This window comes from Amphibalanus amphitrite, unplaced genomic scaffold (genome assembly GCF_019059575.1).
Source record: "Amphibalanus amphitrite isolate SeventyFive unplaced genomic scaffold, NRLGWU_Aamphi_draft 000500F_arrow, whole genome shotgun sequence".
Lineage (NCBI taxonomy): Eukaryota > Metazoa > Arthropoda > Thecostraca > Balanomorpha > Balanidae > Amphibalanus > Amphibalanus amphitrite.
In genome coordinates this window covers 142,233-286,411 of record NW_024881994.1, presented here as the reverse complement: position 1 = coordinate 286,411, position 144,179 = coordinate 142,233, and the positions used below count along the sequence as shown (strand labels likewise).

Genomic DNA, 144,179 nt, shown 5'->3' with positions numbered 1-144,179 from the left:
GTAAGTACTCAAAGCTGTTGCCACAGAACAAAATTAATCGTGTTTTAATAATAATAAATAGAACTGACAGCGACGATGTTTCTTAAAATGTGAGGATGAGAGAGAAGGAGTGGGAAATTATAATTAAATTCGAACGTGTTTTTAATGTCCAAATACATAATGCAGTTTTGTCCGTAATGGCACAATCAAACAAAGACTACACTCATTCGTTTACATGTAATTGTACATCAACCGGGCCTGCTTATTGACTAGGGGCGGTCTCCGGCTGGTTTTGTTAGGTCTAGTTTCAGGCAGAACATGAACGGCGTTGATGTACTTGGGAGTTTTTACGTTACTCAGTATTGTCGTCATCACAGAGCTTCAAATCGATCAGCTACAGGCTGAACACGTACCTATAGGGTATAGGAAGACGTCCAAAAACTGTTGGCCATAGTATCTGTAGTGGGATCTACGTTCCGTGCTGGTCAGGCATTTTGCAAAATGCCTAGTCATTTTGTAAAATGGCTAGCCATTTTGAAAAAAAGCCTGGTTGCGTTCAGTCATTTTTCAAACAGCCGTCTTTTTGTAAAATGCCTAGGCATTTTACAAAATGACTGATTTTCTAAAGTGCCTGCAACATATATACGTTCGACGACGTTCGATAAACTGTTATTTATACCTATCAATGGGTAGAAAATTGTCCGAAGTTATCGGATAGAACCTTATTTTTAAGCCACTTTATCATTTGAGGACTTATATCCCTGCTAAATGTAGACCCACGCTCCGGTTCCTGAAATCGGGCTATGGTACTGAGAAATATGTCCAGTTTTAACAATGTAAATTTTACGGAAGCTTCGAGAAGATATATGAGAAAATAGCATATCACCGGATAGCACATTTCATGATGAAGCTGTTTCTGCTATCATGGTAGCTTTTCAATGAATGGTTTCTGAGTTTAATGAGTTAGAACAGGAGCCCTGCATGTGTATCGTCTCACGATAGTATTTCATAAAGAAGTTGGAAAATGTCAAAATGGATAAAAATGGATATGACGAATAGGGCATGGCTGAACTCTCCGCTTATTTCTGAACATAAGCGAGCAAGTTTCAGCTGCCACTTTTTGCCTATTTGCCGTCAATTCAGCTTTGAACATGTCTAGTCGGCCGCCCGGCGTGACCTGACCAAGGTCGGGGGCGGCGCGGCCGAACAGGCTCCAGCCTAATTAACTATCTCAAGCACACGGAATCGTGATTTCATGCACTCCTTGCAAGGTCCGATGCTTCACTTTTGCATTATTGGCCTTACGTGACGTCATTTATGACGTCACTAGGGTAATAGGTAAGAGTTTTTCGTCAATAACTCCCGATCAAATTGAGCTAGCGAGTCGGGAAAGCCACCAATGGACTCAGGAAGACCTGCCGAATCGAATGATATGCAACATGACCTCCTTCGACCAACTTCGTGATCTGGGGGGCTCTAAACTGACCTTGACCCGAGGTCAACACCTTAAGTTGACTTCAGCCGAACAAAAAGTATACCTTTCGACGCACCTGAGCGAGGCGAACACGATGATGCCAAAATTGCGGCTCTGCGGCATTTTTTCGCGAAGTTATTAATAAAAAACGAATCCGTGCCTTGGGCCACTTGACCTGACCTCAGAGGTCCGATTTTAAGGTTAGCCTGAGACCTTAAAATCGGATACCAGTTGCTGCGTCTCGTAACGGCACACACGCTCGTTTTTTTTTCCGCGAGGCTCTAGCTTCATCAGGGGCGAAACAGCGACGGGGGTCGTACCCCCCCCCCCTTCGGCCGGCACGTATTTTGAAAACCAATAGGTCCGGCGAGGGGTAAATGTCAGTTTTGGAACCAGAGAACCATTTTCAGTGGATCTGAGCGGCGCTGGGATTAAATTCGCGCTAAACTGGTGTTCGGCCACACTGTGCGCCGGTCCGATCAGGCTCAATTTTGGTTTACGCACTCCTTGACGGATGCCTTAGATACCCTGAGGGTACCGAACTTTTACTTCGAATTTTTTTAGGTCAAGGCCAGGTCATCCTAGGTCACGAAAATTGTATATCATGTATCGGTCACGTGACGCATGTTTTATGGTCCATTTTACTCGTAGATTTCGAAAATAGTGTCGTCTGTGTCATATGAGGTCATTGTCAGCTGAATTTACCGGAGGTCAGGTCACTTTCAGGTCTGAAAAGTCAAATTTTGAAAATGAAATTTTTCAACAAAAAAGGTGCCTATCAGATGCAGTTTGAGCTCAGAAACACGATGGTGCCATTTATATTGCTGTACGACATCAAAAACGTACTGAAAAATGGATTTGAAAAAAAAAAAACATAAAATTGTAAAATTTTGACAATAATGCGAATAACTTGGCTATTTTTGAAGACATTAGGATAAAACTTGCAAAGGTAGTTCATCAGTGTGTGTTCTATCACATATATTCCGGTTTTTGCGAAAAGTCAATTTTTTTTGAAAATCAAAATATATATTTTTTGTAATTGTAAATACAAATTTTTCAAAATTTTCAAAATTTCGAAAATTCGAGATAGCAGTTTGATAGCTACGTGTATTTGTAGTCCACTCATGCAAGGAAAATGGATCTAGCTTTAAACTGAGCTCTTGAGAGCGTTTGCCGTAATTCAGTATTTTGCATGAAAATCGGCCGACATGACGTCACTCTGACGTCATTTCCGGCCACACTCTGGTGGCTAGAAAGTTGAAATTTTAACCCTCGCCCACGTAGGGGGGGGGGGTGTTGGTGCAACCCCCCGTGAGGCTTTTCGGAAATAGTGCAAAAACGGCGCCGCCCAGCGCCGCCAAATTTTGGGTACCTTATGGGGCAAACCTTGCGCATCTTTTGATAAAAAAAAAATTTGACCGGATCATGTCAGGTCACAAAGTTATGACGTCACAAAGGGAACAGCCTCCGTCCGGATTTTCACAAACTGAGTGCCAACGCCCGAGGTTTCCTGCCGTTGGTACGGACATCGGTTGATGGATCGTGATGAAACTTCCCATGCATGTTGGGGCAAGTATTGGCTATCATATGGTATAAGAAACTTGACCGGGTCAGGTCAGGTCACGGAGCTATGACGTCACAAGAGGAACAGCGTCCGGTACTATTTTTGAAAAGCGCCCGAACCACTATTTTGCTAATTCTTGTCACCTCAATGGGAATATGCAGCAATATTAGCTTCTATAGGGAGCAAATGGACCTCCCAAATCCAAAAATACAATCAGATTTCAAAAATTTAAATTTTGATTTTTCGAATTTCTGCCGCCGACTGAGACCTTGCCGACTTCCGGCGCTCCCAACGCGTCATTTTTAGAGCTAGGGAAACGAAATACATACCAAACGATAGAGAATTGATTAAGGAACACGATAGTGAAGGTTTTAAGTCGATATCTCCCACCGTTTTGCCGCAATCGCCGCGGAAAGTTGAAAAAGTCTATTTTTCCGAAAATTTGACCTTTGACCGGTCAAAAGTAGGTCAAATGTTGACCTAGGACCAAAAACATACCACCAATCGCGAGATCTCGGCGAGAGCAATCCGTTGGTCTTTTCCGCTAAGCTCTACGACGCTCCGTTTTCAAACGCCAAGGGGGAGTCGCACCAACCCCCCCCCCGGCCCCCCCCTGCATGGGCGAAGGTGGCAGATCGCCGTTTACGGGCGAGGAACCCGCGCGGGGCTGGGGTCTCCAGCCGAACGCGCGGGGCTGGGGGGGGGGGGTAAATTTTACCCCCCTGTTATCTCACGAACTAATGGTCCGATTTGGAAAAATCAAACGCCAATCGAAAGCTCTCATCACGAACTACTAAAAACATGTACTTAATTTAAAGTTTGAGGTCAAGGTCAAGGTCAGGTCAAGGGTACAAATTACAAGTTTCTACAGTATCGGCCATGCACCGTAGTTGCCGAAGAATGGAGTCATGGACTGAGACTGATCGCCCAAAACGTGTTCTTAGGCTACCAAGACAATATTAGTTGCATACAATATCATTCAGAGGTCAAGGTCAAGGTCAGGTCAGGTCAGGTCACCAAAAAACAAAATATAGAAAAGGGCATGTGCGACACATGTTTTATGGGTCATTTTACTCATAGAATTCAATAGGCACACTCAATAAGTGATATGGACCACCTCTGGATGAATTTCAGGTCGAGGTCAGGTCAAGGTCAGGTCAAGTGAGGTCAAATTTTGAAGTTGGTTGTTAAGGCCTAAAAAGGTGTCTATCTGATGCAGTTTTTCACGGCAAATCGAATGATGCTATTTTTGTTTCCGTACGAGGTCTAGAACTTCCAAAAAAGTCATTTTTCAAAAAATTTGTGTGTCGTGACGTCATAAAATTTTGAATAACTCCCACATTTTTTAACCGATTCTTCTAAAACTTGGTATGTAGGTGCACATAGACCACTTCTCTGACATATATTCCGGTTTTTTTTGATAGACTCAAAATTTTGGATTTTATAATGATTTTTCCAAAAAAATCAGTTTTTTGAAAAAAAATTAGGCCAAAATCCAAAATTTTCAAAAAACCGAGATAACCATTTGATAGACAAAGTAAAATTACGTATAACCTTTTTTGTTACGTCTTGATTCCTTTAAAAATGAAGATGTTAGCGGCGTTTGAACTTTTGCCGTTTTTGAGGCGAAAATGGCGAACATGACGTCACTAAAACGTCAATTTCTCAAAAATTTTCCGACGGATTTCGCTCAAATTTTCAGGGAACGTGTCAAATTGATGTAAGAAAAGGTACTAAAAGTTTGGCGGCGCTGCGCGCCGCCGTTTTTGAGATATCGCAAAAATTCGCGAGGGGGGGTAAAATTTACCCCCCCAGCCCCGCGCGGGTTAACACAAGGTGTCAAATTGATGTCTCTGAGGGTACCGCAAGTTTCGTGTTGATTATCATATCAAACGGTTTAGAAAATATTGCTGAAAAACGGGAGGGGGGCTCTGTAGAGCCCCCCAGTCATGCGCGGGTTAAGATGTGCTTAACTTTTTAAATACACTAAACAAGCAAACAAGTATATCATTCGACGCGCCTTGACGTGCTGAGTTCACTGGTGCTTTTTTGCACTATCTTAAAACCCTCGCCCGCACATGCCATTTTCCCATCCTAGAACGCACATGGGGGGGGGGGGGTTGCCATCCGGCCCCGCGCCATTTCGTTCCTGTTGGAGATAGAGCTTAGCGGTAAGACCAAAAAGATTATTTGGGAAGAGACGAATCCAATGATACCCAGTTTTACCTTCTCACGTCAGTCATTGACCTTCCAGGTCAGGGCAAACTAAAAAATGTTGCTGTTTTGGGTCACCGTTGGATATCAAGTGCGCTGCTTATCATATACCGATGACGATGCTGTTTTCTGGTGCCAAGCCAGCTAGAACCTCTTTGTCACACTACCCGACAAGATTTTTGCTGCTGAGAGGTCATTTCAGGTCAAGTTAGGTCAAGGTCAGTTATATGTGTTTGTATGTCTGTGTGTGTCTGTGTATATACTGATGTGTGCACCGATTGTTTTTGTGTCCATATTACATGAAATCATGATCTAAGAAGCTTTTACCAAAAATGCAGTCAAAAAACTTCACAAAAAGTAAATTCAGCTTGCCTAAAGCGCAATTATCTTAGATGACCTAGGTTGACCTTGAACCTGATGTACATCGTCGAACAACATGTTCCATGATAGGTGGGAGGTAAGACTGGCAAAAAAGGCCGAAATCAAGGTGTCAAAAGCTCACAGGGCCCATGGCAAACGCAAGATGTTGAGAATTGGCCATTTGGGTCATGACATGACCTGAAAAACAAGGTCATATCTCCAAAACCAAAACTTACAGAAACTTGAAATTTTCAGTGGACATCAAGAAAGATAGAGGAGCAGCTATACGAAAAATCAGCCTTCTAGCTCTAAAAATGTTGAGTGCAGAGCAGAAAGACTACCTGGGGGAGGGGGGGGGGTGGCAACCCCCCCCCCATGTGCGGGCGAGGGTTAATTAGATCAAAAGTTATAAGCGAAAAACTTTTGGACTGTTTTAGCAAAAATTTACACTTATACCCCTCAAAACCCCCCTAAATATTAACCTGGAGCAACCAAATTTGCACAGGGGCGAGACCTCCTATAGACCCATCTACCCTGTAAATTTTGTGTTTCTAAGTGCCATAGGAGCCAATTGCCAGGGGGGGGGTCGTACCAACCCTCTTCGCCGTCTGTGTTATGGAAAAGGCCCTCGCCTGGCCAGGGTTAACCCGCGCCCCACTGGGGGGCTATTCATAGCCCCCCTCCCGTTTTTCTGCAATAACTTCCAAACCACTTCAAGTATCGACGCCAAACATTCAGTACCTTCGGCGGCTACATTAATTTGACCCCTTGTGTCAAAATTTGAACTTCGTAGCTAATATAGGTCGGCCGGAAATGACGTCAGAGTGACGTCATGTTCGGCCAATTTCGACGCAAAACATTGAACCACGGTAATCGCTCCCAAGAGCTCAGTTTTTAAGCTAGATCCGATTTCTTTGCATGAGAGGACTCAGAATTGACTGCGCTATTAAACCGCTATCTTAGATTTTCAAAATTAAAAAATGAAAATTTTATATAATAATATTCCCAATTTATATCTTTATATTATTTCAAAAAATTTTGAGGTTTCGAAAAAACCGGAATATATGTGACAGAACGCATGCTTATGACTAGCTCTAGCAGGTTTTAGCTAAATATTTTCAAAAATGGCCAAGTTATACGCATTATTGCAAAACATTCACAATTATTAATTTTTAAAAACAATTTTTCAGTACGTATTTGACATCGTACACCAATATAAGTAGCACCATCGTGTTCCTGAGCTCAAACTGCATCTAATAGACACCATTTTTTGTTGAAAACATTTAAACTTCAAAATTTGACCTTTTTGACCTGAAAGTGACCTGACGCTAAGCTAAATTCGACTCAAAATGACCTCAAATGACACAGACGACATCAAATTCGAAATCTATGGCCTAAATGGACCATAAAACATGTGTCACGTGACCGACGCACGATATAATATTTCCGGGACCTGTGATGACCTGACCCTGACTTGAAAATCAAAGTACAAGTTTGGTACCCTCAAGGTATCTAGAGCATCTGTTCACGAGTGTGTAAACCAAAAATGAGCCTGATCTGACTTGTAAGACGGCGGCCAGAGCCCAAAATGTGAACAAGCCAAAATGCTAATAATTTTTACTTTGACCTGACCTGTGACGTCATTGGTGACCTCGAGGTCAATGAAATTAGGTTTCGATCGACAGTTTTTCCGGGGATATCAGACGCCGTTTGAATTTTGACGATCAGCCAAGTAGTTTCGGAGTTAGGAGGGGGAGGGGCTATGGAGAGCCCCCCCCCCCAGTAGGGCGTGTTATACGCAGACCCCAGTGGGGCGCGGGTTAAACATACAATTTGTAATAGTTATTTTGTACGTCTTTCTCTAAATGGATACATTTATATTATGCATATTCCTTTTTATTTATGCACCCTTTTGCTTAATTATCTCTGCAGACGTGTAAAAACTTGCATAGATATTTTCATATCAATAACAACTTCGTCAAAGCACTGAAAAAACTAAAAAAGATCCGATACCGAAATCTCTACATCTTTCTTTCTTTCTTTCTTTCTTTCTTTCTTTCTTTCTTTCTTTCTTTCTTTCTTTCTTTCTTTCTTTCTTTCTTTCTTTCTTTCTTTCTTTCTTTCTTTCTTTCTTTCTTACTTTCTCTCTCTCCCTTCTCTATCTCTCGTTCAATGGCTCTTAGCTAGTTCTGCTCTACGTGGCCGTTTCTGCTTACAGTGCATCGTACGCATCGTATGTAATCAGCCTTGAACCTACTCGTACTATTTATGAACGTTTAGGTAGACATTTCAAAGCGCACATTACACTTCCTTACATATTTCATATCCCAGTCACTTGATGTTGAAATGACGGAAAAAAGAAAAGGAATGTAATCTTGAAAACAAGAAGCTTCGGCCAGCCATGCTGGGGCCGTTCTCACATTAACGCAGCATCATTATTATACATCATTATTATACATTATACCATAATTATACCTATTCTCATTACAATGGAAAATCACGTGTATGGCTAGGTCTGTCTCTCGTAGTATGAAACGAACAAGAAAGATAACTGCTTATCACAAATAGGAAAACTGTATCGCCAAAACTTCGTGCGAGCACGTCTGGAACTACCACATTTCCTAGTTGCGCTACAGTGGATAGGAAGGCTGGGACCAAGATATCCAGATAGCTGTTGAAAAGATCTGAGCGATAACGTAAAAGCTGTCAGGTCGCCACATAGTAAACTGTACTCGGAAATGTGCGGTTTCCTGGCCACCGTCACAAAGGAACATTGTTTACCTATCTGTGACCTGTGACGTGACCTCGCAGTAATGCATGCTGAATAATCGGGACAGCATAATTCATTTTCCAGTCAACATGATTCAGTCGACAAATCAAGCTTAGTACCAGTAAAACGCCTTTTGGGCCAAGAACGAGCGAGCGAGATAGTGAGCCCTGCACGTGCGGAAGGGCGAGAGGGTACTTCCAACGGACTTGCGCAAAGACCCTTCTAACCGGTCGATAGCCGTGTGCCAAATTTGAACGCAATCGGCCCGGCCGTTCCTGAGATCTGGAAGCGGCATTCTGCACGTGCGCACGTGCAAACGGGGTCCAAACTGACTTTTGCACGGCACCCTACTAACTGGTCCCCAACCGTGTACCAAATGTGAGCGCAATCGGCCAAGCCGTTCTCGAGATCTGGGAGCGCCCCCTGCACGTGCGCACGTGCAGTAGCACCTTAACCGCAACACATGGGAATGCATTGTCTGGTGGGTGCCTACCTGTATGCCAAGTTTCAGCGAAATCGCCCCAGTAATTACCGAGTTAGCAAATTTGACACCTCTTATTGTTGTATTTTGCACGTGCACTGGGGGTGACCCACATGCATCGAGAGTATCCTATTTTTGGTAGAAGGGATGCTGCTACCCTACAAAAATTACCGCAAGTCAATCGCCCAAGCGGCTGCTGAGATATGAGCCTCTCAAAATCACTACTTTTGCAAAACAGCTTGAACACCCTTGACTTTTCACGTGGCACGTGCTACGACGGTCACTGAGGTGTATCAAAAGTAGTCAATTACGGGGTAGAAGGGATGGGGCTACCCAGCAAAAAAGACCGCAGGCCAATCGGTCCAGCGGTTGCTGAGATATAAGCCTCTCAAAATCGTTACAGGCCGGGCCGGGCCGGGCCGCTCATACTGAGATTTTTCCGTTATATTGACCAGTAAAGCGCCTTTTGGGCGAAGAACGAGCGAGCGAGATAGTGAGCCCTGCACGTGCAGAAGGGCGAGAGGGTACTTCCAACGGGCTTGTGCAAAGCACCCTTCTAACCGGTCGCTAGCGGTGTGCAAATTTGAACGCAATCGGCCCAGCCGTTGCTGAGATCTGGAAGCGGCATTCTGCACGTGCGCACGTGCAAACGGAGTCCAAAATGACTTTTGCACGGCACCCTACTAACCGGTCCCCAACCGTGTACCAAATTTGAGCGCAATCGGCCCAGCCGTTCTCGAGATCTGGAAACGCCCCCTGCACGTGCGCACGTGCAGTAGCACCCAAACCGCAACACATGGGAATGCATTGCGTGGTGGGTGCCTAGTTCCAAGTTTCAGCGAAATCGCCCCAGTAATTACCGAGTTACTGAAATGGGAACAAATTTGGCACCTCTTACTGTTGTATTTTGCACGTGCAGTGGGGGTGACTCACATAGATGAAGAGTGTCCGACCTTTGGTAGAAGGGATGCAGCTACCCTATAAAAATGACCGCAAGACAATCGCTCAAGCCGCTGCTGAGATATGGGCCTCTCAAAATCATTACTTTTGCAAAACTGCTTGAACACCCTTGACTTTTCGTGCCACGGCGGTCACTGAGATGTATCAAAAGTAGTCAATTACGGGGTAGAAGGGATGGGGCTACCCAGCAAAAAAGACCGCAGGCCATTCGGTCCAGTGGTTGCTGAAATATAAGCCTCTCAAAAGCGTTACAGGCCGGGCCGGGCCGGGCCGGGCCGGGCCGGGCCGGGCCGGGCCCCTCATACTGAGATTTTTCCGTTATATTGAAAAGACTTCGCTTCGCTCGCTGCGCTCGCTCGCTCGTAAAAAGACTCGCTTCGCTCGCTGCGCTCGCTCGCTCGTAATTATGTTGTTTCTCGTACCTTTGCAGTAATTGCACGTGTCATGACTCATATGCGTAATTATGGCGCGCTAATGCTTAAAAAGTTACTTCGTTCCACATGCTTAAAATCGAAATAATGCATGAATATATTTGTCTCACCTTATGCTACTGTATTCATTCGCTCAAAACATGTCCGTACTCAGCTGATGTTTCACGAGAAAATGCTCGCAAGACGATTCTTCAACGGGTTACTCGTACGTCACAACACCATCCAAAAGCTCACAACCTCCAAATTACATGACAAACTCCACATCCACATCATGGCCCTAAAGCTCCCAATAAAACTATATAGCTGGTGTCAAAACAACGTTTTTACACATCATGGCCCTACATACATGACTGCATGTTAAAACAGGGCCGTAAAACGTTGCTGTTGCAACACAGGATGCAAATATGAAATTAGTGCTTAACAGAACATGTCTAGGTACGCATTGTACTTACGTACATACTTACACAATGGTCACGTATGGATGGACTATTTTTAAGTGTCTCTTTGTTTATAAGTCCATTCATAGATAACATTAACTACCCGACGCGGTACTTCATGTTATCTGTGGTTCATTATGTCACACTAGGAAGGTAACTAAAACTACAGCACGTGATAAAATAAAGAGGAGGTAAGGGAAAATCAATGCTTTGAAACTGTTCAACGGTTGGTTAATATCTGGGGGTTAATATCATAGAGATATATATACATGGATATATAAGATATATATACATATACACATATGTATATATATATCTCTATGGTTAATATAGCATTTCAGGCGGTGCATCTCCAGCAAAATCTCCATAAGCACTAAATGTTCCTCTGCCTTGTGTGTTCCTTACAATGCCAAGCAATGTCGCAAAATACCTGAAGTTTCCCTATGTTCGAGTGCCGAAGCGAGCAAACATTTTAATTCTATTGCTGTTGTTATTGGTTTCAGCTGCTACTCTGTCTATACTATTCATATCTCATATGCATGTCAAAAATGGCACAAAGCCCAAACGGCAAACTGCGGTGCTTGTTCAAGAGTCTCAGTTCATGTTGCGTGACAACAAAACTGGCCGTCTTGTATGGGATATGAAGGAGATGAAACGCCTTCACGGCACCCGACGTCCTGTTCATACCACCAGTCGTATTCCAGCGATGGCAAAAATCGTCCAAAATAAGCGCAGTATGGGTGCTGAGCAAACAAATCAGGTGAAATTTGATAAATATTTCAAGATGGCTGACCCACGTCTGCCCCCACTATCGCCCAGCTGGCTGGCGGAAAGGGAGGCCGTCTTCGAGCAACGCTCTAACCGGATAGCGAACGTGTGCCGCGCCTACGACGTGCGCATCGGACGCGGCAACGTGACCAACCGGCCCGGCGTCGGGCCCGTGGAGCGCATCAACGGCGACCACTTCGTCTCGGTACCGTCGCTGAACGTGACCGCCTGCCTGCTGGCTAAGGTGGCGTCCACATCACTCCTCTCCACGCTGCTGAGGGTGACGGGGAAGGAGGTGCCGCAGTTGGAAGGTAACCGCACCAGTCTGCACGCGGCGGCCGGCGCGCTGCGGCTGCCACCCTCCCAGCTGGGCGCCATGCTGCACCGGTCGCTGACCGTGCTGCTGGTGCGCCACCCGCTGCGTCGACTGGTCGCCGCCTACCGCGACAAGATCGCCGGCCGACCCAACTGGCCGATGCTGCACCACTTTGAGTTTCTCAAGTTCGGCTCTGTGCCAAAGTCGCAGCTCGGTCGGGAGCTGCGCGACGCGGAGATGCAGGAGCACCGTCGCGAGGCGCTGAGCCGTGACGGTGTGCCCACGTTCGGTGAGTTCCTAGCGGTGGCGCTGCTGGGCGACCGGCCGCTGCGGGACGCCCACTGGGCGCCCTACTGGCGCTACTGCGCCCCCTGCCATGTCCGCTACCGCATGGTCGGCCAGCTGGAGACGGCCGGCGACGACCTGCGCTACCTGTGGCACGCGCTGCGCCTCTACTACTGGGTGCAGATCCCGTGGCTGCACCGCTCGCGGCCCGAGCAGCAGCCAGAGGAGGGCCTGCAGAACCTGGCCGACACCTACCTGCGGCCGCTCGAGCGGCCCATTATGATGGCCTTCAAACGAGAGTACAAACTCGACTTTGACCTGTTTGGATACGACTGGGCCGGTCTGATGAGGATGTCGGGACATTGTGTCATCGGAGATACAGGATGTGACCTGCTGTAATTGAGCGTTGATCTTTCGAGATCAATGCTCACCTTGATATACTACGCTTTAGGAATTAAACGTTATCAATCAAGATTGTCTGAATTATAATGATACCTTTCTTCACTGAAAGACTGCGTATGCTTGTGTCGTGTTAATGACTAAGAGTGATCTATGAGAAACATTGTCTGCTGAAAGAATATGAGCCAATGCAATGCAATGTGACGTGTAACCCTAATATTTAGCGAAGTGCTGTCTAGATGTATCGTATGCCAGTTTGTAATTAGCCTGCTCATTTGTTTGACGGCACGTTTTGCATTTGGTTTCCTTCTTTTCGTAGGCCACCAAAGCCTAGCTTTTAGTGTTTCGAAACCAGCCTTCGTCACTCGTCAGTGTACCTATATCTCTTGCCAGAGTTCGCTTGTGGTTCGGTAATGCAACGTTTCAACTGTGTCATCGGTTTAGTAAAGTTCTTGTGGTATACTCTGTCACATCTTTTCAGCTGATTTGTCATCTGCAAACACCATGTTTGAGATTTGAGCTCAGTTAACGGTTTGGTCCATAAAGGGCGAAACCGCTAAAATAGACGGATTTTGCCGAAACATTCTGCAATGCACTTTAAACGCAAACAATGTATGACATTTTTGGCTACCATCGTGTTTGTCATACCGAGACGCGTTGAACCAACTATAATTTGACCTTCAAAGGTCACCAAAAAATGTACCCTTAGATCATGTGATGACCCCTGGTGACCTGAAGTTTGGCCTGACCTTAGAAATGCCCGAAGTTTTTCAGTCATTATTTTTGACGCTCTTTCGAATGCCGCTTAGCGCGTGTCGCTACGTGGCCCGGGAGCCGAGTTAGACGAGGGCGTGAGCCCCCCCCCCCCCCAGCACGACACAGAAAAATCACATCAGACCACCAGCACGGCGCGGGTTAATCGGTCATCGGTCCATGTTGTGAAGCTGAATACAAATTACATGTTCTTTCATCGCTCTACCATAGCTACATAGATTAAAAGTTATTCTAAAACAAATTGTTGGTGAGCTTTCATGCTTTTATTGTAATTACCTGGTGACCTAGCCTTAGGTGATCTATGTATATTAACCCTCGCCCGCACATGCCATTTTCCCATCCTAGAACGCACATGGGGGGGGGGGGTGGTTGCCACCCCCCCGCGCCATTTCGTTCCTGTTGGAGATAGAGCTTAGCGGTAAGACCAAAAAGATTCTTTGGGAAGAGACGAATCCAATGATACCCAGTTTTACCTTCTCAGGTCAGTCATTGACCTTCCAGGTCAGGTCAAACTAAAAAATGTTGCTGTTTTGGGTCACCGTTGGATATCAAGTGCGCTGCTTATCAAATACCGATGACGATGCTGTTTTCTGGTGCCAAGCCAGCTAGAACCTCTTTGTCACACTACCCGACCAGAATTTTGCTGCTGAGGTCATTTCAGGTCAAGTTAGGTCAAGGTCAATTATATGTGTTTGTATGTCTGTGTGTGTCTGTGTGTATACTGATGTGTGCACCGATTGTTTTTGGGTCCATATTACATGAAATCATGATCTGAGAAGCTTTTACCAAAAATGCAGTCAAAAAACTTCACAAAAAAATAAATTCGGCTTGCCTAAAACGCAATTATCTTAGATGACCTAGGTTGACCTTGACCCTGACCTTGACCCCTGTACATCGTCGAACAACATGTTCCATGATAGGTGGGAGGTAAGACTGGCAAAAAAGGCCGAAATCAGGGTGTCAAAAGCTCACAAGGCCCATGGCAAACGCAAGATGTTGAGAATTGGCCATTTGGGTCATGACATGACCTGAGAAACAAGGTCATATCTCCGAAACCAAAAATCACAGAAACTTGAAATTTTCAGTGGACATCAAGAAAGGATAGAGGAGCAGCTATACGAAAAATCAGCTTTCTAGCTTTAAAAATGTTAAGTGCAGAGCAGAAAGACTACCTGGGGGGGGGTGGCAACCCCCCCCCCCATGTGCGGGCGAGGGTTAATATTTTTTTAAACTAATATTAGCCGTTTTCACGACGGCCATCTGGTACACATTTGGTGCAGATTAAGTGCAAATTTGGTCAAATTGGGTTCATTGTATTCCTTAAAAGTTGTTTGGCTTGGGTTGCACATATGCTTCTAGATCTCATTTGTCAAATTACCTTTAATTTGAAGAAGATGATATCTGAAAATTATCAGATAGTATCTTCCATTAAAACCATTTATAGGTAAACATGACACACTAAATCGGAAAAATGCACCTGTGACCCCTCTGTGTGCCCCTGAGGTCATCTCAGGTCATGAACGGTCACCAGCAGTTTTTTGGCTATAACTTTTGATAAAGACGTGCAAGAGCGATTAAAACACGTCAGATGTATTCAGCTCGACGATACGGATCGGCTGAAATGCAACATGACCCTTTCCGGTCAGGTCATGACCTTAACCCTAGAACGCCTAGGGGGGGTTATATCAACCCCCCCCCCCTGAGGTCTTTTCAAAGTGCACGCTAAACGGCTTGTCGTAGCGGGCTGAAATTTTCAATACCCTCTGGGGCAACCTTTGCGCATCTTTTGCCGAAAAAAAATTGATCGGGTCATGTCAGGTCACGGAGTTATGACGTCATAAGAGGTACAGCCTCCGGCCGGATTTTCACAAACTGAGTGCCAACGCCCGAGGTTTCCTGCCGGTGGTACGGACATCGGTTGATGGATCGTGATGAAACTTCCCATGCATGTTGGGGCAAGTATTGGCTATCATATGGTATAAGAAACTTGACCGGGTCAGGTCAGGTCACGGAGCTATGACGTCACAAGAGGAACAGCGTCCGGTACTATTTTTGAAAAGCGCCCGAACCACTATTTTGCTAATTCTTGTCACCTCAATGGGAATATGCAGCAATATTAGCTTCTATAGGGAGCAAATGGACCTCCCAAATCCAAAAATACAATCAGATTTCAAAAATTTAAATTTTGATTTTTCGAATTTCTGCCGCCGACTGTGACCTTGCCGACTTCCGGCGCCCCCAACGCGCCATTTTTAGAGCTAGGGAAACGAAATACATACCAAACGATAGAGAATTGATCAAGGAACACGATAGTGAAAGTTTCAAGTCGATATCTCGCACCGTTTTGCCGCAATCGCCGCCGAAAGTTGAAAAAAGTCTATTTTTCCGAAAATTTGACCTTTGACCGGTCAAAAGTAGGTCAAATGTTGACTTAGGACCAAAAAATATACCACCAATCGCGAGATCTCGTTGAGAGCAATCCGTTGGTTTTTTCCGCTAAGCTCTACGACCTTCCGTTTCGAAACGCCAGGGGGGGGGGGTCGTAACAACCCCCCCCCCCCCCCTGGTCGTTCGTGTTATGAGAAATGGCCTGGTCGTGCGAGGGTTAACCTGAGGTCAAATAATTTTCAAAATTACCATTCAAGGTCAACAAATGGTTCATTCGACGCGTCTCGACGAGAGAAACACGATGCTGCCAAAAATAATGTCGTGGCTCTCTTGAGTCAAAAGTTATTGACGAAAACCCATTTTCGTGAAAACTGCTATTTTTGCAGTTTCTGCCCTCTGAGTCTGAAGGCTAAACCGTTGACCTGAGGTAAAATCTGAGAATAATATTCAGAAAGTTCTGTAAAAGGGCTATCGAATGCGATTTTCCGCGGTGCTGTAGCTCTATTGGTTCCCGAGTTAGCCGTTGGCAGTTTCCAAAATTGTTGAATTGACCTACATTTGACCTTTGATGACCTCTGGCGACCTGACCTATGACCTGACCCAAAAATGGACCGAAGTGTTTCTGTCATTATTTTCGACGCTCTTTCGAATGCCGCTTACTGCGCGTCGCTACGTGGCCCAGGAGCCGAGTTAGATGGGTTGGGGGGGAGTGTTCAGACACCCCCGCCCCCGGCCCGGCGCGGAAGTCGCGGAGCACCGGCCCGGCGCGGGTTAACATCGGCATAATGATAACAATTATTATTATTGCATGCATATTTCTAATTTTTTTCTGTTAGGTTCGCCCTGGTGCGCCACAGAATTCCGACCCACCTCGATGGACAGGCCGACCAGCCTCGCAAACTGTCTCCCCAAGGACCGTTTGCGTTAGGGGCTAGGTACTCAGTCGGATAAAGGCGACTGTTCAGCGTTGGATAGGGGTGTTGGGGGGTTGAGGCGTGGATGAGAAGCTGCGCGTCCTGGTAATGAGCCAGAGGACTCGGAGGATAAAATATGTTTGGTAAAATAAGTATCTCACGCAAAACTATAATCCACTAACTAGCACATGGAGGCACAGTTGACAGAGCTGCTGCCACCTGGGGTCTTTAGAGACAGAAGTCACTTGGCTGTGCTGCCACCTGGGAGGAGAGGCAGAAGTGTCAGCAAGTCGAGTTATATTATGTATATCACGTGAAAATACCTACACACAAGTAGATGGGTGCCATGTATTTACATATCTATTATCTGTACACGCATATCTTCCTTTGAGCAGATGACTGGCAACAAATAGCGTCACAACTCTATGATTTTTGTCATGCAAATTTTGGGTGCGTATTATTTAGGCCAGAGTTCATAATGTTCAGGGCACGATGTGTCCAGTGTTGGAAATGGCCAGTGCCTTGAATTGGCCAGCGTTCATATTGTCCAGGGATTACATGGTCCAAATATGGCCAACTGGCTGCAGATAGGGTAAATTCAAAGAGGCCAGGGTTCATAATGTCCAGGGCACGATGTGTCCAGTGTTCGAAATGGCCAGGGTTCATAATGTCCAGGGCACGATGTGTCCAGTGCTCGAAATGGCCAGGGTTCATAATGTCCAGGGCACGATGTGTCCAGTGTTCAAAATGGCCAGTGCCTTGAATGGGCCAGAGTTCATAGTGTCCAGGGATTACATAGTCCACCCAACCCAACCAAACCTAATCTAACCTAACCTAACCTAACCTAATTTAACCTTCCTAACCTAACCTAACCTAACCTAACCTAACCTAACCTAACCTAACCTAACCTAACCTAACCTAAGGTAATGATATTTGCCTACCGGGGATAAGGAAATAGTTTCTCGCATGAATAGATTGCAAGCAATAGTAAATCAAATATTTTTAGGTTAAGTGGTTATGCATCAGGCTTCAGGCCTTCGGCCTGAAGCCAGATACATAACCACTTAACCTAAAAATATTTGATTTACTATTGCCTGTAATCTCTCCTGAGGCATTGCCTTCGGCACTGCACTGCTTTGCATTGAGCTGGTTCCGTGTTTTTACATAATGACGTCACTTTCAATGACTATGTAATCCCTGGACATTATGAACTCTGGCCCATTCAAGGCACTGGCCATTTTGAACACTGGACACATCGTGCCCTGGACATTATGAACCCTGGCCATTTCGAACACTGGACACATCGTGCCCTGGACATTATGAACCCTGGCCATTTCGAACACTGGACACATCGTGCCCTGGACATTATGAACCCTGGCCTCTTTGAATATACCCTATCTGCAGCCAGTTGGCCGCATTTGGACCATGCAATCCCTGGACATTATGAACTCTGGCCCATTCAAGGCACTGGCCATTTCGACACTGGGCATATCGTACCCTGGACATTATGAACCCTGGCCAGAATGAATGTTCCCCCCAAATTTTGCGAGCATCTTGTTTGGTGTATGTGTATACTGTGTAGGTATTGGTATGCGTGGGTAAGCGATATATTGTTATTATTATTATTATTAATATTATCATAATTATTCTTGTATTATGGCCTCCATACAACAATGACTATTCCGGTTACACAGTCATGATCACAAAGTGCTAAAGTGACAGGCACACATAACATCGCATCTTCATGGCAAAGTTCATGACGAGCACCTGCACAATAAACACAATTCGTAATCCCAAACCACTTTTTCTCAGTAACTACTGGCAGTACAGATGACTAGTTTTCAGAGTCACTGGAGCCCTGTTCCAGTGAGACACAGCGCGGAAATAAAAGAAAACTCGCGCTTTTTCTGTATGTACGCGCGGGACCTGAAGTAGGCTCGCGCGAGTCGTAGGTACGTGTGACTCTCCCGGTAACATCATGACGATAACACGATATCGATGACGATATCGATATCGATATCGATGACGATATCGCGAAGACACTTTGGCGCCTGACAGTTTTGCAAAATTCTATGAACCATCGCCAGGTCACTCTCAATGACAAGTTAAAATAATCATTTCTATGTATGCAGAAACAGTACACACATGTACTATTTCTTTATTTGATCATAAACTATGTTTTTTTTCAGATTGATACCTACCTACGTATCCCATCTCAATTGCGAGTATATGTTAACTGTTAATTATAGATATAAACTATATATACCATCCCGAAAAAATGATATTGCTTTGGTTTGCAGTGCGCCTAACCATAGAGAAGAGACAGAGAAAAAGGACTTCAGTATTTTGGTAATTTTGGCAGTCATTGTCGTATCGTTCTATAAGTGTGCCGACTGTCTAGATAAGCGCGACCCACAATCTGCCGCCGATCATTTTTCCGTTGGCTGTACAACACTCTGACTAAGAAGTAAGCATGGGAACGCTGAGCGCGTGCTGGGCGCGGCGTCGGAAGTCGACCAAATTATCCTCCAACCGAGTACAAAACCCGAGCCGGTGCCGAGCGGGCGCCATTCGCACCTGAGGTGTCGTGTCGTGTCCGTGTCATCCTCCGCCAACCGACCGACTCGACATGTCGCCCGCCGCCACCCTGCTGGTCCTGAGTCTGGCCGCGGCCGCCACCGCGCAGCTGGGCATCAACAGCCTGGGCGGCTTCCAGTCCGGCCTGGGCGGCAGCGCGTTCGGCTTCGGCGGCTCGAGCCCGTTCCTGCGCGGCAGGGCGTTCGGCGGCTCGCCGTTCTCCGGTGTCGGCGTGTCGCCGTTCTCGGCCGGCCTCGGCAGGTCGGCGTTCGGCGGCGGCTCGCTGCTCGGCGCCGGCGGGTTCCGCGGCTCTCCTCTGGGCGGCGGCCTGTTCAGCCCGCAGCGCATCGGGTCGCCGTTCGGAGTAGGCGGTTTCAACGGCCTCAACGCCCTCGGTGGAGGCGGCTTCTCCTCCTTCGGCTAGAGGTCTAGCAGACGGGATCGGTAGGCGGAGAGCCAGCAGCCTTCTATGTCGCGGTACGGGGCTGCTCCGCCGACGCCGGTAAGCCGACAGGTCACCAAGATCGACCTCATCTGAGCGCGACAAGGCAGAGAACGAATGTGTAAGCGGTGCACGGGCGCGCGCTCCTTGTCACATGGAGCACCAAAGGTGTGAATGGCTTCGATTTGTTAGTAATACATTGAATGCCCTGGATAGTGTGTTTGTGAGGATTTCCGGATGAAAAATCAAAACGGTTTGTGAGGAGGTGCTTGACGACATATGCATTAGTGATTAGAGTGACCGTTGATGGTTTGTTTTAGCGAAGGTCTTGTTAACCCGCGCCGGGCCGGTGCTCCGAGATTCCGCGCCGGGCCGGACACCTCCCCCCCCTCTTCTAACTCGACCCCTGGGCCACGTAGCGACACACGGTAAGCGGCGATTGAAAGAACGTCCAAAATAAGGACGAAAACACTTCGGCCATTTTTTGGTTCAGGTCAAAGGTCAGGTCACCAGAGGTCACCAAAGGTAAAATGTTGACTGTTTCAACATTTTGGAAACTGCCGACAGCTATCTCGGGAACCGATAGAGCTACAGCGCCGCGGAAAAGCGCATTCGATAGCCCTTTTACAGACCTTTCTGATTATTGCTCTCAGATTTGACCTCAGGTCAACGGTTTAGCCTCCAGAGGGCAAAAACAAAAAAAAAATCGTTTTTACGAAGAGCGTTTTTTCGGCAATAACTTTTGACTCAAAAGAGCCATGACATTACTTTTGCCCGCATCGTGTTCCTCCGTCAAGACGCGTCGAATGAACTATAAGTTGCCCTTGAAAGGTCAACTTGAAAATTTGACCTCAGGTCAAGGTCATGACCTGACCGGAAAAGGTCATGTTGCATATCAGTCGATCCGCAACGTCGAGCCGAACACATCTAAGGCGTTTCAGCGCTCTAGCACGCCTCTATCAGAAGTTATTAGCGAAAAACTGTTAGATTCTGTTCGTGACCTGAGATGACCTCGGGGACATAACGAGGAGTCACAGTTGACATTTTCCGGTTCAGTGTGTGAATTTCACCCACATCTTGATGTTTGAGAGTGTCTAGAATAGCGTTCGTGCAAAACAGACGCTTTTCAATTTTCTCCCATTGAATTATAATGGAGAGGCCGCAAAATTTACCTGACCTTAGGTCACTGATATCAAAATTCCGAGACATACATTTCAAAGATAATGTTGCTCTAATCAATCGCTGAAAGTTGTAAGGCAATCGATCAGTCAGTGTAGCTATGACGAGCATTCTTATTTTTCTGAGGTGAGGTCACTTGGCGTGACCTGGTGACCTGACCTAAAGCGACCTGGGTCTTAAATTTTTACAACATGTGCGGAAAAGATGCACAAACAGGTGTCCAAAAAAAAAACGGCGGCGCCGAGCGCCGCCGTTTTTGAGATATCTGCGAAAAACTGCAAGGGGGGGGGGGTGTTCAAACACCTCCCGGCCCGGCGCGGGTTAAATCAACAATAGATATCAATCAATAGATATCAACTATGAATCAAATAACCAAATTGCACCATATGTGAACCAGATAACCGTCGTGAAAACGGCTAATTTATCAAAGTTATGCAACAATGTCTGAAAAAGTTTATTGACATGTTGGCGTAGGAACTGAATCAATCACAAACGATCTGCAACATTGCGAAAAAGCAATAACGTAACTGCTTAACCCGCGCTCCGCTTGGGGAGCTGAGCGATTTCCACGCCCTGCTGGAGGTATTTGGACACCTCCTGCTGACTGGGCTCCTGGGCCACATAGCGACACGCAGTAACCGGCATACGAAAGAACGTCCAAAATAAGGACGAAAACACTCGGGGTCATTTTTAGGTCGGATCAAAGGATAGGTCACCAGAGTCCAGAGGTCATCAAAGTAAAATGTTGTCTTTTTCAACATTTTTCAAAACACCGGCAAATGACTCGGGAACCAATAGAGCTACAGCGCCTCGGAAATCGCATTCAAAAGCCCCCTTTTAAAGCTGTTTCTGGAGTAAGCTCTTAGATTTGACCTAGGATGGCTAGGGTTTAGCCTCCTGTGGCCGTATTCACAATCGAATTCTACCCTTACCCCGGGGTAAAACCCTGAGGTCATCGACCTCTTTAGTATTAATTTCCATTGATCAGGTCAATGACCTCAGGGTTTTACCCTGGGGTAGGGGTAGAATTCGATTGTGAATACGGGCACAGAGGGTAAAAACTCGAAAAATAGCCGCTTAACAATGTGTTTTCTGTAATAACTTTTGACTCCAGAAAAGCACGACATTTACTTTCCCAGCATCGTGTTCCTCTCGCCAAGACGCATGGATTGAACTATAATTTGACCTTGAAAGGTTGACTTAACCCGCGCCCCGTAGGGCTACCGGCGGACCCTACCACCCGTAGGGGGGGGGGGCCGTTTCGGCCCCCCCCCCTAAGATCTCGGAAATTTACCGGCCGATTTTCAAAATTCAAACGGCGTTTGATAGCCCCACCCGGGAACTACCTTGTGACCAAATTTCATTGACCTAGGTCAAACTGATGACGTCACAGGTCAGGTCAAAGGTCAGATTTTCACCGTTCACAGGCATTTCAAGAAATGTGTTGTGAAATCGAGTAAATTGGTAATTTATTGAAAATCATCGATGGTACATTGTTCGTCAAACACATACTTTGGTATCTGAGGTCACTGATACCAGGTCAGGTCACAGCGAGGTCAGGTCACGGGGGTCACAATATGAAAGTGTCGTGTGATACATGTTTTATGGTCCATTTTACATGACAAATGCGATTATGTGGGTTAGGCAGCCTTTGGGGCCAGACTAGGTCACGTTTTGGTGAAGGTCAGGTCAAGGTCAGGTCAAATTAGGTCAAATTTCAAAGTTGATATTTTTGCATAAAATGGGTATCGATTCGATGCAGCTCGTCACGGGGAGTCTAATGGTGGTCTTTGTTTTGCTCTACGAGGTATAGAAGTGCCAAAAAATTGAGTTTGAAAATTTGACGTCATCATTTTTGAACAGTTTTTTTTTCGCTATAACTTGGCCAAAAAACAAGGTATCGATCTGAAATTTGGTATGTAGATAGAAGACGGTAGGTACTATCACATATATTCCGGTTTTTTTCGAAACTCAAAAAACTTTTTGGATTTTTTGGCTAATATATCCAAAAAAATTCTTTTTTTTTATTTTTGGGGGTCAAAACTCAAAAATTTCAAAAATCCGAGATAGCAGTTTTGTAGCCCTCTCAATTCTACACCTTTTATGTCTCGATCGTTTTTCTGTATCTTCAAAGCTGTAGGCCTGACAGGCCTTCTCGCGAAGGTCTTTTTTCGGTCGAAAATGACAGAACATGACGTCATTCTGACGTCATTTGTGGCCAACCTATCATAGCCTCTGAAAAAAATTTTTGGTCACAATGTGTAAAATTGATGCCCGGAGGGGTCCTGAAAGTTTGGTGGCGATATCTCCAGCCGTTTACGAGATATCGACCGAAAAGGACAGGGGGGGGGGGGGCGTTTCGGCCCCCCCCTACGGGGCGCGGGTTAAAAACTTGACCTCAGGTCAACGTCATGACGTGATCGTAAAAGGTTATGTTGCATATCAGTGATCGCCAAGCCGAATACATCTAAGGCGTTTTCATCGCTCTACATAGCTTGCCTCTCTCAGTAGTTATTAGCAACAAACTGTTAGATACCATTCGTGACCTGAGATGACCTCAGGGAGGATTCACGGACACCTTTTCACGGTTAAGTGTGTCATGTTAACTTGTTATTCGGTGTTCGAAAGAGTTTAGAATGACGCTCGTCTAAAAGAAGCGCCTTTCAATTTTCTGTCATTGACTTATAATGGAGATAACGCATAATTGACCTGTCCTTATGGTCCCTGATATCAAAATTCCGAGATGAACTTGTTGTAGCTCCTCTCAACTTTATCAATTGCTGAAAGTTTTAAAGCGATTGGTCACTCGGTGTGCTATGGCAGACATTGAAACTTTTTTATGAGGTGAGGTCATTTGACTTGACCTGATGACCTGACATTGAGTGACCACTGACCATGGTCTGAAATTTTCATAGCATGTGCAGAGAAGGTGTATGACAATTTTTAGAAAACGGCAGTGTAGAGCTCCATCCTTTGTGAGGTATTTGCAAAAAAAAAAACGCGGGGGTCGTTTTGCATGAATTTGCTGCCAGACCTCTCGTGCGCTACCTTTTACCTTATAGAGCAGACCCCTTGAAATGCATAAGCAATACTCTTTTTGCAATCACCTTTTATGCATTATTTGTATGAAAATATTGCAATTCTATTGTAACTCACCAAATTAGCTGAATCGCAATTGAGACTAAAAGGTCATCTTGAAAAACAGACCTGAGGGGAAGGTCATGGTTTGACCGGATATTGACCTGTACACATATCGCCGTTATAAGTACTAGTGATGTTAATTGCAGAAAATTAGGATACCGATACCAAACCAAATACCAACCACAACTGCATGGGAGAATACCGAAATCAAATCAACTTGAGAATACCAGGGCAATACCAACTTTTTACCAAATTCACAGCCTCTTATACATTTGCGAGGATTCGTAATAACAACAAAATACCAAAAGCTTTGGGATTGAAATACCAAATACCAAGTTGGTATCGGTTTGGTATTGGTATACCGAAATGCAGGTATCCGATTGACATCTCTAATAAGTAGGTACATAGCTTGAAAAGTCGTCTAAGTAGGTACTAGCTAGGTCTAACATTACGCATTTATTAGGTTGTGATATTGCTTGTTGACCTCTAAGTGACCTTAACGTAGAACTTTTACAACCCGTTCAGAAAAGATGTACTGCAAGGTTTGCTGAAAACGGTGGCGCATTCTTTGTCGCTGAAGCTGTCATACCTCTGTGCATTCCGTCGACACAGCACGTATACATTATCGCCAGCTAAGGCACGGGAGAATGTAACCAAACTAATGATATGGATGAATTTACAGTGATGTCTCACCCAAGCGGCATTCATGATATGCCAAACACCCCAAACCTCTTGCAGTCATGGACCCGGGAACCTCATCACTTTCATAAGCGAACTTCCACACACCCAAAATGGTGACCTGCCGAAGCTGGACAGTAAATGCTAATTAGTAGTCAATTGCTGCCTTTTAACAACAATGATTTAACCCTCGCATGTGTAGGGGGGGGGGGGTCGGATGGACCCCAATGGTTTTTCGCAAATAACTTACGTAAAAAGCGGCCGATCGCGACGAAATTTTTAGTACCCTCGAGTTGAAATTTTACACCTACTCTAAAAATTTCATGACCCTGACCCAAGTGACCTTTGACCTGTGACCTATTTCTCGAGGCCATGTTTGGCCGGAATCGCGATTCGGCGTATGTCGGCTCGCATTAGCCGCGCGTTTGCAGGCTTTTGGTAGTTTCAAACGTTCAAACATATGATTTGATGTTACTCCTGTTGAGGATTGTTATGACGAGGATCCTGGCAGTTTAGTTCACGCGCGCGCGCCGAATTGAAAGACCGAAATAAGAACGGATAATGAATGACGAGAATGACTTGGAACTTGGGATTGATTTGAATTGATTAGAATGAAGTAAGAGAGAAGACCTTGCGAAGCAGTGAACTGATTTCTGAACTAGATTGATATGAGAATAACTAGTGAACTGAATGAATTGAGCAATTTGCGGTTATACATACACACGTTTTCTATTCGGCTGACTTTCATTCCATCACATTAATGGCGACCGTGACAGGACACTCAGAAATCGTACAGACCATGGAACGGTTCATAGGAATTGCACAAGACCATGGATTATCGGGTCCCGACGCCCTGCAGTTTGCCGAAAAACAGATGGAAAAAGAAGAGAGAAAACTCGAACTTGAGAGAAAACGAGCCGAAAAAGAGAGAGAAAAGGAAGAAAGAAAACTCGAACTTGAGAGAGAACGACAGGAACGGAGACAAGAAAGGAAAGGGGAATGTGAAGAAAATGAAAAACAAAGACAGCACGAACTGGAGCTACAAAGAATGAGGAATGAGAGAAACAACGAAAATGGCCAAGCAGGTGAAGCCAGAATATTGGCGAGAAGGCCAATGATTCCTACATTTATAGATGGAAAGGACAAGATGGAGAGTTATCTTTGCAGATTTGAAAGGATCGCCGAGGCCAACCAGTGGCCTCGCGAAGAATGGGCGACGAACCTAAGTGCGCTCCTAACTGGCCGGGCCCTGGACACATATTCACGACTGGATAGAAGAGAGTCGAACGATTACGATCAACTGAAGGACAGCCTTCTGAGAACGTATGGTTTAACCCTCGCCGGACCTATTGGTTTTCTACATACGCGCCGGCCGAGGGGGGGGGGGGGCGGGTACGACCCCCCCCTCGCCGTTTCGCCCCTGGTGGAGCTAGCGCGTCGCGGAAAAAACGAGCGTGTGCGCCGTTACGAGACGCAGAGATTGGTACCCGATTTTAAGGTCCTAGGTCAACCGGTGACCTCTGAGGTCAGGTCAAGTGCCCCAGGGTACGGTTCAGTTTTTGGTGAATAACTTCGCAAAAAACGGCCGCAGAGCGCCGATTTTGGCAGCATCGTGTTCGCCTCGCTCAGGCGCGTCGAATGATATACTTTTTGCCCGGGTCAGGTCAACTTGGGGTGTTGACCTCAGGTCAAGGTCAGGTCAGCACCCCCAGGTCACGAAGTTGGTCGAAAGAGGTCATGTCGCATATCATTCGATTCGGCAGGCCTTCCTGAGTCCATTGGTGCCTTTCCCGACTCGCTAGCTCAATTTGATCAAGAGTTATTGACGAAAAACTAATTTGAACTTGATGACGTCATAAATGACGTCACGCAAGGTCAACATTGCAAAAGTGACGCATCTAACCTTGCAAGGAGTGCATCAAATTACGATTCTATGTGCTTGAGATAGTTGGAGATCGTTCCCGGCGCCAGAATAGCAGTTTGAATTTTTCCCCATTGACTTATAATGGTGAGGTCACGAAAATGACCTGACCTCATATGACCTTTAGGAAAAATCCGAGATATACAAGTTGTGGGACTCATAATGGATACTAGATCCTGCAAGTTTCATTTCCCTGTGACATCTCCTCTGGCAGTGAGGGCGTTGCGAAGTTGCGACATCTGAAGACCGTGCAGAGGTTCACTTATGACGTCATAGGTCAGTGACCTGACCTGACCCAAAAATGCGGTTGGTGTCAAAAGATCCGGCTTGGATCAAAGGTCAGGTATGCCAAGTTTCAGCTCTCTATCGCCAGCGTGTTCGGAGCTATCGCGAAAAAACCCTATGGGGGGGGCGGCACCCGCCCCCCCCCTCGGCCGGCGAGGGTTAACCGGTGAAGGCTATCGCAGAAAGCTACGTGGAGCAAAACCAGAGGAAGAAGAAACCGCCGGGCAATTCGTCACCCGTCTGACCAGCTACATCACTCGCTGGGTTGACATGACGGGCACTCCTCGCTCGTACGAAGCACTTCGAGACCTGCTGATAAGAGAGCAGTTTTTAGAATGTTGCCCTCGAATGCTCCAAGTGTACGTAAAGGAGAAGAATGTAGATAATCTTCAAGAAATGGCATCGTACGTGACAACCTTCTCAGAAGCGCATGACCAGTCCTTCCACAGCCTCTGTATGAATCCGATGCCCATCGTCGCTGCGGAAGATCAGCTGGGACGAGTGGGCACTACTGGTTCAGCTACAGCGCTGCGAGCAGCACGACAGGAAACGCCACTGCGCTGCGCCTTCTGCGAGCTTCCGCATGCGGCAGAAGAGTGCCGAGGAGCAAAGAGGTGGACAGTGGAAGAGAGATTAGACCGTCTGAAACGCATAGGTGCCTGCTACTGGTGCTTCCATACAGGTCACCGTGCGCCAGACTGCGCAGCGGCCAAGTCCCGATGTACCAACTGCGCCGGGAGACACGACAAGCTCCTATGTGCGAATGCAGTCAGTGCACCAGTCAACGCCGTTACCGCAGATTGTTCAACGACCGCTGCAACTTCTGCGATCTCTAAGAAGTCAGTGAGTGTAGGAGCCAGCATCACCGTCACTGCGGCAAACAGCGACAAACAGAGAAAAATTCTGATGCAGACGGCCCAGGTGAGAGCAACCGGAGAGGTCAAATCAAGAACAGTGCGAATCATGCTCGATTCAGGGAGTAACCAGAGCTTCGTGAGATCAGCAGTGGCTCGTGACCTTGGCTGCCGCGTTCTCAGTAACGACCCACTGAGTGTTGAAACTTTCAGCGGGGGTCAAACGACATCGAGTCGATCTCGAAAGATGGAGCTGTCTTTGAAGTCTGACAGCAAATCAGGCGTGACGATATCGGCGTACGAGGTGCCACACATCTGCGCTGCGCCTCCTTCGGTCACAGCTGCAGAGATAAAGAAATACCCTCACCTCACCGGCCTTCAACTCGCGGAAATGTCTGATGGAACAGGTCCCAGTCAAGAAGTGGACATTTTGATAGGACTAGACCACTTCCAAGAAGTAGTTGACGGAAGAATGAGAGTCAGCTCAGCCGGGCCGGTGGCCATGGGCTCCTGCTTCGGCTGGATACTTGCTGGACGGATAGACTCAACTGACGGGAATATGACCGGGATGTCATCCAATAGCTGCACCCCGACAGGGATGAACAGATGCTGGCGGCAGCGCTGCGCGCCACGGATAGGAATCGGCGACAGCTGGCTCAGAGACTCTACCTCGTGGAGGCGCACGGGGGTTAACCCGCGCCGTGCTGGGGGGGGGGCGTTTTTACGCCCCCCCCTCAGGTTTTTCGCGAATATCTCAAAAGCGGCGGCGCGCAGCGCCGCCGTTTTTGGTACACGTGTTCCTACATCATTTCCGCACATGTTGTAAAAATTTCAGACCTAGGCCGTTCAAGGTCAGGTCACCAGGTCACGTCAAGTGACCTTACCTCAGAAAAAGTTCAAAGGCTCGCTATAGCTACACCGACTGAACGATCACTTTGAAACTTTCAGCGATTGATATGAGTAACAGTATGTATAAAATGTATATCTCGGATTTTTGATATCTGTGACCTAAGGTCAGGTCAATTTTGCGACCTCTCCATTATAAGTCAATGGGAGAAAATTGAAATGCGCCTCTTTTGGACGAATATCGTTCAAAACGCTCTCAAACATCGGTTCATAGGTAAACATGACACACTGAATAGGAAAAATGCACCTGTGACCCCTCTGTGTGCCCCTGAGGTCATCTCAGGTCATGAACGGTCGCCAGCAGTTTTTTGGCTATAACTTTTGATAGAGACGTGCTAGAGCGGTGAAAACACGTCAGATGTGTTCAGCTCGACGATACGGATCGACTGATATGCAACATGACCCTTTTCGGTCAGGTCATGACCTTGACCTGAGGTCAAATTTTCAAAATGACCTTTCAAGGTCAACAAATAGTTCATTCGACGCGTCTCGACGAGAGGAACACGATGCTGGCAAAAGTAATGTCATGGCGCTTATGAGTCAAAAGTTATTGACGAAAAAACGTTTTTCGTAAAAACGGCTATTTTTGGAGTTTTTGCCCTCTGGAGGCTAAACCGTTGACCTGAGGTCAAATCTGAGAACATTACTCAGAAAGGTCTGTAAAAGGGCTATCGAATGCGCTTTTCCGCGGCGCTGTAGCTCTATCGGTTCCCGAGATAGCCGTTGGCAGTTTCCAAAATGTTGAAATAGTCAACATTTTACCTTTGGTGACCTCTGGTGACCTGACCTTTGACCTGACCCAAAAAATGACCGAAGTGTTTTCGTCCTTATTTTTGACGCTCTTTCGATTGCCGCTTACCGCGTGTCGCTACGTGGCCCAGGAGCCGAGTTAGACGGGGGGCGTGAAAACGCCCCCCCCCCCCAGCACTCGGCGGAAAGTTCAGGCCACCAGCACGGCGCGGGTTAAGTGACCTGGTCACGCGGGGGGAGGGTGTTGAGGATTGTTATGACGAGGATCCTGGCAGTTTAGTTCACGCGCGCGCGCCGAATTGAAAGACCGAAATAAGAACGGATAATGAATGACGAGAATGACTTGGAACTTGGGATTGATTTGAATTGATTAGAATGAAGTAAGAGAGAAGACCTTGCGAAGCAGTGAACTGATTTCTGAACTAGATTGATATGAGAATAACTAGTGAACTGAATGAATTGAGCAATTTGCGGTTATACATACACACGTTTTCTATTCGGCTGACTTTCATTCCATCACAACTCCCATGTATAAGGGTGGATGTCAAGGTCACCTGAAGCTCAGATCAGGTCATTGACCTTTGGTGACCTCGGTTCTCTTTTTAGAGTTTTACATGTTTCTAGGCTAGTTTTTTTGGAGCTGAATTCGAATTTAGCAACTATTTGAACCTTCACGAAGTAGTTTTGGTGCCTTCGTAACATGTTACGAAGCTGTCAGAGGTGGTTGACACGTAGGGGAGAGTGGGGCACATTCGTGCAAAAAAATGGATAAATCCATATATCTGTTCGTCGGCTAGTGCAATGGCAAAATTGTTGATTATAGTATGGAAAGGAACTATTGCAGATATTTTTCCTCTTTAAAAGTTATCCTCTAAAGTTATCGCTTCTATTAGAAAAAGTGACTTTTAACCCGCGCCCCGTTGGGCTCTGCCGAGCAACGCGCCCCGTTGGGGGGGGGGCCATTTTGGCCCCCCCCTTAGATCTCGAGAACCACGCAACCTAGCGACAAGCGGCAAACGGTGTTGGATAGCCCTATCAGGGAACTACCTTGTGACCCAATTTTATTAACCTAGGTCAAACCGATGACGTCACAGGTCAGGTCAAAGGTCCAATTTTCACCGTTTATAGGCATTTCAAGAAATGCGTTGTAAAATCGAGTAAAATGCATTTCATTGAAAATCATCGATGGGGAAATGTTCTTCAAACACATATTTTGCTATTTGAGGTCACTGATACCAGGTCAGGTCACAGAGGTCAGGTCACTGGGGGGTCACAATATGAAAGTGTCGTGTGATACATGTTTTATGGTCCATTTCACATGACAAATGCGATTATGTGGGTCAGGCAGCCTTTGGGGCCAGCCTAGGTCACGTTTTGGTCAAGGTCAGGTCAAGGTCAGGTCAAGGTCAGGTCAAATTAGGTCAAATTTCAAAGTTGATATTTTTGCATAAAATGGGTATCGAATCGATGCAGCTCGTCACGGGGAGTTCAATGGTGGTCTTTGTTTTGCCGTACGTGGTCTAGAATCGCTAAAAATTGAGTTCAAAAATTTGACGTCATCATTTTTGAACAGTTTTTTTGCTATAACTTGGCCAAAAAACGAGATATCGATCTGAAATTTGGTATGTATATAGAAGAGCGAAGGGACTATCACATATATTCCGGTTTTTTTCGAAATTCGGAAAAATTTTGGATTTTTTTTTAGTTTTTCTAAAAAAATCAATTTTTTGAATTTTTGGGGGTCAAAAACCCAAAATTTTGAAAATCCGAGATAGCAGTTTTGTAGCGCCGCTTTTTGTCTACTAGACCATATAAAGAACTTTGAAATTGCTTGATAACTGTAGATTTGGTGAGCGTTTCAAGATTGCATGTTTTTTGCTCATTTTTGCTCGAACATGACCTCAGTTTGACCTCAATAACTCCTGACCTAAGGTGACCTAAGACTTGAAATTTTGTGTAAAGGTGTCAAATTGATGCCCGGGAAGGTACTGAAAATTTGGCGGCGCTGCGCGCCGCCGTTTTCTTGCTATTCAGGAAAAACCACAGGGGGGGGCCAAAATGGCCCCCCCCCAACGGGGCGAGGGTTAATTACTCTGAACTTTTGCACGAAACTGCCCCAGGTATGGGGCACATTCGTGCAAGGGGTGGGGCACTTCCGTGCACCCTGCAAAGTTCGAGGAATTACCGGGCATTGCCAGAAATTTACCAAAAGAAATTGGCAGGGGGTCCTTTCACTAGATTCCTTTCGACAAGAATGCATTGCACAACATATGTAGAAAGAATGGGCTGGCCAACAAGAATGTGCCAACTGCCGGCCATCGACCCGCCTCCGTGACCTCTCCAAGGTCACGTGAATTACTTGTCACGACGTCGCAAGCAGCCGAGACTGAGTCAGGCGAGCGTCACTACTACAGATAAAGTCATAAATAGCCAGTGGCGGATCCAGGGGGGGGGGGGGGGGCAAAATGGGCATTTGCCCCCCCAAACGGCATGATTTTAACATTACGCCTATGGACGATGCATGGAAAGAATCGATAAATTTTTATGGTTTGCCCCCCCCCCCCAAACCTCTGAGCTGGATCCGCCTCTGTAAATAGGAAAAACAAAAAAAAATATGGAGGAATGTGCCCCTAGGCAGTGCGTACACGAACCTGCCCCACAACGTTATTTGTAATATATTTCAAAATTTCTTATTGAAAAAATGATAGTTTTTCAACAAACAAGTTTGCAGCAGTTCCGTGAATAAAGTGAGCTTCTTCGCCCCCAATTTTGAAAAGTTAAACCACATTTCCGAGTCAGGATCACGAAAATGAATGATATGAGAAAAGTTTGGAAAGCGCACGAATATTACAAATTTGCGTTTTTATCAAGCATGACAGCAGGAACAGTGCTGTCTTCTACAGTGAGTGAAGGGCGGCAATGATAGACATATTTTCATAATTTACCTTTAGCTCGTGCAGTCACTCGTCTTCCCATAAACTGCAAAAAACGAATGTGCCCCATGCACGAATGTGCCCCACTCTCCCCTACTACGAATACCCGTCACGACCCCTACTGGTTGACCTGACCTGACCTGAGCTGAACTAGTCTAAATGCTTAAAGACAACATCTGTGATCAAAACTAACACGATATTCGTGACCAGTACCCCGAAAAACATTACATATAGCAGCCACACTTTACGACTTTCTAACAGGTCCCGATTTTCCCGAGTATTGGGTCATTGAACTGACCTAGGTCAACCGATGACCTAGGACCTTAAAATTGGGTATCATCGTCTTCCTCTTGTGACGGGCAGCATGCTCGTTTTTTTCGCGAAGCTCTAGCTTAACCCTCGCCCGCACATGGGGGGGGGGGGGTGGTTGCCACCCACCCAGGTAGTCTTTCTGCTCTACACTCAACATTTTTAGAGCTAGAAGGCTGATTTTTCGTATAGCTGCTCCTCTATCCTTTCTTGATGTCCACTGAAAATTTCAAGTTTCTGTGGTTTTTGGTTTCGGAGATATAACCTTGTTTTTCAGGTCATGTCATGACCCAAATGGCCAATTCTCAACATCTTGCGTTGCCTATGGGCCTTGTGAGCTTTGGACACCTTGATTTCGGCCTTTTTTTACCAGTCTTACCTCCCACCAATCATGGAACATGTTGTTCGACGATGTACAGATGTCAAGGTCAAGGTCAAGGTCAACCTAGGTCATCTAAGATAATTGCGTTTTAGGGAAGCGGAATTTACTTTTTGTGAAGTTTTTTGACTGCATTTTTGGTAAAAGCTTCTCAGATCATGATTTCATGTACTCGTAATATGGACCCATAAACAATCGGTGCACACATCAGTATACACACAGACACACACAGACATACAAACACATATAATTGACCTTGACCTAACTTGACCTGAAATGACCTCAGCAGCAAAAATCTGGTCGGGTAGTGTGACAAAGAGGTTCTAGCTGGCTTGGCACCAGAAAACGGCATCGTCATCGGTATATCATAAGCAGCGCACTTGATATCCAACGGTGACCCAAAACAGCAATAGTTTTTAGTTTGACCTGACCTGGAAGGTCAATGAGTGACCTGAGAAGGTAAAACTGGGTATCATTGGATTCGTCTCTTCCCAAAGAATCTTTTTGGTCTTTACCGCTAAGCTCTATCTCCAACAGGAACGAAATGGCGCGGGGGGGTGGCAACCCCCCATGTGCGTTCTAGGATGGGAAAATGGCATGTGCGGGCGAGGGTTAATCAGGGGCCAAACGCGAGGGGAGCGTGTGCCAACGCGAACCTTGTGCAGTTGAAGGACGCAAAATGGCCTGTGCCGGCGAGGGTTAAGTTCTTGAATATTTTCAAATTTGTAAAGCATTACCAACCCGATGATATGTTGTGCTAATTTTTTACCATAATTACAAAGTAGTTTTTTTCAATAAAAAAACAAATTCGCAATGTTTGCACATTGTTTACATACATTTAATTAGGACCTTCGACTCTGCCGGTCTCCCATTTATGTTTACCGTTCGTTGTGTGTCGGTCACCTGCCTCGCGTCAATCAGCCACCCCTCACCCAGAGTGACGGGTCGCGGCGGGCCGGTTCGGGCGCCGTGCGCAGCTCTAGTGAACCGCGCCGGCGCCGAGCGCAGCTCCGGCGGCCGCTCCGGTCCGGTCACCGCGCCTTGTGACCTTTGGCGCTGGCTGGCCGGCCGGCGCTGCTGGCAGGAATAGCAGCGGCGGCGCTGCGGCGGCCGGCAGTCGGTCGGCGGTCGGCGACGTGCCCGGGCGCGGGACGGTGACGGCGGCGAGCGCCACGCACCGACGCACGGACACTCGCTGCACGCGTGCATACACAGCCGGCGCCCATGTCGACGCGAGTGCAGCCGGTGTCGGCGGCCGCCGGCGGGATGAAGAGCAAGGCGCCGCCGGTGCCGCAGGGCAGGCGGGCGGCCGGGTCACCTACGGGACCCACCGGCTCCAACGCCATCCTCAAGGAGGCTGTCGACGCTGTGGTCAGCAGCTTCGCCAAGCACACGCAGGGCTACGGCAGAGGTGAGTTCTACGGCCGGGGTCTAGGATGTTTGCCTAGCATGGCGTTAAACTCCCTTTTGCCTGGTTCGTTTCCTGTGCCCCATCGAAGTCTTCCACGTGATTGGCTCTGGTACAGTTTTATGACCTGCTAGTTTACTACCCGTACTACAAGTGGGGTCGATTTATATATGGGGGGGGGGGAACCATCGAAGGTCAGTTGGGCCACACGCGGGTGTGGGGCGGGGCGGCAGGGGAGACTGCTGGGCGTTTCCACGGCGTCCGACCCCTGGGCGGGCGGGCCGGCTCGGTTTCCGGGTAGGACCGCCGCGGCGCCGGCAGTGTTTTCCCGTGGTCCCAGACCGTCTGTTTCCCGGTGTCGGCCGGGACCGTTCCGCGGAGCACAGAGCGGACCGCAGTCGGTCCCGCGGCGCTCCAGCTGGTCCCCGACCGGTCCGCGGCGCGGCGGCTCCCGGCCGGCCCACCGGCGCATTCCGAGTTACATTCCCGGACGTGTTTGGCGGCGTCACCTGGTTGCTCGCTCTGAGCCGACCGACACCCGCCCCGCTCCCGGTCCGGTCGGGGTCAGCCCGTCTGGGGCGGCCGGCTCCGTCTCAGCAGCGCCGACTGGTTCCGAGGCCGGCCACGGAACTGCCGTGACCTGTTTGCTAGCTGAGGTCGCCGGGTCAGGTCACGAGGAAGGCCGAATCGGCAAGTCACGGCTGAGGATTGCCTTTAACTGGCGGCGGTGCCGTGGAATGACGGCGTGAGAGCTTTGAGAGGTCTCCGGGTGGCAGAGACTGGCGCGATGTGGTGCCGTGAGGTCACGGAGTCACAGACTTGCCAAGTCATGGGCTGGCGCCGCGACGCTGTTGCGATGTTCTTGGCCTCGGTGCAGCCTAGCTTGAGAGAAGAGAATGCCGCTGGGCTGCAGCAGCCTGCAATGTTTTTTTTTCTTCTTCTCGAAAAGCACTGCTCTGTTTGCCATCAGGTGACCAGGTAAGCTGGGGATGGGATTTAAATGTCCAAAGCCCCGGAATCCGGAACTCGAAGCTTTAGAAGCCCTGGACGGTCTTTCTGAGCTCGGATCCGGGAGTTATGGAAGTTCTGAGCAGGGAGCTGCGGCAGTCGGGTGATCCGTCGGCGGACGCTCGGCGGCCGGCCGCTGCAGAGGCGGAATGCCGCCGCTGCAGAGGCGGATCGCCGCCGCCGCCGGCATTGTTGACTGCCTCCGCTGCCGTGCCGGTCAGACTGCTCTGCCGGAGACCGGAGCACCGCGGCGGCCGGCGCACCTCAGCGCGGTGTCGGCCGCCGCGTCTGCCCGGGTCAGGGTCGGGGAGGAGTCGGGTCACTCCTCCGCCCAGAGTCGGAGGCGCGGCTGAGTGGCAGAGGTGGTGCCTCCCGTGTCTCGCGACAGGCGGGTCGGGCGGATACCAGCCTGTCCGGACGGGTGGGAGGCTGCAGGTCCGCAGTGCCCAGCCGCCCATCCCTCTGACTCATCTGGACACGATCGCGACTGACTCAGCACAGCTGCTAGTCTGACTCGCCCATGTGGTGTAATTACTGACTCAATTACTGACTCAGCCCTCCATGTAGTTACAAGCTCGCCCTACCCAGTCGTTCCCGTGCCGGACAACTGTGTGACTCCACATTATCTACTCGCAGTAACTCAGACAAAACCGTGCACCCCGCGAAGTGACTTGTTCTGAAAGCATTCTCCTAGATAATCTAAATTAGTGCGAAAAATTGCTATAATTCAAGGTAGATGCATGGAATGTTAGCAGTTTTCCCCGAGCTAATTGAAGAGTCTGCCCACCTACGGGCGTTGTCGGAACAGATCCGCCACTAATTATGTCGATGCATCACTCGGTCCTTGCTGGCCGTTGCCTGGATCTGGACTGGGATCGCCGCTAAGTAGGCTCCCCGCGGCGGCGGCGGCTGGGCGGCTCGAGCTGGCGGTGGGGTCCGGGCGACCCCAACCGCGCAGGGCAGGTGTTCTCACGGCAGCTGTCCGGTCACCGCTCCACCACCGAGAGTCCACCGAGCGTCCACAGCGTCCACAAACTGTCCACCAGCGTCCACCGTCCGTACTGGACTGAACCGGGCGCCGCCTGCTAGGGGCTGTGTGCAGACATCCACACTATTTAAATCAGCATGCAGCTGCGCCGAAAGATCAGATGCAGCAATTCATCAGCTGCAGCTATGTCAGGAATGCCCGCTATCCGGCTGCTCAAGCGGTCGTCAGTGCGGCTCACGCCCACAATCGACTGCCGAGGTTCGTGCATAACGACTGACCGTGCAGGGCACTGCGCCCGGCCGGCCTGACCCGCCGCGCCGTCGCCGCTGTGTGCCTGCCTGCTGGGACGGCTAGTCGGTCTCGTTTTTACCAAACGATCTGTCATCGACGACTGGATGTTTATGAAATGACGTCGGTATCCGAGCAATGCCGAACTGCAGAGTCTCTCGGCACTGTGTGTTCGGTAAATCGCCGTGTGGACGTTCATACCGGTATGGCCTGATGCTCTCATCCAGTTGATGGGCGGAATATGCACACAAGCCGAGCGAACTCGGAATGCAGGCCCACTTTGCATCGCAGAAAGGCCTGGCTACAGTATGCTGAGCGATAGTCGAGCCGTCAAAACTGGTGATGGCCGCCGCTGATTGTGCAGTATGCACTAACAGTGCAGCGTCACACCTTGCTCCGGAGCATGGACAAAGCTCCATATAGGCGCTGAATGACTTTGCAGCAGCTCTCGTTACTCATGTTTCGGCTGCAGCTGCCCGGTGCTCCGCCCACAAACGGACGGTCGCTATATAGGCCCCCGATCTGGGCCGTCAGAACGGGACTGCGCTCATCTGGGACTCAGCGCCAACGTGCCGTCGAAGTCTGAATATTGACAGGCTGATTCAGGTATCATCAGACTAATGCGGCCATTTATTTTGGCTTTCTATAGTCTGTTCCACATCAAGTTTGCAGTCTGAGTTTCTTCGGCAGATCGCTCCTCCGCTCAAGAATTTGTGTCTTAAAATGTAAGAGCTGTATATAAAGAAATCACGCACTGCTTTCAGCAGGGCACTTCGGCTGCAAACTTGAAACGGAACAGAGTATAGGAATGTAGACTAGACCGGCTGATTCGGAAAGCGGTGAAAAATATGCAGGACACTATTGCCTGTATATATGTGCTGTTTCAACACCAAGCTATGCATCATTGCAACTGGAACGGTATGCAAGTGCATTCCGACATGTTTGTTAAATGAGCCACGATGCATGAAACACATGTGCATTCATGTTTGATAAACCTGAATTCCAAGGGAAATTCCTTACAAGCAAGTGCACTGGTGCTCACCGATGCAGTATTTTCCATCCAAAGCATCCGAGGCGCACCTCATTGACGCGGGCGTCAAGCCGCCATCACCATGCGTCTTTCTCTGACTTCGTCAGCCGGCCCGGCTCCTGAATGGCGCCTTTGGAGTCGGCGCGATCAAAGTGGCCGTCCATTGAGTCGGTCGCTGCCGAGGAGGGGTCTCTCGGCCACTCGGCTGCCGTCTCAGACACCTCTGAGGCGCCAGGTGGCTGGACCGGAGCGCCGCAGGCACCGCGGTCCTCTCACATAGGCGCTGTCTTGGTGGAGAGCGGTGGGATGATGGATCTCCGCCAGGCGTTGAGATGGCGGGGCATGGTCTGTCCCCACCCCCACCCCCCACCCACACATCCGACGGCAAAGGAAAATAGGCAGAGCTACCTCTTTATCCGCATTCCCTCTCCGGATCGTTGAAGGATCCAGAGCGCCAGCCTGCACCTCACACTCCGCGTGCCACGGCTGGCCCACACTCCTTGGCAACAGGTGTCTCTGCGCGCCGGCAGTGGTCTGGCACCGGACCCCGGCGGGGCGGCACGGCGCGCGACATGTCACCCATCTCCGGCGCATCGGTACCACCTGTGCCGGTGACAGCGGGCCCGGAGACCCAGATCGGGCCGCGGCCAGAGCGGGCCTGGGCGGCTGGAGCGCCGCCTCGGTAACGGAGTTCGCGGAAATCGCGCAGCACGAGCAGGCTTAGGACGTTTGTCGTTGCCATGCGATGTGACAGCTACATACTATAAGTACGTTCATGAAGATTAATTAACATCTAATAGCATCAAGAATTCGTAATCCATTTATCAGTTGAGAAATACAGTTGTTTTACAAAAGCCGATCAAGGATGGCCGAGTATGGTGATCCAAAAACACCTGGCGAACAATCAGATTATTCAAAATTAACTATTCTTCAAGGAATTAGGTATTATGTATTTTATGTATTTTAGGTATTTGCCTGTCCCGTAGCTCAGTTGGTAGAGCATTGGACTCCCGGTAGTGAGAGCCCGGGTTCGAGACGCTCCGGCGCTCGATATTTGAGACTCCTGATGGGGATGGTCTGCGGTTGGTGGGAGCAGCCGCAGCCAGTTGAAGTCAGTTGAGTGGGACAGGCCGTGTCCGGCTTTGAAGGGCACGTTAAACTTTGGCATCTAAATTCTCCCGTTACCCGGAATTGCGCGATCGGACGGTAGGGGTCGGGGTCTACGCAACAAGCTCTGCTTAGCGTAGGCTCTGGCTCTGTCAATCCGTCCATTCAAACATTCGAGCTAAATTTATTAAAAAAAAATGTATTCTCTAACAATGCATGCCTGAATATTTTATCTGCAAAACATGTAGGCATGCATGGCAAATTATTTTTGCTTTTTACCCAAAGTTCTGTTTTGATAGTAAGGATTTGAGCACAAAAAAACTGACAGTCCAATGATGCAAGACGTGCAGGACAGCATGGTTTTATTGTAAATAGGGCACCTGTCATTGATGCGTTTTCTGTTCAAAGCACGCAGCGCGAAGCAGAAGCACGATCTCATAAACCAATTGCACGCAAAAGAAAGAAGTTGTCACTGTGATCATCCTTTGTAAACGAGTGTACATGCTTGTTGGTTTGACAACTCGTTACGGGTACTTGTTGAAGACGTATTACGTACGGTATGTCTACCTCTGCACCTATCGTGCAGGTGTCCAATTATGTGAGCAACAATAGCATTATTAATCCTTACAAGTGTCAAGCGCTACAGCGACCGTTCCGGCTTTGGTGTGCCGCCGGAATCCTAGTGTCGGACGCCACAGGGTGTTGCAAAAGCTCAAGATCTCCGAGATGTTATCATCCGATCGAGAATAGCACGGTGAAAAACATCGTTTGTGTGCTTCTCTCTGCGAGATTGTGCGCTGCTGCGCTCCAAAAAAGTAGCTCTAACGAAGGGGCCGCTCTCACCAAACAGGGTTCATTCAGCACACTTTCCCACGGCGCCGGCAATCAAATTAGGCACGCCCCGGCTCGGAACATTCGTTATCGCTCGCCTCATGCCTCTGACACCGGTGGCAAAAACTGGACATGCAATATCAATCACTATCGGCCCCTGTCCGCGGCGACCGGTCGCTTCGCTCCTCCGTCAGCCGCCGGTCGTGGTCGGACCGGTTACCCTCCGCCGGACGTAATCGGCGCTATCGACGAGCAGCTGCTATCGTCGCTGTCGGCGCGGCGCCCGTCCGCCGCTTTTTCCGCCGGTGCTATGGTCGGCGCGCGGCGGCCGACCGGCGCCCCCTGGCGGAGCAGGCTGGAGCGCGGCGCGGCGCCGACCGGCCCGGCACGGGTCACTGACCGGGGCCCACTGCTGCCGGCCGCCGCCGCGCCGTGCCGTCGTAGAATATCATTACTATATGTCATATAATTCAATTCTGGCGGCCGGGCGCTGATAAAGTGGCGGCGCGACGGAGCCGGCGGCGACGGTCGGCCACGGCCCGGCTAACGGTGCGGCGGCTGCAGCCACGGCCGGTCTGTGCTGCACCGGCTGCACGGGTCCAGGAGACCACCTAATAACAGCCGAGCATGGCAGACGTAAATCGGCCTGGCGGCCACCGGCCCCGTGCTGTACCGCGGCCGCCTCTGCACGGACGCTCCCCGAGCCGCGGCGCCGACCGGAGCCTGTCCAGACGGCTGCTCTCCACCCGCCGTCCAGCCGCGCCGCGTCACGACCCTGTTTGTCGCTTCCCGGCAGCAGGCTCTGAAAAGGCTGCCTCTGTACGCCGCCTGTGCTGGCTGTCGAGAGTAGCTTTCCAATCAGCCGCTCGTCCGCCCACCTGCCGACCAATTCACCGGCAACGGCACGCCAATCCATCGGCTCTCCGCCCGTCGGCGGGTGGCGTCGCGCTGCTAGGTCCAGCCGACTGCCCTCCGCTCACCACCTCCTCTCACTGTTTCCACTATTACTACCACGCCGCCGCCAACCGTCGCCGTAACCGCCGCGCCTTCTCATCGCAGTGGCGGCGGCATCTCTGACCTATATAGCGCCCGGCGGCCGCGCCGGTCGGCCGGCCAGCATCCTCCTCAGCAATTCCCGGCCGGCAGAGAGGAGCAATAAAATCCGACCCGGGTCCGTTACACAGCGCAGCTCCCAGTCCGACTGTGGACTGGACGGACTGGTCAGGAAGGGGTGGACTGCAAAGACGGACAGATGTGGGTGGGACTGGGAGCGATGACAGGTGGGACTGGGACTGGTGATGACTGGCGAGTGTGTGTGTGTGTGTGGGGGGGGGGGGTACTGATGATGGTTAAAGACTGGGACTGTTAATGGGTTATGCTATACTGAGAGTGATTACTTATGATGTACATACATATGTGACTGGAACTGATAATGGGTGAGACTTGGACTGATGTGTGTGACGGGCAGGGAGCGGCGCCCGGCCGGCCCTCTCAGTCTCACCGTGCCGTGCTTATTAGTCATTCAGGTGTGCCTCGCTCCCACACCCATAATGGGAACAAATCGACCCGCCTGACGCCTCAGAGAAAGTCGGCGATTGCGTCAATACAGGCAGGGGCTGCTGGCACCTCTCGCTTGTTTCACGTCTCTGTTTCACACTCTTGTTACGAGGTGAAGTTTTTGTTCTCATTGTGTTTTCCTTTGTATGTAATGTTATATCTGTACCCGTGTAGTCTGTATGTCTCCGTAATGTTCTATTCAACTCTGAGGCGATATTTCTCAGCCTCAGGTACTCTGTGCTCAGTGCGCATTTTGTTGTCGTAGTTTCTGTTTTACGTCATCGCCAAGGGCGACTCTCTTCCCACCCTGGTCACCTCCTCCCAGTCACCTCCTCCCCAGTCAGGCAGCTTTTTCCTCTCTCCGAACTGCCGTATGTCACTCCCGTCCTCCCCTCCCCTCATCCTCCCACGCTCTGCACCTCGCCTCCCACGGTCAGCAGCAGACCTCTGCCCCTCTCCCTCCGTCCCCCACCCTCTGCCCGCCGTCCTTCCCGTACTTGCCACCTGCCGCGGCGAGCGGGACGCCGCGGTGACCGCGCGACCCGCCGCCACCACACCGTTCCCACGCCCAAACCGCCGGGTCCGGCCCAGACTGCCGGTGTCACGGCGGGTCACACGTCACGTCACGTCCGTCACGTCCGTCGCCGACCGAGTGACATTCCCGAGAGCACGGTATTGTGCCACCCTCCCCACTCTCTCCCCTGTCCCTCTTTCTCATGAGCCGATCAGTAGCGTATTGTCGATCATGAGCGGGGCTCCGTAAATCACCGCCCGGACTTGTGGACAGGTCCATGGGACGGGAGCCCGTTATCGGCCGGTCTGGACGGAGACGGCGGTCCGTCACGTCCGTCATGGTACGGTCCGTAACGCCAACAGCGTCTGACGAGACCCGTACGTGGCGTCATTTGGGCCGTGGGAGCGGGGCCGCGGCGTGGGACCACAACAATAGTACAGACGGCGTATGACTGACACGCTCCCCTGCGCCCCCGAGGTATGACGCATTGTGGCGCCGTCAGACGGTTTGCCGCCTTGTTGCGTCTTAACCCTCGCCCATGTAGGGGGGGGGTTGGTGCAACCCCCCCCCCTGAGGTTTTTCGGAAATAGTGCAAAAACGGCGGCGCGCAGCGCCGCCAAATTTTGGGTACCTTATGGGGCAAACCTTGCGCATCTTTTGATAAAAAAAATTTGACCGGGTCATGTCAGGTCACGGAGTTATGACGTCACAAAGGGAACAGCCTCCGGCCGGATTTTCACAAACTGAGTGCCAACGCCCGAGGTTTCCTGCCGGTGGTACGGACATCGGTTGATGGATCGTGATGAAACTTCCCATGCATGTTGGGGCAAGTATTGGCTATCATATGGTATAAGAAACTTGACCGGGTTCAGGTCAGGTCACGGAGCTATGACGTCACAAGAGGAACAGCGTCCGGCACTATTTTTGAAAAGCGCCCGAACCACTATTTTGCTAATTCTTGTCACCTCAATGGGAATATGCAGCAATATTAGCTTCTATAGGGAGCAAATGGACATCCCAAATCCAAAAATACAATCAGATTTCAAAAATTTAAATTTTGATTTTTCGAATTTCTGCCGCCGACTGTGACCTTGCCGACTTCCGGCGCTCCCAACGCGCCATTTTTAGAGCTAGGGAAACGAAATACATACCAAACGATAGAGAATTGATCAAGAAACACGATAGTGAAGGTTTCAAGTCGATATCTCCCACCGTTTTGCCGCAATCGCCGCGGAAAATTTGAAAAAGTCTATTTTTCCGAAAATTTGACCTTTGACCGGTCAAAAGTAGGTCAAATGTTGACCTAGGACCAAAAAATATACCACCAATCGCGAGATCTCGTTGAGAGCAATCCGTTGGTTTTTTCCGCTAAGCTCTACGACGCTCCGTTTTCAAACGCCAAGGGGGGGGTCGCACCAACCCCCCCCCTGCATGGGCGAAGGTGGCAGATCGCCGTTTACGGGCGAGGGTTAAAAGCGTCGTTACGGACTGACTAGGTAGGTGCCATTTGTCAGACGCTTTGCTGGCGTTATCAACAGAGCTTGAAACAGCGGCCTTTGTCGGAATCTGGGAGGGGTGTCTAGATTCAGGTATGCTCGCTTGTTGCAAACGATGATGTAAGACCGCCACTTTGTGTCATATTCTATTGTTTCGTTGTTTCTCACGTCTTTTTTTGCAAGAACCATTCTCGATTAGCGGAAGTGCAAATATGCGCTATTTTAAAACACAACTATAAATATATCAGGGCCACTTGCAAACATTTCCATGAATTAAACAGAAGGGAAGGCTCAGAACAGCGCCTCACAGTACACTACAGCCTACAATACGGCACAGTGCAGCAGTGCAGACACAAAACGGCGCCGTTCCTCAGGCATGCTGCACGTCGCTTGCTTCCCGACATAGCTCAGCACTGCGCATCTTCGTCTTTTGTGCCGGCTGTCAATAAATATAAAATAATTGCGGGCATTCAAAAGTCAGACAATGCATGGGGCGCATACAGGGCCGGAGTGAGTGCCGTCCGAAATTGATTAGCCGGCGGCTGATCCGGCCGGTCGGGTCGTCACAGGCGGCTGTGGTGACCTCACAATGGGCGGGGGTCAGCCGGGTCGGCGGGGTCAGTGGCTGCCAGCCGGTCAGCTCTGCGCCGGCCGGGGAGCAGCGCGGCTCTCTGCCGCCCCCAGTGGCCACGGGCAGGCCGGTAGCCGGGGCGGCAGGAGCGCCGCCGGCCCTGCCCGCATGGCCAGACGAGCTGCGAGCATGCTCCGGCAGCGGCGGCCGGCACCTAGGTGTCGGCCGCTCACTGCCAGTTGGCATGCTAATTGGACCGGTGAGCGGCCGTGCTGGGAGCCGGTCGAGCGTGCCCCGTCTCACGCGCGCCGCCGGCCGTTCGGCGAAGTCTGCCGGCCGGCGGCCTCCAGCTGCCGGCCGGCCCGTGAGACGCCGCGCCCTCGCCGAGCGCGACCTCGCCGCCGCGCCGCCAGTCTCCTCTCTATTAAAGCCATTTATGTTCATTACGCGGCCGTGCGCGGCGTCGGTTGTATTATTTTCCCATCTGGGCGGCGGCGGCGCGGCGCTGACTGGTGGCGTCCGTCATCCCGAGTCGGTGGCCCCGGCGGCCCCGGCGGACCACCCATCACACGCGCCCGGTAATCAGACGGGGTGGGAGCCTGCGAACCTCCGCAGGCCGCGCCGCACCCCACCGGCCGCGCTCTCAGCAGCTTCCCGAGCGGGCAGTTTGCGGCCGTCGGCCCGACCCCAAGTGTCCGCTTTATGGAGCCGGTTGCAGCGTCGGCCGGATGCGGGGTCAGAGGGCGCTCCCACGGCGTGAAACAGCCCGGCGTGCAGCGGCGAGCCCCTGTCTGAGTGGCCATGGCCGCGCTACCGGCGCCCTCGGCCAGACACGCAACCGACTGAGGTTGGACCGCAGACAGCGCGGCGGCGCACGGACCGGTCCCTGAACTGGGGCCTCTACACACACACCCTCCCCCACCCAGACGCCCTGTCGCTGAGCTGTCACCGCTGATATCAGCCGCGCGGCGACAGTCGGCCTGTCGGACACGCAGCCGGCCCGGCGCGCCGTCCGACTGTCGGCTGAATTACACAGCGACGGCTGACGGCGGCGGTCGCTGCGCCGCCCTGCCCTCCGCGCCGGCCCGAGGTCGGATGGGCGGGCGGTACGGCGCCACGACGAGCTGAGTCAGTCCGCCTCTTGAGCCGCCGGCCGCTCTGAGGACGTGCCTCACCCGCTCCGCCGCCGCGCCGGTCGGAGAGCGAGCTGCGAGCGAGCCGCGTGTGTCGGCCACGCCAGCCGTGACTGGCACAAACAGAACGCCACGCTCCGGCCGGATCACTGCTGCAGCTCTGGTTCCGACAGCCGCCGAATCAATCATGATATCGGCCGACCTTGGCTGGCTTTATCGCGCAGCAAATCCTCCGCTGTGCGCGGCCGACATGAACAGAGGGCAGACAGGGTGGGGAGCGGCTAGACGGCTTGACCAAACAGCACCAGACGGGTGACGGCACCAGCGGAGATTGGTGACGACACCGCCGGAGACGGGTGACCTCAGGCGGGCGGGGTCTGTCAATCAGTCACCCAGCCGTGCGGTGACACATGGGCAGCAGCGGGGAGCGGTCACCGGCTGCAGCCCCTCCCCCCCCCCCCCTGTCCGCGGCCACTTCACCTCGGGCCAGCTCAGCCATCCCTTCTCGTCTCGACCGGGCGGCTGGCGAGACGCGGCTCTGGAAACCCCGGCACGACCGGCCGGCGGCGGCGCGTTGTTCGTCACAGTCGACTGCGGCCGCGGCTGCTCTCTGCCGCCATCAGCACGGTGTGATTGCGGCTGCCGTGCGAAGAGGAATTGCCGTCGATTGCAGCTCCTGTGCGGAGTTGACCCGCTGCGTCTTCTGCTGATGCATCCCGGATGTCATCGTGTGGGTGGAGGACTGCAGACGCGGTACAGAGTTGCGTGGGAGGATACTCCGCCGCTCCTCTTAGGTTGGGGAAGCTGAACAGGATAGGGCGGGACAGCGCCGATGTGAGGAGGGTTGACCTCAGGGCCGCTGCAGTTGCTCCGGTGGGGAGGGAGGGCAGTGGGCGCAGTATTGGTGTTGGGCGGAGTAAGGTCAGGCCTGTTGTGACGAGGCCGGGTCGACTCTGTTACCATGGCGGCGGCCGTCGGCCGGCGGTGACTCGCCGGTGCCGAGGCCGCCGGTCACGGACGGTAGTCGAGTGGACTGTCTCCAGCCCCGGCCCGGCGGCACGGAGCCAGTCCAACTGGAGTGGATCGTCCGTCACGGCGGCCGTCGGTCCGCCACGGCCCAGCGAGCGTGGGAACGGGGAGAACTCCCTCAATACTGGGCTGCGAACCGAGTCCCCGAATACTGGGACGGGCTCCGGTCACCGGTGGGAACTGGTCTGGAGCGTCGGACTGCCGTGTGCAGAAAACTTCGAACGGCTGCTGGGCTGGGCGACGCTGTCATGGTTAATATAACCCCTGTTTAGTGGCGGCCCCGCCATTGGCGCAGCAGCCCTGCGCGGCATGCATAATGCGTGCCGTTAGACATTAGATAACCTTACTCAATTGCATACCAAAGACCGGAGGAATGCCATTGATCCTCGACTTTTAAACCAACGGACATTATAGCCGGCGTGCGTGAGTGGGCGGGATACCGGCCCGCGCAGGGGTACCCACTACGCAGTGCGCAGCCGCTCGCCGCAGCGCGCCGCACCTCGCCGCGCATTCATTAACGCGCCATAATTGAGGCAGACGAACGCAATACCGTAATGCTATTATTCCCGTGAACACCGGTCTCGGCTCAGGTGATTAACGAAAATTCCTGAAGATATGAAGGTTTTAATGTGATCGGAGGTGTGTCGAAGGTCGTCCTTTTTCGGCCGGCGCCGGCCTCTATGGCTGGAACAGCGCGTGGACGAGAGATGTGGTGCGGCACAGCGGGGTAGCTGTCGCCCCGATGGATTGGCTGACACCGTCAGTGACAAATATGGAGCTACCGGAGACGAATGGACCGGCCGCTAAAAATACTGCCTGCTGAGCGACTTCATCGGCCGACAAGTTGGGATCGATTCCAGCTGGGGTCGGAGTGTCAGCAGGAGATAAACGCGATCCTACCCGTGGCTGGTGCGTCAGAGTGGGGGTGAGGGGGGGAGGTGCTGTATGACCGGGTTGGGTGGTACGACTTTCAGCAGCGCCGCCGGTCGGCAGACACCTGACGCGGCGCCGCCATCAGGAATGTGGCCTGACGTGGGCTGAAGACCGCCGCCTCGAGTCGTAATTCCTGGCTTTGTCCTTATCTGCGATGCAGCGTGGACGCGGCCCGCTGCTGGCTCGTCTTCAGACACCAGCACGGGGTGCACGACCGAAGCTGAAGGGGACGGGACAGGGCGGGTGGGTGAGGTGTCGGTATAAGGACAGAGGCAGGGGAGGAACCGGCCGACCGCCCACTGCTCACTGCGACCGGTTCGGCGGATCTGAGAGAGAGAGGGAGAGAGAGGGAGAGAGAGGGAGAGAGAGAGAGAGAGAGAGAGAGAGAGAGAGAGAGAGCCAGCAGGGAGCGGGAGACGAGAGGGGTGGGGCGGGGAGACGGACACCGTCTGGCGAGCCGGCGACAGCTGATGGACGGTGTCGTTCAGCCGGTGTCGAATGACGGAGTTAAAAACGTCGGCTCACGGCGGCCCGCTGACGTCTGTCGGTGTCAGTGGCCGCGGCCGGCCCGGCTCTGCCCGGTACCAATCGGCACACCCGCCGGCGCCGCTGTGTGACGAGAGCGCCGCGTGCGCCCCGCCCCTGCCGTCTGCCGTCCGCCCTCCGCGCGCCGCCCGCCGACTCAGCCCACACGAGGGCGGCGGCGATTAAACGGCCACCGCCGGCACCGCCTCCGCCGCCATCGTACGCACAAGGTCACAGACCGCACGAGTTGCCGGCCCGCCTGCGGTGGTGGCGCCACGCCGCTGGTCACGGACAGAGATGTGCATGGATCCGAGAAAATGGATCTGGGATCTGATCCCACGGATCCTGATCTCGGATCCGACGGGATCATAGATCCAGCTCTGTAATTTATCGAGAGATCCGTAGGGATCACAGATCCGATTCTCATTTTTTTGCTTGAGATCCAGTGAGATCATAGATCCTCGCTTATTTTTTTGTGAACACATATATCCCCAAAAAACACTTGTTTCAACTCACAAACATACTGTTTTAGTGATTTTATGTGATCGCACGGTATAATCCATAGTTTTGTGGCATTTATTGGCATAGAAACCCTATAAAACATGATTTCAAATGTGGTGCACGGTGGGATCCACTCAGATCATAGATCGTTGTTCTTAATTTATCGTCAGATCATATGAGATCATAGATCCAAGATGTATTTTTCACGCCGGATCCGGTGGGATCATAAATTCCAACCTGTACTTTGCTTCGAGATCCACTGAGATCATAGATCCATCACTCGGATCCATGCACATGTCTGGTCACGGAGACCGGCTGAGGAACCACAGCCCGCCGCCGCGCCGCCCCAGACGGCCGCCGCAGAAACCGCACACGCCCACCGCCACCACCTCCGCTACCGCAGCCGACACCTCTTCCGTAATCAAACCTGCCGCTGCAAACAATACCACCCGCAACGAACGACCTCCTCGAGACCAAAACCGACACGGAATACATGCATTACCTCCTACGTAACCAGCATAGCAGACGTATTTAACGCACACAATGTAACCAGCATAACCAGTGCAAGAATCTCATCTCCCGTAGGCCGTAGCGAAGTCGGTAGTCAGTGTCGGCGTTGCAACGCCGACACTGACTACCGACTTCGCCACTCCCAAACTCACATCCCAGTTCTCTTCATGTGCTGCCCCAGCCCTCGAGTCTGATGATGATTGGGTTTGATGGCGTGCCCAACCTCTGAGGGTTATATGACGCCACCAGCCCTCGAGTCGCCGTCATCATAGCCTCACTTCTGACGGATCACTGGCTAAACGCCATCCAATTTCTCGCCTTTTAGCTCCTAATTTCGGACCCGGTGTTCACGCGTCCCTCGCAGCTCTGTGTCGCTGTATTCTCCGGCTCGGTCGGCCGCGCCGTATCGTCGTCGGTCGGGCCGCCGGGAGGGCGGAGGCCGGAGGCCGGAGGCCGGTCGACCTCTGGCGCGGGCCGAGACGGACGGTGACGGACGAGCCGGTCCGCCGTGCGCCCTCTCCTCCGCCCGTCTCCGTCTCACATATTCATGGCGCACCGAGAGCAGCGCGAGGCGCCTCGCGCTGGTTCCGAGGTCATCCGTTTGAGCCGCCGCGCCTGTGCTCGATCGGCTCGCGTATGAGAGGCGATGGAGACGCCGCGTCGGCCAACTGATCACCTCGGTCGCCTTGTGGTGGGATTTTGGCTGGTGATACGTCTATCTTGTCATCCCGGGATAATGCATAATTTCGGTTTACAGCTGTGTGTATGAATATGTTAGGAGTGGTTACAACATTTGGGCAGGACTAGGCCTTGTGCTGGCTCCGTCTTGGGAGAGTATCTCGAGATGATCTCTGGAGTGTAGAACTTCTAGGGATGAGGCCCATCGTCGGTCATTTTCTCGACTGTCGATTTCATAGACGAGACTAACTAATCAGTCGATGAGGCCTTGGCGCTGAGCGCAGAAACAGCTCTGTAGCGGGATGGCGTGCTGGGACGTGCTGCGGGCTGTACCGGAGGCCGTGCTGGGTGGAGTGCCGCGTGCCGCTCCCCGCCCTGTCCCGCCGGCGGCAGCTGCCAGAATTCTCTTTCGAGCCAGGCCTGAGGCAGGAGCAGGCCCCTGGCGAACGCTCAAGTTTCCGGTACGGGCCCGGAATGTTGCTCCATGGCTACGCCATGCGGGCCACGGCCTTTGGGTGCGGTGCAGCGTGGCATGCTGGAGGAAAACGATCTCCCGTCTTTGTCTCGTGCTCGCAGCTCTCACCCGCCCGTGGAGCGCTGGTGCTGCGGCGCTGAGCAGCCGGCCGATGCGGTGCCGGTCCGACCCCGCTCCGCCGGCTGGCCCGTTTTCGGCGGTCAGCCGGCAGGTCGGCCCGGCCCGGCCGCCGGCTGGCCCGTTTTCGGCGGTCAGCCGGCAGGTCGGCTCGGCCCGGCCGCCGGCTGGCCCGTTTTCGGCGGTCAGCCGGCAGGTCGGCCCGGCCCGGCCGCCGGCTGGCCCGTTTTCGGCGGTCAGCCGGCAGGTCGGCCCGGCCCGGCCGCCGGCTGGCCCGTTTTCGGCGGTCAGCCGGCAGGTCGGCCCGGCCGCCGCGCTGCGCCACCAGTGAATCTGGGTCAGCGGCCATGTCAAAGCAACACACGGCCCGAAGATAGGGCGTTTTTGTGGCGGCGCGGCCGAACGCGTGCTCCAACGAGCACGATGTGGCCGGCGGCGCGGCGGCGGCGGGGTTCTTCAGCCCACGGCGCAGCGCGCGGCCGATGGTATCAACCGGCCGCGCGGCCACTCCGCATCGCGATGCCGCCGCCGTCTGCGGCCGAGCGCCTGCTGCTCTGCTGTTGCGGCGCGGCGGAAGACGCCGCGGCAGTGCTGACGGACGGCTGATCTGGCGCCGGTGCCGCGGACGCGGGGTGATGCGGCGAGCGATGGTCGCGGCTGGCCGCCCGCAGCCGGTGCGCGGCCTTTTACGAGCTGGCAATAATGTGGCGCTGATGGACAGCGAGTGACTGCGCCGGCCGCCGCGCCGCTCGTTCAGATACAATTACAGGCGGCAGCAGGAGGGAGCAGGGCGGTGCGGGATGATCTTCACCGCGGCATTCCACAACTGCATTGCGATGCTTCTTTCCTTTAAGCCTCGCCCCGATGTGAAACATGGTCAGATTACCAGAGTGGGGCAATGCGCCTTTGGAGATAATAATGTTGCAGTCTGGAGAATGAATGCTAGTCATACAAGCAGTTCCTTCAGTGTAAAGTGTTTTTATAAAAAGCTGTGTCGCAATGTTTAAAAGCTCCGAAGGCTTTTTAAGCTGTCGCTTAAGTGGGCTGCCGCGGTCCGATTCTGTGGCGAAACTCTCTCCCTTTATGACCACCTAAGTGGAGATGTGCGGCGTTTCACGACCGATGCCGGAGCTCCACTGCCGCGTGTCCCAGGCTTGGCCATCTCCCAGCCGATGGCGGGTGCGGAGAGAGATGGAGTCTGCTCTGAGGCCCCAGTCGCGTGACGTCTGGGTTTGGGTAGCCGGTACCGGCTGCAGCGACTTTCTCTGGGGCGGCGTGTGGCCAGCGGTGCAGTGACAAACACGAGTGGCGGCGCCGCGGGCGGTGCCACGGCAGCGCCGCCGCGGCACGACGCCGCAGCCATTATGTGGCCGCGGCACGGCGCCGCGCAGCCACATAATGGCCCCTTTGTGTATTGTGCCTGCAGTCGAGGGCCTCCGGGAGACTCAGTGCCGGCACGGGCGCAGATGTCACTGATAAGCTGCCAACGAAGGACTGCGGCAGCGGCGCCGGAGGCCAAACAGGACCGTTCCACGATGTGTTTGACACAGTGAATGTCCATGCTCGATCACCAGTAACTGGCATCACTTTCCTCATATCACTTTGTCTCCATTCTACTTATCTCTCCGTGTCCCCTTCAAGAGTTCCGTGTTCATCTGTCCACGTCTGAGCTCCTCTCTCTGCCTGCCCGTCACCTCTGAGCCTGTCTGTGGCGGTCAGCCCAGCCGTCTGTTTGTACCGGTCGTGTCGATATGACTGGGCACAGTCTGCAGCACCGGCCATCCCGCCGCTGCGACATGACCTGTTATGCTGATACACGGACCGACAGGCCACCGCGCTTCACATGGCGCCCCGTTCCGGGAAGTGGTCGCGGTGGCCGCCCGTGCCGCTCCGTACTGCACCGGGGCCGGCCGGGCCGATCGCCATCGGCGTGTAACGAATGTGCCCACCGCGGACATAGCTAACAAACGACGCGCTCGGCCGGGCGCAGATGTGGCGACGAGATGGCTGCGACCGGCGCCGGCTGCACGGCCGTCGGACGGGTGTGCCGCCGTGACCCGTGGACAGCGAACACCCTGCAGACACTGGACAGAGCCGGGGACAGACACGGAAGACAGGGAAACGGGTTCCACCAGACGAGCGGTCGGTGCCACACACCGGCGAGGGCTTAGATTTAAAGCAAGCGTTTTCATTGTTCACGCACAACGAAACACTCATGTCACTTTGCCCCTAACACCTCTGTTGCGATGCTTGATATCAACGAGAGCGTGACAGCCACCTATCGATATGCGACACTGAAGTCAAGGTGGCGTGGGCGGTCTCTCAATCTGTACCAAGCGTTGTCGTTTCCTCGTTCTTTTGCCAAGGTTCCTCACCAAACAATAGACTTGCATGGCCATGTCGTTATGTGCTGCAAACATACCAACACGGCTATAACGATAACGAAGGGCTGTGTTTATCTAGACATCGGCCGTTTCCACAACTGTAAATGTTCCATAGAAAGTAAGCTATCGCACTGGGGGAGCGGGTGCAATTTACTTGGCAGTTTACCGACTCCGAATTCTTGAACACCTTGCATGCTGAAGGAAAAAGTTGTCGGTCATAAACTTCACAGTTCTTGCCTTTTATGCCATCACATATCCTCGCTATCGTCTGGCTGGCGGGTCTACAGATGGACCACTCCTTGAAGTTCGGGTTTGTCGACGGGCAGCTTTCCCAGCCTGCGGGGTCCGCTTCAATAATAAGCCGCTTAGACACGTCTGAGCTCAGGGGAGCGGAACCCACCCGTTTCTGCAATAGGTTTGACGAGCAATAAGCACGTTAGACCCTGATGAACATGGCATCCTTAAGTGCCGAACTTTAATGACTCAAATGGCCATTATCCAAGGGCAGACAAACGGCCGGAGGCCTTATTGCGTTCTTTTGCTTCCGACCGCAGTTTGACCGACAGCGAAATGAATATAAATTCGTCTTTGAGCCTGTATCCTCTGCCGCGGGGCATCTCTTGATTTAACAGTTGTCAATTATCTTCATTTAGGGGTCGGTGGAGAGGGAGAATCGCCGCAGGCAAGGTTTTTCTTGGGCTGCAGCCGGCTGTTTGCCCGAGCTCCAGCCGGTGTTTAGTGCGAAATTGCCCACGATGCGCTGAAAGGCTGCGGCCAAAGCCGACATCATGCCTCCAAGATGGCCTAATAAAACCGCGCTGGCCAGCGCTCCCTTTAATTTGCTGCAGTGGGCGGCAGGAGCAGTGTGCAGCTGCTACTGTCCGGCCCCGGCGGCGCACCAATCAGTGGCCGTTTCAGCGGCGCGGCAGCCAATCAGCGGCGGCCGAGTCAGCTGCCCAGCGCCCGACCGTGATGGCCCCGGGTGGCCCCGGGGCCCGGCGGGCACTGCCGCCTGCCGGCGGCGGTGCCAAGAGCGGTCTCAGGGTGGGGGCGGCGCGGTCAGTGGCGTGACGCCGTCTGTCGGCGGATGCGACCTCCGCCGCCGCCGCCGGCCCCCTCGCCGCACATTAAGCGAGATGAAGTCTGACACGCCGTGCGTCCCGTCAGGCAATACGGCAATTTCGGGTTCTCATGAATGGCGAGGGCCGCGGGAGTTGCCGGCGGGAGCAGTTTGGCGTCCTCCACTCCCCTTCGGCACTCAGCGCGGCGTGTGCTCCCAAGTCGACTGAGGCGCGGGTGAAACTCACTGAAATATCTCCACAAAGGTGCGTGACGCTCATATGGTCTAACACGAAATGGAGTGTCATTACCACAACTTTTATGGGATTTCACACGGCCGAATTTCGACTCCTCAGCCGAGAATATGCCATTGGCTTCGGGGAATGGGCTATCTGTTATTGTATCTCCTTATCGAGATAGCATCAGTTTAGGTGGGAGTAGTCGTCCCGCCTCCTTCCTCCAAGTCTGTTATTATCGAAGGCTGGATCATATGACCGTATTTGCAGCTTCTTGGTCATTCATAAAGATGGTTTTGCCTTCGTTTTCCCGGGATGTATACTGATGGATGGTGTCTTACAATATGAAAGTCATTTTTGTGGTGATGGATTAAGATAGCTCGATGATAAGTAGTTTTAATCGTTTTCTATATTCGAATTAAAATACAGTTGAAGCAAATGTGAATCATCGGTGAAATTTCCGCTCAATGGAATAAGGAGCATCTACGCCCTTTGCATTCACCTTTATTGGCTGCTGCTCGATCCAATTTGTCCCAATTACGTCTTCTAATGAGTGCATATCTACACACGTTATTTTCATGCACTGCTTTTCGTAAATTTTTTTTTGTTTTTTTGAATGACCATGTATGTGTTCAATGGTCTATTGTAAATGTATATGAATCACACCGTAAATTGTTTATATGCTAAAAGTTAAACTTCAAAGTTTTCTCGTAATCGGTATTACAAAGTAATTGATGCGGACGGCCCAAATCTTTGCTTTTCTAATGCTATCAACAGCTATTTACTGGTAAGAGAAGCCTTACTGTTCCAAGTGTAACGCTGAAGTTATGTATATTTAAATCAATGAACTTTTATCAGCATTTAACGTGTTTTATGGGAAACAGCTTACCCCATGCCTCTGGCAAACAACAGCCTTTCTCCAGCCTTCATATGCCTGACCTCGGCACTCGGCAGCTAATGTGTTTGACTGTCCCTATGAGTCGTGAGCGCAAAATAAGATAAAACCGTCACCTCGTCCGCTGTGAATGCTGACGTGTCCCTCACTTGTCCTTCCACGTGTTTGACTAGGCGAATGGACCTCCCCCAGTACCCTAAGCCGATTCTCCGTCCGGGGAGGGAGGGCAAGGGTCCGTCCCGCCCCTACACCTGTTCGGATCCTGACCATCAGCCCCTCTGACAGCTGGGACGCCGTCAGGGTCCTGTCGACGTTTGTCTCTCTGTTGGACGCCCGGGTTTAGCACGCACTGACGGACACGCGAGGTGGACAGGTGTGGTGTGCTCCACTGCCGCCCGAGCGTCCGTTATCCCCTCGGATGGATGGGAGGGAGGGGTCGGACGGGTGACGTTTGACGCCTCGTGGACCAATCCCCCTGCCACTTCCTCCCAGAGCTGATGGCGGAGCGTGATAACCGCCGCCGCCCGGACACTCAAGTTGTCTTTTTTTTCTGCCCCGGACGCGGGAGAAAGCGAGGAGTGACGCCGGAGCTCACTGCTGATCCAGCGGCGCTCGCTGCGCGTCATCAGCGCACGTCATCAGGCGTCACTCGACGGGGAGACGTCAGCGGTCCAGTCTGCGGTGTGATTCTCAGTGTGTAGTTAGTCTCTGGTCCCGCCGTCGGATTTGTTCGGACGACCGGCGCCTGACTGGATTCATGTGCAGTGGACCGCGTAGGGTGTCGGCTATTACTGACAACCGGCGCAGTGTCTGACGCATCACATCCGTCAGCAGACGCCATGGAGCTGTGATAAATGCGCCGGCAGCGACAAAATATCACAATATGTGTCCCATGTTTCTGCTATCTATCTGTAGGAGTTATCTCGAGCTGAAAGCGTTGCAGTGTTGAGCTGGTAACGGCGGGCGGGTATTGACCTTCAGCTCGGAGTTGACATCAAGAGATGGCTGGATATAACCATGTTGTAAAATTATGACGTTTTGATGCGCAGATTTTCTTTGAGAAGTGTAAGTATGGTGTAATGCTAACATTACAGGATGAATTTTCTCGTACGGTTTCTAATTTCATCTACAGAATCACTTCTCATAAACGATTGTGTACGGTACTGTGGAATGTGGATAGCGCCGATGCGTTATCATGCAGCTTCGAACACAATGAAACGTCACTTGAGCTATTTCGGCCTGGCATCCACTAGCTATTGTGAAGCTAACGCGGAACCTGTGACCCTACGCGGAGCAGAAGTCAGCCATAGGTACATACACTGGACAAACTTTGTGGACGGTCGGGGGTTTCGGACCTTTTTTCGGTAGCTCTATGCCGAGTTTGTGTGTCAGTCGCCCGGAGGACACCCCTCACCCTTCTGACAGCAGCGGGACGCGTGGGAGAGAGAGCCTCGTCAAGCGTCAGCCAGCGCTGACCCCGTGGGAGATGGCGCGTCGTGTCACACGGCGGGCGGCCCGCTCCGCTCCCAGGGGCCCGAGCGGCGGCGGCGGCCCGCCCACAGCGCCCCGCCGACAAAGCCGGTGTCGGCCACACGGCCCAGGGACGCCGGCTGCCCCTCAGCGCCCGTAATTGAACGCTGAATGGCCGGTCGGTACGATTTACGGCTCAGGGTATGTGAGGACGCCGTCAGCTCCCGGTCCGACGCCGACCGTCTTCATTAGACGGCGGCGACGGACGGACGTCGCGTGCGGTCCGCCGCCGCCGCTGCCGGCCGCCGCTGCCGGCCGCCCACGCCGCCAGCAGGTGACACCGAGTGGTGTCCCACGCCACGACCCGCCGCCACCCCGCTCTTTGTTGCACCGCCCCCGCCGCTGCCGACGCCCGGAAATCTGGACCGTCGGTGACGGGCAGATCGGACACGCGTCCTGAGGTCAGCCGTCGTGACCAGCGCGGTGACACCAGACGACAGCGATTTAAAATGTTAAAGCGCCACGCCAAGAACGGGTGGCGTGTCAGTTTTTGTGCGGACGCTCCCGGCTCCGAAGTTAAACGCCGACCGACTCGTGTTATCAGCGCCGGCCGCCCATCCTTTGGCGGGCTGTTATGTTGGCGAGACCAGAATTTCACGCTCGTAGCTACTGCTGGCGGCAGAAGACTGCAGGGTAGCGGAGCCCGGTCTCTCCAGACCGTTGATGGGTCAGTTGGTGTACTCGGCAGTGACCGGGCGGCGCCTGGGGCTGGGGGACGCCGCAGGAGGCCGCGGCCGCCTCTGGCCACCGGTGGCCACGGCTACCCCTGCCGCCACCGCCGCCGCCCGCCCGGCCGGCCGGGGCCGGCGAGCAGTGGAGCCGGCGGCCGGCGCGGGGCAGGGTGTGCCCGATTGCGTGCTCAGAGGCCATCGGTGCGTTCGGCGGCTGGCAAGATGAACTCTCTGGTGTTCGAGGCGCCCTGGCGGGTCTACTCGTCTCCGTACGACCACCTGCGGCCGGCGCAGGATAAAGGTGGGTGCAGCCCGTGCCGCGCCGCCGGCGGGGTCGCCGCGACCGCCCAGCGCCGGCTCTCACTGAATGGGCGGGCCGGCATCTAGCCGCGGGGTGAAGGTCGCGCGAGTCTGCCGCGGGCTCCTCGGGTGACCCCGACTGGCGACACGGGGCAGACGAGCCGACTGGCGACTGGCGCTGTGCTAGCTCCGAGGTCCGTGATGGCACCATTATAGACGGCGGCGGCACAGTCGCCCCCGCTGGCCGCAATAATTGCATCGTGCCCATGCGGCCGGCTTATTGGCGAGTAACGAGCGCACCCAATCCTCATCGGCCAGTAATTTGAAGCAATTAAATGATGTGTCAGGCACTCAGCTTTTTATGGCGTCGATCGCATGCAACGGCGGCCGTTTTTGCTAGGCACGAACGCTCATGGGCAGAGCGTCTGTTGCCATGGAATGAGAGCGATAATGCGCCAACGGAAATGGCAGGCGAGCCTCAGAATGGAAAAGGCTTGTAGAAGTACGGTGATGCATGCGATTTGGTTTGATTCGTGAGCAAGGTGAAGGGTGATTCATGTTTTGAGTTTTGAGTTTAGTGAATGCTAGTGTCCTGTGAAAAGATGCGGTCTCTGATGATACTGTTATACGCTGCAGTGCAGTCTCCAACACCTGCCGTTTCTGGTGCTACTGCTCTGTGGGTGAATGCAGTCTCTGGCGATACTGTTACTTGCTGCAGTGCAGTCTCCATTATACTTCCTTCATTGGTGCTACTGTCCTGTGAGTCGGCGCAGTCTCCGCCGTCCGGCGGCACCCGCGGTCTCCGGACGGCCCTGCTGCCGTTACCGAGGGCACCGCCGGCGGCGGAGCTGGTCCGCCCCTCGGCCGCCCGCCCCCTCCCCCTCCTGCCGTCGGCAGCGGGCTTTGTCTCTGCAGATGCCTCATAATTTATGGTTATTGGAGGGTTTTGGATGGGGTCCAGCGAGCGGCTGCAGTGGCCGGCCGGCTGCAGGGAGCTCCGCTGACTGTGTCTCGGCAGCGCGGCAGCGGCTATCGTTAGGACTCTGTTTGCTGAACACTTGAACAGCAATGTCACCATCCGAGGATATGGGGAGCCGATGCTGACGTCACGCACACTCACACACACGCGCACCAATACACCCGGTACAGGTGTCTGCAGAATGGGCCGGGGCGCCGGCGGAGGGCGTCTAACGACGACCATTACACCGGCGGCTGATTGCTGATTTACGGCCTCGGCTCTAATTGCCGGCCCTTGCTGTTCGATGAGCGGCCGACAGACCCTAGAAGCAGAGAACATAACGACTTAACGTGCGTAGATGATTGTTTCACTATTTGGAGAGTCGTAGGTCATACCATTCAAGATGAAGAAGTTTAAAGGATAAACAAGCACCCTGTTTAGCAAGCGAAAGCAATGATAACATGCAATGACATCAGGCCGTTGCATATGGCAAAAATTCCATGGTTTAGCTCTCGGAATGTTATGTACTTTTTCATCTCTTCACATGTCATATAGGCTGTCGGAAAATCCATCTAATTGTCATGCTGCACGGATTTACTAGAGACATGTCTTGAAATAACACGGTTTATGCTTAAACATATCAAAGTTCATTCTACTCAAAACAATACCTGACTGATGATTAAGCCAGATAAAGTGCCATTAGGGGACGTGGGTGCGGCAGTCTGAGCCTGACCAAGAATAGTTCGGCCGTGTAGGATTTTTAGGGCTTCGATATTGCTGTTGTTGAGAAGAGGTTACTGTCCGCCAAATTACATAGCGCCACATAAAAACAATCAAACAATGCATTGTATCATGGAAATGTCCCCCTTAGGACATATTTGCTTCTTCAGCCTCTCACTTACTGAAAATAAAATGTAAAGTGCACCAGCCGTCTGACACTGGCTGTATTTTCTGTGTTTGCAGTGAATGTGGTGGAGGCGCTGCAGGAGTTCTGGCAGATGAAGCAGGCGCGGGGCGCCGAGCTGAAGAACGGCGCCCTGGTCATCTACGAGTCGGTGCCGGCGTCGTGTCCTCCCTACGTCTGCTACGTCACCCTACCGGGAGGCAGCTGCTTCGGCAGCTTCCAGGTCAGTTGATGGGCTCCCGCGACAGTCCTCTGACTATCCCGTCAGTCTTTATACCTCAGCCTATCCTCGTCAATCTTCTTTGTCAGGATTCAATGTGAGTTTCTCAATTTTGTCTCAAACTTTTATAACATCAGTTTTAAATCTCAGTCATCAAGACCAACCACCAAAACAAGCAAGGGCCGAACGACAACTCTCCATGCCATACCTTCGCGTCATTTACTCATCAGTCCAATCACTCACTTGTGACTCTGCCTCTTAGTGGAACGATGGAGAATGAATTGATTGTAACTCATCCTTAAACACTTCTGACCAATCTGCTTAAGTGCATATTAGACAGCTTCTCTAAGTCGTGGCGAATTCTCGGTAGATGAATAATACTGTTGACGGCGTGGTTTAACCCTCGCCCGCACATGCCATTTTCCCATCCTAGAACGCACATGGGGGGGGGGGTGGTTGCCACCCCCCCGCGCCATTTCGTTCCTGTTGGAGATAGAGCTTAGCAGTAAAGACCAAAAAGATTCTTTGGGAAGAGACGAATCCAATGATACCCAGTTTTACCTTCTCAGGTCAGTCATTGACCTTCCAGGTCAGGTCAAACTAAAAAATGTTGCTGTTTTGGGTCACCGTTGGATATCAAGTGTGCTGCTTATCAAATACCGATGACGATGCTGTTTTCTGGTGCCAAGCCAGCTAGAACCTCTTTGTCACACTACCCGACCAGAATTTTGCTGCTGAGGTCATTTCAGGTCAAGTTAGGTCAAGGTCAATTATATGTGTTTGTATGTCTGTGTGTGTCTGTGTGTATACTGATGTGTGCACCGATTGTTTTTGGGTCCATATTACATGAAATCATGACCTGAGAAGCTTTTACCAAAAATGCAGTAAAAAAAACTTCAAAAAAAAGTAAATTCAGCTTGCCTAAAACGCAATTATCTTAGGTGACCTAGGTTGACCTTGACCCTGACCTTGACCCCTGTACATCGTCAAACAACATGTTCCATGATAGGTAGGAGGTAAGACTGGCAAAAAAGGCCGAAATCAGGGTGTCAAAAGCTCATAAGGCCCATGGCAAACGCAAGATGTTGAGAATTGGCCATTTGGGTCATGACATGACCTGAAAAACAAGGTCATATCTCCGAAACCAAAAATCACAGAAACTTGAAATTTTCAGTGGACATCAAGAAAGGATAGAGGAGCAGCTATACGAAAAATCAGCCTTCTAGCTCTAAAAATGTTGAGTGCAGAGCAGAAAGACTACCTGGGGGGGGTGGCAACCACCCCCCCCATGTGCGGGCGAGGGTTAAGTGAACAGGATTGAAGTATCAGACTAAGGAATGTTGCAAGTTGCCGCTCCCCAAACAAAACCGGATGGCAGGAGATCTCTGAGCTGGAAACCCTGTGAATACAGAGCCGAGACGCCGAGGGTCGGCTTTGCTTCAGCATTGTGCGGTGGACTTCCCAATGATTTTGCCTTTACCGTCTATACCTACCTGCTCCTTACTTCGGCGGTGTAAAAACAATGGTGCATTGACATGCTGGGTTTCGGTGCGCCTGTAAAATGCGATTCCCTATAAGCGTCCGAGGAATGGCATGCTGGCTTGTCTAATCTTCTAAGCAGCTGTAGTTATTTGGCGTCACCGGAGGGATAACAGGATTTGCGCTAGCCGTCTGAATGCTTGTCTTCCTTGCAAAATGTTACACAGTTGTCTATTTATTTACCTATCATGTTTGTTTATTTTCTGCAAGTTATTACTGAAGGCCGTATTGACAATGCCTTTCGATGTTCTTTCAGTCTAGACTTTGGCATATCACACTTTCAAACGTATACGGCCGATAAATAAATGAAAATGAAATGTTAACAAATCAAAACATGTCGGCGAGCTAACAGGTCACACGTGCGACAAACCAGCTTAGGCATTCAGAGGGCCCCTACACGTGCAAACATGCTAGCGTGACCTTCAAATGTCCCGTGTGTCAGACACGGCAGAAGCCCAGTCTGAGTCAGAAGCGGTGGTGGTGGGGGGACAAACGTGTCCCATCCTGTATCTCTGGTTCAGACGGTGAGTGACCGCAGGGCGTGGGGCCTCAATGGTGCGCGCATAACTATTAGGTACTTGTCGTTTTTGACTGCAGGTATCATACGACTGAGTGACAGTCGTCTGATCAGTGACACGTTACGCTACACGTTCTTGACTTGACACGTCCAGTCGTGTCAGCGAGATAACTAGAGAATCATTAGCTTCTCACCTCACCGGACCCCTCTCCGAGCCGATTGGTGCGACCCGGCGCCGGACCGGCAGACCGGGCCGGGCCGGGCCGGGCCGGGCCGAGGTGCCGCAGCCGCTCCCCGCCCATCATCTCGCTGTTCCGCGAACAGGCCCGGCCGAGCTGCGTGCCCCGCGGCGCTCGACGGACACATAAAGTTTTATGTCTGCACATCTGCGGCGGTTAGTGTGGCGCGCCGGGCCGACCACGCCGCCGTCGGCGCGACGCAGCCCGACCGGCCTCTCGGGTCAGACGGACGGACGGCTGTCTGGGCCGGCACCTGGCCCACCGTGCTACAGACATACCCGCTCGGACATCAACGGAGAAAACACAGAGCCGAGGCTCGGTGAAATTCGGTCAGGCTGACAAAGAGCCCCTATGCATTTCAAAAGAAAATAACATATATATTCATTAAAAAATGTTTGGATGATATGAAAGATCTAGGTTCCAGCTTTAGGCAAATGCATATTTGTATAGAAAAGGCATGCTTCTGAATATATAAAAATACCTAGAAAACGACAGCTCTCACGCCGCTCTGTGTCCCGTCTCTCTCCTCTCGCCATGTCTGTCTACCTCCACCCTCCCGGTCTGCCCCATGGACGGCCCCCGACTCCATGCACGACAAGGCACCCGTTAAAGTCAGTAAAGACGTACCCGAGGGAAAGGGCTCTGCATATTGATAAGTCTGACTGCATGTCTGCCGCGCGCCCGAGCCGGACCTGAGCGGGCCAGCCATCTGTATGTGGATGGGCGCCAATCACAAACAAAGGCTGGCCGCGCTGGCATGCAACGGCGCTGCCAGCCGGCCCGTCCACCGGTCGAGGCGAGGGTAACGGCGCGGACGTGTGCCGACACTGGACGGCCGGGAGACGCGGACCGTTCGGCAGACCAGTGTTAGGGCCAAGTAAAGCTGCATATACCACGACACTGTGTATTGTGCTTCCAGCGACCGAAGACCAAGCACGGACACGGCGACCCGCCGACTGACCCAGTCTGGTCACGGTCGCGCCCTTATATAACCACGGCACAGAGCGCATGCGCGATGACCGCGCGGCGGTCAGGCGGCTCGCCGGCCGGACGGCCGGGCCGCCGACCCCGCCCTGTTCCACGGCCCCACACGGCCGGTGCGCGGTCACAATATCCCAACACTCCTCCCCCCATAAAAGAAACGTTTCCACTTGGTCAAGTGACAAAGAAACGCGACACACTACGCGACCGGAACGCGACCGGAAATACAAACTGACACTGGTGATGCACATCGAGAGCATCCGAGGCCTAAGACTGAAAACGATCTGGGGGGAGCGACACTCTGCCAGACCTGGTCACATACGCGCCCCGCACAGATGTACCCCCATCCCCCACCTGATCTCGGGCCCGCCGGCAGAGGTAGTACAACGCCAGCGGATCCGGTCCAGTCTCCTCGGACCCCGTCTGCTTCCTGGGAGGCGTTTCTGTGGCTGTGTCCGATGCGTCGTCCCTCCGGGTGCTTCCAGACGTTTCCTGTTTGTGGGACTCCCGTTCCACAGCTGGCTTTAGCTGGTTGAAGTGCAGAGCCTTTTCCTTGCCCTTGTCGTCACGGACGAGGTACGTTACTCCTCTCTCTCCTCCGAGGCGGCCGATGATGGTGCCCGGGCCTTTGTAGTACAGCCCCAGCTTCGGCTTCCCGCCGACCGAGACCCTATTATCCCGAATCCATACCCGGTCACCAGCCTCGAACCCTTTTCCGCTCGCGCGCTGGTTGAATCGGGTCGCAGCCTCCGTAGCACTGGCCCGGGTTTTCCTGATAGTCGTCTGATAAGCCTCTGAAATGGCCTTTAGACGGTCTTCAAGGTAGCACCGGATATTTACCGCCCGATCTGGAGGGTTGATGACCGCATCGAGTGGCGTTTTCGGGTGGAATCCGTGCAGCAGAAAGAACGGAGAATATCCGGTGACGCTGTGCACAGAGGTGTTGTAGGCCATGCAGTACGCCTTGATGTCAGCGTCCCAGTTCGCTCCTTGAGGGTCAACGTATTTGGCGACCATGTCCTTGAGTGTTCTCATAAAACGCTCTACCATACCATCACTCTCAGGGTGATAGGGCGTTGTACGCGTTTTCTGGATGCCCAGTCGCTTGCACATGCACTGGAACAATGCAGACTCAAATTGGCCTCCTTGGTCCGAGTGAATCCTGTCTGGCACCCCCATGTCGTAAACCCAATCCAACAGTACCGTGGTTACGGTTTCGGCATCCTGCCGTCTGACTGGGTACACTCGGACGTATTTAGAAAAATAGTCCATGATGACTACTGCATATCGGTTGCCATTCTCCGACACCGGCATCTCAGTGATGTCAATCGCAATTCTGCGGAATGGTTGACTCGTGACCTCCGTCACCAGAGGAGCCCGTTTCTTCGGTGCAGGGCGATGGCGCCGTTGGCAAAGGTCACACGTGCTGCAGTACCGACGGATGTCCGCGAACATGCCGGGCCAGAGGAAGCGCTGTCGCACTCTTTCCGTTGTTCGACTCCGTCCCAAGTGTGCGGACGTCGGATGGTCATGGGCGAGCGTCATGATTCTTGATCGCATCGAATCGGGGACCAGGGCCCGGAAGCCCCACTTCGTCCTCATGCCGAGAACGCCCTCCCGCACTTCGAGCTGCGTCCAGCTCCCACGCAGTAGCTCCCACTCGGCGAGAGGGTGATCGGGCGGTGGTTCCCGACTGCCCAGACAGGCGTTCCGCATGACACTGAGGACCTCGTCCTCTTGTTGCGCCGTCTGCAACTCAGATTGTCCTGGTGCTTCAGTGATTAGGCGTCCCGCCTGGTCATCCTTCGCACTAGGTGGCGCAGTAGGCAGTGCGCAGACTTGGTCAAGTTTTGCTGCGCCTCGAGTCTTCCCTACACATTCCTCCTCTCCACCAGAAGCAGGTTCTTGGGCTCTTGTAGCTGCGGTATGCACGGGTGCTTGACCGGCTTCGGCGGGACAAGACTTGCTGCGCTTGCCCGTCCAGATATTGCCGTTGACTGGTCGCTGCCGGGACATCGCATCGGCATTGCCGTGATCACGGCCCGGCCGGACAACCACCCGGAACTGGTAAGAGCTCAGCTCGATGGCCCACCGGCCACGTCTTCCCGTCCCGTCACGTTCCACATTGATGGACTCCGGTACACCCGTGAGTGGTTTGTGATCGGTCACGACTTCGAATTCTGCTCCAACTGTGTACTGGTTGAATCGCCGGATGGCGTGAACGATGGCCCAGAGTTCTTTATCGTATGTTGGCCATCTGCGCTGTTGCTTTGTCAGCACCTTACTGTCGTAGGCGACGACTCTCTCCGTGTCACCCACCCGCTCCGCGAGCACTGAACCGACTGCAGAGTCGGATGCATCCGTGTACAAGACGAATGTACCACGGAACGTAGGGAGGGCTAACACTGGAGGTGCAGTCAGCGCCTGCTTCAGACTCTCAAAAGCTGCTTCAGCTTCCGGCGTCCACGTCAGGTGGTCACCCACCACCTTGGCTTCCCTCAGCGGCTTCGTGAGATCCCTGTATTGTGGGACAAAACGGCTGTAATATCCACACAATCCGAGGAAGCTCTTCATGCCATCTTCTGTCTTCGGTGGAGCCCAGTCGAGTATCTTCTGGATGTTATGTGGGTCCGGTAGGAGTCCCTCCTTTGCGACCCGGTGACCGAGGAACGTAACTTCGCGCTTTGCGAGGCGGCACTTTTCTGGTTTGAGCTTTAGCTTCGCCGACCTCACTCGCTTGAAGACATCACGGAGCGTTGCGATGTGCTCGTCCTCGGATCTGCTTGATATGATGATGTCATCAAGGTAGACTAAACAGCGTTTCGAGTCCAGACCCGCAAGCACCAGTTCCATGAGTCGCTGGAATGTGGCTCCAGCATTTTTGAGACCCATGGCCATCACCCTGAACTGATGGAGTCCTTTGCCCGTGGAGAACGCCGTCTTTTCTCGGTCCTCTGTGGCCAGCGGGACCTGCCAGTAACCGGTCGCCATGTCGAGCGTCGTGTACCACGTTGCCCCCGCTAGGGTATCCAACGCCTCGTCGACCCTCGGCAGAGGATGCGCACATCCACGAGTTCGGCTGTTGATCGCGCGGAGATCGACGCAGAAGCGGAAACTTCCATCTTTCTTTCTGGCCAGGACGACTGGGGAGCACCACGGACTTGTACTCTCTTCAATTATTCCATCTTTCATCATCTGCGTCTTCTGCATCTCGACTTGCTCGCGGAGTTTAACTGGTACCCGCCGTGGTCTCTGCTTCACGGGAGCCTCCTCCCCTGTGTCGATGTGGTGTTCGAGCAAATCTGTCTTGCCGATATCACCCGCATACTGACTGAAGATGTCTGCATATTCGCTGAGAATAGTTCTGAGCTTCTCCTTTCCTTCCGCTGAGAAGTCAGATCCGTCCACATCAAGTACTTCTGTCACCGTCGTATTCTGACGCCTTTCTGTTCTGCAGCTCACATCATCAACGTCATCATCATCACTGTCCTCAATGGCTCCGTCTGCAGCCAGGCACAACTTGTACTCGCAGTCCTTCTCGTTTGTGGCATCATAAAATGTCCCTAGGTCACTGCCTCTGAGGACACGGACTTCTTCAGACCCAGCATTTGTCAAAATGATCGAGACGCACCCGTCGTCGTCTGCAACGACCAGAGCCCTTGGAGTCAGGAGTCCCTCCCGCTCCGCTACGGTTGATGGCTCGAATATCCCGGCTGCACCCATTTCATCATTCTGCACGCCGTCCACTCTCTCCAGCTTACCGGCTACCACGCTCTCTGACCGTGCTGGAATGACGACGTTCGACAGTAATCGCACTCGCGCACGTCTTGGTCGAACCTGCTCCCGGCTCGGCAGGGGAACGCTCATGGTTCCAATCTTGAATGAGCCAGCGTCGTCGTCGATGACCGTGCGATGCATGCACGTGAAGTCGCGACCTAGTATCACGTCGTACACGAGGTCGTCTGCCACGGTCACTACCGGGCATCGGAAGCTGACTCCATCAATGCATAATGAGAGGTTTTCCAACTCACCAACTACCTGGAGGGAGGTACCTCCCGCTCCGATAGCATTGCGCGCGCTCGGGCTGAGCCGGATTGCTCTGAGTGCTGGGTTCCCCTCATAAAATCCTCTTCGCATCATGGTGAAGTCGGCACCAGTGTCCACCAGCGCCCATGTCGGAGCGCCGTGAATGACGACCCGAACGGCCGACGCCGTGAGTGGGGACGCTTTCGAGAGGACTGGGACCTGTCCCACGGCTCCAGTCCGGTTCAGTTTTCCTGATGCGCACCGGCGCCCCGCCGGGGATCAGCAGCTCTTGTCTCGGAGTGGCCTTCGCCAGTGCTGCCACCCTGGAAGTATTGGCACCCCGCCATCCAGTGGCCCTGCTGCCCGCAACATAAGCAGAGCGGCAGCGCGCGCCCATCCCTTGTCGACGGCAATGAAATGGGGCAGTGTCGCTTGAGGTGACCCAATTCTCCACAGCCGAAGCATCTGACGCTAGGTGAACCACGGCTACGCTCGGGGCAGTCTCGCTGAAAATGACCCGGCTGCTCGCAGCGGTAGCACCGGGGAAGTCGGCGAGACTTACTCGCATCAGTTGTCGTCTTCGGCGCCATTGTGATGGCCGATATCGACTCGTGTAGCCCGCGAATATGATCTTCGATGGCTGTGAGCCGGTCGTTGTCCGTCACAGTCTTTTCTGCTTGACCCGCGGTTGCTTCACCCCCGACCGGGCGGACCGCCCCGATGACGTCGATCTCATGATTTCGCACTGCCTTGATCGTCTTCCTAGTCTCCTCGAATTCTTTACTAACGCGTACCGCGTCAGTCAGTGTGGATACGTTTTGGCTGATTAACCTCTCTTGCAATTGCGTGTCACGGAGGCCACAGATGAATCGGCCGCACTGGAATCCCTCCATAGCGCTGTGGTCGCTGGGCAGAGCCGGCTGGGCTAGCCCACTCAGCTCTCTGATCCTGGCTGAGAAGTCTTCAACAGACTCCGAAGGTGATTGGCAAACTCGGTTGAGTTCGGCATGAGCCTGCAACGTGCTTATTTGCCGACCGAATCGACTTTTCAGTGCTTCAACCACCCTGCCGTAGTCCTTCCGTGACTCTTCGGTGAGTGACGCGAATGTGTCCAGTGCGACTCCGTCCAAAAGACCCACCATAGCCGCCAGCCGGTCCCCGGCTTTCATGCTCGCCGTCTGAGCTTCGAATCGGCGGAACCATTTCTGCCACACTTCCCCCGGCTCTCCGCTAAATTTCAAGGCTCTTGAAAGGAAAATGGTAGATAAATCCATAGTTTGTGATACTGAACTCTACTGGAGAGAGCCTCTCACCACCCAAAGTCTCTACTCACCGGCTCCGTCCACCTTTTCCACCGTGAGCTTGCGTAGGCCGTCACAGAACTCTCACCGCAATCTTCTTTCTTAAAAACTCATATGCAGCCCATTTACGTTATTGGTCCTACCGACCGCGCCAAAATATGTTAGGGCCAAGTAAAGCTGCATATACCACGACACTGTGTATTGTGCTTCCAGCGACCGAAGACCAAGCACGGACACGGCGACCCGCCGACTGACCCAGTCTGGTCACGGTCGCGCCCTTATATAACCACGGCACAGAGCGCATGCGCGATGACCGCGCGGCGGTCAGGCGGCTCGCCGGCCGGACGGCCGGGCCGCCGACCCCGCCCTGTTCCACGGCCCCACACGGCCGGTGCGCGGTCACAATATCCCAACACCAGCAGGCCGAGCGGGCTCGGACCGGGTCCTCCTGCCGCGACAGGCTCCCGATTCCCCCATGAGTAATGCCCGGGTGAGTGAGCCGCCACAGTCACCGCACGACCGGCTTGTTTTTCGGCGGCGTGACTTGTATCGGAGCGTCCGGTGTCTCCCTCCCCGCCACCGCCGGAGTTGCTGCTCTATAAGTCAGGTTCCCACGACCGACCATTGTTTCGGGTGACCGCAGTACCTGTGCGGGCTGTCGTGCGACCTGTTACACCCGTCTGGTCACAGGAGTTAGCCAAACAGGGGCGCTGCAGCCGTGAGAAAGGCGAGAGGTAGGTAGCCGCAACACAGAGCTAGAGTCGCGATACGTGGGAAAGACGTTTTATTTGTGAGATTTCTATAGTTTATCCAAATCGGTTCGTACTGAAATAGCCATCACTTGAGAATGCTGACCCTCGATTTTGACGCTAAGCATTACATACCTATTCTAAATATAGATAGATGTAGTTTGCACACTTACATTTGAACACCTTCGACAACTGTTTTAATTCTATGTAAGTATAATTCGGATCTAACGGATACGACAGATGACATACCATGTGGGTGCGGGGGTTGTGCAGCCGAACACTGAGCCGGAACTCACGGCTGGCTCCGCCGGCTCTGCCGGGGTGCGATGCCGACTGGTCTGCGAGCTGAGCCCCGCTGCCGGATGACACTGGGAGCCGGAGGCGGCTTGCCGCTCCGATAATCGGTAATCAATGGCTTGTTTTTGTGGCTGCGGCGGGTGGCGGCGGCGGTGAGTGAGCCGGCGGCGCCGACAGAGGCGCCGGCCGGACCCCCGCCGGGAGGAACCGCGGGCGGCCGGCGGCCGGCGGCTCCCTCCCTCCCTCCCTCCCTCCGCACCGACCGACTGACCTCAGGAGCCGACAGCTGACACCGGCAGCTGCCGCTCCCGCCGCAGCTGCTCCGGAGGCAGCTGCCGCTGGGTCGCCGGCGGAGGACCAGTTTTTCGGCTGTGGGCTGGCAGGTGACGACTGGTGGACAGGTGGAGACAAGGCCCACGAAAGTGGCATGTTATGTGATTAGGATGAGATCGTGGCATTTCCATCGCGCTTATCAGATAACTACATGAAAACATGGATTTACTGGCTGTTTTTCGTCAGCTAGGTTATAATTATGCACTCATACCCAGGTGTCGATCAAATCATTTCACTAATGTGGGTAAAACTCAAGAAAACATTTGAGATTGAGGGAACAAGGAAACTATTTTTACTTTCTGTAGTGTTTTCATTTAAAATATGTAATACCAACAATATAAATATGATGTCCAAATCAGCCTTATTTTGCCAGTACACCGCAAATTACTTCCGAACGTTGAATTTCAACTTTGTGGTGTTACAAGATCATGGGAGCTCTTTGCGGCTTTTCAAGCATCAAACGAGCTGGCTCTCCTTTCACCGTATAGGTGCAATATATTTTCCTTTTGCACCACTACCAGTACCGAGTACTTGCTCACAGTCCACTTATCTCCGGTGCAGTCCACTCCACTGACGTGGTCTGGTCCACACGGGCAGCCACCCTGCTACAGCCCGACTTGCCGCCTCCGAGCCGCATGAATTAAATATCGTTCGTTATTAAATCCCAACAGCGCGGACCGAGCGGCCTCTATTCGTTCAGCCGGGCACAGTAACGACAGGCAGACTCGGCGGAGGTGGGCGAGGGATCTGCAGTCGCGGTGCTCTTCATGGCTGTGCACAGCGTCGGACGCGAGCTCAGCTCTGGCTGCAATGACCTGGGAATGAGCTGGAAACCCGCTCCACTTACATCAGGGGAAGAGCTGGACGACTACATATTAACAGACCATGACCGAAGCCTCGCAGAGAAACGGGCGTACTGCGCCTTTCCCTCATAGCATAATGACTTTCGGAGAAGAGGCCCTTGTGTGGAATGTTCCGCACCCCACAGCATCCCCTCTTATTTCTTTCTCTGCTTCTCCTTCCTTCTCTGAACGTCTCTCCTCCGTCCCACCACCCGTTCCCAGCCCGGCGCGGCGCCCCTGAGAGCAGCGTCCGCCCTCGGAGTGGTCAATATGTCCCCGTCCTCTCCCCTACCCTGTCGAGCGCCATCCGTCTTGCCGGCCGGTCGCCACATACCCGAGCGACGTCCGCTACATTTTTATTCTCGCCGCCGGTCGTGCGACTGTTTTTCGGTCGCAGGCACATTTAAATGGCCCGGCACAACTGCGGTTGGCCGGCGCGGCGCAACTGGACGATGGCACTGGTCTCTGTGGACGGCCCCGGACCGGGGCGGGACCGGGCAGGACCAGAGGACCGGGTCGGACCGAGGCCGAGCGCGGCTCCCTTACCAGGCGCCGCCGCCGGGTGTAGCCAACACGCCCGCAGACATGCCACGCATGCCGATCCATTACCGGACCGATCGCTAATGAGAATCAAATAGTTGGGTGTAATTATGCGCACTGACGCTGGCCGTGTGCGTGGGTACAGGCGCACGGAGACCGGCCCACTGGGGAGGGTGTGACGTCACAGATGCCGGTGTGGCGTCACCACGGCAGTTAGTGACAGCGCGAGGGAAAAGGGGATGGCATCGGAGAGTTATAGGTATCGGTGCTGGGAGATGGAGGAGGGCTCAGCGTGTTTGCGAGGGCTAATTCGACCCGCGCCATTTCTTTAGACAGATGTTTTGTTTACTGTTCGAAATTTTGATAGCCCATTTAAGGCTAAGGAAAATGTTAATTGTGTCCAAGGAAAGATACCTAAATGACTTGATCTCTAAAAATGTAACCCACATTTATTTTGTTTTGTCGTTGTATCCCATTCAGATGCTAAAAAGGGAACACTGTATTTATCCAGTCTTCCTGCAGCAATTCTACCGTGTCTGCACTCAACTTTTAATCAATCGTAGCGCAATCGATAATCTCACAGTGCCTACCTACTTAGCATATCCCAGCCTTCCTTCATCCAAGCGCCCTGATTTTTGTGGACTTTCACCCCTCACCAGGAAGATTCGTGAGTGCGTGATATCATGGAAAGTTATGCTCACGGACCGTTTCCACAGCCGCGGGCGATCGTGGGCCGTCACGTTCAGAGCCGACCGACCGTCGTCCGGCCATGGGAGAGTGTGCTGGGTGGTCTGTTTTATTACCGAATGCCTGCATGTGCGGCGGCGCAGCGATGCAGCCGCGTCCCACTCCGCGGGCCCGGAGAGCCACCGTCAGACGTGATTAGACATTCCTATCGGATGCCGGCGCCCGCAGCCCTTTCATTGGCCGGTCCTATCCCGGTGGACACCGTGGGAGCGAGCCGGCTCAGCCTGAATTATGCCTAATGCATGCATATTGTTAATGGGTGCCGGCCGGGCGGAGACGGTACGGTACGGCGGACCGCCTGCCCGGCTGGGCGGTGGTCTGTTCGGGTCGTACCGGGTCGTACTCGGAGGCCCGCCGGATACAGCAGACCGTCCGTGTCGTACCGGCCTCTCCCAGAGGTCTGTGGGACACGGCGGAGGTCAGTCGCCCCTCGGCGGCTCCCGGATGGCGCCAGCCCGTCCCGTTCACAGCACCGCTACCTCTGCTGGGGCTGCCAAAGCTGCGGTCACCGGGACACGTGCAGGAGCTTTAGCTGCAGCTCCGGTCGGCGAGATTTCCCCTCCAGTCGGGCCGAGTGGCTGGTGCGCAGTAGGGTTAGACTTCCCCGTCCGGTTGTTCCTCGCTATCTCCCTCCGAATCGGCTTCCCATGGCGGGTCGGCCTCCTCCGCCGCCGCCCCGCCCGCCTTCTTTGTTCCCCGGCCAGTGGGGTGGGCGCCGGGCGCGCAGCAGCGCTTCTAGTTAGCTTAATTGCAGAGCGGGGCGCCGTGTGCGTGGCAATTATCGGGGATTGGGTCAGCCCGGCTGCGGCCCCCGCTCGGCCCCGCCCGCCGCGAGCCGTAATGACTCCGGCTTTTTGTTGGACGTGATACCCTGATCCGGTAGCCGTCGAAACTGACGGTGTAATAATGGCTTCCCACTGCCACGGAGGCTGGCAGAGCGCCGTTCGGTGCGCCGGACGGAACGAAGGGGTTGCGCCGGCAGCCCATGGGTGCCCAACCGCCGACGAGACCGGTGGGTGCGCTGGAGAGGGCCCAGCTCCCGAGGAAGCCGCGAGGGTCGATGATTACAGGGGTGGAGATGGAAAAGCTCAACAAAAACGCTATCTCCCAGCCCCTGTCATTACTGATTGGACGAACGAAATGGATGGAGCCAGAGCATTCGTTAGAGCCGATTGTTCTTGTAACTAGTTGATTCAGGTGTGCCTAGTGGAACCTGTCGCTGATTCTCTGCTCATGGAGTGACAGCTTCGTCTGACGGCATTTATCGGTGTTTGTTTTTTCGCCAGTCTGTGTGTGTCGAAGATAACGTTTCAGAGAAGCCGACGAAGCTTCGTGGCATGGTGTTGACAGAAACTGTCTCCGCTTCAGCCGAGTTTGTTCAGCGCTGGTGTTTTGTTTCTTTTCCGTTTTACTCAGTCCCTATCGCGTTCGTGAAATTTTCCTTTGTAATGTAAATATTTAGTGTTTGTCTTGTCACATCCATGACGAGTGGTTGCGTCACTGCCTGGATGACGGGAGCCGACGAACACTCTTCACATCTGACCGCGTCATCGACAGTTGCTGCAGAGTCAACTTTCCGCCGGGCGTTTCTCCGAATCCTGACGTGCTCCTCTGCTGCCGTGACTGGCTCGGTGAACATTGGATTTGATCCATCGCTGCCTTTGCTCAGTGTCCCTGCGGCTGGCTCTCTGCCGCCGCCGCTGCTGCTGTCCCCGCTGCCACCACCTCTGCGGCTGTCCCCTACTGCTGCTGTCTCCTCACACTGCACAGTGTTCCGCTACCTGTGCCGCTGTCCCCTCCGCCGCCGCCGCCCGCTGTCGGGCCGCAGATTGCCGGTCATGGCGCCGGTGACCAGCCCGGGATCGTGACCGGCCGCTCCATTTTCGTGATTGCTCGCGCGGCTGCTGCGCTCACGCCCGTGCAGACGGCGTTTGTTCCAAGCTAACGGAGCGGTCCGCGCCGCCCCGAGCGGCCGGCTGGTAGTATGTAATTATGGCCGGTCCGCCTCTGCAGACTACCCTGCCGTCCACTGCCGACTGCCCACTGCCCACTTCTGACCACAGCTCGGGCTGCCCGCTGCTGACGGCCTTCACTGTCTGACTGCCGGCGCAAGTTGGATGGTTTTGATGCGTTTGGCGGCTCCCCGGGCCCGGACCGAGACACTCGGCCACCATCGCAGCATGTTGATCTACAGCTGAACTGTGTTCACCCTTTCTTATGGCCGATTCAATTGGACTGAGCCGTAGTATTTCTTGTAGCCGCTCGGGCATGACAATTTCACTCATCAGCTCGTTTCTCCTCTCACGTGGTATAAACCAGATGCTTTCGGAGAGTGGGTATTGATGCGACCCAGTGACTTGAGGTCAGGTGAGCCGGGCCAGGTCACATGTCAGCCGGATCGATCGCTGGGGTTCTCGCGGCCCATCGGCGAGCTAATTGGTTGGGCTCGGCCGCAGAGTGAGGGTGCCATGCCGGCCGGTGAAGCGGCCCGGCGAAATGTAAATAGACGGGCTCGGAATGCTCCGATGAGCCGATCGATCACATTTAGACAGCCCCGGGGCCAATGGGGATCGGCCGCCGGCGTCTGCGCGGCCGCAGTCGTGGCGCAGAGTGCCGCAGAGTGGAGACAGGATGGTACGGCACGGGGACCCGACCCGGCTGTGCGGCACGGAGGGACTCAACCGTACGGCGTGGAGGTTCCAACTGATAGCCGCTCCAACGGATAGGCTCCAACTGACGTTCAAAGATGAACAGCCTAGCATGTGAGAAAACGATGCAGACCTCAAATAATGCTGCTATCCTGCACCAAGCACCAAGTGCTCGACACTGCCGTGACGGCTCGTCACTCGTCAGCTCGACTGGTACGCTCACGGACTCCGTTCGTGACTTCCTAAGCCTCCCTCGCTGACGCCGCCGACGGATTCCGTCACCGTGCCGTCATCGTGTCATCGCCAGGCGGCATGCCGTCACCTGCCGTGACTGCCGGCACGTCCTGTACCTGTCCGCCACGTGCAGCACGTGCAGACGGAACGTCGCGACGCGCCCGGGGGTAGCGTGCAGGCGGCGGCGGAGGCGGCGGTGCCAGGTGGCGGACGGGCGAGGCATACCGCCGACACCGCCCCCAGGCAGATTGGGTGGTGCCATGTGGAAAGAAAGGTTTGGCCATGGCTAGAAAGCGACCTCAGAAAAGGAGTGGATGCATGATTACTCCTGTTGCAGAAATGATGCAGAAGTCGGCATGTGAGACGACGCTAGATGGAAAGACTGATATGATTATGATTTGGCTTGAGGCGTGGATGGGCTGGAAGTTGACAGATTTGTGTTCTGTGGTGTTGCGTGCCGCTATGCGTTTGCACATGAGATGCATCACTTATTTGATTAGCATCTTTGGTGGCCATCCATACCAGCAAACTTACAACCAGTCGGCGTCTGTTACCGTGGAAGGAAGAAAATTGGGGTCTGTAGTGAATGAGCGCACGAGCCGTAACTAAGGAATGTTTGTTTAGCATTCGGAAACGAGTTAAATAATTTAGTACAACGAAGCTGGTGTTCAGCGCGCACACCTCTTTCACGAGCCAAGTGCGCCAATGAATATAAATCAGGAGACGGTAATAATTCGGCCACTTCGCTGAGATGACGGCCGGAGAGGCAGAGATCTGGAATTTGCCGAGCTAACGGACGTTGTGCGTGCCGGCGATGGCCAGGCGTTGCCGGCGAAACGCCCGTGTAACGAGACTGTGGCGTGTGCTGTGCAGTGGGCCGGCCGGACTCCAGTAACGGGCCTTCAGCAGTTAGAGCGCCGAGCGCCGGCCGGCGAGAGCCGGCAGGCCGCCGCTGCAGAGGTCATGTTTGCAGGTTATGTCCGGCGAGCGACCGCCGACCGGCCGCCGGCCCCAGACGCCGGGCGGGGGCGGCGGCGGCGGATCGTGAGCCCTCCATCTCGACCGCCGCCCGCCGGCGACGTTAAAGGGTCGGCGCGCGCGTTACGTATGCGGCGCGCGGCGCCGCCACACGCGCGCTGTTTACACACCAGTTCCGATGGCCAATGCAAAAAGTGTGATGTGTATTCTTAGCTGTGGCGCCAAAGGAGCCGGCCGTCATTTGACTTTCATAAGGGCCGCCGTCCGTATCCATATACCGGGGCCGGCCGGTTTGTCCGTGCTGGGGCGGCTGGGTGCGCTGGTCGGCCCCTCCTCCCCTCCCTCGCCTCTCCCCAGTGGCCGCAGTCGACCTCGGCAGCATCTCGTCATCAGCTGACGCGAGGGTCACATCTCGCGGACGGCGAGATAATGCGATTGTCACCGAGAGCTACCGACCGGCTAAACAGCAGCAACAAGGCTTTCCACTTAAATTCATTTACATGTGGCCAATACGGCTCTGCCCCCTGCCTGTTGCCGTCCACGACCAGACGAGGCGCTAGAGTGGAGGACGTCCCAAGTGACCTGCGCTCGCCCCCCACGCCCGTGACCTTACGACCTTGTATACGGAACTGTTCTTACTTCTGAGAACGTTCCTCTGACCTGTCTCCACAATGCAGTATCTGACTTCTATGACTATCTGCAGTGCGGCGTCCAGTGACACACCGCCTCGTCTCATACGCTGTTCACTCCCCTGTTTCAGAACTGTCCGACCAAAGCGGAGGCGAGGCGGAGCGCTGCCAAGATCGCCCTGATGAACTCCGTCTTCAACGAGCACCCGTCACGGAGGATATCGGACGATTTCATCGAGCGGGCCGTGGAGGACGCCCGCGCCACCTTCAAAGTAAGCAGCTCGCGTGCGGCGCCGGTGCCTTTCCCAGTCGGGGGCGACGTCGCCAGCTCCCACCTTCTAAATACCGGTCCAGATAAGGACAGTTTTGTTTTGTTCATGGCCAACAGCCGTAGCCTGGCGGCAGTGATTTGTCAACAGTCGGGGTGTGACGAACTTCCCCGAAAACCAGCCCGGAAAAGTAACACGTCGCCGGGAAAACATATGGCATAATATTTGCATGTTACATGTGTTTGCCTTCAGCACTTGCGCACTGCGCAGGCTTAGAGTTCAGGATTATTGCGTCGTATGCTTTCTTGATAAGGCAATGAACTGTCACCTAATGCGTCGTTTTTTTTCCTTCCTATGTGTCGACGAAACAAATCTGTTTGACAGCTCAACGTTATCTAAATTACACGTTAGTTCACCTTGCGTGCCGTAACAGCTAGGTATTATCTTGATTTAGTTTTATATTCGCACCGTTTTGAGTGACTATTCACTCTTTTTGCTCGATATTTCCCGTAAGATAAAGTCCATGAACGCAATCGGGCGGAGGTATCCGTTTACATGTAGACACACTTATAATACCTTTATTTGACTATTTTGGCTACGAATCTGATCATTTTAGAGCCGCCGTTCTAGGTCAAGACCTGGGCAGCGGAAAACAAGCTCTGTTTAGCAAGGATTTTGCTTTGGAAATGCGTTCATTCAAATCACCTAGTCTAACAACATATTTAAAATTGTATTTCGTCATCACGTCACAGTCTTGTCTGTTTTTCCGATATCGCTCACCTAACGGCTCGCAGCGTTTCTTTTAACCTGCGCCACATCAGTCGCAGCCGCACAAGGAGTGTCGCACCTTGGCGCCTTGTACCTACCATTGAGGACAAAAACGACAGTGTAGTGGGTGTGGGTGGCCGTCTGATGGTGGGGGCTGTGTGGGCGTAGGAATTGCAGCCTTACTGCTTAGACGCAGGAACGATGGAGGGAGGCCTGGGAGAGTGCTGGGAACATAAGGTGTTTTAGCCCTCGCCCTGGCGGGGGGGGGGGGGTGATGCAATCCCCCCTAAGGTTTTTCAAAGATAGCGTAAAAACGGCGGCGCTGCGCCGCCAAATTTAGCACAGCCTATGGGGCAACCTTTTTACATATGACCTAAAAATTTCAGGTCCATGTGACCTTTGGTCAGGTCACCAGGTCAGGACAACCGGTACAAGGTCATGGTAAAAATTTCAATTTTCTTTATGCACCTGTCCAACTCACAGCTTTGGACTGATTTCCTTCAAACTTTCAGGATGTGCTAAGTTCACCGAGTTGTATAACATATAGCTTGTTTTTTATGTCACTAACCTGAGGTCAAATAGAGGTCATTACGTCGTAATGACCCTATGGGAAAATATTCATACGCCTATTTCCCATACGCCTATGGGAAAATATTCAACTCTGAAGATACTGGAGGTATCCGGTTCGTTATATCACTTTTGTGCTTTGAAACCACAGTACTTAACAGCATGTCACTTGGTGCTTCTTTATTTGGTGTAATTATCCATGGATCAGGTCAAATTAGGTCAACTGAGGTCAAATGACGTTTTTGTCAATAACTTGGCACACAATGACGCTAGAGCTTAAAAAAATTGTGTTATTGTGCTCCTCTTGAGAAGCCGAATCGAATGACATGCGATGTGATGCAATTTGGTTAACTTTAACTTAATTAATCAATTAAAGTTTACTTAACCCTATTCCTGGCGGGGGGGGGGCCTCAGGAGCCCCCCCCCCCCTGAGGTTTTTTGGTTATTTCTCCCAAACGCGTTGAGCTAGGAAGCTCAAATTTTCTGACTTTTCCTAAAAGGCTTCTACGCAACATGTCTGAAAATTTTGAGTTGATCTGACCTCAGGTCAAGTCACCAGAGGCGGTTTGGTGACCCTACCTCAGAAAAGTTTGCAATCACGCCAGAGCTAGAGTTGTTGACCGATCAATTTCTTCTCTTCAGGCTTTAGTTAGGGTACCAGTATGTGCAATTTGTATATCTCGGAATTTTGATATCGGTGACCTAAGGTCAGGTCAGTTTCGCGACCTCCCCATTATAAGTCAATGGGGAAAAAATCAACTCCCTGTTTTTACCACTAAAACGGGTCGGAATGGCCCCATATACCATACATGACTTCATATACGATCAACCTTCACTACCTTGAGGTCTGTTTTGCTGTTGGGCAGCTGTGAGGTCATGTGACGTCATCAAAGGTCACCAAAGGTTTTTGGCCAATAACTCCGTACAGGAACAAGATACAGACGCGTGGATGGTCTCATTGTGTTCAGCTCGTCAAGACGCATCGAATGATATACATGATGACCTCGAGGTCACGTGACCTGAGGTCAACCTTTGACCTTGACCTTGCGAGGTCAACATATATATCATTCGATGCGGATTGACGAGAGGATCACGATGATGCCCTTAGTTTGTTCCTATCTTGACTAATTCGAAAGTTATTCGAGAAAAACTCTCTCCATATCTAGCGCCGCCATTTTGACTTTTTGACCCCTGTGACGTCATCTTTGACCTGACCTGAAAATGACCTTTGTAAAAATTGTAGATCTTGACCGTGCGTATCCGATGCCGTTTACCGTTTGTCGCTATCTTGCTTCGTTCTCGAGATCTCAGGGGGGCCGAATCGGCCCCCCCCCCCCCCGCCAGTTTCTTGTCCCGGCGGAGCCCGCCAGGAATAGGGTTAATAATTAAGAATTTTTTAAGTACACTTAAGCAAGCAAAAAAGTATACCATTCGACGTGTCTTGACGTGCTGAGTTCACTAGTGTTTTTTTGCTCTATCTTAATTAGATCAAAAGTTATAAGCAAAAAACTTTTGACCTGTTTTTAGCGAAATTTTTACATTTATACCCCCAAAACCCCCCTAAATATTGACCTAGAGCAACCAAACTTGCACAAGGGCGAGAACTTCAGGGGGCCCACCTACCTAACAAATTTGGTGTTTCTAGGTGCCATAGGAGCCAATCGCGAGGGGGAGGGTCGCATCACCCCCCCCCCCCCCGCCAGGCCGTGTTGTGAAAAATGCCCTGCCAGGGCGAGGGTTAGAGGGAAACAGTATGAGCTGAAACACATTCTAGCATAGGTATCACGGACAGAGACACGATGTAGATTAAAACCGGCTCAGTCACTTGGCGATCACGGCATGACGTGATGCTTGACGTGGACGTGGTGACAAGGCTTGACGTGACGGACGCGTGCGTCGTCGGTGTGTCACCTCATCCCTGACAACGGCCGCATCTCCCTCCCTGTCCTCCCTCCCTCCCCCTCTCTCTCCCTCTCTCTCTCTCTCTCTCTCTCTCTCTCTCTCTCTCTCTCTCTCTCTCTCTCTCTCTCCACATGGCTTTCGCTCGCGTTAATGTCACCAACGTTCTATGTCCTCTCGGTCACTTGAAAGAGGACGGATGACACCACCGCTGCCGCGGCTGTCTGTCTCTCCCTTGATTTGTGATATTCCGCCGGCTGACCAAACATTAACCGCCTCCAAGTGGAGAGGGCTGTCACGTCACCACCGGCCGGCTCTGCCCTGTTTTGGAGACAGCGGCGGCGCCGGCCGGGCGGGACGGGTGCCACTCTGCTGGTGTCTCATTCCCTCACGTGGCTTGGCTCAATCTTACTCGCCAGATTGGAATGAAACGATGTTTTTGGTAAAGGATGCCGAATTAGCTCGTGTCCCTGAATACCTGGCTGCCTTTTAGAGATTCAGACACGCGATCAATCCACAAATATTTATGTTGATTCATTGTTCTCGAGGCATTTAGGTTTTCCTAATTTGTAACTGTTTTCAGAGTTGAAATCACCCTCTGCTTGCTAGCGTGCTGCTATTGATAAAGCTCTATCTGTTCAACAATCTTGGAGTGCTGTTATGGAAGGTGCAGGTCGCTGTCACGTTCGTCCGCACTGACTGATGCCGGCGACACTGGGATAACTAGAGACCTGGGAGGTAGACCTGAGCGACATCTGTATTCTGTAACGCTCACTAGCGCCACCTGTGCGTTCCAGGGCAGCCAGGACGCTGCAGACAACCCCAACACGGGCATCGGCGCCTTCCGCTTCATGCTGGAGTCGAACAAGGGCCGTACGATGTTAGAGTTCCAGGAGCTGATGACCGTCTTCCAGCTCCTTCACTGGAATGGTTCCCTCAAGGTGAGCGGATGAATGCTGAAGCCATTACTCTAATCTATACTTTTTGTGACGGGAGGTACCCACTAAATAATGCAAAGATACTTCGAAACTAAAGGCATATGGTAAACCACGATTTAAGGTTTTAGACTGTTCTAACTTCATCTCTATAAAGAAAAGTCACAAGTCACCTATCCGTGCTTCTATCCTCAGGATTCTGAAATCCTTCTCCTCCACACCGCCACCCCCTTCCGGGCTGGACAGGCAACTTTATCTCATGCGGGCTGCTCCCTTGGAGCGGCACCGCTGCTCCCGAGGGAGCGCACCCCGTAGCCGGGTGCAGTGAGTGCCTTGGGGCTGAGTGGCCTGTCTTCGGACGGGCTCAGCCCCGGCGACTCACTAGGATGCCTGCCCAGACCAATGTCTCCCCCTAATTCCTATCATCCTTCCGGCTCTGCAATGGTCTTGTCGACCGAAAGGGCCTAACCCAACAAAACAAACAAAGTCACAAGTGCGTGCTTCATCTAACAGAAGTCGTATAGTTTTGTCCTTTCCATATAACTCCACACCTATATAACGGCGCCGTCTGACACTGTCTCCGTCCACCTCTGTGGCAGGCGATGCGCGAGCGGCAGTGCTCCCGGCAGGAGGTGGTCGCCCACTACTCTCACCGTAACCTGGACGACGACATGAGGTCGCAGATGGCGCTCGACTGGATCGCCCGGGAACAGGTCAGCTATAGGGGACGCCACAGCAGGCCACTCGGAGGAGAGCAGCTCTGGGGCTGCGGTCCTGAGTCGCAAGGGCGCACGTTTTTCATATATTGTATTTTGTATGTGCATTTAGTGGAATGCGTGCATTTAGTCGAAAGATCGATGATATTTTTTTTTTTTGCTCGTCAACAAACGAAATGAGACTCTGTACGTAAGGTTACCAGTTGTTCAGGGGCTTTGTAAGGGTGCATTACGCGATAGGCATTTCAATAGGCCTTAATCTGCCCTGTCTGTATGCACCGTTTCTCACGTATTATGACCGCCAGAGGCCTGCTCTGTGGCTTCCATGACCGAGTTCTGACAGTGCTGTCCGTTCTTTTGCGCAGGAGATGTCCAACATAATCGCCCAGGAGCTGCGCTCCGCGGAGGAGGAGCTGGACCAGGCGCGCCTGGCTGGCCGCGAACTCCGCTTCCCCAAGGAGAAGAAGGATATTCTGATGCTGGCCTGTGCCCAGCTCAACGGCGTCGACACCATCTCCTAGAGATCAGCGTCGACGACGACGGTGGCGACGGCGGCAGGGTGGCGGGTCACGTGATCTCAGAGAAGGCCGACCCGCCGGCGCCGGCCGCCCGCGCGCCGCCGCCGCCGCCGCCAGCACAACAAAGTCCGTTCTTTCAGATTTGTTTGATGAGGTGTCGCGCCGCCGGCGCCGACTGAGCTGCTCTCCTGACTGACAATAGTACGCCGGAGCTGTCAGCCACCCCGCTTCACCTAACCATAGTGCCCCCGGACCGCCGCGCGACAGCAGCCAGCCGCCGCATATAGTGCTGAATGCTGATTATATATACACAAACACACATACACGCCCGACGCGAGACGAGATTAATCAAAGTGATGTGTTACTGTTGCTGCAAGACGGCGCGCGCGCGAGAGAGAGAGAGAGAGAGAGAAGCGATCGTAGTTTTTGTTTGATGGTGTAAATATATCATGTGGCTTTAGATGAACGTGCTCATGTCCAAAGATTTTTGCAGCACAATCCTTTCGTTTTTCAATCCCTTTCAGTCCATGTATTCATCGTTCACATGCAAATTGATTTTGGCATTGTCTTCTTGTTTTGTTAAACATGCGATTACAAATGGAAATTACTCAGTCCGCTGCTAAGTAAAAATCATTATAACGTAAATCGTGGCACGAGTCGTTAGAATGTGATATTGACTCAGTTTAGGTTGTTTGCTGGAAGTGCGACACGAGAACTCAGCTTCTAGATAAATGGTGGTTCTCTTTGCCTGCAGATGTGTGCTGTTTAAAACACTAACGTATACTACACGTCTGTCTGCTTTGCTTTCCGATCCGATCTGCTGATTATTCCCCCGATACCGACGGCTTTGAACTGTACCCTCTGTCTGTGCTTCAGTAGCGTATGCCCAACGTGATTATCGGTATGTTGTGTGAACAGATGCCACGGCCATTTTAGTTGCAGTATTTCTAGTGGCGCGGTTAAACTAAAGTAGTCCTCCGACTTATGTTTGCTAGTATGCGGGATGAAATTTGTGTCGGCTGAATTGTTGCTCGCCGGGAGCTATAACATGATATTTGACTGCGCCCACGTGGAAACACCATGCAAGGCAGGTGGAGCGTTGTAATAAATACCCGTGATTGTAGTTGTCTGAGCGTGCGCTGAATTCTCTGGTGCCAACTCCAAACGGCGGCGGCGGCCGGCCGGCGCCACTCCGCCGGCCGCCGCCGCACAGCCGCCGGCCCGTGGGTGAGTCTCGGCTCGGCCCTGTACATACTGTGTAACGGTGCTCCGTCACCGACTGTATTTGGCTCGTTCACATTTCGTTTTTAGAGGGTCAATAAATGGAGCCACGCTCGCCGCCACTGTATGCCACCCCTCCGATACCGAGCAGAGAGAGCTGATTAACGGTATTTCAGTGACAGTTGGGCCGTTCGAAATGTAACGCATACCACAGATGAAAGCTGTACGAATATTATTGCTCACTATTTTCCATTTTATAAAACTCTTGCAGAAATTCGGCAAGTACCCAATAGTTGGTAATGAAGTTATTCGTAGATAAAATATAACAGCTGGCACGAAGCTATGGCAGCTGGCACCTACCTTTAATTTTGCTAAGTGCTCATCATAACTACACCACGGTATACCGAAGACTGGATGCTGAGCTGAGCCTGCTAGCTGCACGCCCACACATTCCATCGCACACGCCACCTGCAGGAGGCAATAGCAGGAATGTGTCCTCGCAAGTCACAGACCTGAGGACAGTAGGCATAGTGTGCGTACTCTGTTCCAAGGTTGCTTTGATAGTGTATCATAGTTTAAGAGCTTACTTATATTCATTTCTCTGCATATGTACAACTACTGGAATGGCTAGCGGATATTATTTACGAGTTAGCCTTTACTTGTAAGCTCAATTTATTTTATTTTAAACTTGCTTAATGCCTACCTCGAGCTCGACCACAATAATGTGTTTTGTTTTCAACTCCACTACAATTTCTTATTAAAAAGACTTAAAGAATATGGTGATGAAATTGACCAATAACATTGCAGTGAGATGTATCTTTATATAACAAAATAAGGCCGAAAATAAGGCCGAATTATTGGTCAATTTCATCACCATATTTAATTATTTGATCATGGCAAAACCGACCATTCAATACATTAAGACTTAAAAAAGACAACTTTTTGGAACAATGTAAAACCTGCTTTGTCACATACCATCAGCCATGGTGCGCACTGGCGCATTTTAGGCATTTGTTATAGGTCTAGATCTAATAAATATGGCGGTACACTTACCTATATCAGCCAGTAAGTTGGAAAGAGTACCTAAATGCTGTTTTTAGTTACCGGGTCAATTCATGCAGCTCTATTTCACAGCTAAAAACATGTATGTACATAACCAATTTATTAGAGTGAAGCAATAAATTATAGACGATACCGCAATAAGAGAAATTGGGAAACTGGTCTCTCATAAAATCAACGCACCAAATGGACAAATACTAATACTTTGATTCATAATCTGAAAGTCAGCTTAGTGTCCGAACCAAATGGGCAATATCCATCATATGTAGTTCATGCCCCATTTAGCACCTTATGAATCTCCGACAGATGACGTAGGGAGCGCGTTTCTACAGTTTATTTCCTCCGGAAACCCAGCCGATCGGCAAGTTTTCACATTACTCGGGGAAACATGGCGCCATTCCGGTGCCATTCATGTAATTGCATGAGCGTCGGCTCCGGCGATGAAGCTCTCGTCGTAACGTCGCGTCGCGGCAAAAACGGTCGACGTCTGCCTGCCGGCTGATGAGACAGACGACCCTGTAGGCTGCACCCACAGCCCGGAGGCGGCTGTCGCCGCGGCCGGGCCGGAGGACACGTCAGGAGCCGCCGTAAGCGCCCGATCGATCTCCGCCGTCATTATGGCTTTCGAAGGCGTCTGGGTTTCAAACAATGATTTAACGATGCCAATATCGCTCCATGGCCCGGCCGCCACTGCGACAGGCTTTTTAGTTTGAGAGACGCCGCACGGCGACATTCTGTTGCTGCAAATTGTATTTCATTGTGCGCCCAAACAAGTTTTGTTAGGTTAGCACGTTGTGCTTTTTTGTTGAGGGATACCACGCTGTACAAAATACAAACGATAAGAACCGCCATTTTCTGGTAAGGCAGCTACATTATGTAGGTCGGTATTTTCAAACGCCAACTTCAACGAACTGCACCACTCGAACTTTCTCTTTGGCCAGCTCACAGGTATTTAAAATTTGCGCCGAGTTGTGTGAACTAGTCAATTGGTCGTTTTTCTTTAACCATGGGCTTGACGGACTGGACGGATGATCTGCTTGTCACGGTGACCAAATTTCATACCCCAGAAGAAAACGGAAACGATTTCTGCTCAACTTTTAACATAATTGAAGTATTGTCTGCCTCAATTTGCATATTGAGACGCAATTTGCTAATTGTATTTAATTATGTCAACTCCAAACTTTCCGGCGCGTATATTACATGCAATTGCCAAGCGGTTAGGACCATACGCAACAACCCCTGCATATCCAAAGTTCCAAGGCTAGAAATCCTACAATACAAAACATTCTAACTAAAATCTCTTTTGTGCTACTTATTTCAATGTTCGAAGAGGGCTAATGTTTAGCGTCAAAGCCGCAGTCATGAGGCCTGAGGGCATGTGGCGCCGGATGGTGAGCTGCATCGTCTGGTTCACAGTGGAGTAATATGTGTCACCATTCGTTTATCCAGAACCACCGACAAAGGAGTTTATGAGGCGTTTTGTCTGGCGGCACGTAGCACATGGCACGTGGCGTCGATCGACCCTGCAGAACCGACACCACAGTCTTTAAAGGCAAAGTCTCTCCATTGATGACGATTTTGAGCGGTGCTGTTTTTTCAAGTGTTGCAAAGGAGGCAGTTTCGCAAACGTCGTAATTTACACTTGACCATAACCATGGGCACCTAAATATAACCAATACATGAGATCTATGCGGGTAGATGGAGGCACGCATGCGTCCTTGTTCAAAAATGTCGGAGCAGGAACACTCATCACGAATTTCGGTATAGTTGTTAGGATAAAACTCGTCCATATTCACCAAACTATTAGCCAGGTCCTGGAAAAAGGAGCAAAACGATAATGCCTATAAATGTATACAAAATCGACCTATTAAATATATACAATGCCATCACGTGCAGGGTGTCCCAAAAATAATGTTACACCTTTCCAGCGTCAAATTCATTAAAATAACAAACATGAGAGGCGCGCTTTTCTTACATATGCATTCCACCTTCTTCCTGATGCGGGCAAGCATACGGTCCGGGACACCAGACATCAACATGTCTAGCCATGTGGACTGATCTTGGACCAGACAGATCGAACGTTCCTGGTCAGCGTGCGTTCAGGTTATCCTGGCGCCGTTTTGTTCACCTCGGCTCTTAGGACGATCGCCCAAAGATTTTGTATCGGCGACAGGTCGGGGCTATTCACCGGCCATTTGTCCTTCTCCTAGAATGCTGGGAAGCTCGATCTGTACCAGTCCTTCGTCGTTCTAGCTCGATGAGCCGGGGCGCCGATTTGTTGAAAGATGGCCCTGGACATGTTCAGCAGAGGGTTTCGGCTGGAAACGTGGCTTGTTGGTCTTCAGCTTAGAGACATCCTCCGGTACCGATGGGTTATCAATTTGAAGACTGGATGGCTGTTGTCAATCAACCTCCTTGCCAATTTCCTTGTGGATAAGCCCGTCTTTAGCTCCGCACTTCGCGATGACGATCTGCGCTATCGGCTGGCGGAAGTCTTCCTGCCGCGATCTAGCTTGTTCCCAGGCGTCTATCCGCTTCTGTCGCGTGATAACCAGCGTCAAATCGTGCGACAACTCATGCCCAGTACCTCGGCGACCTGGCCGTGGGTTATGCCACCGGCAACCATGCCGACTGCCCCGTTGCGGGACGATTTGCTCTGCAGTTTCGCCATCCTGGACACCTGGTCCGCGCGCGCTGGGTACTGCCCCGGAAATGACCTCCGTACACCCCTTGACCGGTCAGGGACACAAAAATTTGAAAGTCACGTGACTAGAATGTAGCCAATATGGTCTGGGAGCCAGTACCGGTGAAATTATATTGATATTGCGCAGTAGAAGGCAAAACAAAGGTTGTGGGAGGCAGGGTTGTATACGACTCAATCAATAGCAATCAATTCAATCACGACAAATTTGGGAAACCAATCAAATCAATCAAGTCAGAGCAGTTTTCGGGAATTGATTCAATCGACTCAAACGCGACAATGAAAGGAATCAATCAACTCAATCAAACGACTCAAACCAAGATATACATTAGGTTTTTCGCCCCACCAACTTGGAAAAGTGTCCATAGCAGTCTGGTGTACCTACCTACCTACCTACCTACAGAAGAAACAAAAATATTGTCATTTAAAATTATAAATTGCCATGCCATTCAAAGTTTCTATGTAATAAGGAAGGATACCTAGTGATGGACAGGTGGATCATGAACATAATGAACCTAGCTAGGTTACATGCCACACTGACACCATATTGATATGAAAGTGTTGAAAATGTGCTATAAATTTGACAACTTCATTAGGTATGCTTTATGAAGACAGCAGGAAAGCAGGTAGGTACCTACTTACCTGCCTAGATGTGTCACTGGCTACCAACAGTACCAAGGAAGGTAGATAGGTTATATGTGAAGAATTCAAAACATTTTATTGCAATACAATTTGAAACTGTTAGGACTGGGGGATAGGGATGAGCATTAAAAATATATTTAAAAGGAAATGGAAAGGACAGGGACTCTGGAACCACAGGATAAGTTAAGGACAAAGGAAGAAGAACAAGGAAAATTAAATGCCGTTGGTGCGACTGCGAAAAAACAAAGAAAACGTTTTGCCAAGAAGTATGCTAAGCTTTTATAAATTCTTATTCTTCGTTTTTTGATTTTTTGGTAAGATGACGTCATTGATTATCATGTAGTATGGTAGATCATCATAAAATAAATCGGTTGTACAACACCAATTTCGTTTTAATTATTATTTCAATTGAAATAAAACCGCTTAATAATATTCGGTAAAATATTTTGAGGAAAATGAAATATGTTATGCCTAGGCTCTCAGGAGAAAAGGATCAACAAACGTTCTGCTGCAAATTAAACAATGCAGCAAATTAGCTATTAATGTAAACGTAATTAGCGAGACGAAAACGGCGCTTTTGTTTCAGTTATTTTTGTAGGGGTTTCAGATATTTATAGAGTTCAGTGGGTTGTTTCTGAGGAGATGTGGAGATGTGAATTAGTAATTAATCACACTTTATTAGTATATAGGGCCTTGCACTTTATCATCTGGATTAAAAAAAAATTCCTGCTGAGTGCAGAAAGGTAGGTAGGTGCATCGCCAGGTTCTATCACAGGATTGGAGCAGTTATTGCAGTTGAAAGTCAAAGTTGGCTGTTCATGTTTAGGCCCTGTTCTTTATTTGGCCATCTACTCCATATTGCAGTTGTGATGACAAGCAGTTTTCAGTGTAGTTTTGTGATCTTTGATGTCATCAATTGGTGTCATTATTTTTCGTCAACTAAAACTTATTTCAACTTTCCATTCAATCGACTCAATCATACGAGTCACTCTAATTTTCGGGAATCAAATCAGTCAACCAGTCGCTAAAGTCAAACGAGTCAGTCAACCAGTCATCTCGAAAAGTCAATCGACTCAATCCAATCAACTCAAAATACGCGCTGAATCAAATCAATCAATTCAATCGACTTGATTGGTATACAACCCTGGTGGGAGGGTGTGACATTAATTTTGGGACACCCTGTACAAAATGTTAAGATGGGACGGATACCTATCTTAGACCTCAATCATCCTTGTTAGCCAAACCAGACTGCAGGGCCGTGCAGCAGCCGGTGCCGGCCGCGCTGCCGGTCCCGCGGTCGGTAGGACTGACTCGTCGGCTCTGCCCTCGGGCGCTCGGTCCGCCGGCGGTCGGCCGCTCTGCCGACGGTCGCCCGCGCCGCGGTCCTTGCCTCGGCGTCCGGACAGTGGCGCGCGCCGAGTCGTCGCCGGCGCGTCGGCGGGCCGGTCGGCGTCGGTCGGCACTCGGCGGGCGGCGTCCGCGGCAGCGGGTGCGGCGCCCACACCATGGCGACCGTGAACGTCACCCCGCTGACGGAGGCGGCCGAGGCCAACAGCACCAATGGCACGCTGCTGCTCTACCCCTGGGGCGAGTCGCTCTACCCGTCCGGCTACTCCACGCTGCGCATCGTGCTCACCTCGGTCGTTGTGACGCTCATCATGATCGTGGTCGTGGTGGGTAACATGCTGGTCATCATCGCCATCGCCACCGAGAAGGCGCTCAAAGGCATACAGAACTGGTTCATCGCGTCACTGGCAGTGGCCGATTTCATGGTGGGACTGATCATTATGCCGTTCTCGCTGGCCCAGGAGCTGATGGGCTACTGGCTGTTTGGCGAACTGTGGTGCAGCCTGCACGCCGCCATTGACGTGCTCGCCTGCACTAGCTCCATCAACAACATCTGCCTCATCAGCCTGGACCGCTACTGGTCCATCACACAGGCCGTCGACTACCTCAAGAGCCGCACGCCGCGCCGGGCCATCTTCATGATCGCCTTCGTCTGGCTCTTCAGCGCGCTCATCTGCTTCCCGCCGCTGCTCGGCTGGAGGAAGAAGCGCGTCCAGAGCGACTTCCCAAAGTGCGAGGTGAGTGCCGCGGCGCTGTGTCCGCCTTCTCCTCCCCCCCCCCGACACGTGCGGCACGCTCACGGACCGGTAGTCTCGGGCGCCGGGCGGCTCCCGGGGATCACCTGCGCCGCCGTGGGATCAGCTCGGCGGCGCAGTGCCGCTCGGACCGCGCCCTGGACGTCACGGGGCTCTGAGCCGGCCACGGACGTGACGGCTTACCGGCCTCTGTGCGGGCTTAGCGGCCAGACGTGCCGACACAGGTGCCGTGCCGTTACCAGCGGCACGTGGCCGGGTGGACCGCGACATGGGCACTGCACGGGCACGGGCGGTCATGGTGGTCCACACAGGAAGGAACGGGCGGTCATGGTGGTCCACACAGGAAGGAACGGGTGGTCACTGGGGGTCCGCTTAGCCGCTACTTCTGATGAGGTCACTTTTCGCTGGCTGGAATGGATTACAGTATTCCAGCGGATCCGTATCACTTGTAAATGCGATTAATTTTCAGAGCATGATTTTCAATTTATACGCAGTCTTATTCAATTGACTGTAGTCAATCTCAACAGCGACTGATTCACAACAAAGTAGGTAACACCTATTAAGAATGTTTTTTGTCCCCTTAACCGCGAACATAGGTATTTGCAAAAACGAATGACTATTGTAAGCATAGTTTATAACAGTGTAATCGACAATTTCATGTTAGTTAATATTCGACTATGTCATTGATCAAATCAATCATTTCACAGATCTAACATTATCAAAATCAATAAACTGTGTTTCTCTGTTTATTACGAGCGAGCGAGCGCAGCGAGCGAAGTGAGTCTTTTCAATATAACGGAAAAATCTCAGTATGAGCGGCCCGGCCCGGCCCGGCCTGTAACGCTTTTGAGAGGCTTATATCTCAGCAACCGCTGGACCAATTGGCCTGCGGTCTTTTTTGTTGGGTAGCCCCATCCCTTCTACCCCGTAATTGACTACTTTTGATACATCTCAGTGACCGTCGTGGCACGTGCCACGTGAAAAGTCAAGGGTGTTCAAGCTGTTTTGCAAAAGTAGTGATTTTGAGAGGCTCATATCTCAGCAGCCGCTTGGGCGATTGACTTGCGGTAATTTTTATAGGGTAGCAGCATCCCTTCTACCCAAAATTGGATACTCTCGATGCTTGTGGGTCACCCCCAGTGCACGTGCAAAATACAACAATAAGAGGTGCCAAATTTGTTCCCATTTCAGTAACTTGGTAATGACTGGGGCGATTTCGCTGAAACTTGGCATGCAAGTAGGCACCCACCAGGCAATGCATTCCCATGTGTTGCGGTTAGGGTGCTACTGCACGTGCGCACGTGCAGGGGGCGTTTCCAGATCTCGAGAACGGCTGGGCCGATTGCGCTCAAATTTGGTACACGGTTGGGGACCAGTTAGTAGGGTGCCGTGCAAAAGTCATTTTGGACCCCGTTTGCACGTGCGCACGTGCAGAATGCCGCTTCCAGATCTCAGGAACGGCCGGGCCGATTGCGTTCAAATTTGGCACACCGCTAGCGACCAGTTAGAAGGGTGCTTTGCGCAAGCCCGTTGGAAGCACCCTCTCGCCCTTCCGCACGTGCATGGCTCACTATCTCGCTCGCTCGTTCTTCGCCCAAAAGGCGTTTTACTGGTTTTTATTTTTACATTAGTGACTCAACATCCAGACATAAATTCAGTTCCATTTCGATTCAAATAAATGGCATTTGCCTATACCAGATAGGTCCTCCGATGCGACTGCATTAACGAAACCACAAATGCATTTTCCATAGCTTTCACCATTATTCTGGATTGAAAATAATCTTTGAAGTCTTGGGTCCCGCAATTTCAGCTTCAGACATAGCATATCACGGTAGTACGCTGACAGATACCAGATCATTTGTATTAAAGTATTTTTATCTCCTGCGTAGTAAGTCACCTGGCTGGGGTATGTGATTCTTTTTCATTATTATTCAAACAAATATAACAAAATGATGTCTGTTGATCAGAGGTACGCAATTTCTCTGACAGCGCCGTACCATGTAGATTGACGTATAGTGAGCACCGGTGCGCCTATCCGCGGGATTGACATCAAATGGACACCGGGGTAGCCCAGACCCTTCTTGAATCATGACCGGGCGGCTGATGGGCGCATGATGTCCACCTGAATAAATATCATTTTCGACCATACAGTACAAGCCAAAGACAGTCCGATGGCAGGGAATCTCGTTTGCGTCATCTTGTGAATATCGTGCAACAAGTGCAGCTCCCGCTGTAACACCGTGACAACATAAATTACGATTGAAAGGAAGATCTTTCACAAACTCATGTTAAGCACAAATTTCAGCTAACAATAACGAATTGCTAGCAACAGTTTTTAACCCTTATCCACCCTTCCATTTATTGCAATCTCCTGCGATCCAGTCCCATGTACTTAGATAGCACGGGACTGCAGGCCATCGACGCCATTACGCGATCGGCGCTCACAGACATATGCAATGTCAGTATAAGAGACGAGGCTTGGACACAGGCTTCCCTCCCGGTTCGGTACGGGGGTCTAGGCGTTAGATCAGTCGAACGTTTAGCTCTTCCCTGTCACTTAGCATCTCTGACTGAGGCATCCTCTCTCGTTTCGTCAATTCTTTGCAATCTAGGAAACATGTATGATGTCACACTGGCCAGGAAACCTGCGCTTGACCGACTCCTCCCTCTAATCGGTGAGGCAACACTCCCCGACCCCTCTATGCCAGGACAGCAGAGGGCTTGGGACGACCTGGCATCGGAGGCTAGCTACAAACAGTTACTCCGCGAAACAAATCAAATCCACAGAGCTCGTTTACTTGCCGCCACCCAGCCCCACACAGCCGCATGGCTTCAAGCAGTACCGGTCCCCAGCCTTGGTCTTCTTTTGGACCCGGAATCCGTTAGAATAGCAGTGGCTCTCCGTCTTGGCGCCGCTATATGTGAGCCTCATGCCTGTCGCCTATGCAGCCGCCCGGTTGACAGGTTGGGTCATCACGCCTTATCCTGCAGCAAAAGTGCTGGTCGATTCCCCCGTCATGCCGAGCTGAACGATTTGGTGAAGCGCAGCCTCGCTGCATCTGGCGTCCCGTCCGTCCTCGAGCCTACTGGCCTTGACAGAGGTGACGGCAAGCGTCCTGACCGGCTTACCACATTCCCTTTTAAAGGCGGAAAATGCCTGATCTGGGACGCGACATGCACGGATACTTTTGCTGAAAGCAGCCTGACAAAATCGGCAATAAAACCAGGATCAGCGGCCCGGGCCGCAGAGGATCGAAAGGTGCAGCGGTACGCCTCCTTATCATCCCAGTACATTTTCGTTCCATTGGCGGTCGAAACATCAGGCGTTGTTGGCCCCAGTGCCATCAACCTAGTGCAGGAACTCGGCCGTAGGATCACAGCAGTAACCGGCGAGAGGCGCGAGACGGCCTGGTTATGGCAAAAAATTTCTATTGCCGTCATCCGCGGAAACGCGGTAGCAATAAGAGGCTCTGCTGATCATTCCTCCTCCATGAGCCCCGCCAACCAAACCTCACCACCACGTGCAGCTCCACATCATACACCGAAACAACAGACTTATCATGACACCCGTAACACTCAGGCCCACTTCTCTCACACCCTCCCTCAGCCACGATCACCAGCTCAATCCAACCCAACAGCACCACCATCCCCAGCGCTTGAAACCCACGACTACGACACACCATCAGCATCCCACTCTTTTGCCGGACACCAAGACATACCATCATCACCCTCAAAATCCATCAGCTCAATCTCTACTCGCCTTATAATGTATAGAAAGATATATGAGGAAATGAGGGCAAGTTTTGTGCTACAAGATGTCGATCTGAGCCGCGACCCTCTGGCGGACCCAGACCTGGCTCCATACCTCATGCGCGGTGTTACTCAGTGTCCTGACTTATCGTGTCTAGCTCAGCCTTAGCTGTAGTTATCTGTGCATATTTGTATACCTATTTGAGGTGCATGTTTGTACTGTTTTCTTTGTTTGAATACACTCGTTTTTTTTCGGCGAGAAATAATCGACGAATGAGTCAACGGATAGACGTAAGGTATATAATAATCATTAACGCTACCACTGTATATTTCAAATTAAAACGTCAACCGAAAGTCACGAAATCCCTCGTTATATAGTACCATAAGCTGTTGTTCGAACGGATGTCACGCATCCTAATCTCGCCTAACTTGCCGTTAGAGTCAGCTTCATTAATGCATACATACGCTTCGATCAATACCATATTGGAAGGATTCCTCTAGAAGTTCAAATATAATCAGCTGCAGTGGGTGTAGACGTACTCGTATTGAAGGTCATCCGATTGTCGGGCCACTCCAGAAGTGGAATATGGGTAGAGTGTCGATTCCACCTGAGTCAGGTCAGTTTCACGTGAGTCGGTTATTGTAATTGAGCCTAAGTTTAGTGAGTGAGATTCCGATGGGCCCACCTGGACGCTGGAACGATGCAGGAGTTTCTGGAAGCTTTCCCGTCGGCTGGCTACAGTCTTAACTGGCGGCAGTTGGCTGCCGAGGATGCCGTTTGGCGCCCACTTGAGGAGTTTTATCGAGTCAGCATGGTGTGAGCACCTGGGTGGGGGCTCGTCGCCCAGGTATTCCGCTTACCTCATGGGGAGTTGAACCGTTGGCGCTGCGGCTCTGAGATATATGGAGGACGAATGGGAGTAGTTACATATTTCAGTGAGTGGAACACTTCTCTCTAAGCGACAATATATCAACCCATGCGTCTTCCCCTTTCATTGAATTTTCTTTTTGAAAATGTGCGATCACAATGCTCCACTGAGAGCGTCAAGCTAGCTCGACAAACAGGAACAATTTTTTAATTACAGCGTAACTCTTTTTAAAAGGACTGAGAGTTTTATCAAGTATACAGTAACATCTTATACGTACTACGCTATTCGTCTGTATATATCCACTTGAGGGGTGTTTGGCTCATTCGGTCGTTGATATGCATTTTCACAAACGGTGCCAAGGACTCATCAAATCATTGAGCATTTCACACCAAAATGTGTCCTTATAGAGAGTTGGACGTAAAAGCTCGCATGTTTTACGTCATTTTGGAAACCAGAGTTGCGTTTTAAAGCGCGGCAAATCATCATTGACCATTTGCAAATCTTTTAAACTAAGTTAGTAGTTCTTGATATTTCGAGTCTGATTTGTACGAAAATAGGGGTCGCTGAGATGAGCTGGGATGCCTGGACACTCAGCTTCTCTGGTTTCTGGGCCAGGCCCAGAAGTTCACAACTTGGCTTTAGAGATTCAATCTCCGTCTGGGGCAGGCGAGCAAACAATGCACAGCAAGCGTCTTTATGGCCAAAGTGACCACTGGAAACATAGCCATACCTGCAGTACCGTAGCATATGTGGAAATCCGTGCCACCAAAGGCACTCCCTGCACGACAGTGCAGTGGAAATGGCTAGATTGCGCTGTCGCCTGCTTGCATGGCGCGTATGCGAATGTTTGAGAGCTTTGTATTATGTATGACAACAATCGTTAATGTCATACGCTATAATTTAGCTGTCCAGTGTCAGAACATGGCGGTTAACTTGCTTAAATCAAATATAAGCAGTGCCATGTATGTACATTCTACATGAGGACGTTGAAGGGAAATCTAGGTCAAGCATTCAAACCGTATTTGTTCACTAGCATTCAGACGTACTATTTTCGGGGAACTGACATATTTGCTTACCATATCCCAGTGTGCCTCTTATTCTCCTCGGAAATATAACAAGGGAATAAAAGGCACATGCATTTGAGGCACTTGCATTTCCAAAGTATTTTTATGGCATATCATTGTATCATACCGTTATGTGCACAAAATTGTTAACTCTGAGGACATTGTTGTAGAATATTACATTTTTTGAAAACATCTGAAGTAATATATGAAAAGATGAGTTCACTTGGTATGCACAAGATGTGTTTCTATATCATGATTGAGATATTGATATTACTCGCTTATCTATGGATATGGATAACATGCCGTCAATATCTTTTACCGCGACACACTTTCGTGATGTTTTACGATATTTACGTGGCATGTGTAGGCATTGTTATATTGTTTCAAAATGCTATCCATAGAAATGAAACAAAGTACACCAAACAATCCGACAGTATACTGCTCCTTTTGAGCCCGTGGGTGCGGCCGCGACTCAGGGCGAACAAGAAAGTCGATCTTGCGATCGCCTGCGGGCCAGAAACGCAATATAGGCCCTCCGCGCCGCCGCCCGAGAGCATCATATGTCGCCTGATTGGTTTGGAAAGTGAAATAACAGAGGTGTGGCTGCGCGGGCCATTGTAATGGAATTGGAATCCGCTCTGTCGCATATTGATGCGGGCTGGTCTGGAGCGGGTGGGGTTAGGGCTCGGGTGAGCGTCCGGGGTGAGGTTACGGGTCCGGGTTCGGGGGTCAGGGTGGGGCTGTGTTAGGGTCGGGTGGGGCTGTATGGAGAGGATGGGGGCTGTGTGGCGGGAGGGGCGGACTGTGTGGTGGGACAGGCGGGTTGTCTGGTGGGACGGGCGGGCTGTGTGGATGGGGTGTGGGACGGGCGGGCTGTGTGGATGGCAGTGGGACGGGCGGGCTGTGTGGATGGGGTGTGGGACGGGCGGGCTGTGTGGATGGGGTGTGGGACGGGCGGGCTGTGTGGATGGGGTGTGGGACGGGCGGGCTGTGTGGATGGCAGTGGGACGGGCGGGCTGTGTGGATGGGGTGTGGGACGGGCGGGCTGTGTGGATGGGGTGTGGGACGGGCGGGCTGTGTGGATGGCAGTGGGACGGGCGGGCTGTGTGGATGGGGTGTGGGACGGGCGGGCTGTGTGGATGGCAGTGGGACGGGCGGGCTGTGTGGATGGGGTGTGGGACGGGCGGGCTGTGTGGATGGGGTGTGGGACGGGCGGGCTGTGTGGATGGGGTGTGGGACGGGCGGGCTGTGTGGATGGCAGTGGGACGGGCGGGCTGTGTGGATGGGGTGTGGGACGGGCGGGCTGTGTGGATGGGGTGTGGGACGGGCGGGCTGTGTGGATGGCAGTGGGACGGGCGGGCTGTGTGGATGGGGTGTGGGACGGGCGGGCTGTGTGGATGGGGTGTGGGACGGGCGGGCTGTGTGGATGGCAGTGGGACGGGCGGGCTGTGTGGATGGCAGTGGGACGGGCGGGCTGTGTGGATGGGGTGTGGGACGGGCGGGCTGTGTGGATGGGGTGTGGGACGGGCGGGCTGTGTGGATGGGGTGTGGGACGGGCGGGCTGTGTGGATGGGGTGTGGGACGGGCGGGCTGTGTGGATGGCAGTGGGACGGGCGGGCTGTGTGGATGGGGTGTGGGACGGGCGGGCTGTGTGGATGAGGTGTGGGACGGGCGGGCTGTGTGGATGGGGTGTGGGACGGGCGGGCTGTGTGGATGGGGTGTGGGACGGGCGGGCTGTGTGGATGGGGTGTGGGACGGGCGGGCTGTGTGGATGGGGTGTGGGACGGGCGGGCTGTGTGGATGGCAGTGGGACGGGCGGGCTGTGTGGATGGGGTGTGGGACGGGCGGGCTGTGTGGATGGGGTGTGGGACGGGCGGGCTGTGTGGATGGGGTGTGGGACGGGCGGGCTGTGTGGATGGGGTGTGGGACGGGCGGGCTGTGTGGATGGCAGTGGGACGGGCGGGCTGTGTGGATGGGGTGTGGGACGGGCGGGCTGTGTGGATGGGGTGTGGGACGGGCGGGCTGTTGGGGTAGGCCGCAGGTGGGCGGCGCACTGCGATGGGGGTCGGGTCGGTGGCGGGCGCTGAGCTGCGGGCCGTGTCCGGCCAGATAGTGGGTCAGAGGTGAGCGGGCGCAGACGGCAGCCACTGATTGGCTGCGGGGGTGTGACGCCTGCCTCCGGCTGTGGTCGATCGGGGCTGCTGGCCGCACCGCCTGCAGCCGATCCGTGGCTTAGAGCGTCAGTCCCAACTGTAGCACGGGTTTCAGAGGGGGGGGGGGGGGTCTAGGTGAGGGGTCCAAAGGGGTCTAGGTGAGGTTCTTGTAACTCAGCATATGTGGAAGACCGTAGATAGGGTGAGTATGGCGTGAGATTATAACTTGCATCGTTGTAGCAGGTCATCCGGGCCAGTAGCAGTTAAAATAACTTCGTAGAGACAGACTACTTCTTCAAGATAAAGTGTAGTACAGTTCAGCAGACAGTAATTCACCCGGCATACAAATGCATCTGATGGAAGATGCTTTTTAAATTGGAGGCTTGATTATTCGACCCATAGTATAGACCGGTTCACGAGTGCTTATTTCACTGCTCGGATTACGGATGGAGGAGTCCGATCAGCTGGGGTTGTGGCACAGTCGGAAGGTGATAGGACGGGGCATTCGAAGTCCCAATGACCACTGCCAAACATATGGGTGGTAATTAAATTAATCAATTGAATGTAGTCATTCGTCCAGTCACCGATTCCTATATTACTGGCCTCCCATTAACTACAATGCCCACTTAAATCGTATTAGCGTTGCTATTTTTGATACCCTCGAGATTCATTAGCTCGACTGCCCTAACTGAGCTGTGCTCCGCTCCTATCGGCCTTAACCTATACAGTCGTTCCTTCCACACCCATCTACTCTAACAACATACATTCATCACTCAATCCCCGAATTTATTTGAGCACCCCTAAAAGTCCCTCCGATAGTGTCAGGTGTCTAACTAATAACGATCTCCCCGGTGAGATAAATGTCTCCTTTCGAAATCCATATGTAATTGTATGCTCCGCTAACCGGCGACAAAGATACTTATCGCAGGGCCGTCCAGAATAATTGCATAAATATCCACCCTACTAATTTATGGGATTCACTACACGTCCGATAGACTTATGGTACACACATGCGCGATTTACATCCGACTTATCTCTCTATCCGGGAGAGATTACCTATGCCCTCTCCGGTCCGCGTGTAACACCTCCGTTCACGACCCAGGGACCTCCGTTCATATCCTGGAACTCTCCTCAGGAACTCTCCTTAAACCCTGGGATTTACTTTCAAGGCCTTACGTGTCCTGGAGAACATCGTTACCTCCCTGAGGCTGTCCAGTACCGATTAAGGTACCCTTACAAAATAAGTATGAGGACTTATTCGGGACACTACAGCTTGCCTTATCCGCCCTTTGGGTGACTCACCCCTGACCTTCGGCTTCTTGCCTTTGGCATAGCTCCAACTTACTCTCCAACTGCACTGTACCAGTCTCCCCCTTCCCTTGCCATAGAAACCTCTCACTGCCTCGTTACCCAGTATTACCTAAGCGGGAAATCTAACAGTAGCCGGATACTACTGGCGGAAAACGTGCATATGCCCTGCATACGTGACGGTGTGTCCTTCATATCATTCCGGTCTGGACGTAAATGTATAGAAGTGCATCTCGTTCCCACACAGTCAGGCTAGTAAACCTTACGCCATAGGAGACGGGCTAAGCAAGCCGTCTGGCCTCAGATGCCCGGTACCACTACCGTGGTGTCTTCATCGATGGTCATCGCTGGTATTTTAATAACGCAACGTCTCAATTCGGTTAGTCAGTTGAGCAGCATCCGAACGTTGGCCCCCCTGATCGAGCCTCTACTGCCCATTATTAACCCTTCGTAACCACTCGTACGTTAACCCTGCTGGTTCGAATCCGCTCTGACCCCGTCTCTGCGCGCCGATCCTGTCGCCCGCTACCCGCGACCCACTGGCCCAATAACAGCGGCTCGCCCTGCCACCTGGTGGCCGAGTCCTATACCTCGGGATGCCGCCGCTCGGCTGACTGCCGAGCCGCCGTGTTATGACCTTCTCAATACGTGCCGATTAGTAGCACAAAATCACCGGCCATGTATCTGACAGTACGATAACTATGCCGGCAGCACTTCTAAATGTAGCATGGCCAGTGGTTACGGGTTGTTCTGACTAATTATCGGTTATAAAGTGGTGGAGCTCATTTATTGACGTTACATCGACGTTACTGGGGAAGTGCTACTTTGAAATGGCCCTGAAAGTCAGGGCGTGAGTCCTGGCGGACTTCTATGCATTCCATATAAGGGAATGGCGACGCCCAATGGGAGCTAGCCCTTCCTAGAGACGGTGGGTGCCTCCCCTCAGCGAGAGATGCAAACCTCAATCGTCGGCCCTCTTCTCTTGATAACGAACCCTCGTCATATTAGTTATCGATCACTACCACCCCAACACACTACACATATCGATCGTTACGATCCCTATCCCGTCGCGTACATCCTTTGCTAGGTAACGTACTGTTCTTAGCTATTGTAATCTCGACGCTCTGGGTGTGGCTCCTATGGCTTGCATCTCTGGCCATTATGCTCCGCGAATCAACGCGCGGCGCCTGAGGCGGTATTTAAAGGCTCCGGCACGCCTGCGGCATATTGTCATCATGTCTACCACGTCTGTGGAGGTTGTCACGGAGGCAAGTCGGCCCGAGAGCCCGCCGGGGTCCGCGGCCGAGGTGCCCCGCGAATTGTACAACGAGATCGTCCGATTAAAGGACGACCTCCACGCGGCTGAGGTGAGAATTTCTTAGGCTCTGCCCTGAGCCATTTGTAGTACTGTGCTTGTCGGACCGCTCGTTGTGATCACTTCACTCATGGAAATAACTACGCTGATGGGAGGGTCAACTTACATGATGAACGAGCATTGTGTAATGTCACCCGTCGTTATTTGTTCTCGCATCGGATGGTGAAATCTATTTCAAATTGTTTTGATGGTTGGATTTAACTTTTACGAGTGATAGAATAATGGTTCGCTAGTAAAATCTAACGTCTAAGGTGGTTGTTATTAACGGCTGTGATGGTTCCTTGCAGGGAAATTTGGAGGTCGCCCGCCGCGACATGGAGCGGGCCCGCCGGAGAAATAAAGAAATTATTCACCGGCTTCGGAAAATAATCTTCACCTTAAATTCCCCAAACTACGCTCGGCCAGAATGGCTCGATGGGGATATCGAGTGGGCTCTTCTGGAGCTCTCTTGAGCCCAGCTCAGGTAAGGATCATCAACGTTGACTTATCCGATGTTTACCGCCATATACTGTTGACCAATTCAGCCGACTCTCCACAACCAGTTTACTTTACGAGCTTCGACAGCAGATCTTGCTTTTCCCCTTCTTTTGATCACCAGGGCTTTGGGTTCACGATCGGTAATGTGCGTAGCTGTGAGGACTCTATGGTCTAATTCTAACACCAATTTCTGTTTGTTACAGATACACCGGCGAAGCTGAAGACTCCCGTGCCGAAGACTCCCGTGCCTTGCTTGTCATGCTTGAATTTGTCATGGTTGACTTGTAATACATATTAACGAATTTCCCCACCTGCATCTGCGCTATTATACAGTGACAGCTAAATTTCAAAGGCAGCGGAAAACGATAACCGACGAAATCACGTATTATCGGAGAGCGTGGGGATCAGACGACTGAACGATAAGGCGGCGGTGGTGGCTGTGGGTTGCAATCAGTTGGAGATGATATGGAAGCGCCAGGGCAGTGTCGATGTAGCGCCTTGTACAAAACAAGTCGGTTTCTTCGTCCCCATATCGATATACATCACCTCCCCTTCGCTCCCTTCGTATGCCCTAACAGAAGTGATTGGTATTAGTATTTATTCTACATCAAGCTCGCACAGCATTAGCATTATTAGCGGTATACTAAAACACAAACACGTACGTTTTTCGACCCACAGGCTTAGTGAGACGCATCCTTACTCTGAGGGAACGCGGGTCCTTGCGGTACAGAGCCCGGTCGGCGGCAAATAATCATGTCGCTTCAGCTGGTTTCGTCGCTTCTTACAAACCATATCCATTACAAGCTCGACTCACATACTTAATGAGATACCTCCTTAACCTAATGGACCGCGCCTATATCGTAATACAGAGTAAGTACAGATTTCGACCCACAGGCTTAGTGAGACACATCCTTAACCTAATGAACCGCGCATATATCGTAATACAGAGTAAGCACAGATTTCGACCCACAGGCTTAGTGAGACGCATCCCTAACCTAATGAACCACGCCTATATCGTAATACAGAGTACCTACGGTTGGGTGACAATACATGGGTCGCTTCAATTGGCCCCGTTGCTCCTACCTAGCTAGGATTTGACAAGTTACGTCTATGACAATCAATCGATTCCATTCCTAGCCTGCAATGGATTAAGTTTAGCCCCTTTTTACGAACTAGCACCCGGACCCGCGCGCAACCGTATACCGTAACGTAATAACGTAACTGTGACCATAACGCAATTCTTGGTCATTCTAACGTCGCATCGGCCCTCAGATTCTAACCCAAATCTGACAACTACGGTGTCTGGACGAAGATGTTTCAAAATAGTTTAAATTTTCCTTTTCGATTTGAGAATGCATCGTAATGAGTCAAATAACTGTTTGGTGGTCGTCACGGGCCTGGCACAGTTTAAGGCAAGGGCGAGGAGGGGGGAGGGATTGGAGGAAGAGCAGACTTCTGCTTGAACTGAACACTCACATTACGAGTTTCTCTGTCCCCAGTCGTCGGTCGGCTCCTCCTATCGGCTTGACGGTTGGTCTGTCGGTCGGCTCCTTCCGGTTGGCTCCAGGCTGCGGACTCTTCTCCTTGCCCCCCGGTGGGTGGTGCTCTTTTTATACCTGAGTGGGCGGCCGACGCCCAAGGCCCGTCCTGTGACGTCAGACGGCAGGGTGTTCTTTGTTCTTCTGCGGGACTGTCTCGTGGAAACCTCTTCGTATTGAGCGTTTTCCTTCGATTTCTTTCATTGAAATATTCAATGAAAGGTTTCTCTTTCAATTGACTTTTGACTCAACTTTTCTGAGCGTCTTTCTTTTTTCGCCACCGCCATGCTCAATTTTCTTTTGACTGCGTATCCGACAACTGCAGCCTTTCAATTCAATGTTTTTTTTTTCTTGACTCCTCGTTAGCCATGCTGTATTTTATAATGTTCCATGTAAAGTTTGCCGTCCTTCGGTTGCACCCAACTTAGTGTCGTAACTGCCTTTTTCTTCCATTGCAACCTTTGACCAAGTATTCAGTCAACCACTCAGCTTCCATCTTCATATTCGATATGGGTGAATGATTGAATTTCAAAACTTCGTATTCGATATCGCTGTTTTAGAGCATTCGCATGTGGTTAATTTTACGAAGCTGAATACTTCATGTGGTCGGCATCATGACCATTTTCCCAAAGTTCTTCTTTCCCGGTCTCTGGGCTCACAGGCTTCAGATTCGTTGGGGTATAAAATGTTTTTGGTTAGCCAATTTCTTTGCTGGTTTCCGGTAACTGAGTTATCCTCCTAGTTCTCCTTCAACAATACAACCGTCTGTGCTAGTCCTGGAAATCGGGCTCTCATTTGTCGTGAGTACCCAACTTGATGGTCATCGCCCAGCAGCCCCCTTATCGGATAACTATTTTGTCAGGTAATTACATTCATCGTCTTGTGTCATAATCGTTTGACTTCCAATCATCTGGTTTGTTGGCCTCTGTTACTCCTCTGCGTGGTGCTGCCCTCCTCACCGTAGCGGAGACCCCGGGAACTAAGTATCTTGGGCGTGTCCCGTTGTCAGCTGGCTAGTCTCTGTATCTCGTTGCTGACTTCTGTCAGGCGCGCCCTGTGACGTCATCTTGGATGGGTGGGTCCGTAGAACAGCGCTTTCTGTCTGCGGTGGAGACGTCCTGAACTACGTCTGCTTCGAACAACAGCGCTTTCTGTCCGCGGTGGAGACGTCCTGAACTACGAATTTCGGGGGCTATATGCTAAGATCATCAGATTCCGTTGCAGTGTGACGCACTTGTTGTGCTACCATGGCTACGTGAGACCCAATGTGCTACGTGCCTTAGGCCTGCGCGTTGCCTCACAGTGCGCTGACGTCTGCTGTAGCTTCAGCTGCTTTGTAATGTCTGCCAATGACTCATCGTGATGTGACTGTCTTCAGAGGTGCTTGTCTTAATTGGAGTTTAACGGCGGCCCATTCTGTGCGGACAGTGATGGGTGAGGGGGGGAGGAGGGAGGGGATGGGGAATGGGGAGGGCGAGACGTGTGAACGGTCGTGGATACTGCCCGGCTGAGCCGGCTCGTGACGGACCAGCCTGAAGCGTAAAATGTAAAGTTGGGATCTAAAAAGATGTAGCCTGCTACACAACCAGCCGCCCGATGACGGGGGCCGTAGTCTCTCTTGAAAGTATCGCGACTCTGAGGGAAGGCGCCACCTGTCCCAGCCGCGGTTGAGCGGAAAGGTTTGAGAGCCGCTGGTAGCACTGGCCGAAGTCTGACACGCGGAGGCAGCCGGCGCGGCGGGGCGAGGGGAGTGGTTGCGGATTGCGGAGGGATAGAGGGAGGTGGCAGTCGCCGTCCGGAACTTGTGGTGGCAGCTAAGCATATGGTCAACGGAAGCCACCCTACTCGCAGAGGATTTGTTGAGATTTGTTTCATTGCAAAGTTAGCAATTTGACTCGTCATCGGCACGACTGTCACATTTTTTTTGGGAATGGGGTAAAATCCGGAAACTCGTGCCCATATACCCAAAAAATCATCAGTTGCACACGCTAACAGAATGCATCCGTGCTTGCACATGCACTCGTAAGCGGTTTCAAAAACAAGAATTATCTCTCTAGCCAGTTCGCCAATTCGCTGTCTAGCCATTTAGTCCTGTATTGAAGTTCTCTCTTTTTAATGAGCCGGTTAGTGAACGGCGACAAAAAAGAAAAGAAATGCTGTTCAGCCATGTTCTTTTTAAAACTTATTTGATGCCAGGCTTCCCCCTTCCCCCCCGCATGACCTGTTTACGTCATTCAGAAGGCCTCATCACAGTTAGGGTTATGGCGGAACTTCGCTTCGTTGTGATTTTACGCGCCCGACGCACACTGAGTGACTGGCGCCCAGTAAGGCACACCCTTGGGCACACCAATGAGCACCCGGCTGGTGAGCCCAAGAGGCACCGGTATCCGCCTGGGGCGGTGGACGGGGTCAAAAGAGAGCGATACGAGCATGACCTTTGGCCGGCCTCCGACTGTTTTGACCCAGTTGTCAGCCGCTGGGGCCTGCGTCATATAGCAGTTTTCCTTCTACCGCTGGCGTGAAATCGTGTTACAGCGTACTTTTTATGATACAGGCCATGACCTCCCTACTGGGGTCCTCAAACTGAATGGAATAGTTCGCTGGGCCGCCGCAGCCCAGGACGCGATACTTTCAAGAGAGACTACATAGCTCACAGTCGCCGCCTATGCCGGACAGAGCCATCAGTCAGCGACTCAGCGGCGCACGCCGCGACCCAGCGCTCCGCCGGCCGGGCCCGGCCGGGCGTATACGACCCGTCACTCCGCCGGCCGGCCGGGCCGGGCCGGGTGTATACGACCCGGCGCTCCGCCGGCCGGCCGGGCCGGGCGTATACGACCCGGCGCTCCGCCGGCCGGCCGGCCGGGCCGGGCCGGGCGTATACGACCCGGAGCTCCGCCGGCCGGCCGGGCCGGGCCGGGCGTATACGACCCGGCACTCCGCCGGCCGGGCCGGGCCGGGCGTATACGCGCCTCTAATGATACGGCGACTGGCGGTAACTGCTTGTTAATGGCAGCTCTGCCTGTTTGCCGGATGGCTCTGCAGCCCGGAGACACACGCTCGTGCAGACGATAGGTGGCCGTCTTCAAACGAACTTGATCGCCTTACTGGCAGCTCCTATTTTCAGGAAAACCAACCAACATGAGACCGAATCACGTGCCCAACGGAGGCCTTTATGTAAGCAACACCATTCGAATGGTGCTGAAATACAGCTGACCCAAAACCTCTGTCTCCATGTGCCGTATCGATCCGGTGAGCACCCGATAAAAGAAAATAGTTATTTCAAAAATAGGAAATCCATTAATTCAGTATCGTATCAGACCAAAATAGGCTCAACAAAGAGGACTTTCCCACTAGCGATGGTATGTCATTAAGATGCAGAACCTGATAGATAGCTTTCGGTACGGTCTTAGGAAATTCCATGCTGGTGATACTGAAAATGACTGGCGCTAAAAGTGTCACTTGGAACCAGCAGGCTAACGTCATTAATGCAACAAAAATACTCATGCGACCTCTCAATTCATGCGGTTGCTTTGTCCATATATATCTCAAAGATTCTTGTGCTCCGTAGACATTTAGATCGGATCAATGTGCAATGCCTATCGATAATTCACGGTACGTTTTTTTCTCACACGAACCATATCATAACTCTTTGAAGGAAACACAAGAGAAAACTATACCATCTAGCTTTCCTGTAACTAACATTTTTCAGTGTCGTATGCCATGATATCATGCCTGACAAATACATGAGACAAATTGCATGTTGCCCATGCATCAGAAATTATAATAACACGGTTCTAGGGTCGTATAAAGCTGATAGCGTCGGAAGCGTTGGAGCATATGGAATGGCATCAAAGGATGGCTGAATATTGCTTGGGACCGAAATAACTAAATGACAGATGAAAATATCACTCCAGCGTAACAAATATATAATTGGCGACTGTGGTTGTTACATGAATGTTTATTTGTCTACGAACTATGCTTTCTATCTGTTCTGCAGAATTTTCACATGACCTCAAAGAAGCTAAGACCGCACTGTCACCCGGCAGTGTAATCTGTGGCCGCCTAGCTGACGGCTCACAGGGGTGCCCTCGAGTCGCGACCACTGCCCTGGCTCCGGACGGATACCCTGCAGCCCCGGCCCGGAGGAAAACAGTTGTGTTAATTAAGTCCACGTGACGGATGAAAGGCCTTCAAAAGAACTGTGCTCTTGAAGGCAGAAAGCTCTCCTTGGAAATGAAATCGGACAAACATGTTTGTGTTGAATTCGGCGACTCCGCAACTTGTGGACGAGGCGGGGTGTCGGAATTTCGTGCGGCTTCTTTTATTGTCCGCCGTCAGAGATGGGTAATTTACACTCGAATCACGCGACACTTGATATGCACCGCACACAAATGTCACACAATACGGCCAAACAAAGCTCAAAGTCTCTGATGAAACAGCGCGGTGTCAACTAATGGTAGTTTGACAAAGTGCAATGAAAATTGAAAACAGTCCTATGCCCTGGACTAGCAAACTACTCATATGTGTTCTTCCCCAAATATATATATATGCTTACCTATCACGCGTAACCCAATGAAGGGATTCACTGGGCGCGATGCAATGCCAAATCATTTTCAGCCAAAACAAATGCTGAAAAGTACACAAAGAGAAACAGCGCTAATCAAGCCTTTTTTTAGAACTGCTTGATAACAGTCTGAAAATACTATTAGGCGACCGATAACCAGGAGCTTGGAAGCTTATCTGGCGAACAAAGCCTATTGTTTTAGTTCATGGCTGTGTAATGAGACGAGTTCTCCTTTGCACACTTATAATCCAAAGCCCACCCTTACCTTCCCACACACAATAGCTGAATGAACAGCTAATCGTGAGCAGTGGAGACCCTGCTGGGACGCTTTGTCCGGCTTATTTGTTGATTAATTAAGCCGCATTCAGAATCAGCCCGCAGCGCGGTGTTGCACTGCATTCTGTCGGGGCTCGAGCGACAATGCGTCTGCAGCCTGACGTGAAGTGCGCCGCTGAAACTAATGACCAGGCCGTCGACACTTCACCTGCGTCTACCCACATGTCGAGACCGACAACAAAGCGTCTCGTTATAAGTGAATCGACCATGTCCAGGTGCGACGGCGCTTTGGTGGCCTGAGAAATGACTGCCTCGGCCAAAGGCACCGCTGCAGATCAGATCCCAGACACACCTGTTCGCCACTATCGACACCGGCATTCAGGCACGTATCGATAACAAACAGATGACGCAATGCGTGCTGCACTCGACTCATTCGCGTGTCGAATCAATCACCGAACAGACCGGCTAGCCATTGGGGGTCAGCCAAGTATGCGGCGCAGATGAGGAATGGCACCGAGACTTCTGGCTCAGTGGCTGCTTGTGCGAGCTGCGATTAGTCTGACAAGCGGCAGCGATACGCTGCACATATATCTTATGGAAGAGTGTATCACGCAATAGGGAGCCATTCATTTTGTGCCGATGCCTCCGGGACAGGTATGTGTGTACAATACAGTCTTTTCTACTTATGTTCTCTGAATAATTATAGGAACACTGTTTTTTAACCAGCTGGTCACTTATATCTTTATTTCATTCGTAGACCGTTATATGCTGGGATACATGGTGTATATGTAGATGTTTATTACGGAGCGAGCGAAGCGAGCGGAGTCTTACGTAGAATAACAGAAATTTCTGAGTACAGGGTGACACAAAAAAAGCGGTCATCACCAAATTTCGAATAACTTCGGAAGTTTTATTCAGATCATCACCAAACATCGGCCACTTAAGGTCACACCTATGTAGCATACATCCACCAAGTTTCAAGTCTTCACTACGAATACTTTTAGTACAGTGTGTGTTTTACTGACGCTCCACAATGTGCTCCAGGTGAGCGCCACGGCGCTGCAGGGCGTAGGCACACTTGCATCCGGCGGGCAAAGTTGTCGATAACCCGATGGCTGTGCACTTTACAGAGTGCAATGGCCTCTGGAGACAGTGCTCAGGGGGTGTGCTACCCCTGAAACGTTATTACGGAGCGAGCGAAGCGAGCGTAGTCTTTCCTTAGATTAACGGAAATTTCTGAGTATGAGCGGCCGGCCGGCCGGCCGGCCGGCCGTGGTCACGCTTTTGCGAGGCTTATATCTCAGCAACCACTTGACCGATTTACACGCGGTAATTTTTGTAGGGTAGCTTCATTCCTTCTACCAAGTATTGGACTATTCCCGATGCATGTGGGTGACCCCTTATGCACGTGCCACGTGCAAAACGAAGAGGTGTCAGTTTTGTTATTGTTGCAATATCTCGGTAACTACTTGGCCGATTGCGCTGAAAGTTGGCATGTAGGTAGGCACCCACTAGGCACTGCATATACATGTGCCAGAGTTGGGGTGCTGCTGCACGTGCGCACGTGCAGGGGTCGTTTCCAGATCTCGGGAACGGCTGGACCGATTGCGCTCAAATTTGGTACACGGTTAGGGACCGGTTAGTAGGGTGCCGTGCACAAGTCAGTTGGGACCCATTTTGCACGTGCACACGTGCAGGGTGCCGCTTCCAGATCTCGAGAACGGCTGGGCCGATTGTGCCCAAATTTGGCACATCGCTAGAGACCAGTTAGTAGGGTGCCGTGCACAAGTCAGTTGGAGGTACCCCTCGCAATTTCGCACGTGCAAGGCCCACCCTCTCGCTCGCTCCGTTAGTCGCCCCAAAAGGCGTTATACTGGTTCTTATTGGGTTATCGGCAACTTTGCCCGCCGGATGCAGGTGTGCCTACGCCCTGCAGCGCCGGGGCGCTCACCTGGAGCACATTGTGGAGCGTCCGTAAAACACACACTGTACTAAAAGTATTCGTAGTGAAGACTTGAAACTTGGTGGATGTCTGCTACATAGGTGTGACCTAAAGTGGCCGAAGTTTGGTGATGATCTGAATAAAACTTCCGAAGTTATTCGAATTTTGGTGATGACCGCTTTTTTGTGTCACCCTGTATGAGCGGCCGGCCGGCCGGCCGGCCGTGGTCACGATTCTGCGACGCTTATATCTCAGCAACCACTTGACCGATTTACATGCGGTAATTTTTGTAGGGTAGCTTCATTCCTTCTACCAAGTATTGGACTATTCTCGATGCATGTGGGTGACCCCTTATGCACGTGCCACGTGCAAAACGAAGAGGTGTCACTTTTGTAATTGTTGCAATATCTCGGTAACTACTTGGCCGATTGCGCTGAAAGTTGGCATGCAGGTAGGCACCCACTAGGCAATGCATATCCATGTGCCAGAGTTGGGGTGCTGCTGCACGTGCGCACGTGCAGGGGTCGATTCCAGATCTCGAGAACGGCTGGACCGATGGCGCTCAAATTTGGTACATGGCTAGGGACCGGTTAGTAGGGTGCCGTGCAAAAGTCAGTTGGGACCCATTTTGCACGTGCGCACGTGCAGGGTGCCGCTTCCAGATCTCCAGAACGGCTGGGCCGATTGTGCTCAAATTTGGCACATCGCTAGAGACCGGTTAGTAGGGTGCCGTGCACAAGTCAGCTGGAGGTACCCCCTCGAAATTTCGCACGTGCAAGGCTCACCCTCTCGCTCGCTCCGTTAGTCGCCCCAAAAGGCGTTATACTGGTACTATCTAGCATAGATAAGGACTCATGGTCATGCTCATCATTTGTGATTACGGAGCGAGCGAAGCGAGCGTAGTCTTTCCTTAGATTAACGGAAATTTCTGAGTATGAGCGGCCGGCTGGCCGGCCGTGGTCACGGTTTTGCGAGGCCTATATCTCAGCAACCACTTGACCGATTTACATGCGGTAATTTTTGTAGGGTAGCTTCATTCCTTCTACCAAGTATTGGACTATTCCCGATGCATGTGGGTGACCCCTTATGCACGTGCCACGTGCAAAACGTAGAGGTGTCACTTTTGTAATTGTTGCAATATCTCGGTAACTACTGGGCCGATTGCGCTGAAAGTTGGCATATAGGTAGGCACCCACTAGGCAATACATATCCATGTGCCAGAGTTGGGATGCTGCTGCACGTGCGCACGTGCAGGGGTCGATTCCAGATCTCGAGAACGGCTGAACCGATTGCGCTCAAATTTGGTACACGGTTACGGAGCAGTTAGCAGGGTGCCGTGCACAAGTCAGTTGGGACCCATTTTGCACGTGCGCACGTGCAGGGTGCCGCTTCCAGATCTCGAGAACGGCTGGGCCGATTGTGCTCAAATTTGGCACATCGCTAGAGACCGGTTAGTAGGGTGCCGTGCACAAGTCAGCTGGAGGTACCCCGTCGAAATTTCGCACGTGCAAGGCTCACCCTCTCGCTCGCTCCGTTAGTCGCCCCAAAAGGCGTTATACTGGTAAATTATTTCATTATTATATCGTCTTTTTTTGACATTTGACTCTTCATACTTATAACAGAAAACAAAATAGTTACAATTTCATTAATTGTAACGCCACTAATAAAATGTCACAAAGCTTGATCAGGATTGTTTAATGGCCTTTTATCGAAACTAATGAACAAATTGGGGCCAGAGATCAACAGGTGGTTTGTTTATTTAACGCCGACATTGAGGCCCGCTATTATTTGTACGCAAGCAGAGCCTCGGTCCATTGTTCCTGGATAGCTGAGAAGATGAAGCACCAAGATGGCCAATAAAGTCGCTCATCCTGGCTTTGTGATACAGAAGCAACAATTTCTGCAGCTGATCCGCTACGAACGATTGAGCATGTCCAACTAGCGGCAGCTTAGTCCCCAACGACGCTGAAAATACCAAACAGCTCAAATATACTTCTGAGTTGCTTCGGACCTAAGCGCCTATTTTCTGTGCGCAGCATTGTTAGAGATCACTAGCGCCAAACGCTTTAGCTAGTACGATTCTGCGTCACTAAATCTCCAGGTCAGCACAACAGGGCAGTTGAAGCCTCCCTGTCGACGTTTTCTCTGAAACGTACCATTACGGCGCCGCCCGTCTTTGTGCTCTGGCAATGGGTCAGAAGTGAAATCGGTCAGAATTAAGGCAATCGAGATAAAAGCATGCCGATGAGATGGCTGGCGGGGCTTCTGCGGCTGAATGCGCGCAGCAGGGCCTGCATCGAAGGACCGCGGACGTCCGGGTCCAGATCGGCACGACTGCTCAGTCCCAGTCCTGTCATGCTCGTCGTTCAGGCTCCAACAGAAAATGCAGCTCGATTTGGCCTGCCTTGCAGATCGCATTGTGCGGCGATGCAGAATGGTCCGTCAAGGAGACAAAAGGGAGCCATCTGTGCTGAATTTTCTATGAGATTGCGACCAATACAGAGTTATTGCATAGCATATTGCAATGCAGCCGAAACGATTTTTGCCGAATAAAAACAACCAGTAAAATCTAATAAAGAAATATATACCTTACGGATTATAAGTGAAGTATTAGAAATACCTTACGGATTGTAAGTGAAGTATTATGTTGTATATTTCAATGATCATAAGATCAATAAACATTACGGAACAAAATCGAATAATTTTTGTCTCACTCTAAAAGTCTTCGCCATATCTTAAGCTAAGTTGGTTTCATTCGCCTAAAACATGAATAACCTAAAAGGCCGCTGCTTACAGTCAGGGCGCTCGCGTGGCGACCTCTGACCCCTGCGCCCTCTCCGTCTCGTCTTTCGGGGGGTCGCGACCGGTGCCAGTCCCTGCGGTCGGTTTGTCAGGGCCGACAAGGTGTCACATTCCCGGGGGCCGGCCGGCGCGGCGCGTGGCATTCAGCGACACTACCCGGTGAATGTTTGAGCTGTCAGTGGCCGGTGACCGGTGACAGTCTGAGCTGTCAGTGGCCGGTGACCGGTGACAGTCTGAGCTGTCAGCGGCCGGTGACCGGTGACAGTCTGAGCTCTCAGCGGCCGGTGACCGGTGACAGTCTGAGCTGTCAGCGGCCGGTGACCGGTGACAGTCTGAGCTGTCAGCGGCCGGTGACCGTTGACAGTCTGAGCTCTCAGCGGCCGGTGACCGGTGATAGTCTGAACTGTCAGTGGCCGGTGACCGGTGACAGACTGAGCTGTTAGCGGCCGGTGACCGGTGATCGGAGACGGTAACGGTGCATGCGGGCCCTCAGCCGACTCAGGGTCACATGCTAGTTTTTCAGTCCGATCCGCATCGTTGACACAAGCTCCTGCCTCCATACGTTTGTTTAAATGTGATTTTCGGAAAGCCTCCATTTTTATTATTAAAAATGAAGTGTGGTTTTTGGGCTCTATTTGAACTTCACTCATTTAAACAAGGATAAGATCGCTAGTCGGACACATCGGGCCGATATTGACAGAAGTCTGCTGGTTATCTTGCCTTTTTGATGAAAGAATGCCAGCCAAAGGTCTGAGCTCAAGTTAAACCCCGCGATAAAATACAAAGTGTTCAGAGAATAGCCCGCATACATGCAAACCAATGACCGTGAACGATGCCACATCTAACATCGACCCTGTTCTACGTAACATTGTGAACACGCCCCAGCTTCTCCCCGGGGTGTCTGATGACGTCATTAGTGTAGTGACGTCATCGTTGAGCATTACCCTGGTGTTGGCCCGGTCTGCGGGGGCGTGTCGTATAGGACGGGTGGAGGGCACTGGTGATTGACGCGTCTCCGTGGTCAGGGTCGGGGACACGGGGACATGAGGTCACTGCCCGGGAGAGAGAGAGAGAGAGAGAGAGAGAGAGAGAGAGAGAGAGAGAGAGAGAGAGAGAGAGAGAGAGAGAGAGAGAGGGCGACAGAGCCTGGTGGAACTCTGGAGAGTCGGCTGGATCGAGAGGAGACTAGTGCAAACAGATGGGAGCTGCTGGCGGACGAATAAAGGTGATGGGGCCATTCAGGAGGTGGTGTTATGTATGCACTGTACATACGAGAGCTGAAGGACCGCATCAAACGTTGTCGGGCCGAAGACCACGTGAGAGACGATGAGACCGCCTGGTCTGGAGCTGGTGGGACCTTTTGGGGACCGGCGAGACGACGTGAAGCTGGGCCAGGAGTTACGACGGGGACGCCATATGCGGGCTGTCGGTCCCATATACGGCCAGCCGAGGAGACCATATGGGCGCCGAGATGGGTGCGTGCAGGTGGGGGAGCTATTTGCTGCCGGCTGCATTGTGCGTACTGGGCCGGTGAGAGCGGAGCCCATCTCCGCCATATAGCCCGTCGGCGCACCGCGCATTGGTATGCATTGAAATTCAGGCCGCCGGCAGTGACGGCAGAGCCCTGATTGTGGCGCGGATCGGACGGTAACGACGGTACGACCGACGGTAACGACAGTGCGACCGACGGTAACGACAGTCAGAGATCGGATGTTAAGAACGGTAACGACAAAATGAAATTGGACGGTAACTATGTTGAGTATGGCCAACCAAACAACGGCAGCGCGGACTGACAGTGCTGAGGGAGCGGCGGTCGGCACACTGATGAACAGTTTGTCTGGGACTGGGCGAGAGTGCCGTTTGCTTTCACATTGAACGACAACAACTTGTACGAAACTTGTTGAATAAACCCAGGACAAGAGTGGCACCGGGAACTGGCGTGTTAACGACAGAGGAGGTTGGCACCGTAATAGCGAGCGAATGACATGGTAACCGTAACGTCAGTGCAAGGAAACAACAGATACAATTGAATGTCTGCTGTAGTGACGGCCTGGCGCTGACACAGTAGCGATTTCAGGGGACCGGCACAGTGAACACACCCGCGGAGACCTGGCGGCGCGGCGATCGGCCGCGCTGTTCGGCGCCGCTTGCCCTCAGTGGGGATTGATTGTTACGTAAGCGGCCCATTGATGGCCCACTGCAGAGTGATGACTAGGTGGGGGGGGGGGGGGGCAGAATGATCCAGTGCCCGATTACGTGGTCTGATGGTGGAATCATGCAGATCGGAGGAGCACTGCTCATGGTGTCATCACTGCACGGCCGGGTGATATCGGTGTTTGTAATAGTGGATGGTCGCTGCTTGTCGGTTGTGGTAACCATTCATCTTGGAAAGTAGTTAACTATGCCTGTAATTAACATCAGCAACTCAATGTCCATCAGCAAATGGACATTGCTAAGGGAGCAACCCTCCTACATATGCATAATGACTGTCACTTCCAAGCTGGTGTACATATATTCATGCATGATACATGCTCAATGCATCATTGGATGAGCTGTTGTGTTTGCGTGTGTAAGGCTACACCGCGAAAAGTGATTGATATTCGTTGCTAGACTCGTCACCTGCATCTAACAGGTCGAGATATTTCATTGCTGTCATTAATGCAAACTTTCGCATTTTCGCGTATCATAAATATTAATGGCACCGGAAGAGTATCTGTTAATTGCAATATTCCACGAATGGACCTAACTTCGTTGTTGTACACCGCTATCAGTACATCGCATTATAAACCGCTAAATGATTTGCGGTATGGATCAATGGATGGATGCGGTATGGATTCCGAGTAACATGAATCATACCTTAATCTGGAACAGCACAATTTTGTATTCTAGGAAAGGTCGAGGAGTCTGTTGGAACATTTTAAATCGAAGTCTTTCTCACATGCCTACATACCAAAGAATGTCTTCTTACGTTTTGCATTATACTCGTAGTCCGTATATCAGTTTTATGATAGGCACAGCTTTACGTTTATTCCAGGTCCAGGACTTTAAGAAGTTACTAATGACGACTACCCTGTAATCCAGCAGAGCCAAAGTTTTCATTGCAGAAGTCCTGGCATCATTGCAATACCCAACTATGTATTAGCTACATTTGCAGTTTGGTCACGGCGCATGGTTCTAACTGGCGAGACCGTTATCAGACACTGGACATTTCCATGTCCAACCCCCCCCCCCTACCCGTCCCCCGCAGCCCACACACACACACAGAATACAGAGCAGAGTCAATAGCGGTATCGATTTCGGCACACAGCACACCTCGGTCGTCATTAACGGCTGGCCGTCTAATGTGGCACCTGGCGATAGCGCATCGGCCACACTACAGGTCACCCCCTGCGGCACCTAGTGAAGGAGTATGGGTCACAGGTCACCCCCTGCGGCACCTAGTGAAGGAGTATGGGTCACAGGTCACCCCCTGCGGCACCTACTGAAGGTGTATCGGTTACGGGTCACCCCCCGCGGCACCCACTGAAGGAGTATGGGTCACAGGTCACCCCTGCGGCACCCACTGAAGGTGTATCGGTCACAGGCCACCCCCGTGGCACCCACTGAAGGTGTATCGGTCACAGGCCACCTCTGTGACACGCACTGCTGACTTTTGGGCTGCATTGGTAGCACCAGCGCCTTATAGTCAATCAGCAAATAGACTTCAATTGCTTCAACCGAAACGCAAATGTGTTAATTGCGTCACGTTCGATGTGTCTGCAGGCTCGTGACCTTGGCACGATTAACGAGGGTATCCTGTAGGGTCAGGGACAATGGGAACTTCCAACTTGCATATCGTTAGTGGAACCCGCATTTTAGCGAGGGATCTAATGTTATAATTCCGGGACTTGTCAAACGCTGTTACGATCTAGCAACAAGCGCAACTTTCGGGTTCCACAAATACTGGGTAGGTCGCTGCTTTAGGTACGAGAATTAAAAAACGCGACTGTTTATCTGTTAATTATCTGGTGTAGATTTCTTCAATTTAGGTTCAGGTCAGCTATAGAGATAAAGTCTTAAGTTTTCTCCTTTCTCTCTCTCCCCTCTCTCCTCTCTCTCTCTCTCTCTCTCTCTCTCTCTCTCTCTCTCTCTCTCTCTCTCTCTCTCTCAGAGAGAGAGAGAGAAAAAAAAATCTGCTATAATCTATATATAATCTACTTTCTCCCTCTCATCCTCTCTGTCTCTCTGAGAGAGAGAGAGAGAGAGAGAGAGAGAGAGAGAGAGAGAGAGAGAGAGAGAGAGAGAGAGAGAGAGAGAGAGAGAGAGAGAGAGAGAGACAGAGGGAGAGAGAGAGAGAGAGAGAGAGAGAGAGAGAGTAAGAGTGAGAGAGAAAGAGAGAGAGAGAGAGAGAGGAGAGAGAGGTGGGAGAGAGTAGATTATACATATATACATACATAGGTATAAATACACACATATATACATACATATATACATGCATAGTGATGTAAATAATAAACCAATTAATAGAAATCAAATATATTCATTGAATATATTTGATTTGTATTAATTGGTTTATTATTTACATCATTATCCAATCTGTCATGGATACTCAATACATGCATAGATTATACCCAAATATCCATATGTAGATTATAGTAGATTTTTTTAGTCTGGGCAAGCGCTGGTCACCTTTCCGTTTTCTCTTTTTCAGATAGTACAACTAGTGATTAAATTGTTGATTTGATAATCTTGATCATTATTTCACTTTAACCCTCGCCCTGGCAGGGGGGGGGGGGTCGATGCGACCCCCCCCTAAGGTTTTTCGAAGATAGCGTAAAAACGGCGGCGCTGCGCGCCGCCAAATTTGGCACAGCCTATGGGGCAACCTTTTTACATATGACCTGAAAATTTCAGGTCCGGGTGACCTTGGGTCAGGTCACCAGGTCAGAAAAACCGGTACAAGGTCATGGTCAAATTTCAATTTTCTTTTTGCACCTGTCCAACTCACAGTTTTCGACTGATTTCTTTCAAACTTTCAGGATATGCTAAGTTCACCGAGTTGTATAACATATATTCCGGCTTTTTTGAGGTCACTGACCTGAGGTCAGTTAGAGGTCATTACGTCGTAATGTTAAGCCTATGGGAAAATACTAAATTCGGAAAATACTGGAGATATCCGCTTCGTTCTATCACTTTTGTGCTTTGAAACCACGGTACTTAACAGCAAGTCACTTGGTGCTTCTTTGTTTGGTGTACTTATCCATGGGTCAGGTCAAATGAGGTCAACTGAGGTCAAATGACGTTTTTGCCAATAACTTGGCACATAATGACGCCAGAGCTTAAAAAATGGTACCATTGTGTTCCTTGTGATCAGCCGAATCGAATGATATGCGATATGATGCAATTTGGTCAACCTGTACTTAATTTATTAATCTAAGTTTACTTAAAATTTAAGAAAAACTTTAAGTACACTTAAGCAAGCTAAAAAGTATATCATTCGACGCGCCTTGATGTGCTGAGTTCACTGGTGCTTTTCTTTTTTCTCTATCTTAATTAGATCAAAAGTTATAAGCGAAAAACTTTTGACCTGTTTTTAGCGAAATTTTTACATTTATACCCCCCAAAACCCCCCTAAATATTGACCTAGAGCAACCAAATTTGCACAGGGGCGAGAACTCCAGGGGGCCCACCTACCTACCAAATTTGGTGTTTCTAGGTGCCATAGGAGCCAATCGCGAGGGGGGGGGGGTCGCATCGACCCCCCCCCCCCCTGCCAGGCCGTGTTATGAAAAATGCCCTGCCAGGGCGAGGGTTAATATACTTTGATATACAACCATTTTGCTATACATTTCTATTATATACCTCTAAATCACTCATTCTAGGCAAAATGAAAAATGCATTCAACTCAGAAGTTCACAACGACCATCTAATAATAAAAAATAGTGCAAGTCTTTAATCGGTAAAAATTGCATTAGTTGCCACCCAGTGTTAAAAGCTAAGAAAAATATTATCATCCCTGAGCGTATAATCTAACCTGAGACATATTGTTTTCAGGTGCAGGTGACTGGTCTATATATTTAGCCAATAAAAACGCAACGGGCTGAAATGGATATGGAGGACATAGTCGATATGGTCAGCCCATTTTTAGTAAACCAAAACAACGCAGGGTCAACGAAAACTTCCTCGGCAACTCAGGATCACAAGAGAGAAAAGGGACGATGCACGGCATTATCAAGCCGAACGTAAATGAAAATGTATAGCAAAAACAGTATTGGTAATGATGAAGCATGGGTACGTGTATGGGCAAAATGGCCGTTACCAGTAAACAGAGTCATAAATTGAGGGTGCATTCTCTAGCCAACGGAATGTCACGCCTTATAATAAATTTGCTGTGCAAACAACCTCAGGCATTTTCTCTCGCTATTTGCCTTAACCCTCGCCCGCACATGGGGGGTGGTTGCCACCCCCCCCCCCAGGCAGTCTTTCTGCTCTGCACTCAACATTTTTAGAGCTAGAAGGCTGATTTTTCGTATAGCTGCTTGTCTATCCTTTTTTGATGTCCACTGAAAATTTCAAGTTTCTGTGATTTTTGGTTTCGGAGATATGACCTTGTTTTTCAGGTCATGTCATGACCCAAATGGCCAATTCTCAACATCTTGCGTTTGCCATGGGCCTTGTGAGCTTTTGACACCCTGATTTCGGCCTTTTTTGCCAGTCTTACCTCCCACCTATCATGGAACATGTTGTTCGACGATGTACAGGGGTCAAGGTCAGGGTCAAGGTCAACCTAGGTCATCTAAGATAATTGCGTTTTAGGCAAGCTGAATTTACTTTTTGTGAAGTTTTTTGACTGCATTTTTGGTAAAAGCTTCTCAGATCATGATTTCGTGTGATATGGACCCAAAAACAATCGGTGCACACATCAGTATACACACAGACACACACAGACATACAAACACATATAATTGACCTTGACCTAACTTGACCCGGAATGACCTCAGCAGCAAATTTCTGGTCGGATAGTGTGACAAAGAGGTTCTAGCTGGCTTGGCACCAGAAAACAGCATCGTCATCGGTATTTGATAAGCAGCGCACTTGATATCCAACGGTGACCCAAAACAGCAACATTTTTTAGTTTGACCTGACCTGGAAGGTCAATGACTGACCTGAGAAGGTAAAACTGGGTATCATTGGATTCGTCTCTTCCCAAAGAATCTTTTTGGTCTTTACCGCTAAGCTCTAGCTCCAACAGGAACGAAATGGCGCGGGGGGGTGGCAACCACCACCCCCCCCCCCATGTGCGTTCTAGGATGGGAAAATGGCATGTGCGGGCGAGGGTTAAGGTCTGTAAATATTCGACTCAGTGTTGGATTTCGGTCGCCGGCTGTTCGGTCGGCCAGCGGTGCCGTGCAGTTGGCTGCGGATGTGTTTATGGACGTAGATATCGTGTCATAGTTCTGCGCCGGACCAATCCCACTGTTTGAGTTGGCCTGGCTACAGCAGACAGACACTGAGCCGAGATGCAATCAGTTCTCTGACCGGTGACCACCGGGCCAGCCCAGTCATCACACAACGGTCAACACAACGTCACAGCTAGGACAGCTTTAAGCCTATTTACCTACGTCTTAGCAAGACAGCATCCATGACACCATAATGACCTTTTTATCCCAGCGCTTAGAAATGAATGAATAACACGTCATTGCGTAATTCATTCGATATGTAAATGTGAGGCATCATACATCATACATCCGTACAATGTGAAGCATGTATTCATCTGATCGCCTTCAGTCACCCTGCGGTCAGCATACCAGCCATCTGACTGGTTAGCATGTCCCTTTTGTCTGACCTTCTGCAGCTATCCGAACCGCCGTCAGTGTTCTCTCAGCGAGCACCTTCGTTCGATTTTGGCCGCGAAGTCCGCCCTTTCTGCCGCTACGCCCGGCAACATCGCGAATCTCGAGGAGAAATTTTCCAATCGAGCAGTCATGAAAGGAATCCAATGCAATCTCGCCATAATTTTCTCAATTGACGTCGGTTTTGAGCGGGAATAGAAGTGCTCGGACGACGCGAGGCCGGCCACGGCCGTGTCACATTATTGGGCCGAGCGCTGACTCCAAATGGCCATCGGGTGTCACCACTGATCAAAGACCTCGGCGCGTCCGGATGACGGCTGAATTTTGATTACATTTAACTCGGACAGTTAATTTTCCTGCTGGAAACTCTCCGTAATAGATTTAATTTGCCAAAGATAGAGTCTAGCGCTTCCATCTGATCGGAGTTGATAACTCTGCGGCGCAGCATATCGAGAGCTGCAGCTCGGCGCGTTGAGGAATATCCGTGAATGGTTGTCTGCGTAGGTGTTAATCAAGCTGCCAATCTGCATGCTGTGCCCGAAATAGCACGCTGCCATTTGAGCGGCTTTGTCCCACGCACAGTTATGCATCCTGGTGTTAAGGTCGAGACGTCAATTTGTTACTTGTTGATTAATTTAAACGTCAGAACATGCTTGTACAATTCAACGAAATTGCTAAAAGATGCAACCACAACCTGCATGCAAAAAGTTTGCGTCCATGACTTTTATTTATAAATGAAAAGAGAAAGCCTATGAAATGTAATAAGACACACATACTTACATAAACCACGTTAGCCCAATCATACCAGGATCAATGTCGGAGGGCACTTTTATCCTTACCGGTCGCCCGGTGACATTTGATGACGTCAGCAGTTATCTGGTCAGCGATAGGTCCATTGGATTCCTGTTGACCCTGAACGGGAGAGCGGACTGCGCTATCATGGAGAGAGAGAGAGAGAGAGAGAGAGAGAGAGAGAGAGAGAGAGAGAGAGGAGAGAGAGAGAGAGAGAGAGAGAGAGAGAGAGAGAGAGAGAGAGAGAGAGAGAGAGAGAGTGAGAGAGAGAGAGAGGGAAAGAGAGAGAGAGAGGGAGGGAGGGAGGGAGGAAAGGAGGAAAGGAGGGAGGGAGGGAGGGAGGGAGGGAGGGAGAAAGAGAGGCACGTATCTGTCCCAACAAGCACCATTTACCGCCTTTGAGGGTGTGCGTCAGCCGTCATCCGTTAAAAAGACTGCCAGTTGGCAACAAGCTCAATCACTTTTTCCAACTACCGCTTGGCATCCCGCTCCGACGTACAGACGAACAGGGAGCCAATAAGGTCGTTGTCGTCGCGCGCTTTAGTGCAGGTCGAGGGCCAGTATTGCTCCGGTCCGTCTGTCGACGCGTCACCATCACTCAGCGGAACATTGGCCCAGGTGAGCCGGCCGACCAGTGGCCATAAATAGACGTCCAGCCGCCGTACGGCACCTCCTATTGAGCTCCAGTCGACGGTGGTGAGAGCCCCGTCAGAGCTCCGCCAGCCCGCGGACAGAGCCTGTCTGTATACACCCTGGCTCGGGAGTTTTTAAGACGATGGAAGCTGTTTCCCGCTGTGTCGGAAAGGATGTGGTTTCAGTCTAATAGTTTAATGTTTTTTTTTTTCTTATGCTTAGAGGGAACCTCCAAACGCAATCCAAGATGCAAGTCTAATTTCAACGTTTGTTCAACTGAATGAGGTTAGTTGTTGTCGACTACCGACTTTATGGATACTCAATTCATATTTACGTGAACTCATACGAGCAACCACTACGAGCCTTGGGCCTAATAAAATGCTAGGTTCTCAGTTGGTAATCCTTCGGTAATATTATTTGTCGTGCAGTCGTGCGCTCCTTCCATTCCAACACCCTGGCGCGTCTGTGGCCTGCACCGTCGACCCGCACTCAGGCCACACCGGAGGCCAGTTTCCCGCTCCGGCGAGGTATTTCCGGCGCGCCGAGTTGCTGCGGGCAGGCGGTTTCCGACCGGCGGCGCGTGCGGCCGCTCTCGGCGCACCGCCGGCCGCACCGCCAATCAATTCGCCGATATATGGGATTGTCTGCGGCCCGCCACCCATGGTAACACCAACAGCAGGCGCACGGGCAGCGCGCAAACGAAGGAAATGGGGGCAACAGCACGCCAGGAGCCCAGCGATGGGCGCCCGACGTAAGTGAGTGGAAGACAGAGAGGGAGAGAGGGAAGAGAACAGTGAGTGAGAGAAAACAGAAAGAGGGAGGTCAAAGGTGACACAGAAGCGGAAAAGGGACAAAGATAGGATATAAAAGATGAGAAAGAAATTAAAAAGTTACGAATGAACCAGAGCAAGGGAAAGAAGTAAGAGAATAAAAATAAAATAGAAAGGAAACGCTACAGTGACATCGAAAAAACATAAGAGGACATAAGGAGAGCAATAGCAAGTTGATGAGCCCACCTGTTCCCGCGCGGTGAGATTGAGGCGCAGACTGCGGGCGCGGCAGTTACCATGGAAGGGTCGCGTGACGCCGAGAGCCGAATTATCGATGCAAGCAGGGGTCCGGCACGCGAGGGTGGTGAGCTGACGTTCTGACGACCGCGACGGCCCACCGGTGATCCATTGGCAGTCGTCAGGCCGCCGCAAACGTCGCGCCGCGGTACAATCCGCGCTGGACGTGCGCTAATTAGGTATTCATGAATCAGCGTCATAAAGGAAATCGTAAATGACGAGGAACCTTTACAGCCATCTTGGAAGGCATGCGCTTACCATAAATTACGGAGCGCTAGAATGTCGGCTATTATCACGAGCTGAAACAGTTTTTGAATATTCTATATGACCTCCGACGTGTTGGAACGTCAAAGGCTGTCTCTGTCGATTACAAATGTTGCCATCGTCAGTCATTGGTCGTTGAGCCACAGCGGGTCTCCCTGTCAGATCAGAGCGATTGCACATAATACCTGCCCTCAGCGAGTACAATGTAATCGCGCATCACTAGCCGCCTGTGGCCTCGGGGCTACGCTGAGTCTATAGATAGCTCCTCTTTGGCTACATGCAGCCCTGCTGCCGAACCATCTCTGAGTGCCTCTAAAGGCTGAAACAGACTCTTTCCGCGTTCAGGAAATCGTATGCGAGAGCCTATTCGAATACATTATAATTCTTCTCGCATCAATCGCTTGCGGGAGGTGCGTGCGATTGATGCGAGCGTGCTTCCATGTATTTGAATAGGCTCTCGCATGCGATTTCCTGACTGCGGAAAGAGCAGCGGAAAGAGTCTGTTTCAGGCTTAAGCGCGTCTTTGATGGTTCGGTCTATTGAGCAGGTCTTAGATGCCTTTCCAATAAAATTCAGCTGATTCGGTCGGGTCAAGTCCATTGTTGGTTGGTGTCCGAAAATAATGAAACTGATATATTGTATAGTATATTGCATAGTATCCACTTCAGTCATATGCTTATTGTTTAACAAGTTGGCAGTTTGCTTCTTCACGTCAGAACAGTTGACGTCAACTTCATGAGCTTATCTAATCCCGCAGTTGCAACCACTCAGTCCACCGCTGCCACAGCTCAGCCCACAGCTGCCGTAGCTCAGCCCACAGCTGCCACAGCACCTGCCACAGCTCAGCCCACAGCTGCCACAGTTCAGCCCGCAACTGCCGTAGCTCAGTGCCCAGCTGCCGGTCCGTAGCTCAGCTCACATCTGCCGCAGCTCGCCCCGCAGCTGCCGCAGCTCGCCCCGCAGCTGCCACAGCTCGGCCCGCAGCTGCCACAGCTCGCCCCGCAGCAGTCTCGAGTCCGATCGATGTGACCCGCCTGCTGTTTGCATACTGATTAATCCAGCACGGTGCGAATCTCCCAGTTTCTCGGGGCAACTCTGAATGCAATGACCGTCCGCAAGGGTCAGCAGCACAGCAGACTTGCATTCCTGAACTGATCTGATAGTTCGGTAAACAACCACGGCGATGCAGTGATAGAATGACGGCGATTCAGTGATATCATGGTGCCGCCGCCCGAGGCTCATGCACTCGCAATTTACATGCAAAATTTGCATAAATCTGCTAGAAATGGCCAACGGTTAGCTATTGCGAGATCCGTCTTCATGGTTTTGAGCTCTGGGCTCTGGCCATGGTAGCTCACGAATACAGGATTCACTTTGCTGGTAAGTACCAGTGCCCTAGGGTGTATATCAAATCTGCCAAGGATTTGATATACACCCTTGGAGTGACACGTTTCAAGAGCGTCACAACTGTGGCTTTTCACAGTAAATATCAAACAAAACATAGTTCATCCTGACCTAACCTTACCTACAACCCACAACCTATCAACTTACAACTTAGAACCCACAACCTACAACCTACAACCTACAAAATCTGCTGTAGCATTTATCGTGGCAATTGTTTGTGGCACAAATGAGTGCCCCGTGCCCAAAATTTAGCTTGCTGGATATAAGTATAGACATATAAATATGAATCATATACGACGCTCACTGCCCTATGACTACATATATTGCGACGGATAGATATAGGAGGTTTATATTGGGACCAATTAAAAACACATACTATAAATGGAAAGTGAGTGGCAGCGCTCTGAAAGGCCAAACTGAGTGGCGAGGAGAACGTCGAATGGTCCGCGCGCTCAGCCGAACTGCAGTGAGCTGGGCGGTGCCTGCGTCGGTAGACTGTGCCGCGAGACTGCGCGGGTTGCGGTACAGTCTACGTGACAGGCGGCTGCGGCCAAATGGGCGCCGCGCCTCACGAGGCGAGTCTCGCCATTCTGCATGCAAGCGGCGGTGACAACGCGTGTGAAAGAAATGGTAATGTATGCAGCGAAGTGCTCTCAGCTTTTAAACACTTACAACCGCAAAAAACAGCATCTCATCTTATACGCAATAGAAAGCGTCGCTAAAACAGCACTTTGTTTTACTTGTGCAGTTGTGCAGATATGAATATGAAGGCTTTCTACTCGTCTACACCTTGCAATGCTAAGGCTCGGATGCTCTTTGATGTAACATGACATGAACTCACCCTACCATGACCTCACTCGATCTTTCCAGAACTTTCAATGACGCATAACAAACGGCGATGAACTTTGTTTTGTATGGGTCTCTCATATATTATGCATTCTTTACGTTACACCCGGCTTCACTCTGGAGTTTGAGCTGGCAGCGATGCAAGAAGAGGTGGCGGATATGAGTCCTCTTCGTATCTGAAAATGGTATCTTTGATTCGACTCTGCCCTAGTGATTCCACGAAATAGAGGCGGGTCTTGAGACACTGAAGCGCAAAAGTGTCGAGTTGTGAACTGTGCGTTAACACACGGACGAATACGTTAACCGAGCTGTTAGTTTCATTGATCTGATTTAGAAAGAACAAAAAATCGAATGTGGTAGATGTCTTACGTAAAAGTGACACATCAGAGAGTACACAAAATTCATGCATAGGACATAAAGGAGGAAAATCTTAGTACCTCAAAAGGGGGCTTATTCGGCAGCATAATCACAGTTTTTTCCAAGCTTGTGTCCAGCATGGAAAGCCAAAAATAAACAGACAGGATTGAACAATACCAGTGTTCCAATCCCTCTGGCAGATATATGACAGCTAATTCATTAGAGGAGATTTCAGCGCGAGCTCGTGAGTGTGGGTCTTTATGAATCGCTCCCACTTCGTCGGCTTTTGTGCTGCTACCAACAGGTGCATCAGGGCCGGTGAGCACCCGCGTTAGGACTGGGCGAGCTGGCAGCCGTCCAAAACGGGAGCCGCCTTTGGAGGGAGAATGGTGACGCTCGCACGACCGGACAAAACGTGCCGTCGAACTTGCTCATTTCCTGGGCCGTTGGAAAGTCGGCCACGTCGGCGAGCTTGTCGGCTCCGGGTGGGATTAGCTGCAGTGTCGGCAGTGAAATGCCGCCGGCGACAGACGCCGGCAGCTGAACTGAGATGCAGCTCATGGAGATGTGCATGGCGTGAAGTCAGCAGGTGTGCTCAGAATGTGCTGTTCAGTGTTAATGTCACACCCATGTATGGGCAAAATTTCGAAGACATTTCTGTTTTGTGCTGGATATCATTTGGATTCGTGAAAGTTATACACGTTGACTACGAGGGCAGGTATATCAAAACAACGAGATTATGCCACTCTTCTTATGCCCAAATTTCTCCTCTTTACAAGAAAAGTAGGGAAGCAAATGTTCGTCAATGCCGTTTTTCTGCCAAGGTTATTAATTATAATCGTTGACAGCAGAGGAAATTAACACGCGGTCTGCATCTGGTACTGAAACTGATGGCCATCAGACAGCTGCCACGACCCGCCATTGGTGTCGGGTCAATGCCTGACTTCGGCATGACGTCACCGCCATCCCATCTGTCAAATCGTGACGATCATCACTGCGGTCGCCGCCATTGAATTCGGGCCATGTTTCACTGATAGCATTCCTCCCAAGTGTCCTAGAGCAGCCTTCCTGGTTTCAGAATGATTCGATTCGGCCGATTGCATTTGGAGCGGCCTTCAGACATGGCCGGCGGCCTTTGGCACAGTCTGGTGCGGTCCGCTCTCCAGCTCCAGCGCCCCCCCCCCCCCCCCGAGTGGTGTGGGTCGTGGGACAATAGCCGTTTTCACGCCGGCCATCTGGTACACATTTGGTGCACATCTGGTTCAGATTAGGTGCAGATTTGGTCAAATCAGGTTCAGTGTATCTCTTACCAGCTACCAGCTAGGGTTGCACTAATTGCTTATAATGTCTGCTTTGCCATATTATCAGAGAGCATCATCGATTAAACACTGAAATAAATTCATGAAATGAAGATATTTTCTGTAAAAGAAATTAGGTGCAGATTTGGTCAAGTCAGGTGCATTCGCCGGATAGCCCGTCGTGAAAACGGGCTATCAGCCACCACGCGGCGCCATTCCATAGAGGCGTCCCTCCCTGTGACCAGCGTGTAGTAACGCATAACAATATGTCAGATCAGTCACTACCTCTTATCACTTACTAATGTCCACAAGTGTCCACAGAATAGATACAAACTCGTCACGGTGCAGAAATCAGCCAGTGGGATCCAAGTGGCATCCAATGGACACGTAACACACCATACACATTTCAGCAAGTCTAACCAGCCCCGATTACAGCCTATTACCACCGCCACCAGCACCCGGCAGCACCCACCCGCACCCGCTCGCACCCGCCAACACCCACCCATGGGGTCAACTGACAACCACCAGCACCCACCCGCAACCACTGATACCCGTCAGTAGTCAGTACCCATCACCCACCAGTACCCAACACCACCCAGCACCACCCACCACCAACCACTCGCACCACTGACACCCTCTGACAGCCACCAGCACCCACTGACAACCACCAGCACCCGCGACAGCACCCGGCCGCGCCTGCTGGAGGTGGCCGCCCTGGGCAGGGATCAATAGGGTGGTCTGCGGCACAGATTCTCCATGGATTTGTGGCGGTGGCCTGACCGCCGCACCCACCGCCTGCGGCCGCTCAGCAAAGGCTGCACTTCAAGTAGCACCGACATACCGAAACTCCAATCAACGACACAACAAGGAACTGTTAGGAACTTGACACGTGTCAATCGTGAGTTGATGCGTTACATTTTCTTTCCCTTGCCGTGGTCAATCAATTTCAGTCAATTGTTCTCCGTCCAGCTTTCCACTCGCCCACTCTACATACAGCACCCACTGTCCCAGCCCTCCGCGGGCCGTCCATCCGTTCGTCTGTCTCCCGGCTCTCCATGGCCCGTTCGTCTCCATGTTCGACGCTGAAATGTTGCGATCCGTCTGACTAGTGAGCCACTGAGGGTGTTCGGGACGGCCTCATGGGGGCGGCGACCTGTTGACACAGGCGTCCAGAGGCCTCGCTCCAACAGACCGTAGCTCCTGGACGGTCGCTGATGGCTTCTCGTCTTCATCAGATTGCTTCCGCTACTGCCTTCCTGACCATCCGTTTTTGCTTCTTAGTTTGATTATTTCCTTCGTTCAGCAGACCCGTGTCGTATGCATTGGTGCAGAAATATTTAGTATAGATGCGACACTGGTTCAGAGCATGAACATGTGCCGGTATCATCGGTATGACTGACGTCACCGTGCCTGCACCGCTGCTACTGGGCAGTGCCACTCGCCGCTCAACTTTGAGCCGCTCGGCAGCCATCTGCAGTCCGCTCTCTGCAGGCATGATTTCTCGAGGATAAATCTCGGCACGGCGAGCTTAAATAGCGCATAAAATTTACGGAGCGTGCATGGCGCCGGCTGCGGTTGGCTGGCAGTGCAGACGCCCAGTTGGTGGTTGGTGCCGCGGCGCGGCGGATGGGCACCAAACTGAGATCGATACGGGACTGCGGCGTGCGCCCGGGGTGCTGGTATTTTGGCTTACGGGCCACCACAGCGTCCTGTATTTGGGCCCGGTACGCGTGCGCCCGGAGCGCCAGCGCTTTATAGCAAATGTTCTCCAGTCGCACCCTACATGCTTCGTCTGACGAGAGACGGCGATGACAGAGACGTTTTTGTTTTCGGTTTTGAAAAGTGTAGTCTCATTTATCGTTCGGTGTTTATGTTTGAGAAAGGGCTCCCTGTGCGGTGAATTGCTATTATTTCGAAATATTGCACTGCAGAGTGAATTGTGAGACCAGACCAGCAACAGGTTCAACAAACCATTAATCAACTTCCAATGCGTACTCCAAGTAGAATCGTTCAATGCTCGCTGCAATGGTCAAAACTGGATGTTCAAAGATTATTTGTGTTTTATCCAATGTCCAACGGTCAACGTCTTGGTAACAGAAAATGACTCACGCAAGCGAGCTCCGACACACTTGCAACAATGCAAACGATTCGGGTGTAGTGTTGCCGCGTCCGCTCCCTGTGCCTCCTGACTGTGATCGAGAAAGGGGCGGTCACTGCCTGCCACGTGCCATCAGGGGCGGCGGCTGCGGGCTGTTGCGGCTGTCACGTGCCATTTGGAGCAGCAGTCGCTAAGGCGTGCAATCAGGAGTGGCTGCTCCGTGTTCATTGCGATCAGGAGCAAAAGTCCTGAGGTGTGCGATTAGAACTAGTAAGAGCGCGCTGCCGCGCGCACTGAAACACGCTTTCAAGGCGCCGTTGCTGAGGGGATTATAGCTGGAAGCCAGTTTGCTGATAGTGGACTCTGCCGGTCACGCATTAGGGAAGCCGCCCGTATAAGGGATGCTGTACTTCATCTGGGGGATAAAAGAGGCTCCACAGATCGCGCACACTCGAGAATAAATGTCTCTTTGTGATGACTTTACGAGTAATACACATAGGAAAATGCACATAAACAACCAGTGAAGACCCAAACTCAACAACCACTTTAGGATCAAAATAAAAATAGTGCGATAATGCATGCACTTCGTTCAAAGTAAAGGCTGAAGCAAAGTGCTTCGTACACAGCAATTAAGCTTGATGACTTTTCTAGCCCGACGTAGCAAACAAAATAATATGCAAATTACAATCATAGAGTTTATAAGCCAGTGGTCATTGAAAGTGCCAATGGAATTGGTTTGTGGGATTTCTAATCGGATTAGTTCGAGCGTTTGATGTTGATATAAACATAGCGGATGTTTTCTATCCAGCTTGCTCCAGCAGAGTCGATAAATTGGTTTGTGTAGTCTGACAGCAGCCAATAGCTGATTCAATAAGCTTCTGAGGACCACATGCGCCTCTTGCGGTACGGAAATAGGCTGAAAAACAAAACAATTTTTAATGGCAATAATGTTAACAGATACATATATAAACGTTAGTGCATCAGGTCATGTAGTATTGGTGTTTGTAGCTTTTTTTGTTCTACACAGATTGCGTGTTCCTTATGAGGAGTATTACTTATTTTTCCCCATTTTTCTCAAACACGAATAAAGCGTGCATCTTCATTTTTGTTAGGAAGCGAACCATTTATTCGAAGTAAGAAATACATAAAAATGAGAAAGCAACTTCACACTTTCTACTCTCCCATTTCCATTTTTATATGATAGCAGAAAAGGAACGTTCCATCGGTTTCGCGTTATTATCATACAATTATCTCCCCGTCCCCTGACCAGGCTCATCGCTCCTTCACGTTGCAGTCATACCTTACATCGGCAATGTTCCGAGCCCACTCCTCCTCCTCCTCCTCCTCTCTTTCTCTCTTTCTCTCTCTCTCTCACTCTCTTTTTCTGTCTCTCTTTCCCTCCTCTTGCTCTCTATTTCTTTTTTTCTCTCACCCTCCCGCTCTTACTCACTTGGTCGATCTGTCTGTCTTTCTCCTCCATATGCTCTCTCTCTCTCTCTCTCTCTCTCTCTCTCTCTCTCTCTCTCTCTCTCTCTCTCTCTCTCTCTCTCTCTCTCGACTTTCTCTTTCTCTCTCCAGCCAGCTGACAATCCCTCCCAGCGTCTCCTTCCGGCGGCGCCGCCGTCTTCCGATGGGCGCGAGCAGCGGCGACGACCGGCCACCCGTCGGATCGACGGGCCGACGCCGCGCGCGACAACTGCCGCCCGGCTGGCACAGCAGGCGCCGCCGATGTATCAGTTATACCCGCTTCATCCCGTGATAGCGCCGATGATGATGGATCGTGAGCGGCGCTGCCAAATGTCGCCCGGACGCTGCCATATGGCAGCATTAGCATTAATGCCGCCCGTTTGGCAGCGCTCCGCGGCGGCGGCGGATCGGCCATGTCCGCCACTCGGCCGTGCTCGACCTTGTCCTTGGTCGTGCTCCGACGCCTCGTCTCTGCGAACCACGGGTCACTATTGAGCCCGGAGCGTGAATCGGGCCAAGACTGTAACCTGGGACTACGAGTGTCAAGGCCGTGCGGCTTCTTAGGTCACAGTGGCGATTACCATTCCGAGGGTGGAACCCAAGCTGGACATTGGGTTTGGATTGGATTGCACTGCTCCCATTCCACGGTGGCATAAAAATTAGTCCGCGTCAAACTGTCTCTGAGCTAGCAAAACTTCGCCGAAGTTTTGTTGACACCAACTTAAGTGATGACCCAGATTTCAGCTCCTCTCGCAAGAAGCTTCCCACCGCCATTCCTTAGAAGTGGACATCGGCAAAAACCGTGACCGGGAAGATTTGATAAACTCCCGGAGGGCTCGCAAGGCGTTTGTAAATTGCATTCCCGTTAGGCGTTAGTGCTACTTTGTGGTGACCCGCGGCCGGCCACGTATAAAGTCTCAGAAGGGACCGCCGCCATGGTGCGTCAGAGAGAATCGTATATCCAAGCTTCCGCGAACGCGAGTCGGGCTCCGAGAAAACTCCTAGGAGCAGCGCGACCATCAAGAGGCAGCAGGCGGAGGCAAATGTCCCCAGTGTGATTCAGATAGCTCCACGTAGGACTGGGCCGTTTCGAATGCCTAACGACAGTTTGAGCCTGCTGACGACGGCTCAGGCAGGCGAGTCTGGATCTCGGCAGGCGCGGCTGTCAATAGTTGGATGTGTCGCCACCGCTGACCGCCGGCGTCTCCAAACGCCGCGCGTTTTATCTAAAGCAGCAGCAGCAGCAGCCAGAGTAGTAAAGGAATCTTGGTAGCAGCAGCAAGCCAGGTATCAGACAGCAGCAGTGACAGCAGCGGTGGCAGTACTGCATGGCGTGCAAATTGAAGATGGGAGCAGCAGGTTTGCTGAGCAAAGTTGGATCCAAATTCAAGGCGACCGAGCTACATCTTGTAGGAAACATAGTTGGCGGAACGTGGAGGGCACCGGGGCACCGTGCCCCCTTTGATTTTGGCATTTTAACATTAGCCCTATGGGCGTTGCATGGAAAGAATGGGACCAAAAGTCGGCAGTGCCCCCTCCCTCCACTGGTAGGAAAGCATTGCTATTGCTAACGGTTGCTGTAATCTCAGACCAATGTTGGCCCGGCTCTAGCACTTTCTTCCAATCGGCTTTCAAGCAGCCCCGTCCATAAATATAAAAATTGGCGCCAAGTGTTTTCGCTTGTTTGACGAATGGGCAAAGTTTCTCCGGCGTATTTGCTCGCTACAATAATACGTTTTGCTACGCGACTGTCTAACCCTAAACAGTCAACCACTTAAACTTTTGATCTAATGTAGGACACTAAATGAACACTGATTTCATTGAATGTCACTTGACGTCACATTGAAAGTAAAAACAAACGAAAATAATGTTGTTCTATTAAAATCATGAATATTCATTTTTTGCTGGCTGTAGTTCAAGTATGTATGTCAAAAGAAGTCCAGAAATTATGAAAAACAAATCTAAAAAGCAAAAATGACTCACTGCTACCCTCCTCGGAAAGAGTTCATGCACTTGCGAAAGAAAATGAACAAACGAAACTGTGAGCAACGTGAAACTGTATTAGCTTTTCAGCATATTTTATCAGTAAAAAGAACATATTAAATAATGCATTTCTACATATTTTATTCCACAATTGATCGCAGCCGCCGTTATTTCTTTCTAGAGTCCTTCTTTCATGGTCTGTGGTGGATGGCCCAAGTTATTCCACGTCATGAATAAGTCATGGGATGTCCCAATTAGTTCTCGCTCGCCCTGTGCAGTGACGATATTTAAATCGTTTCTCATTAGCCGGAGGCGGTGATGCATGTGTCAGTCTACTCTGAGCACCGGGTCGCCGCCGGCCCTGCAGCACCCGTCTGGCACCGCCTTAGGGTCATGACCTTGACCTCTACATGGGTCTCTCGGGAGAGCAATAAATACTGCTTTCCGCCAATGTGTCTCCGCTTCCATTGTCCAACACAGCCACCGACAGAACTGGTCCTAACGACTCCCATGCGGCCAGCTCTAATCACGGCTTTCAACAGACGTATTTGCACAGAAATATATAACTCCTTCGGCTGTATGTACGCACGAATTGGGCCACGGGGTACTGGCCCAATAGCAACATGCTTACAACAATCACTTATGTTGTGTTGGCGTTGTTATTTTTGATCAGGCAACACCGTTGTTAGCCGCACGCTTATACATAATAAGCGCTGCATTGACAATGCAGCAAAAAATAGTCATATTTACACCAGAGGACGGCCTCAGTACAAAGGTAAATAAAATCCTGACTTTTTAACCCTATTACTGGTGGGCTCTCCGGATTACGTTAACTGGTGGGGGGGGGGGGGCGCTTCGCCCCCTCGATATCTCGAAACCTAAAGGTCCAGTCTTAATGGGACGAACACCATTCGATTGCTCTCATCGTGAACTTCCAGATAGACTATAAACAGTAAAAAAGTTCCAACTTCCAAGATGGGGATCCTGGAAGCAAAAAAATTTCGAAAAATGGCGTTGTACACCTGATCACTAAAAAATTTTACAGCTTCTTTCTTTTTTTACCGATTTTGGTGAAACTTTAGGGGACCCTTCTACATGAACTGGGCCGTCATATATATGTTACAGTTAGTATGCGAAATCCGTTAGTTTGCAACGCAACTAGTTTCGTTGCAAACTACCTGACCGGCCAGGTAGTTTGTAACGAAACTAGTTCCGTTGCAAACTAACTGACCGTCCAGTTAGTTTGCAAACTAACTAGTTTGGATGCAAACTACCTAGTTACTTTGCAACGGAACTAGGTGTGTTGCAACGGAACTGGTTGTAATGCGAAATCGACGAGGCAGTGGCTCTATTTGTCGTTTATATTCATCTTTAATGTAAATTTTAGCAACGGTTGTTAAAACAAAGCTGTGTTTTTCTAACGGGTGACACTAGACATACGTGTAGGACGGGTGCTCACATTTATGGATGAAAATTGAAACAGTTTTGACTACATAATGTGACGATCACCGGCGGATCCAGAGGAGGGGCAGTTCCGGGGGCATTTTACGATTTTGATTTTTTTAGACACCCACTAACACCAGTCACCACCGCCGCCGCACACAACAGAACTGAACTGTATTGTCCCATATTGTCCCGTGATGCGGGGTAAGCGTGCGATCAAGAATCTGTCTCACCGGCCGACTCCCACTGCGACTTGCCTAGCCAGGTGACCTAGCGGTGCCGGGTCATTCGGTAACAGCCAATGATCAAAGGGCACTGGGCAGGTTGCGTCACAGACTGATCGGTTGTGGAGGTAGGAGTTCGTCAGCGACTCGGTTCTGGAATATTCCGAAATCGGCAGCAGAACCATTACTTTCCGCTTATCCCGCGCCCCACTGGGGTCTGTGTATAACACGCCCTACGGGGGCTATTCATAGACCCCCCCCCCTCCTTACTCCGAAACTACTGGGCCGATCGTCAAAATTCAAACGGCATCTAATAGCCCCCGGAAAAAACTGTCGGGCGAAACCAAATTTCATTGACCTCGAGGTCACCGATATCGTCACAGGTCAGGCCAAAGTAAAAATTATCGATATTTGGCTTGTTCACCTTTTGGGCTCTGTGGCTGCCGTCTTACAAGTCAGATCAGGCTGAGTTTTGGTTTACACCTTCGTGAACAGATGCTTTAGATACTCTGAGGGTACCAAACCTGTACTTTGATTTTCAGGTCAGGGTCAGGTCATCATAGGTCACGGAGATCTTATGTCATAAATCGGTCACGTGACACATGTTTTATGGTCCATTTAGGCCATAGATTTCGAATTTGGTGTCGCCTGTGTCAGTTGAGGCCATTTTCATCTGAATATAGCTGAGGTCAGGTCACTTTCAGGTCAAAAATATCAAATTTTAAAATTGAAATTTTTCAACAAAGAACATGTCTATTAGATGCAGTTTGAGCTCAGGAACACGATGGTGTTGTTTATATTGGTGTACGATGTCAAATTGGTACAGAAAAATTGATTTGAAAATTTAAAATTGTGAAATTTTTGCTATAATGCGTATAACTTGGCCATTTTTGAAGATATCTGGCTAAAACTTGCTAGAGTACCTAAGTCATATCCCAGCCAGCAATTCGTCCGGGATGCGGTTGGGGACGGTCGGGATAGGCTCCAGATGTCCCGACTTGTCCCTACCGGGTTGGGTAGGCTTGGGTTGTCCCAATCGATACCGGACCTCGATGGCCGGCGGTAGGGGCGACTCGGGATTTCCGGACCGCATGCTTAATCGGTTGGGACGCGGTACGGATAGCCCAATCGAATCCCATGTTTAGACAGGCTTGTGATTTACGTTGTTATACCAACCGATCTGAGAAGGCGCTTCGGGCACCATATCCGGTGGCCCAGAAAGCCTGGAAAAGCAATCAGATGGGCCGCGTGCAGGCAGACGCGTCCTCTGAGCGCAGCGGCCAGTCTAGCTGCCGCGTTGGTCAAGTGTCGATCCCTCCTTTGAGCTGCTGCCTTAGGATATTGCTTTTGAACTGGCTCTAGCAAGCGGTCGGTTCAACTGTTGTCGTTGCAGGGAAATCAGTCCGTCTTTGAGAACAGGGTGAGTATAGTGCACACTTCATCCGTGATGTAGGGAGCGGGAAAGCTATAGGTAATATAAATTTTTATGTTCGTTGTGGTTGTACGGCATGTGAATTACACTCGTGCTGTCGCATGTTTGACCAGTTATCATGGACAGAAGATGTTTGGTCTCATTGTCAAGTGTCGTTAGTTGCATTGTAGGTTTGAAACCTGAATTACCTGGCATTCCACGTGAAATGTCAGATGTGGGTTATTTCTTAGTGATTTTTAGTGTGTCCCAGACTTTGATTAATTACCTCCTGGTCATTTTCAGATGCTCTCTTCGCACAGTGGTGAACCGCCCGGCGAGATGCCAGCCGTCTACATAGTTTCGCGGTGGCTCTCTGAAGCCCGTGACGGCACACGGACACACTGTCCGCAGAGGAGCCGACACGAACAAGGCGCAGGCCTGCTATAATGACTGTCATTATCACTCCACGTGAATTCATCAGATCTCCGATATGTCTAATCCCACATTTATACATCCTCTCCTCAAGAACTGACCGTCCATCACGTTTAATAAACTCATTTAACCAGAGATACTCTTTCCTTATTTGCGCAGCCGTAGCCGGTGGCTCTAACATATTAATGCGTCTGAATGATGAAAGAACTTGCACATAAAAGCTAGGAATACCGAGCTGGACTAAATCGGTCACTTGATATCTTGAATTCAGAAGGTCACACATATCATATTTACTACACCTATCCCGTAACATTTTAGCCCATGTTACGTCCGCTGTCATTTTCTTCACCCAGTTGGCCTTCATACTGTCATACAGCAGACATACATCAATCGCACCTAGTCCTCCATCAGTTATATTCTGACACAGAGATTTAGCCGACACTTTTGGTGGTCTGCCTCGCCACAGGAACTTCATGATGTGTGCTTGAATTTGCTGTAACTGAGACCTCTCGATTGGCACACAGGGCATGATGTATATGAATTTTGAAATGATTAGACTCTTGGCGACCGTAATTCTACCCTTTATACTAAGGCAACGCTGTTGCCAGACGTTAATGGTGTTTTTAATGCTATCCAGCGCCGGTCTCAAGTTATCTGCCTGACAATCTTCCGTAGCACTGTAATATAATCCTAGAATTTTGAGACGCTTGACTGCAGGTATGCCATGCACACTGTCCAAGCGTAGTCGTTCGCTGCCAATCCACATCACCTTCGACTTATTCACATTTAGTTCAAGACCCGACACTAAGGCGAACTTATGCAGTACGTTCATCAGTTCTTTAACTGAAGCCTTATCCTGGACAAAAACGGTAGCGTCATCTGCGTATTGCGAAATTTTGACAACCTGATCTCCGATATTTATCCCTTTTATAAGTTCGGAACTTCGAATCTGAATGGCGAGCAATTCAACAGCTAGGTTGAAAAGCATGCCGGATATTGGACAACCCTGCATTATCCCTCTTTCAGGCTTGAACCATTCTGACGTGTAGCCATTGTTAATTACGGCTAATTCAGTGTCATTATATAACAGCTTAATCCATTTCACAAAAGAGTCTCCAAAACCAAACAGCCTTAACGCATGAAAAATGAATCTATGCTCAACGCTATTGAAAGCAGATTTAAAATCTAACGCACATATCAGCCCAGGCATCTCCATTTGTTCAGCATACTCTATCACATCTTGAATCGTTCTTAAATTGTCTTGAATGCACCGTCCTCTTATAAACCCAGTTTGATCGCCGTTAATGATTTCTTGAATCACTGAGCTTAGTCTGGTTGCCAGGACCTTCGCGATTATTTTATAGATAACATCTAATAGGCAAATCGGGCGCTTGTTTTTTAACTCCTTTTGGTCCCCAGCCTTTGGGATAAGGGTCAACACACCCCTACGTTGTGTTATGAACAGCTTGCCCGAGCTATATGCGCTATTAATATATTCAACGATAATATCCCCAATTTCATCCCAGAAGAATAGTATGAATTCCTTGCTGAATCCCGATACTGATGGTGATTTATTTGCACCCATATTTTTCAGTGCATCGTGACACTCCGCGTTTGTTATCACTCCCTCACATCGTTTACGACTAATTTCACTGAGTCTAGGGATTTCAGCATTGAGCATAAATGACGCTACTTCTTCCAAATCGCTTGATGAAGTGTGCAATTTTTCGTAAAAATCTTTGCAACGTTGTAATATCTCCTTATCTCCCGTTAGATATCTGTTACCACTGGCAGCTAGCATGTAGATAATCCTATCAGTATTTCTCTTCTTTTCCAAATTAAGAAAATATCTCGTAGGCTTTTCACCTTGCTCGAGCCACTTCGCTTTGCAGTAAATCATAGCTCTCTCAGCTGCCTTCATTTTATAATCATCTAGCTCATTTTTAGCTTCATGGTACTGTTCAAATGCCGCTTGATTACCGTTAGAGACTGAAAGCTCAATTTCTAATTGCAACACCCTACTTTCTAATTCCTTTTCCTGTTTCCTTCTTTCTTTTGCGAGCTGTGAGCTTCTACGAATGCACTGCACTCTTACATTGCTTAGCAATACTTCTAAAAGCAAGCCCGGATTATCTATGTTTTCATACTCTCGTTGACACTTCGACGCTGCGATAATTTCTCGTTTAATTTGACCGTTCAGATATTCATCCTCAAGTAACGAGTTATTGAATCGCCAAAGGCCTGGTCCCTTCTTACCAGCGTTCACCACAACCGACATGCTGATAATGCTATGGTCACTTTTAACCCCCGGCTCAATAGCAATTCTTGTTACGTTTTGGTTCTGTAACACTACTTCACTTATTAAAAAGTAATCAATTCTGCTCTGTTGCGGGGGGTGACATCTTCGCCATGTAAACATCTTTTTATCCGGATTTAGACTACGCCATGCATCAATCAGGTCCAAATTACGCATTATCTCCTGCACAGTCCTGCACGACTCAGTATCCCGGAAACGAATATTGTCGGTATCCTCCCTAGACATGTGCACGTTCAAATCTCCGCATATAATAAAGGGCAGTGAAGTGTCCAATTTTATCAGCGAATCTTTTAACGTTCGGAAATAACAAAGTTGGTCATTTCCGAAACTCTGAGTAGGCGCATATATTCCAACCAAATACACGGCAAAATGTTGCTTAACTACGTTAACGATGATAGTGCGGCCCTCATCCTGAGATTTAATCCATGAAATGTTCCCGTCAAAACTTTTAGGAATGAGGATGCATACCCCTCTGGCGAATGTATCCCCATGCGAGAAATGTATGCCCGCACCCCACTCTGCTTTCCACTGACGTTCAACATCTAACGAGGAATGAGTCTCTTGCAAAACGATACAGTGATTCGGGTATTTTACTCGCATGTGTCTAAAAATTGAACGTCTCTTGGTCCTATCTCTCAGTCCTCTCACATTAAAGCTGGCTATTTCCAAAAGACTACCCATTGTGACTAACTTACTAATAGACATCTGAAAACAGGGCGCGCATACATGCTACACCTGTCTTCAGTCGAGCTAATCGACACCGTGAAGACTCACGTGACGCTTCAAGTAGCGAGAAATGTTTGCAAATTTCGTGAGAACCAAGCTGTACTTTCGCTAATAACACCTCCAAAGCATGATACACTAAAAAATAAAAACAAAAACCAAATAATACACTTTCAACAAGCACACTATCACACCCACACATCGGTCGACCTTCACCAACCAGCAAACGGGGCGACACGAGGCTGCCCCGGGCCAACGCAATAGCCAGGGAGAGCAACGTTCAATACCAGTAAAGGAGATCAAATCTACGAAGAAGTGCCGTCCGCCGTCGCCGCAGGAATCGCCGCCGGAACCAGCTCCGAACGGGAACCAGGCGCCGAGCCATCCGGCTCCCGGCGGGCCGGGTCCGCGGGAGCCGCGCGCCGCGCGCCGCTCAGCTGACGCGCAGAGCCGCCGCCCGCCGCCGCCCCGCCCCCGCCACGGCCACCGCCGCCGCGCCGATCATCAGGCGAGGCGGGCGGAGGCGGCAAGCTCCGCATCCTGAGTTGAAGCTGCTCCATGGTGAAGAACCTGATGGGCGGAGAATCCCTGCCCACCTTCATGCACGGAATCCCGTTCTTAGTGAATACGGTCCACACTCGGCCTTTCTTCTTCAGCTCGAGAAGTTGGCTGAAGATCTCCCGCTTCTTCTTAGTTAGGGACTCACTGACGAACAGCCGACCCCTCTGCGCTCCGTCCCGCTTTCTCAGATCAAAGTTTCTCCGGCGTATTTGCTCGCTACAATAATACGTTTTGCTACGCGACTGTCTAACCCTAAACAGTCAACCACTTAAACTTTTGATCTAATGTAGGACACTAAATGAACACTGATTTCATTGAATGTCACTTGACGTCACATTGAAAGTAAAAACAAACGAAAATAATGTTGTTCTATTAAAATCATGAATATTCATTTTTTGCTGGCTGTAGTTCAAGTATGTATGTCAAAAGAAGTCCAGAAATTATGAAAAACAAATCTAAAAAGCAAAAATGACTCACTGCTACCCTCCTCGGAAAGAGTTCATGCACTTGCGAAAGAAAATGAACAAACGAAACTGTGAGCAACGTGAAACTGTATTAGCTTTTCAGCATATTTTATCAGTAAAAAGAACATATTAAATAATGCATTTCTACATATTTTATTCCACAATTGATCGCAGCCGCCGTTATTTCTTTCTAGAGTCCTTCTTTCATGGTCTGTGGTGGATGGCCCAAGTTATTCCACGTCATGAATAAGTCATGGGATGTCCCAATTAGTTCTCGCTCGCCCTGTGCAGTGACGATATTTAAATCGTTTCTCATTAGCCGGAGGCGGTGATGCATGTGTCAGTCTACTCTGAGCACCGGGTCGCCGCCGGCCCTGCAGCACCCGTCTGGCACCGCCTTAGGGTCATGACCTTGACCTCTACATGGGTCTCTCGGGAGAGCAATAAATACTGCTTTCCGCCAATGTGTCTCCGCTTCCATTGTCCAACACAGCCACCGACAGAACTGGTCCTAACGACTCCCATGCGGCCAGCTCTAATCACGGCTTTCAACAGACGTATTTGCACAGAAATATATAACTCCTTCGGCTGTATGTACGCACGAATTGGGCCACGGGGTACTGGCCCAATAGCAACATGCTTACAACAATCACTTATGTTGTGTTGGCGTTGTTATTTTTGATCAGGCAACACCGTTGTTAGCCGCACGCTTATACATAATAAGCGCTGCATTGACAATGCAGCAAAAAATAGTCATATTTACACCAGAGGACGGCCTCAGTACAAAGGTAAATAAAATCCTGACTTTTTAACCCTATTACTGGTGGGCTCTCCGGATTACGTTAACTGGTGGGGGGGGGGCGCTTCGCCCCCTCGATATCTCGAAACCTAAAGGTCCAGTCTTAATGGGACGAACACCATTCGATTGCTCTCATCGTGAACTTCCAGATAGACTATAAACAGTAAAAAAGTTCCAACTTCCAAGATGGGGATCCTGGAAGCAAAAAAATTTCGAAAAATGGCGTTGTACACCTGATCACTAAAAAATTTTACAGCTTCTTTCTTTTTTTACCGATTTTGGTGAAACTTTAGGGGACCCTTCTACATGAACTGGGCCGTCATATATATGTTACAGTTAGTATGCGAAATCCGTTAGTTTGCAACGCAACTAGTTTCGTTGCAAACTACCTGACCGGCCAGGTAGTTTGTAACGAAACTAGTTCCGTTGCAAACTAACTGACCGTCCAGTTAGTTTGCAAACTAACTAGTTTGGATGCAAACTACCTAGTTACTTTGCAACGGAACTAGGTGTGTTGCAACGGAACTGGTTGTAATGCGAAATCGACGAGGCAGTGGCTCTATTTGTCGTTTATATTCATCTTTAATGTAAATTTTAGCAACGGTTGTTAAAACAAAGCTGTGTTTTTCTAACGGGTGACACTAGACATACGTGTAGGACGGGTGCTCACATTTATGGATGAAAATTGAAACAGTTTTGACTACATAATGTGACGATCACCGGCGGATCCAGAGGAGGGGCAGTTCCGGGGGCATTTTACGATTTTGATTTTTTTAGACACCCACTAACACCAGTCACCACCGCCGCCGCACACAACAGAACTGAACTGTATTGTCCCATATTGTCCCGTGATGCGGGGTAAGCGTGCGATCAAGAATCTGTCTCACCGGCCGACTCCCACTGCGACTTGCCTAGCCAGGTGACCTAGCGGTGCCGGGTCATTCGGTAACAGCCAATGATCAAAGGGCACTGGGCAGGTTGCGTCACAGACTGATCGGTTGTGGAGGTAGGAGTTCGTCAGCGACTCGGTTCTGGAATATTCCGAAATCGGCAGCAGAACCATTACTTTCCGCTTATCCCGCGCCCCACTGGGGTCTGTGTATAACACGCCCTACGGGGGCTATTCATAGACCCCCCCCCCTCCTTACTCCGAAACTACTGGGCCGATCGTCAAAATTCAAACGGCATCTAATAGCCCCCGGAAAAAACTGTCGGGCGAAACCAAATTTCATTGACCTCGAGGTCACCGATATCGTCACAGGTCAGGCCAAAGTAAAAATTATCGATATTTGGCTTGTTCACCTTTTGGGCTCTGTGGCTGCCGTCTTACAAGTCAGATCAGGCTGAGTTTTGGTTTACACCTTCGTGAACAGATGCTTTAGATACTCTGAGGGTACCAAACCTGTACTTTGATTTTCAGGTCAGGGTCAGGTCATCATAGGTCACGGAGATCTTATGTCATAAATCGGTCACGTGACACATGTTTTATGGTCCATTTAGGCCATAGATTTCGAATTTGGTGTCGCCTGTGTCAGTTGAGGCCATTTTCATCTGAATATAGCTGAGGTCAGGTCACTTTCAGGTCAAAAATATCAAATTTTAAAATTGAAATTTTTCAACAAAGAACATGTCTATTAGATGCAGTTTGAGCTCAGGAACACGATGGTGTTGTTTATATTGGTGTACGATGTCAAATTGGTACAGAAAAATTGATTTGAAAATTTAAAATTGTGAAATTTTTGCTATAATGCGTATAACTTGGCCATTTTTGAAGATATCTGGCTAAAACTTGCTAGAGTACCTAAGTCATATCCCAGCCAGCAATTCGTCCGGGATGCGGTTGGGGACGGTCGGGATAGGCTCCAGATGTCCCGACTTGTCCCTACCGGGTTGGGTAGGCTTGGGTTGTCCCAATCGATACCGGACCTCGATGGCCGGCGGTAGGGGCGACTCGGGATTTCCGGACCGCATGCTTAATCGGTTGGGACGCGGTACGGATAGCCCAATCGAATCCCATGTTTAGACAGGCTTGTGATTTACGTTGTTATACCAACCGATCTGAGAAGGCGCTTCGGGCACCATATCCGGTGGCCCAGAAAGCCTGGAAAAGCAATCAGATGGGCCGCGTGCAGGCAGACGCGTCCTCTGAGCGCAGCGGCCAGTCTAGCTGCCGCGTTGGTCAAGTGTCGATCCCTCCTTTGAGCTGCTGCCTTAGGATATTGCTTTTGAACTGGCTCTAGCAAGCGGTCGGTTCAACTGTTGTCGTTGCAGGGAAATCAGTCCGTCTTTGAGAACAGGGTGAGTATAGTGCACACTTCATCCGTGATGTAGGGAGCGGGAAAGCTATAGGTAATATAAATTTTTATGTTCGTTGTGGTTGTACGGCATGTGAATTACACTCGTGCTGTCGCATGTTTGACCAGTTATCATGGACAGAAGATGTTTGGTCTCATTGTCAAGTGTCGTTAGTTGCATTGTAGGTTTGAAACCTGAATTACCTGGCATTCCACGTGAAATGTCAGATGTGGGTTATTTCTTAGTGATTTTTAGTGTGTCCCAGACTTTGATTAATTACCTCCTGGTCATTTTCAGATGCTCTCTTCGCACAGTGGTGAACCGCCCGGCGAGATGCCAGCCGTCTACATAGTTTCGCGGTGGCTCTCTGAAGCCCGTGACGGCACACGGACACACTGTCCGCAGAGGAGCCGACACGAACAAGGCGCAGGCCTGCTATAATGACTGTGAACACCGGAAGTGAGTCCGCTGTGCCAGCGCCAAGCAGTGGCGCTAAGATGCTGGCCGACGCCATGAATGTGCTGGCCAGGCTGTGAATTTGTAAAAATTTGATCTGTGTGCAACCAGTAAATTTGTGAATATATTTCAGTGTCCAATGTAATTCATTTTGTCGTGCAGGCATTATAAAGGTTGAATTGGAGAATAATGAAGAGGCGAGGGGGTTGCGGTGGCGCAAGCAAAGTGGTCTCATCTGCATAACAGCAATCTGCGGTTATAAGACTGCGGTTGATATGTCAGATACCTGCGGTATTCTCGAACCGGCCGTGCGGGCCGAGTTGGGACATCCCGATCGGGATCGGAGTTCATCGCTTGTTAAAATGCCATAAGGCGGTTCGGATGCGTGCGGGATTTCCGAACCGGTTGTGCGGGGAGATTTGGGGAATCCCGATCGGGATCGGAGTTAAGCGCTTGTTAAAACGTCATAAGGCGGTCCGGATACGTGCGGGATCTCCCAACCGACCGTGCGGGGTAGGTTGGGATATCCGGACCGTTCCAGCCCGTACAAAGTGTCTCATTTCCCAATCCTGTCCCACTCCGGTCCCGATCGGGGTGGTGCGGGCTGAGTCCGAAAATCCCGATCGGGAACGGAGTGGGATTGCTGGCTGGGATGTATGTGTTCTATCATATTTATTCCGTTTTTTATCGGAAAATCCAAAAGTTTTTGAATAAAGATGAAAATACAAATTTTAAATTTTGATATGTATAATTTACCAAGTAAACAAAATTTTGAAAACTGAAAATCGAACATGACGTCACTCTGACGTCATTTCCGGCCGACCTATGATAGATACGAAGTTCAAATTTTGACACAAGGTGTCACATTGATGCAGCATATGTACCTACTGAACGTTTGGCGGCGATACGTCAAGCGGTTTAAAAGTTATTGCAGAAAAACGGGAGGGGGCTATGAATAGCCCCCCCCCCCCAGTGGGGCGCAGGTTATGTCTACACATTTATGGTGATCACTGGCGGTTCCAGAAAGATGGTCTTAAACTTAAACGTTGCGGGAGACATAATCCCAAAAAAGTTTTCCGAAAACCTTTCGGATTTTGATTCCAATCCTTACAAACGGCTGTGCAATCTAAAACAAGTATTTGATTATAAAAGTTGTTCAGTTTTCGTTTCGTTCTCAAAATAAGTAAATATTTGTCGCTTTCGGGCGCTGCGTGGATGGCGGAGCGATTTTGGGCGCCCCCCCCTCTCATGGATCCTCCAGTGATCGTTACGTTATGTAGTCGAATCCGGTTAATTCACTGTTTCTATCCTAAATGTGACCACCCGTCTTATATTTAGTGTCACCCGTTAGAAAAACACAACTTTGTTTTAACAACCGTTGCTAAAATTTACATAAAAGTTGAATATAACCGACAAATAGAGCCACTGCCTCGTCGATTTCTCATTACAACTAGTTCCGTTGCAACACACCTAGTTCCGTTGCAAAGTAACTAGGTAGTTTGCATCCTAACTAGTTAGTTTGCAAACTAACTGGACGGTCAGTTAGTTTGCAACGGAACTAGTTTCGTTGCAAACTACCTGGCCGGTCAGGTAGTTTGCAACGAAACTAGTTGCGTTGCAAACTAACGGATTTCGCATACTAACTGTAACATATATATATATATATATATATATATATATATATATATATATATATATATATATATATATATATATATATATATATATATATATATATATATATATATATTCCGGTATTTTGGATATATCTAAAATCATAGGCGGGTTTAGGTAAGATAACTTGGGAGGATGTTTTGAGTTTTTGTCGTAGGATGTCATGTGTCTTATCCCGCGCCCAGATGGGGTCTGCCGAGCAACGTGGTCTGATGGGGGGGGGGCCATTTTGGCCCCCCCCTCAGATCTCGAGAACCACGCAACATAGCGACAAGCGGTAAACGGTGTTGGATAGCCCCAACGGGGAACTACCTTGTGACCAAATTTCATTGACCTCGGTCAAACCGATGACGTCACAGGTCAGGTCAAAGGTCGAATTTTCACCGTTTACAGGCATTTCAAGAAATGCGTTGTAAAATCGTGTAAAATGCATTTCATTGAAAATAATCGATGGGGAAATGTTCTTCAAACACATATTTTGCTATTTGAGGTCACTGATA

At 51.1% G+C, this 144,179-nt stretch overlaps 3 protein-coding genes and 1 long non-coding RNA gene across 7 annotated transcripts; all 4 read left to right on the top strand.

Moving 5' to 3' along the window:
* The first annotated feature begins 11,454 nt into the window (after window positions 1-11,454).
* On the top strand, window positions 11,455-12,438 carry LOC122392771 (carbohydrate sulfotransferase 12-like). Its single transcript, XM_043388035.1, has one exon. The coding sequence runs from the start codon at window positions 11,455-11,457 to the stop codon at window positions 12,436-12,438; it is 984 nt and encodes a 327-aa protein (XP_043243970.1).
* Window positions 12,439-33,714: 21,276 nt separating this feature from the next.
* LOC122392775 (LIX1-like protein) lies at window positions 33,715-82,335 on the top strand. Of its 4 annotated transcripts, none has more exons than XR_006258579.1 (7): window positions 33,974-34,279; window positions 58,564-58,727; window positions 75,456-75,596; window positions 79,625-79,768; window positions 80,362-80,475; window positions 80,844-82,167; window positions 82,214-82,335. XR_006258579.1 is itself a non-coding variant. In XM_043388038.1 (6 exons), the coding sequence occupies exons 1-6, from the start codon at window positions 34,093-34,095 to the stop codon at window positions 80,997-80,999; spliced, it is 906 nt and encodes a 301-aa protein (XP_043243973.1). In that variant the 5' UTR covers window positions 33,715-34,092; the 3' UTR covers window positions 81,000-82,335. The 4 variants fall into 4 exon arrangements, 2 of the variants coding, with proteins under 2 accessions (XP_043243973.1, XP_043243974.1); XR_006258580.1 differs by lacking the exon at window positions 33,974-34,279 and adding an exon at window positions 56,474-56,643; XM_043388038.1 differs by having other exon boundaries at window positions 33,715-34,279; window positions 80,844-82,335.
* Window positions 82,336-88,124: 5,789 nt separating this feature from the next.
* Window positions 88,125-91,682, top strand: LOC122392770 (alpha-2C adrenergic receptor-like). Its single transcript, XM_043388034.1, has 2 exons — window positions 88,125-88,703; window positions 91,671-91,682. Exons 1-2 carry the CDS (start codon window positions 88,125-88,127, stop codon window positions 91,680-91,682), a joined length of 591 nt encoding a protein of 196 aa, XP_043243969.1.
* Window positions 91,683-98,834: 7,152 nt separating this feature from the next.
* LOC122392774 lies at window positions 98,835-100,031 on the top strand. The gene is made up of 3 exons (XR_006258578.1): window positions 98,835-99,232; window positions 99,528-99,703; window positions 99,921-100,031. It is a non-coding gene; the product is annotated as an uncharacterized LOC122392774 (long non-coding RNA).
* The last annotated feature ends 44,148 nt before the right edge of the window (window positions 100,032-144,179 follow it).

Coding starts and splice junctions, on each gene's coding strand:
- LOC122392771 (XM_043388035.1), top strand. CDS start 11,455: ATGGCTGACCCACGTCTGCCCCCACTATCGCCCAGCTGGCTGGCGGAA.
- LOC122392775 (XM_043388038.1), top strand. CDS start 34,093: ATGTCGACGCGAGTGCAGCCGGTGTCGGCGGCCGCCGGCGGGATGAAG. Junction 34,280..58,563: donor CACGCAGGGCTACGGCAGAG/GTGAGTTCTACG, acceptor CTGTGTTTGCAG/TGAATGTGGTGGAGGCGCTG. Junction 79,769..80,361: donor ACTGGAATGGTTCCCTCAAG/GTGAGCGGATGA, acceptor CCTCTGTGGCAG/GCGATGCGCGAGCGGCAGTG.
- LOC122392770 (XM_043388034.1), top strand. CDS start 88,125: ATGGCGACCGTGAACGTCACCCCGCTGACGGAGGCGGCCGAGGCCAAC.